This window comes from Acomys russatus, chromosome 24 (assembly GCF_903995435.1).
Source record: "Acomys russatus chromosome 24, mAcoRus1.1, whole genome shotgun sequence".
Classification (NCBI taxonomy): domain Eukaryota; kingdom Metazoa; phylum Chordata; class Mammalia; order Rodentia; family Muridae; genus Acomys; species Acomys russatus.
The window spans coordinates 48420383-48542278 of NC_067160.1; the positions used below are offsets into that span (position 1 = coordinate 48420383).

The 121896-nt window shown below is 45.5% G+C and overlaps 6 protein-coding genes and 1 non-coding gene across 9 annotated transcripts; 4 read left to right on the forward strand and 3 right to left on the reverse strand.

Annotated features, from left to right (window-relative positions):
• Positions 1–707: 707 nt before the first annotated feature.
• On the reverse strand, positions 708–22397 carry LOC127207406 (protein CutA homolog). The gene is made up of 6 exons (XM_051166797.1): positions 22303–22397; positions 15875–16020; positions 5919–5978; positions 3846–3891; positions 3496–3545; positions 708–814 (listed from the first exon to the last, which is right to left on the reverse strand). Exons 1-6 carry the CDS (start codon positions 22369–22371, stop codon positions 715–717), a joined length of 471 nt encoding a protein of 156 aa, XP_051022754.1. The 5' UTR covers positions 22372–22397; the 3' UTR covers positions 708–714.
• Positions 22398–27449: 5052 nt separating this feature from the next.
• On the forward strand, positions 27450–45680 carry Psmd5 (proteasome 26S subunit, non-ATPase 5). The gene is made up of 10 exons (XM_051166411.1): positions 27450–27666; positions 30388–30532; positions 31334–31447; positions 31803–31931; positions 34066–34175; positions 36209–36351; positions 37884–38075; positions 39460–39569; positions 42246–42386; positions 45232–45680. The coding sequence occupies exons 1-10, from the start codon at positions 27494–27496 to the stop codon at positions 45487–45489; spliced, it is 1515 nt and encodes a 504-aa protein (XP_051022368.1). The 5' UTR covers positions 27450–27493; the 3' UTR covers positions 45490–45680.
• A 3103-nt stretch (positions 45681–48783) lies between these two features.
• Positions 48784–50139, reverse strand: B3galt9 (beta-1,3-galactosyltransferase 9). The gene has a single exon (XM_051166475.1). It carries the CDS (start codon positions 49984–49986, stop codon positions 49012–49014), a length of 975 nt encoding a protein of 324 aa, XP_051022432.1. The 5' UTR covers positions 49987–50139; the 3' UTR covers positions 48784–49011.
• A 9602-nt stretch (positions 50140–59741) lies between these two features.
• Positions 59742–85071, forward strand: Fbxw2 (F-box and WD repeat domain containing 2). Of its 3 annotated transcripts, XM_051167134.1 has the most exons (8): positions 59742–59769; positions 59872–59980; positions 64703–65212; positions 72829–73023; positions 75439–75572; positions 78886–78972; positions 80371–80540; positions 84313–85071. In XM_051167134.1, exons 3-8 carry the CDS (start codon positions 64723–64725, stop codon positions 84599–84601), a joined length of 1365 nt encoding a protein of 454 aa, XP_051023091.1. In that variant the 5' UTR covers positions 59742–59769; positions 59872–59980; positions 64703–64722; the 3' UTR covers positions 84602–85071. The 3 variants fall into 3 exon arrangements, with proteins under 3 accessions (XP_051023091.1, XP_051023092.1, XP_051023093.1); XM_051167135.1 differs by lacking the exon at positions 80371–80540 and having other exon boundaries at positions 59743–59769; positions 84313–84418; XM_051167136.1 differs by lacking the exons at positions 59742–59769; positions 59872–59980 and adding an exon at positions 60030–60260.
• Positions 85072–91229: 6158 nt separating this feature from the next.
• Rabepk (Rab9 effector protein with kelch motifs) lies at positions 91230–113289 on the forward strand. Its single transcript, XM_051166665.1, has 8 exons — positions 91230–91645; positions 94219–94277; positions 97137–97294; positions 101279–101431; positions 106188–106349; positions 107184–107333; positions 111851–112000; positions 112980–113289. Exons 2-8 carry the CDS (start codon positions 94225–94227, stop codon positions 113270–113272), a joined length of 1119 nt encoding a protein of 372 aa, XP_051022622.1. The 5' UTR covers positions 91230–91645; positions 94219–94224; the 3' UTR covers positions 113273–113289.
• Positions 113290–113922: 633 nt separating this feature from the next.
• LOC127207777 (small nucleolar RNA U13) lies at positions 113923–114026 on the forward strand. Its single transcript, XR_007832983.1, has one exon. It is a non-coding gene; the product is annotated as a small nucleolar RNA U13 (small nucleolar RNA).
• Positions 114027–116402: 2376 nt separating this feature from the next.
• On the reverse strand, positions 116403–120609 carry Hspa5 (heat shock protein family A (Hsp70) member 5). Its single transcript, XM_051166207.1, has 9 exons — positions 120508–120609; positions 120194–120418; positions 119853–120084; positions 119340–119477; positions 118910–119022; positions 118427–118817; positions 118059–118296; positions 117634–117801; positions 116403–117312 (listed from the first exon to the last, which is right to left on the reverse strand). The coding sequence occupies exons 2-9, from the start codon at positions 120319–120321 to the stop codon at positions 116750–116752; spliced, it is 1971 nt and encodes a 656-aa protein (XP_051022164.1). The 5' UTR covers positions 120322–120418; positions 120508–120609; the 3' UTR covers positions 116403–116749.
• Between the last annotated feature and the right edge of the window lie 1287 nt (positions 120610–121896).

Sequence of the window (121896 nt, forward strand, 5' to 3'; positions counted from 1 at the left end):
AGCTTTGGACAACAAATACAAAACAAAACAAAAACAAAAACCACTGGCCCAGCAGGTTCCCAGGGCTCAGAACCTATGTCTCCAAGTTTGCATCTATCATATTAAATCTGGTACAGTCAACACCTACTTATGCTTAATCCATGAGTTTGTGTTGAAGCCCTAATATCCCTCTGTAGTCTGTATAGGCTCAAGAAACCTCTTCCCAGCTTCACCCCTGCAAGATTCAGGGGCAACAAAGGCCTCTTGAACAACGACACCTCATTCTGCTGACCCCTAAAACACTACCACTACGGTTCATCGTTTTGAATAGAGCGCATGTCAGCTTTTTGTTTTTTTGGGTTTTTTTAGAAGATATTTATCCTGCACACAGATAAGTGAGCAAGGTCATCCGTCCTCATGAGACGCAGAGAAGCAACTACACCCTAGGCACTTAGGGTAAGCCCGGTGCCTAAAGATGAGAAACCTCACCCTCACTGCCGCCTCCCCTCAGTCTCTCCGGCCACCTGCAAACACACAGTGCTCGGAGGCAGGTTCCATTTAGTTCTTGGCCTTTCACTCCCAGCCTTGAAATTCTCAGCCCTTTGTTCAGCATGCAGAGGTCAGCTCTGTCCTGTGAGGAACACTCTACAGGAGGCAGAGGGAAGCCTGCTTTTCCCCAGAGCACAGTCAAGAAAGGCTAGAGCCAGCCAACAGCCTGCGCGGTAGCTTCTCTGCTTAGTCCTTCATGGCCTCCTCAAGCCATTTTAAATAGCGGGCGTCTCCTTGGTCCATGGGAATACTGAAGACCTCCGGCATCTCAAAGGGATGCGCCAACCTTTGGAAAGAAAGCAGAGCTCTGGTGAGTGACTGTGGCTGGATCAACCTACATGATAAAACCCAACCTGCTGGCTCTCTGGAGGTCTCTACAGTCTGCTGTAGCTCACTGCTCAGTGCCACGGCCCGGCCTGCCTGAGCCTGTTTCCCATCCAACAGGTGTTGAGTTGGGTCAGGTGCCTTCAGAGTCTTAGAGCTATGGGTTCAAATTCTGTGTCTGCCCTTATTAACTTGACAGCTATGGACTAGTCATTTGATTTCTCACAATGTCCCTCCAAAAGGAGATGAAAACATATCTTTTCGACTGGATTGCTAAGGTCTAGCTAAAACAAGATGTCCAAAGGACTTAGCAATGCACACCCTCATGGTCCCTACTCTTCGTCACCATCACCGTTCATACACATTGCTGTATCTTCCTGCCCCTTCGCCAACGTCTCTATGTTACTTCCTACCTAGAAAGTCCCCACTGTCCATGGTGATCAACAAAAATCCCCTCTCTTGAGCCTCAAGGCCAAACAATCGCTGACTTTCCCTAGGAGTCCTTACTGACAAGCCAGCTGTCTGTTTCCTTCACCTGGCACTGAGCGCACGATGCCAGGTCTCTTTACATCAGTCTCTCATGTGTTGGATGGGGCAGTAATTATTTGCCACTTTCTGATCAACTTAGAGGCATTGGAAAGTTCTCGCGAGATAAGCTGGGTGTGGTAGCACACACGCACGCCTTTAATCCCGGCATTCAGGGAGGCAGAGGCAGGTAGATCTCTGTGAGTTCGAGGCCAGCCTGGTCTACAAAGCGTGTCCAGGACAGCCAAGGCTACACAGAGAAACCCTGTGTAGAAAAAACAAAAACAAAAAACAAAAGGTGTCTAACTAATCCTACTATGTATCCAAGCACCACAGCATTTACAACAAGCTGGATTGTTTTATTCAGAACCTAAAGATTATCAACTTCCTGAGCTTATTTCATGGGCACTCAGGCCAGAACCTTTTAAAAAAGAATAAATAAACAGACATTCAGAGTTCAAAGAATCAGACCTCTTATCAGTAAGATGAGCTGGAAAAACCCTTCATAGATACACATCATACATTCTAACACATATAACAACCTGGTGGCTTGATACGTGTCTTACAGATGGAAATGAGGCAAAGAGTGGACTAACACCTTACAAGCACAATGGCACAACTGTGGAGCAGGAAGCCACCCTTCAACATCAGAAGTAGAACAGTGGGGTCCTAACCCGGAAGCTGTTCCTCAAGCAAGGTCCCTCATCCCCTCACCTCTGCTGAGGTGGTAAAAAAGGGGCCTTTTCCGTAGTTAGACTTGAGACTCAGCTACCACCACATGGCCACGAAATCCTAAGATATGAAGGCGATGGATTTGATCATGGGGAGCAAGGGTTTGGAGCCCAGCCTGCACATTACAGCCAACCTGGGGGGCTACTTGGAAAGAATGTTCTTGGCCCATGAAGTCCACGAGAACCCATGAGGTAGAGCTTGTATTGGACATTTGAAAGATATCTCCAAGTGATCTACACACGGCCAGCACTGAGGCTGCTGCCTAGACGCGTGCTTCAAGTGTTAACACGGATAGGAACCGAGGCTCCATCCTGTGGATATGAAGTGATGTAAGATCCCATCGCCGATATGGGGGATGGGAGGGAACAACTTTCTTATTGCCAACGAGAAAATCATTTGCAAGCAAAAAAAATTCTACTTTTTAAAAAAAGATTTATTTATTTATTATTATGTGCACAGTGCTCTGCCTGCACATACACCTGAAGGCCAAAAGAGGGCATCAGATCCCATTATAGATGGTTGTGAGCCACCATGTGGTTGCTGGGAATTGAACTCAGGACCTCTGGAAGAGCAGTAGGTGCTCTTAACCTCTGAGCCATCTCTCCAGCCCCCCAAAATTCTACATTTTGAAGCCACGAGTTTGTCACTGCAAACTTAAAACTGTCCCCAGCAGCCATCTTATTAAGTCACAATTTGCAAAATGTAAATGATGCCACTATCTCATTAATTTATTGGTTTTGAAAAAATTAGAATTATTGCTGTATTTTTATGTTTGTGTTATTAATATATTTATTGATATCTGAAGTAAGCTTAAATCAATTTTCAAAATGCTTAGCACTTATGACGGAAAAAGTTAATTCTCTATGGACTTCACCAAAGTCTTGGAGACCTCAGAAGTCAGGAGACCTCACTGTGTGAACCACTCATATCAACCACTGTGGCTCAAAGTGTGAGCTTCAGGGCTGCGTTACTAGGAACTAGCAAAAAAATTAACCCATGATGTTTTTGAGAGTCTGGATATTTTTTTTTTCTGAGACAGGGTTTCTCTGTGTAGCCCTGGCTGTCCTGGACTCACTTTGTAGACCAGGCTGGCCTCAAAGTCAGAAAGGTCCACCTGCCTCTGCCCCCCGGGTACTGGGATTACAGGCATAAGCCACCACACCCGGCTCTGGATAATCTTTTTAAAGTAGGAAGAGCCCTGAGACCAGTATTTTGAAACCACCAGTGTACTCTCCGCATCCAGACGGAAACCTGAGACAAAGAGGAGGACACGGAGTCTTATGGGGAGGGGGGGCTAGTAGCTGAACCCCAGATCTCCCACTTCCTAGGTTTCTTCGCTCAGTGCCTAGAACCTCCTGGTCTGGTCCTGTGGTAAATGAGCCTTACCTCATGTAAGTGGACAGCCTGGAGACCTTGGAAGTCTTTGTCTTTATTAACTGTGACAAGAAGAAAATTAATCAGCAATGTGGGACTTGAACCCCAACCCTACCGTGCATTTACTGAGCTAGTTAGCATTCCCCCAAAGGTCACCAGGCCAGGTCACTAGCTTGCAAATGAATTTCTGGCATCTTAGATGGGACTAGAACCTCAACCAGTTGACTAGTAGTAATGTTTTTCTTCTTCTGTGGGGATTAGACGCAAGGCCTCCTGCATGTAAGAAGTCATCAGTGATTTATACCCCCAGGCTTGTTGCTAATTTCCAGAAATCTGGAAGAAGCCTGATGTTGCTCACTTACCAATAAGATCTCAGTAGCTTCTTCTATTTCTCCCTTCCAAAAGTACCTAGAGAAGAGAGCAAAACCAAAGTGTAACAGTCACAAGAGGAGCCTGGTGCCAGGCACAGTGGTGCACGCCCATAATCCCAGCACTCTAGAGACAAGCAGATCAATATGAGTTCGAGGCCAGCCTGGTCTATAAAGGGAGTCCAGGACAGCCAAGGCTACACAGAGAAATCCTGTCTGGAAAAAAACAAACAAAAACAAAACAAGAGAAGCCTGGTGAATTGTCAAACAAACAAACAAAAAAAAAAAAAAAACAAAAACAAAAAAAACAAAAAAAGAAAGAAAGAAAGAAAGAAGAAAGCAGGCTAAGCAAGCCATATGGAACAAACCAGTAAGCAGCACCCCTCCATGGCCTCTGCATCAGCTCCTGCCTCCAGGTTCCTGCCCTGCTTGAGTTCCTGTCCTGACTTCCTTTGACAGTAATATGGAAGTATAAGCCAAATAAATAAACCCTTTCCTCCCCAATTTGCGTTTTGGTCATGGTGTTTCATCACAGCCATAGAAACCCTAAGTACAAGACACCCATACTAAGAAGTCTAGAGTCGGCCAAGGCCCAATGGGTCCAATTTTCAAACCATTTTAACAATGCATTTATCTGCTGTCAGCACATTCCTGATGGTTCACTGTCTCTTGAAGTCAGCTACTGAACTTACGATTTCACATAAGATGGGCAAATCTGGGCCCAGGGGTCCTGCTCAAACTATGGCACCAGCCAAGGACAATACATGCAGTAAACTTTGAACCCCTACCCAGATCTAGCCAATGGACAGGATATTCTCCACAGTTGAGTGAAGACTGGGGTCTGACTTTCACACGAACTCTGGTGCCCCATTTTTGGCCATGTGCCCTGGAAGGGGAGGCCGAATGGCTACCAAGCTACCAAGCTTGCTACCAAGCAGGCTACCAAGAAGAGACTTGATATCCTATGAGCATATACAGGGAGAGGAGGTCCCCCCTCAGTCACAGTTATAGGGGAGGGGAGTAAGGGGAAAATGGGAGGGAGGGAGGGAGGAATGGGAGGATACAAGGGATGGGATAACAATTGAGATGTAATATGAATAAATTAATAAAATATATTTTTAAAAAAAGATTTCACATAAGGTCTCCTTCCTTCTTTCTGTTTTCCTTCCCTTCCTTCTTCCCTCCACTAGCTCCTCCTTTCACTCCTTCTCTCCTCTTCCTTTTTTTTTTTTTTTTTTTTTTTTTTTGTTTGTTATTCTGGAGAGCAAACCCAAAGCCTTGTGCGTGTTAGGCAAGCAAGCACTGTACCACTGAGTTACATAATAAGCTTTCGGAGCAGTGCTTCTCAGCCTTCCCAATGCTGCAGCCTCTAATACGGCTCCCCGTGCTGTGCTGACCCCCATTGCTACTTCATAGCTGTAATTTTACTGCTGTGATTAATCGTAATGTAAATATCTGATATATGTGACCCCTCCCCAAAGGGGCCATGACCCACAGGTTGAGAACCACTGCTCTAGAGATCATTTTAAAGATTCAGAAACTTAGTCCTCACCCTCAAAGAGACTAATTCAATAGACTAGGCTGAAGCTCAGGGATCAAAATTAAAACCAAATTAAGGAGCCATGCTCAAGATGGTATGAGCAATTGAGCAACTAACATGGCTTTCTCCTCCTTTCTCTATACACAGCCATCCCCCCCACCACCACCACCTTGGGTGACATAAACTGATTAATCTCTGAATGCAAGTCAACTATGAAGTGTTGATTAAATGCCTTAGATGCATTCTTGGACAGTTCGCCATTTTGTTTTGTTTTGTTTTGTTGTTTTTTGTTTTATTTTTCGAGACAGGGTTTCTCTGTGTAGCCTTGGCTGTCCTGGACTCACTTTGTAGACCAGGCTGGCCTCGAACTCACAGCGATCCGCCTGCCTCTGCCTCCCGAGTGCTGGGATTACAGGCATGTGCCACCACGTCCGGCTCAGTTCGCCATTTGTTCCCTGCTCTCTCAGTCATCCATGACCTAACCTTAACACTCCCAACTCCCCACCACTGGCTTTGGAAAAACTCACAGTGAAGACGTCTTAGGCAAGATGTTCACAGAGGCGGCCATCTTCTTATCCAGAATGGCCCTAGAGCGAAGAGAGGGAAGTGAGCACTGGAGCAAGTCCAAAGTTTTCAGAGAAGAGCCTAAGCACAAAATCATTGGGGAGGGGGTGTCTCCCCTGCTGTGATTTATATACGTCTGAGGATTCTTCGGTTGGAAACTTAATCCTGAAACTGTAGGTGAGGACCTTGGTAAGTCCTGACTTAGGCAATGCTAAGATAGCCACAGAGACTAAACAGCATGTAATAAGCGCACGCTTGAGTTAAGCCTAGCAAAGCCATGGGGGCTGGGCTGCAGACAGCCTGTGCACCCCACCCCCATCCCCAATACTCCAGCATATCCAGGAAGCAGGGCATGGAAGCAAGGAATTCATCCCGAGCTTTCAGAATTAGAAAGCTAATGGATATTGAACCCACATGGTGTCCTGGCTGGCTTTATGTCACCCGAGAGGAGAAACACTCTACTGAGAAAATGCCTCCATTAGACTGATTGTAGACAAGCCTGTAGAGCATGTTCTTTCCGCCCCGCCCCACTCCCCGAGACAAGGCTTCTCTGTGTAGCCTTGACTGTCTTGGACTCACTTTTATAGACCAGGCTGGCCTCGAACTCACAGCGACCCACCTGCCTCTGCCTCCCAAGTGCTGGGATTAAAGGTGTGAGCCACCACCACCTGGTGGGCCATGTTCTTAATTAATGACTGATGGGGAGAGTGAAGCCCATGGTGGGTGGTGCCATCTCTGGGCTGGTGGTCCTGGGTTCTATAAGAAAGCAGGCTGACATGGAAGAATGGGGAAATAGTAGGACCCACAGGGTCCTGGAAACCTACAAGAAGAACTTTAGGACAGGCAGATCTGGGTCCTGGGGTCCTCCTCAAACTAAGGCACCAGCCAAGGAGAATATAGGCAGGAAACTTCGAACCCCTAACAAGACCTGGCTGACGAACATGATATTCTTCACTGTTGAGTGGAGAATGAGATCTGACTCTCACACGTACTCTGGTGCCCCTTTTCTGACCACGTCCCCTGGATGGGGAGGCCTGGCGGCACTCAGAGGAAGGATAGCAAGTTACCAAGAAGAGACTCGATATTCTAAGAGCATATACAGGGGGAGGAGGTCTCCCTCAATCACAGACATAGGGGAGGGGAGAAGGGGGAAAGTGGGAGGGAGGGAAGAATGGGAGGAAACAGGGGAAGGGCTAACAATCGAGATATAATATGAATAAATTAATTTTTAAAATGTAAAAAAAAAAAAAAGAAAGAAAAGAAAAGAAAGCAGGCTGAAGCTGGGTGTGCTGGTGGCGGTGCCAATCCCAGCTTGGGAAGCAGAGACAGGCGGGTCACTGTGAATTCCAGGCCAGCCCGGTCTACAAAGTGAGTACAGGACAGCTAAGATTACACAGAGAAACCCTGTCTTGAGAAAGAAAGAAAGAAAGAAAGAAAGAAAGAAAGAAAAGAGAAAGGAAAGAAGAGAAGAAAGAAAGAAAGAAAGAAAGAAAGAAAGAAAGAAAGAAAGAAAGAAAGAAAGAAAGAGAAAGCAGAAACCAGAGAGTGGTGGCACACACCTTTAATCCCAGCACTTGGGAGGTGGAGGCAGGCAGATCTCCATGACTTCAAGGGCAGCCTGGTCTACAAAGTGAATCCAGGACAAGCAGGACTACACAGAGAGACCCTGTCTCAAAAAAAAAAACAAGAAAAAAGAAAAAAAAAAAAACAAGAAAAAAGAAAGAAAGAAGGGAGGAAGAAAGGAAGGGGGCTGAGAAAGCCATGGGGCACAAGCCAGTAGGCAACACTCCTCCATGCCCTCTGCAGCAGCTCCTGCCTCCAGGTTCCTGTCCTATTCGGGCTCCTGTCCTGACTTCCTTCAATGAGGAGCAGTGCTGTGGAAGTGTAAGCCATAGAAAACCTTGCCTCCCCGACTTGCTTTTTGGTCGTGGTGTTTCATCACAGCAATAGAAACGCCAAGACACAGGAGACCAGCTGCTGTTCTGTGCTTCTGGCTTATTTCTCCCTTTGGAAAACTGTTTGAACAGGTAACCTGTTTGATTTCGCAGTGAATCTCATCCAAATCTGGGTCAAATGAGCCCCTTGACTTTGGACTTTGAAATGGTGCTGAAGCCAGTTAAACTTTAGTGCCACGGAAACAGAAGGTTTTATATAGAAGGTCATGAATGCTGGGGGGCCATCAGCAGGATCCTATGATTTGAGTGTGTCCCCAGAATTCCTGTGCAGGAAATCTAATTCCATAAATCGTGTTAATGAGTTTAGAAAGAGAGCCTTCAGAAGGCAGTTAGTGAGGTTGTGAGGGTAGGGCCCTCAGGACGGAATTAGTGCCTTCGTCAGGAAGAGAGGAGGAGAACAAATCACCATGCCGGCTCTCTACTACTGTGGGATGCCCCATGCCACTTTATAATGTCAGGGGGAAGGTCCTTGTCAGATACCGAGCAGCCTGCTCTTGAACTCCCCAGCTCTACAGCCATAGGTGAAATAAATCTTTATTTATAAATCAATGGCCTACTCTGTGACACGCAGCTACAGCAACAGAAAAGCAGGGATTACCTTACATGTCCACACTCAAACCAGCATATCCTGTGACCACACACACAGAGCCTCTGAGGACACCGAGAAGCAGCTGTGGGGAGGCTGCTCAGAGGGTGGGCTGGGGGGTGGGTAAGGTGGTGGTGGGGGTGTTCTCATGGACTGTGTACAATTTCTCCTTGTTTATTCAAATGCTGACCTCTCTACCTCACTATCTGGTTTCAATCTATTTGTTCTCTGTGTTGCCAAGAAAACCCAAACTAGCCAATGCTGAGCAATCCCAGAGAAGAGGGTGGAACATCCTGGCCCAGTGAGGGGAAGAAAGAGCAGGAAGGACAGGATGGAGCCAGGAGAAGAAGACGAGGAAAACATCAGGAGAAATGAACTGGGCCTAGAAGATGATTTAAAAGCAAGGATAACGCGGGAACTACGAATGGAAATACTAGCATGGAGCTTTAGGGTGGAGTGATCATTGCACAGCATTGTGCTACAGGCTAATTAAATAGATCCTGGTCTCTCTGTGGTTGTTTGGGTATAAAGCTGGTTAAGGAGTAACTGCTGGTTTTATTAAAATTATTATTAATATTAAATATTAATAACCATTCAACATACAGCACCCAACTAAATTCAAGTATCCACACCCTTAAAAATCATGTTTTATCATAGTCTAGTGGGGGAATACGTTCCCAACAAGACAACCCAAGCTTAAAACTTAAAAACTCCCAGGTCAAAAACTGTCTCCGCTGGGCTGGGGAGAAGGCTTGGCAGTTAAGAGCACTGACTGCTCTTCCAGAGGTCCTGAGTTCGATTCCCAGTGACCACATGGTGCTACATAACTGTTGATCTCCAGTTCCAGTTCCAGGGGATCCAATTCTCTCTCTCAGAAATACATGCAGGCAAAATAAATCAGAGAGAGAGAGAGAGAGAGAGAGAGAGAGAGAGAGAGAGAGAGAGAGAGATTTAGTCTGGGCAGTGGTAGCACACACCTTTAATCCCAGACTCGGGAGGCAGAGGCAGGTGGATCGCTGTGAGTTCAAGGCCAGCCTGGTCTACAAAGCGAGCCCAGGACAGCCAGGGCTACATAGAGAAACCTTGTCTCGGGGAAAAAAAAAATCCTGTCTCTGCAAGAGGGACTTTTAGACACACCCACAAGCAAAAGGCAGCCTACTTCAGGCAGATGAGAGAGTGGACTCAACAGAGCCAGCTGACCCTTTCGGTTCAGCTCTCACAGGGATGGCAACAAAGGCTGTGGACACATGGCGGGCTAGAGAGACGAAACAGGGAGACAGGCAACCTTCTAAACAAAGCGAGGCCTAAAACTACACCTAGAACGGAGCGCAGCACCATCGCAAAGGACTCTTTTCTAGCTTTGCTTGGTTGTGGTTGGTTGTGGTTGTTATAAACCTGGTTACAATATGTTAAATAGTAATCATGGTTTTCCATATCTTCTCTATAAAAGCTCAGGGAAAAGGTATGGTAAAGGCCAAAAGATACAAAGCTAATTTACAGAGCAATAAGAAGGAAGGAAGAGGGGGCTGGAGAGATGGCTCAGAGGTTAAGAGCACTGGCTTCTTCCAAAGCTCCTGAGTTCAATTCCCAGCAACCACAGGGCGGCTCATAACCATCTATAATGAGATCTGGTGCCCTCTTCTGGCCTGCAGGTGTACATGCAGGCAGGATATTGTATAAGTAATAAATAAATCTTTAAAAAAAAAAAAAGAAGGAAGAAACAGGACCCTTCTCCATAGAGCTGAGCTCCAAACTCTCTAGCTGTGGGATGTGTGTCAAGTCTTTCTGGGAAAGGCCTATCAAATACATTTTAACAACTAAATTACAAGTAATGATAGACAGGGCTTGGCCATTGCAGCCTGAAATGGCACAACTGGCCCAAAACTTAAAAAGTTTTCTTCTCTTTTCGCTTAAATTTTGCTTGAAAGGTTTTGTGGTTTTGCCTATAGAAGAAATATTTTTTGTTGTTTGACATTGCTAAAATATGAGATTTTTAAAAAAGATTTTGACTGGATTTGAGATTTTTTTTAAAAATGTAAACAAGGCAATTATAGCACAGGCCTTTAACCCAACAGGCAGATCTTGGAATTCTGGATCAGACTGTTTACATGATAAAGTTGAGGCAGGAACCCCCTGCTGACAAGCCACTTTTCCTATCACCATCAACACAGGTTGATGCCACTGGCTCTGGTTCTTTCTTGGTTACTGCTAAAGGTTAGGCTGGGAAATAAACATATTAGCTACATGTCTCCCACAGTCAAGAACTGTTGTAAGCTTTTAAATGCTGTTTAAAAGACATAACCACCCATTTTATATGACAGCCACAACACATGAAAAAACCCAGGTACAAAATGCCTAGGGTAGCCAGGCATGGTGGCACACGCCTTTAATCCCAGCACTGGGGAGGCAGAGGCAGGAGGATCTCTGTGAGTTCAAAGCCAGCCTGATCTACAAACCAAGTCCAGGACAGCCAGGGCTACACAGAGAAACTCTGTCTCAGAAAACCAAAAAAAAAAAAAAAAAAAAATGTTCATAAAGACATAACCACTCACTCCATATGGAAAAGGGCAGGACAAAAATAGCAAATATAGAAAACCAGCCTAAAGCTCTAAACAGGTACAAGATGCTTATGGTATGCTTGAGCAGAAAAATTAAATGGGAGTTTATTTAAAACATAATCCCTTTTCTACTGCTCAGGACAACTGGCCTGTCACTTTAAATGGGAGGCGTTCTCTATAATTGATCTGTGCCTCCTGCACATCTCGTACACTTATAATTTAAGGACTGTATAATGCTTTTGAGAAATTATATATTTTCAGAACAAAAAAACTGGACAGTGTTGATGCTGCATCAGACCTGATAGGATTTGTCCTCCAGGAGGCTAGGATGCTGACCTATCTGTTCCAGCATCCTGCATGCTCCAGCCTCACAGTCTGCTCCCAGGACAGCTTTGAAAAAGTCGATGATCTCAACTGGTCCACCATTTCAGACTGTTCCAAACAGGACTTCTAGTAAGCCTAAAATGTCTCAATATTTTGAGCCTGGACCACAAATGTTACTGATAACTTGTTTAACCATTTTTTCCCAATTTAATTTGGGCCCTATGAAATCCAAGCACTTGGGAGGCAGAGGCAGGCAGATTGCTGTGAGTTCGAGGCCAGCTGGTCTACAAAGCAAGTCCAGCACAACCAGAGCTATTACACAGAGAAACCCTGTCTCAAAAAACAAAAAACAAACAAACAAAAAAAGGAAGAAAAGAAAGAAGGGAGAATAAAGAAAAAATATAGAGAAATGATTGAACAAAAAGTAGATTATTGAATCTATTTCTCAACTTAAGGCCTTAATTGCTACTCACAAAGAAGGTTATTTTTAATTCATTGATATAGAATTTTGTGTATTAATGCAAAAGTAAGCTTATTTTTGATACATTGGTATAAAAATCAAATTTGAGGTTATCTTTGAAACACATATTATATACAAATTAATAGGTAATCAATCAAATTCATGGTCATGCCAAATGCTAGTCTAATTTATCACAGGAATATATAACCTAGGTTTAAGAGAAAGATTTGATTTTATAGATAGATTATATAAAAAATAAATAGATAAAAAACCTCAGAGGCCTACAGAATATAGTATTTTAAAATATTTTTATTATTTTAAGGATTCTTTAACAATGATACATGTCAATTCCTGGCAGCACCCATCCTACCTCAAAGAAGATGATAAGCATCGAAGAACCTCCTTCTAGAGATGGCTTCAAATATGGCAAACAAGCTACTGGGCAAAAATGCCCTCATTTCTGCCACAGACAGAATTCTGCCTGAAATGGGCAAGCCTATATGCAGGCTGAGTCAACTGCCAAATTCTGCCAAGACAGGGTAAGCAAGTCTTTAACAGTTCCTGCGTCACAAAAATGTCTGTCAGATATACTTGGCCAGAAGGCTGAAGATGATAGTCCAACATTATAGAAAGTTTTGGGTGGCTATGCAGACAGCAAACTCTCTCCGTCATTTCTTCATTTTGGAAGCTGCTAACCTGCACTTCCTGTTTACCCAGGTAATTAATATTCCTTCTCAAGTCCCTGATGGAGTTGAAGACTAGATTATTATAGATTTACAGTTAAGCTTAATTGTTTAGGAATTTTAAGAGATGTTTTACAGTCTAGATAGGTGTTTTAGGTTAATAGACTGACGGAAAATAATTTAGGGACAAAATTTTAGACTCTCATAGATAGGATAGATAATGTTTTCTCTTAAGTTGCCAAATACATATGGACTGGACATTATGAATGTAAATCTTACCTAATAGTTTTTATAATTGTTCCATAATAATTATTATAATTAGTTTATTATTGAAGGAAAAGAAGCCTTTTATTGGACTTAAAGGGGATAATATTGGTATAATGTTCTTGTGGACTGTGTACAGTTTACCTTTGTTCATTCAAATGCTGATTTCTCTACCCCACTATCTGGTTTCAATCCAGACACTGCATTGTGATGTTTATTCTAAGTATCTCCTGTCTCAAGTTTGTATAAACACAGCACCATTTGTTCTCTGTATTGCCAGTAAAAGCCAACTAGCCAATGCTGAACGATAACTGAGAATAGGGTAGAACACCCTGGTCCAGTGAGGGGAGGAGAAAGAGCAGGAAGGACAGGATGGAGCTATGAAGGGAAGACTGGGAACCCCAGGAGAAATGAACCAGGCCTAGGAGATGATTTAAAAGCAAGTATAACATAGGAAATCAGAATTGGAGAAACTATACTAGCATGGGGGTTAGGATGGAGTGATTATTGCACAGCATTGTGCTATAGGCTAATTAGATAGATCCTAGTCTCTCTGTGTGGTTATTTGGGTATAAAGCTGGTTAAGGAGTAACCGCTGATTTTATTAAGATTATTATTAATATTAGATATTAGTAATCATTCAACAGGGGTGGGGATGGCTGACACTGGGCCTACGGTAGACAGACCTAAGCTCTGCCCAGTGTTTCCTGCTGCAAACGCACCTGCTCAGGGATCGGCAGCTCTCCTCTGCACCTGACTAGATGAAAAACCAGTTTAGTCAGGTGGCTTCAGGCCTCCTTTCATGATGCCGCCCCCAGCTCAGCACACACCTGGCCGACCTGCAGATGCCCATGTGACCACACAAAGCACATACAACGAACCCCAAGCAGAAACACACTATCCAGGGCTTGCTTTGGCAAGTAGAAAGTTTTTTGGGTTTTTTTGTTTGTTTGTTCGTTTTTGTTGGATTTTTTGTTTTGTTTTGTTTTTTACTGTTTTAAAGGTTTCTTACCACAGCCTCAAGTGCCTGGACCCAGGACAAAAACCTTATCCAAGCCCCACTCATCGGTCCTTTCCTTCCTCTGATATTCCAAGGAGAGAGCTGTTCTTTTCCCTTTTTCCTTGAGCCTCGAGCTAAGAGCTGACTTCTACTTAAAGTCCCACATTACTATCATATCACCACCGCCTACCATTGTGGCTGCTTTGGAAAATTACTGATGTAAGACACACAAAACAGAGCCGTGCAAACAACCTCAATTCTTACCCACCCAACCACCTACTGGAAATGTTCATTTTGGGTTCCCGGCCGTGGCGTAGAAATGCAAAAGAGAGAGCTACCCATCTGTTGCTTGTCCTCCACAATCTCTTAGGAAAGGTGTGCTTCGCCGCCACCGATCACAGAACTCTGTCCTCAGGAACAGACCACACAGCTGTGGAGATTTCTTATGCAAAAAGAAAATCACAACTGAAAAAAGAAAAGAAAAAGAAAAGAAGGAGGAGAAGGACAAAGAACGGTGGGATGGAGGTGGCTGAACTCCATCTCAGACCCTCCAAGGGTCAAGAAGAACAGCAGTGCCAGGCACACAGAGGTCACAGATAAGGTACATGGTTTGGGTCTCCAGGTATTTAAGAAAAAAAATCTTGACTTTGTTACCAATATTTAATATCAGGGTACTTTATACTCACAAAAACACAGCGTATGTGGGACCTCAATTCAATACGGACGTTGCCACGTTGGGCGTCTATCCAACTGAGCTGAGCGCCAGCTCCTGCCCATCTCTGAGCAGGAGCGCTTCAGGCAGGAAAGCCAGGCAGAGCCCAGGTCTGTCTACCGTAGGGCCAGTGCGAGCCACCCCACCCCACCTCTCACCACCCCCCACGCCGCCCCCAGCACACTAAGCCTACCCTCTGAGCGGCCACCCCACAGCCACTTCTCCCCTCACCTCGGAGGCTGTGTGTGTGGTGTGTGTGTGGTCACAGGATGCGGGATGCGCTGGTGAGAGGACAGGCGTGATAAGGCGATACCCGCCCCTCGGTTGCTGTAACTAAAAGTCACAGAGTACGCATGATATGTGTGTGACTCCTGGGTCAGCGCTTTCCCATTCTCCCTTCCCCCAACCTCCAGGAAGAACAAAGTTTGCCATCCACCATCATCTGGCATTATTATACCCTAGGCCAATTGACCCATCTGTGTGCCTCTGAGCATTATGACTGTGAGCCTAATCTCTACGATTCTTCCGTTATAAAACAGGAAGAAGCCAGGCGTGGTGGCGCACGCACTCGGGAGGCAGAGGCAGGCGGATCAATGTGAGTTCGAGGCCAGCCTGGTCTACAAAGTGAGTCCAGGACAGTCAAGGCTACACAGAGAAACCCTGTTTCAAAAAACCAAAAACAGACAGGAAGAAAAGGGCAAAGTCCTACCAGCCCTTTTCAGAGATCTATTTATAGGCAGATAAGATGGGGGTTTCTGATGCATGTATTAAGTAAGCATCTACTTTATTCCATTTTCTGGGGTGTGCGTTCTGTAGGTTTCATATCATTTACTCTCTACGACAGCACTGTGAGGTAGGTAGCATACTGCTACTTGGCAACTCAACATGTAAATCCTTACCTGGCATGTTCAAGGTCCTGAATTTGATCCCCATCTTCATGCAACTCCTGCCCCCATCAAAGCCACATAAACAAAAGTGGCACAGCCAACATTAAAACTGTGGTGTAATTACAAACCCGGTGCTCTTTCCGGGTCACCACAGTCGGTTCTAGAAAAATAGCCCCAATCCAAGGGGCAGACTCTTCCTTAACTTTAAGAGCTAAGGGGGTGAGAAAAGGAGCTAGACTAACAACTGGAGATTTAAGGTGTCCCCGGGGAGGCTTTTGCGCAGTTCCCTCGAGTGAGGGGGCGAGCGAGCGAGCCCTGGGGTCACTCTGACTAGGTAGGTTCCTCATCCTACCCCAAGCAGAAAGTACAGAGCTCACCATTGGACAGAAAGGGTTTGTCAACGCGAGGCAAGGGCTGCAACGTGGCCCCTAGAGAGCACGCTGGTAGCTTCCCACGCTTTTCGGGGCGCCACCCAGCCCCTGCACTATACCTGGCAATGTCTCTGGCGATTTGCTCATTGGGACAGTTGACCAAAACGATGGAATAGGTACCAGGGACGTAGCTCCCAGTGAGGGAGGAGTGGAACCGGAGGCTGAGGGTCCTGAGCATAGGATACGTCAGAACAGCTGCCAGGAGCTACGTGATGGGGAAGAGGAACACAGGTCAGGAACTCCCTGCTCCACAAGACCGGAAAGCATTGTCAGCCCCATCCACAGAAGAATTCCTGCTTTACAACTTAGAATCTCCATGCCCAGGGGCTGGGAAACTACCTTAGTTGATAAAGTGCCTGTCAAGTGCCTTAAGACCTAAATTAGATTCCCCCCAAGCCACAGGGGGCAAGGCAGGTTTGGTGGTCCATGCTTGTAATCTGAGCGCTGACGATGCAGTTACAGGCAGCTCCCTGCGGATCACTGGACAGCCAGCACACTCGTGGCACCTAGTGGCACCTAAGCGTCATGCTCTAGGCCAATGGCCAGACCCTATCTCAAAAAAAAAAAAAAAAAAAAAAAAAAAAAAGGTTAAGCGTACTGGATGTTCTTTCAGGGGACTTGGGTTCAATTCTTAGCCCCTCACAACCATCAGTAGCCTAAGTTTCAGGGTATTTGACATCCCCTTCTGGCTTCTAATGCAGAGGTCATGGAGGGGTGCTGCCTACTGGCTTGCTTCCTCTGGCTTGCTCAGCCTGCTCTTTTACAGAGCCTAGGACCACCAGGCCAAGGGTGGCCCCACCCACAATGGGCTGGGCCCTCCCCCGCCTACCTACACTGACCACTAATTGAGCAAATGTCTTACAGCTGGACCTCACAGAGGCCTTTCCTCAACTGGGGCTCCTTCCTCTCCGGTGACTCCGGCTTGTGTCAAGTGGACCACAAAAGCAGCAGTAGAGTCCTTGTTCTGCTCAGGAACCTCAGAAGCACAATCTTTGTCACTCACACTTGTCACTCTGCTGGCCTTCCGCACTCCCGCCATAGCTGACCCCCCACAGGCTCTATTCACAGCGGTAGGATTCCTCTAGCCCACAACTCCAAACCGTTCCAGCTTCCTCCCACAAACCGATACACAATAGTGTGAGGCTTATCACACCAAGATAACTACTGCTCAGCACCAGTTTTCTACATCCACTCTTCTTGACATCGTTTTTGACCAGATGCCTGACATGCAGCAAGTTAAAAGAGGAAGGGTTCCTCTGGGCTTAGTTTAAGGGAACACGGTCAGGCTAGGGAGATGGCTAGTGGATGTGTACAAGCGTGAGGGATTGAATGTGGGTCCCCAGCACTCAGACAAAACTCCAGGCCTGCTCGCACATGCTTATAATCTCGGTGCTAGAAGGCAGACAAGAGACAGCAGTCTAGCCAGTCAGTTAGCTCCAGGTTTAGTGAGAGAGAGAGAGAGAAAGACCCTACCTTAAATAAAGTAGGGAGCGACAGTGGACAGCGCTCAGCACTGACTGCACAGGTATGTGCATGCGTTCGAACAAACACATGGATGCGAATATATACATACATGTGTGTATACACGCAGAGACCCCCTTGGATCACCTTAAAGATCAGAAACATTTAAAGCAAACAAAATAATAGTCTATCATGGTGAAGGCAATGTGTGGGGGCTGGTGGTTCCCACTTTGCCATACCAGGGAGCAGACTTTAGAGAGGTTCCAAATTAGAAACCTGGAGGCCCACCTCCAGGGACCCACTTCCTCCAGAGGGTCTCTGCCCCTCCTGACCCTAACCCGAAAAATGCTAAGGCTAACTGGACACCAAGTGTGCAAACCCACGAGTCGTTTGAATTGGATCTGTAATAAGTCAGATATTGGCTCAGGAGGAAATGAGGCTGGCTAGAATTACAAAGGAAAGGCTGAGCCTGGGTAGCTTGGGTTTGGATTCGGGTTACAGGGACTTGGGAAGGCCTGGAGATGAGGACGCTTGTCCTGTCTGACTGCGTGCATGGCCAGGGTTCCGATAAGAAGAGAAGTGCGGCCAGGCGGTGGGTGGTGGCGCACGCCTTTAATCCCAGCACCCAGGAGGCAGAGACAGGCAGATCGCTGTGAGTTCAAGGCCAGCCTGGTCTACAAAGTTAGTCCAGGACATCCAAGGCTCACACAGAGAAACCCTGTCTCGGAAAAAGAAGAAGAAGAGAAGGAGGAGGTGGTGGTGGAGGAGGAAGAAGAAGAGCAATCTAAAATCAGTAACGCAATAAGGGAAGGACTGTGCTTTGGGGCCATGGCTCTAGCTTAGCTCTTGGCACATGGCAGGCTCTTGATAAATACTTACAGGCTGGTAAAATGGCCTGGCAGTGTGCAAGTGAGATGGTGGTGCCAAGATTAGCTAGCTCGGTGACGTAAGTAGGACTCCGGGGCCACCCACTGTAAGTGTTACTGGCCTGGCTACAGTAAATGTGTCCCTCAATTTGACCATTTGACTATTGAAACGAAGGACCAAAAAAAAAACAAAAACAAAAACAAAAAAACAACAAAAAAAAACCTAGCCTTCCCCTTCTCCCCAGGGCGTTTGTGCTAGGAGAAGAAAAAGGCTGTGTACTTGACACCAGCCAGAGAGAGAGAACCTCCCAGAAATCGATTTCACATTCTGCTGACAGTTTGCTGAAACACCTGGTTGGACCCCAGATCCCTGGCTCCTTAAATCCCACTTCACAGCGAGCATAGACTTGATGGGGCTCACTGGGTCTCTTTACCTTCGTCCCTCTCCCCGATGGGGCAGCACTGAATCAAACTTCTCTTTCTGCTTCTCACAGTTTGGCTGTTTTAGTTGACATCTCAGTGACAGCTGGGGCACAGATTGTGACCACCACTGCCCCACTCCCACCCCCCACCCCCAGTTCAAGATCCCTAACATGAGGCTTGAACACAAGTGTAAGCAAAGGGAACACATCACGGGGAGGTTGACCCACAAACAAGGAACAAGGTGCTAATGTTACTGAAAGGAAAGAGGCGCCCTCAGTCTGTTCCTCAGCGGAAACATCCGAGAAGATATGGAGCATTTCAGGTGAAGGCCCTGGAAGCATAAGATGAGCTCACAGCCGAAATACTAAGAGGGAAGAGACTAGCCAGTGCTACTTAAGACAACTTAGCCCAGGTAACCCGGGGCAGGGGGTACAGAAACTCAAGACAGGGTGCTTTTCATCCTGGAGGGGGGGGGACTGAGAAATGTCTGGAGGCAATTTTGGCTTACGGCTGGGAAAGAGATGCTGTTGTCATCCAGCAAGTAGGGAATCAGACCTGCTGTCACAGTGGAATACACTGTGGTTGCTACTGCCTCCCACACAGGACCGGAAACACTCATTTCTGGACTGACAGCACCTTAGCACCCAAGACAGTAAGCACTGTTTGTGGACATTAACAAAGTATCATTAGCACGAAAGGTCAGTATGGACCCAATAGTGGATGGCAGTTTAGGAAGTTACTTATATGAATGCAAAGTTGATGGTTGGAAAGCTCTACATTCCCTGACAGAAACACTATGATGGAAGGCAGCTATGCTCTGTAACTGGCGTTTGCTACTTTGTGGGTTCTTCTTTCCTCCACCCTTTCAACCCCCTAACACTAGATAAAAGAGGGGGGAAAGGATAGAGAGGAAAGGGGGTGACTTTATCATTAGATTACTTCCTGCTGATTAGGTGCCTGAGTTCCTTGAGGCAACTTTGATCTTCGCCATCAGGATATCTAGTTTTTTCTTTGCCCACAACTACTACTTCTTCTTCTTCTTCTTCTTCTTCTTCTTCTTCTTCTTCTTCTTCTTCTTCTTCTTCTTCTTCTTCTTCTTCTCCTCCCTCCCTCCCCTTTTTTTGTTTTGTGTTTTTTGTTTTGTTTTGTTTTTCGAGACAGGGTTTCTCTGTATAGCTTTGGCTGTCCTGGACTCACTTTATAGACTGGGCTGGCCTTGAACTCACAGAGATCCGCCTGCCTCTGCCTCCCAAGTGCTGAGATTAAAGGCATGTGCCGCCACCTCCCAGCTTACACACAACTTCTTAACAAACCAAAACCAACAGCAACCAACAGCCCACCTACCTATTGGGATCCTAGCATTGATATTACCCTCTGAAAAGTCCCCAGAATTCCAAACAACACACAGTTGCAGAAACTATCTACATCTGGCAAAACCACGCCTCTGCTAGAGCACGAGGCAGATCATAGTCAGCTGCTGCAAAAACAATTCCATAACCTCACACCTGGGATTAAAACAAAATCATATTTTTATAATATTGCTGTGGTTTTTAGTTAACCAAAATTCCAGAATTCTCACTACAAGTAACTCACCACTGTCAATGCCATACCAAATATTCACCTTAACGGGAGAAGATCTGACTATAATGTGTGCGTTGTGTGTGTGCATACACGTGCACATGTGCTTGGGAAGGAAGGCCAGAGGTCAATGCTGAGTATCGTTCTCAATTGCTTTACACCTTTATAAAAAATATCCCTTTGGCCAGGCATGGTGGCGCACACCTTTAGTCCCAGCATTCGAGAGGCAGAGGCAGGCCAATTGATCGATCAATAGCTGTGATTTAGAGGCCAGCCTGTTTTGCTAAGTGAATCCAGGAAAGCCAAGGATACACAGAGAAACCTTGTCTCAGAAAAAAAATTTTTTTATTTTATTTTAAGCCTTCTTCCTTGTTGGCCGTCTGAAGGCAAGATGAGTCACCAGCAGCTCTGCTGGAGTCACCCACGGAAGTTCAGCCAGGGTTCTCGCTCAGGCTGCGTTTGTTCTAATCACTATGGTCTGATCTAGAAATAAGAGCTGAACATGTGCTGTCAGTATGTGGAGGACATGGCTTCATTAAGTTGGACTGAGCACCCTTGAATGGGTTATTCAAGACTGTCTACCCAGTGAAACTGACCATGCTAGGCTTTTTACATAAAGAATAAAGTGAGGATCTTCAAAAAAAAAATCCTTTCAAAATTAAAATATAACCATGTCATTCCCTCTTCCCTTTCTTCCCTCCACCCCCACTTTCTCTCCTTTTCTTTGCTATTATTGCACGTATATAAATACATTAATATATATAAATACAATCTGCTCAACCTATCTAGTGACACACACACACATATACTTATATATAATTTTAGAGCTGGCCACTTGGTATTGGATAACCAGATAGAGAACTCATCCACGTGGAAGACTACCTCTCTGGCCCTCAGAATGTCTTAGTTACCTGTAGTTCTTTGTCTAGGGTCACGCTGATTTTTGAGACAAGGTCTCTCACTGACCCATGGAGTTCATGGATTCAGCTAGGCTGCCCTAGGTGGTCCCCATCACCCCCCATGCCCATGCCGAGGGTACAGATGTGTGCCCTGTGCCTGGCTCTTCCTCACTTAGATTCAGAGGATCTGAATGGGATCATTACAAGCCCTTAGTGGCTAAGCCACCTCCCCAAGCTTAAGTTTTAAAGAAATGTCTTGATGTTATAAAGTATTTATACTTTATATCTTTTGTATATTTGCTATATACCTTTTAATTTTTTATTTAAATTATATTATTTAAATGTATTTAAATATTATTTAAATGTAATATATATTGTTGTTTCCTGCTTGATTCAGCCATTCTCCCTTTTTTTCTTTCTTTCTTTCTTTTTTTCTTTCTTTCTTTCTTTCTTAGCCAGGGTCTTGCTAGGTAGCCTTGGATGGCCTGAACTCGTTACCTAGACCAGATGAGTCTCAAACTTGCAGGGATTCCATTGCCTCAGCCTCCTAGGTGTTGGGACTACAGGACTGCCCCAGCATTCCAGCCTTCTTTCTCTCTGTCCTAGAGCATTTCCTGTGCCAGTCTGGAATGAGGCAGAGGAAACCTCACCTAACCCATCAGATGAAGCATAGCCAAGCTAGTTTACGGGATCTGTAAATACCTTGAGATCAACACAGCTTTCAGCTTATACATTTTCCTGGCTACAAATCCAGAACTTGAACAAAATAAACAAAAGTCCCCAAAGAGTTTTCACAAATGAAGAAATAACAGCCAGAGAAGGGGCGTCATCACTCCAAGTGTGTGTGCCCACGACAGGATCAGCCAGAACCTTGGGCTAGGGACTCTCCCCACAGACCTGTCCTCGCCACGTCTGCACCTATTCAGCTGCTAACTTTAACTTTCTAAGACATTTCAGAAATGACAAAGCAGCCTGCAGGAAACAGTAGGAAGGCTGTAACTGCACTAGGCAAAGATCTTATCTACGGGGCTTAGGAGATACTGCACCGGCAAGCACTCCTCCCCTCATAGAATGCAGCCCCATTTATCCCCATAAGGCAGACTTGAACGGGTGCTGGTAACCCAGAAACGCTGAACAGCCTCCAGGACACCTAAGACTTCCAAGAGCAGCGAAGAGAAATACTTTTCCTTCACTTCTTCTCCCTTAGTCCCCAGGTAGCGGCTTCGGGGCAAGAAGTGTATAATAAATGGGAACACTCACCAGGAGGCACGTAAGGACCAGTAGTCGGAGAGAGCCTGGTGGAGGACACCTTGATTCTGGCTTGTCCATGGTGTCGCTGGGGATTTAGCACTAGGCGGTAAACGGTGGACTATAGCCTTAGGTAGGTGCCGACTGGTAGGCGGGAACTGAGGACCTTCACTGCAACCTGCTCCGCCCCCACACACCTTTTTCCTGGACTCCATCCAGCTCTGCCCTTCCCAGCTAGGCTAGCCAGAAGATTGCCAGGCGCCTAGGAAGAAAAACATTTCTCCCTCCCTCCTCCCTGCCACTGCTTACACCTCTCCCTTGACTTACTTTTCAGAGCTACTACTCTTGGGGGCGCGGCGGGGGGGGCGGTAGGTGGGAAGGAATGCTTTTTTTTTTTTCCTATTCAAGTAAGCAATAAAATTATACAGGTACACAGATGAAAAGACATACACCTTTCTTAGGAAACAAAGCCGTCGGAACCCTGCAGCACACAAGTTGGAACACACAGATAAAACCCTCCTGTCAACCGGCCAAAGCCACCCACAGAAACAAACAAGTGGAGCGCGCAGTACAGAGACCTGCTTCTTGGGCTGGAGGTGGTGGCATGCGCCTTTAACTCTAGCCCTCCGGAGACAGAGACAGAAGCAGGCGGTCTCTGTGAGATTCTGACCAGCCAGGGCTACAAAGCAAGTGCGAGGTAACAACACAGAGAAACCCTGTCTCGAAACCTATCACCATCTCCGTCCCTGTACCTTAACTTTTGCTCCTTACTAATTTCTCTTTCCCCAAGCCAATTGCTCTAGGCAATTCCTAGAATTTAGCCCAGTTATTTGGGCGGGGGGGTGGGGGTTAGTTTTTTGTTTGTTTTTGGGTTTTTTCTTTCTTTCTTTCTTTCTTATTTAAGATTTATTTATTTATTATGTATACAGTGCTCTGCCTGCACACATACCTGCAGGACAGAAAAGGCACCAGATCACACTATAGATGGTTGTGAGCCACCATGTGGTTGCTGGGAACTGAACTCAGGACCTCTAGAGGAGCAGCTAGTGTCCTTAATCTAGGAGCCATTTCTCCAGCCCTTGTTTTTGTTTTTTTCAAGACAGGATTTCTCTGTGTATCCCTGGCTGGCCTGGAACTCACAAGATGTCTGCCTGCCTCTGGCTCTCTCTCTCTCTCTCTCTCTCTCTCTCTCTCTCTCTCTCTCTCTCTCTTACACACACACACACACACATATGAAAGTCAAAACTAACTTTAAAAATGCAGTGCAATAGACTCTCAAACAAAAATGAGGAATATGAAAAACAACCCAAATATTGTTTCAAACTGAGTACAGAAACACATTAACCAAATATGCTCCATAAAACCTGTTTACAACCTCCATTTTTTGTAATTACCTGTTTACCTATCTACTGTTAAAACTCTGATTTTCTAGGAAAAGTAATAATGACTGTAATCAATTAAATTGTTAACTACACATTCAGGCAAACTACTCCCCCTCAGATAAGGGGAGGAAGGAAAAGTTCACACTTCCTTTATCTTTTTTCATAAGGTGAAATTAAGTTAAATTTTTTTTGTTGTTGTTTTTTGTTTTGGTTTGGTTTTTCGAGGCAGGGTTTCTCTGTGTAACAGCCCTGGCTGTCCTGGACTCACTTTGTAGAGCAGGCTGGCCTCGAACTCACAGAGATCCACCTGCCTCTGCCTCCCGAGTGCTGAGATTAAAGGCGTGCACCACCACCGCCCAGCCTTCTGGTTGCACGCTGTTATCTCTGCACTTGGCTGTACTCTGGAAGACCCTAACCACCACCTCACTTACCTCTCTTGGGACCAATCAGCTTAAAGGTTAGGTGATAACACTTTGTCTAGTTGGCCAAATGTATCCCTGCCCCCCCCCTTTGTCCTTGGCACTTGGTTTTCCTATATGAACATGCCCTAAAGGCATAGCCTCTGTGTCACAGTTTGGCTCTGCTCTGTGTACCTAACCACGATTAGTCTTAGGGTGTGTGTTCAATAAACCGTCCATATCTGGCTGAGACAAAGTCTTAGTGGTTTGTGCAGCTGCAACAGAAGAAAATATTAATATTGAAAAATTTACAAAACATAGAACCACACTGCAATTCTGAAACCAATTGTTCTTTCAGCTACCAGTCTCTATTTGTAACCGAAAACTTTAGTTATCTGTAGAAAGTAGTTTTTAAAAAATGAGGCCAAAGGTCCCCTAAAAAACAGTAAGCCTTTATAAGTTTACTAAAATAAATGAGGGGCTCAGCTATAGTCCATCATGCCTATTACATTAATGAGAATTGTCATTGATAATGACCATCTACCTCAGTTCATTTCCTCCTAATATCTGTTTTGTGACTAAATGTTTGGGGCGTGTGGCTGGTGATTATAATAAATGACGGAAATGGTCCTCGTGATGCTAAGGATGGATGACAGGAGAGAAACTGCCATTTGGAAGAAGCAACCTCTGGGTCCTTCTACTCTCTTCATACTTCGTTCTCAGATCCCAAAGTCCAGTCGTGCATGTACAGCTCTGGCAGTACCCTGAGACATTCTCAGTCTTAAACGCCGTTGCCTGAAATTACAAGCACCTTCGTTCTCCTGCTTTTCTTCCCTAGGGAATCCCGACAGTAGCAAACCTCCCCGCAGACTCACATTCTGCGTTCTTCTCCATTACCTATTTCGCTGTCTTTTCTCTCTTTGTTTTGTAAGCTCTTTTCTACCGCTCTATAGGCTATTCAGAGGTCCTCTGCCATGTTTTTATTGCCTTTATTTGTTGGTGTATAGAGGGAGGTGGTGTCTATATGACAGCGCTTCCATGCCACAGTATGGTATTCAGAAGACAGTCTGGCCGGGCGTGGTGGCGCACACCTTTAATCCCAGCACTCGAGAGGCAGAGGCAGGCAGGTCGCTGTGAGTTCGAGCCCAGCCTGGTCTACAAAGTGAGTCCAGGACAGCCAAGGCTACACAGAGAAACCCTGTCTCAAAAAAGCAAAAAAAAAAAAAAAAAAAAAAAAAAAGCAAAAAACAGAAGACAGTCTGTGGGAGTTGGTACCCCCTTCCACCATAAAGAATGCAACCCACATCTTCAGTTTGACAGCAGGCACTGAGCCATGTCGGGCACAGAATCCATGTCCATTGTAACCAGCAAAAGCTGAGGCCTGGCATGCACAGCATTCAATTTCTTTAGAATCCCTCAGTTGTAAGGACTGGTTTTGTCTATGGATAACCTTGGATTACTACATTCACTTTTCTTACTGATTAATTTTAACCAATCAATTTTAGATTCTTTTTACACCGCATCAGCTCTACAGAAGTATGTGCAAGCACTCACAACATACTCCTAAAGTTTCCAACAAGCTCCCACCACGCTTTAAGGATGGCTGGCTAGCCGGGTGGTGGTGACACACGCCTTTAATCCCAGCACTTGGGAGGCAGAGGCAGGCGGATCTCCGTGAGTTGGAGGACAGCCGAGCTAGACTACAGAGCAAATTCCAGGACAGCCAGAGCTGTTACACAGAGAAACCCTGTTTTGAAAAACAAAAATAAACAAACAAACAAAAAAAAAACCCAAAAAACAAAAGAAGGAAAGAAGAAAGGAGAAAAAAAAAAACAAAATCAAAAACAAGCCTCTGGGGGGGAAGAGCCATAGTATTGACATTAGGGTAAGCAAAAAATCAGAGCGACTGGGATTTTGTCCACAACCACCAGCACCTTTAATTTAAGATTTGTCTCTGCCAATTAGCTTCTAGGCTTCAAGGGTACAATAATCATGAAGAAATCCAAAGAGAAGGCAACAGTTATTAATACTTCAGAGTGTGTATGACATAAGACGGAAAAATGAGGGGCTGGAGAGATGGCTCAGTGGTTAAGAGCACTGTCTGCTCTTCCAGAGATCTTGAGTTCAATCCCCAGCAACCACATGGTGGCTCACAACCATCTATAATGAGATGTGATGCCCTTTTCTGGCATGCAGGTGTATATACAGACAAAACACTGTATATACAATAAACAAGTCTTTAAATAAAAATGGGAAAATGGTAGTTTAACCTTTTCCAAAAGACAAGTAGGATTAGGGTTTTGGAAAAGTCAGAGTTTTACTTTCGTCACCTGCGTCCCTGGCATGCACACACACACAGAGAGACAGAGAGAGAGAGAGAGAGAGAGAAAGAGAGAGAGAGGGAGAGAGAGAGAGACGGATATCCCATCCTTAGTCTTTGTTTTTTGTTTTTAAGATTTATTTATTATTATGCATACAGTTCTCTGCCTGCAGGCCAGAAGAGGGCACCAGATCACATTATAGACGGTTGTGAGCCACCATGTGGTTGGTAGGAATTGAACTCAGGACCTCTAGAAGATCAGACAGGGTTCTTAACCTCTGAGCCATCTTTCCAGCCCCATCCTTAGTCTGTTCTACGATTTCTGGATTTTTATTCCTTTCCTTAAAAGTACAGGAAGCCATGCTTTCCAGAATCTCGGCACTGAGGACCAAATGAAGTCTGACCAGACTTTTCAACTGCTTGAAATAGTTGGCTGTCAACTAGCTTTTAATGGCTCTTCCTTCTCCAGCGATGTCGTATTTCACAGACGGCAGAGATTTTTAAACTTTTTTCTTTCTTTCATGAAACTCATTTGGACTACCCTTGACCACTGGTTTCCACCAGATAACTCTATGCGCATTTGCCTTGGCTGCAAATGGCCTGCTCCTCCACTCCAAACACTAACGCAGTGTTCATCCTTCGGACGATCACATCACGCACAGAATCTTGAAGATGTTGGAAACTTTCTGCACACTGGCCCCAAACGTTTCTTAATCAGGCTTCCTATTGGCTGACAGATGTCAACACGGTGTTCCACTATTCCTGAGGTAGGAATGTTCCTCGTCTTGATAACCGTCTGAACCTGGATCCGGGTTCACACACCCCGGTTCCGCCACGAAGGCCTTCGCGGAGACCCAGCACACAAAACCTCTTAATTTCCCGGTCGCTCACACCCTCGCAGCAGTCCGGCCGCCCCAAGTCTGGCCAGTGCAGGCTCCCGATCTCCGCCGCAAAGGGGCGGGTACCGCTCTGAGCAAGGATCTCGTTTCGCGAGACTTGACAGCTCGACTGGGAGGCTACGCCCCCCGCCCCGCCCCACAGATCTCGCGAGACTCGGCGCTCCGGGAACCTGGTCAGTGGGCGGGCAGACGGGAGCCATCAAGATGGCGGCGCAGGCTGTATCGCTCCTGAGGGAGGTGGCGCGGCTGGAGGCGCCGCTGGAGGAACTGCGTGCGCTGCAGTCGGTGGTGCAAGCTGTGCCGCTCCACGAGCTTCGCGAGCAGGCGGCGGAGTTACGCCTTGGCCCTCTGTTCTCCTTGCTTAACCAGAACAGTCGGTGAGAGGACCCCGGGGCTCGGGTGGGTAGGGATGACTGCGGTGGTTTTCCGGAGAAGACTCAAGGTTGCCCAACGTCAAACATTCCACAACTGTGTGTTGACCAGGTCTTGCCGGTTCACCTCTTCTGAAGGGATCTTCTGGCAGTGGGGCGGGATCCACCGCATGCCTTTTAAGTTTGAGCATCCAGTGGACGAATGCTTGTGTACTTGAACGAAAACATGCTGTGTACAGAGGGCTAGGCATAGCCGATTGTGAGTCAGCAGCAACCTAAACTAGAAACAACCGTATTAGGAACATAAACTCTAGCTGCATAGCGTTGTGCAGCTAGTTAAAAAATTTGAGGTCGATCTGTGTATGGGAGTATGGAAATGTTGAGGGACGAAAAGGAAAGTGTAAAGCTTATCGTCCCAATATGTGTAAATTAAATTAATCCTTTATATACTCCCTACAAGCAAGCGTAAACTGCATAGCCCAGGGTTATCTGTACAAATTATTAATGTTGCAACTGAAGTTAAAACGTTAGGGTAGCAACTTTGGATTTAATATGCATCGGTAGTATTAAATTAAAACTTCGTGTAGTTTTAAATTTGATCACTTAGTGGAATTTTTAAAAAATGTGAGCCAGAGCTGGGCGGTGGTGGTAGCACTTGGGAGGCAGAGGCAGGTGGATCTTCTGTGAGTTCGAGGCCAGCCTGGTCTACAAAGCAAGCCCAGGCCAGCCAGAGCTGTTACACAGAAAATGTGAGCCAGAATTTTAAAAAGTCACCGTTTAATTTGGAAAGATAATGAGCTCTGATCAATTCTGGATGTTTCCAGAGTGCTCTCTTACCGATCTTATCCTATCTCTCTTCCCATATACGCTCTCATTCTCTTCCTCTTGCGAGGTCTGTTGAGTTGGTTTTAACAATCATTATTTTAATAGTTATTTCCCCACCCTGCAGGCAGGGCAAATGTCTCAGGTCAGTTGGCTCGGCTCGTCCGTGGCTACCCTTTCCTGCAGTGTGAAATCATGACTACATAGTTTGGTATTTGGGCCCTTCCTGGTATATTTCCAGTCTGATCTTTTCCATTTAATCCGCTGACCTCATCCGTTCCACCTACCATGTAACACCGTTCCCCGTCCCTGGAGCATGACTTTGCACTTTCTTAAGTTCATTCACACTGGCCCTGCTAACTGAACGCCCTCCTCTTGGTCCATAGTCTGTGAGGGCCCAGCTGACGTGCCATCCCTCCTAAAAGCCCTTCTCCGTAACTCCAACTGCGAGTGGCTGTTCCTCGGACATTTTAATGGGCGTTATCACTTCTGTGTATGATCCGAACATGGATCCTTTGATATATAGTTCTGTGTTTGTCTTTGCACTTTGCAAGCTGTATTCGTTCGTCTGTGCATCTCTCCTGAAGTGCAGTACGAGATGAGGCTACCTGGTCCAGTTTTTGTTGTTAGTTTGTTTGGGAGGTCTTGCTGTCGCCGTTGTGAGAGAGGATCTTGCTGTGTAGAGCTAGTCTCAGACTCAGCATGTGGCTCGAGCTATCTAGCAGGACTCCTAGCCAGCCTTTCCTATTGAAAGTGAAAAGACTTTGAGAAGTCAAAATGAAGGTTGGCAACAGGACCTGAAGTTGGAAAGTTTGAGGGTCAAGGAAATGAAGAGGACAGTTTGCTGCACGGTGGGGTAATGTTCCGGGGAGCAATTTAATAGAGAGTTGGAGCTAGATGCGGACTACATGTCGGTTGCAGTATGCGGGGGCGATTCTTCTCTGGACAGTATTACGATGGTCTCCACGTCACACTCCTGTTATCTTGGCTAGGCCATGTAAGATTGCTGATTCAGGTTCTGATTTTGTTGATGTAAATCTTGACACTTGGTATGAAAGACATTAGCACCTAAGATTACTATGCAGTATAGAAGTGGAACAAGAGTGACTTTGACTCACCACCTTTAGCTTGTTTGGCAGCCAAGGGTCACATTGCACCAGCAGCTTATACACAATACAGTTTACCCATCACTGCTCTTTAAAATTCATGAGTGTATGTGTGTCCATTCTCACCTTCCGACTTGTTGAAGCAGGGCCTGTTTTGGTTTTTGTTTGTTTGTTTTGTTTTGCTGTTGCCTATCAGATTCCTGGCCAGTGGCTCTCACCCTTCCTAATGTTGCAACTCTTTAATACAGTTCCTCGTGTTGTGCTGACCACCAACAATAAAATTGTTTTGTTGCTACTTCATGACTAATATGCTACTGTTGTGAAGTGTAAAGTAAGGATCTGTTTTCTGATGATTAGAAGCCACCCTATGAAAGGATTGCTCCACCCTGCAAAGGGGTGGTGGCCCACATGTTGAGAACTACTGGTCCGAGCTAGCTGGCTCATACACAGCCAGCTGATTCTCCAGTCAGATACATAATACATTTTTTTTTTCTTGGTTTTTCGAGACATGGTTTCTCAGTGTGGCCCTGTCTGTCCTAGAACTCACTACATAGACCAGGCTGTCCTTGAACTCAGAGATCCACCTGCCTCTGCTCCCTAGTGCTGAGACTAAAGGTGTACGTCACCACCACCTGGCTTACACAGGCGTTGCAGACAATGAGTTACTAGAAACTGCTAAACTGCTACTTTAAAGAAGATCTTCCAGAGGAAATTGTCATTGAGGCAAGCTTTAGGTGTTACCAAATGTGTTGTCTCCAGTCTGACATGATATGAATAAGATCTGTGGTGTCTCCTTTAGGGAACAGACTGCTTTGTGTGTGTCCATTCTGGAGAGATTGCTCCAAGCTGTGGAGCCAATTCACTTGGCCAGGAACCTCAGGGTTGACCTACAGAGGGGACTGACTCACCCTGATGACTCTGTAAAAGCCCTCACTCTGTCCCAGGTATGGAATTTTAGTAGTAAATGCCAGAAGCACCTCAGTAATTCACTTGTCAGACACTCAGTGAAGTCCTCCAACATGCCAGATGTCGTGCCGTTGCTGTTTGAGTTATAAGACAAACCTTCAGGGACTCCTAGTGTGTAAAAAGTGGTTTTTAGGTGTTTAAATGTTACATTGAAGAAGCGTGAACTAAGTGTAAACTTCATTAGGCCAACATGTTAAGATGGTAACTCTGATCCAGGCAGCTAGACATGATAGCATTTGTGTGAAGTGCTGCTGGCGTCGCGCCGGTATGTTAGGCACCAGCAGTTGCTCACCAGTCGACAGTCCTCAGCTTTCCCTTTTCTGTAGTGTCTATTCAGTTTGAGGCAGGCAGGGCAGGGCAGGACGGTATTTACTCATTGGCTGTATGTATGGCGGAAACTGTAGCTCTGCTTTATCCTCATTTAATCTTCTTACCGCCCTGGAGTTAAAAATTATATTCCTATTTTGCTAAGAAAAAATGAGGTTCAAAAAAGGTAATTTATCCAAGGTTTGTGCCACTAAAAATTGACATAACGGGGATTCACATTGTCTCCACTCACTGTCTCCACTCTTTACCCGCTGCTTATTGTCCCTGCCCATGTAAAAGCGTGAGTACGCCCTGTCTGTGTTTGGCTTTAGTGAATTTGGGTCATTGTGAATTTGTGTGTAATAGCTGTAATAAGTGCTTGTAAAATAATTACACTGCTTCTACAATAATTCGAATATCCTGCGTCCACACGTTCTACTTGGGAAGAGTGTCTCTCTGCTTTGTTCCCCCAGATTGGAAGAATTGTTGAGAATTCTGAAGCCGTTACTGAGATTCTGAGTAACGCTGACCTATTGAAACAGATTGTTTATTGCATTGGTGGAGAGAATTTGTCTGTTGCTAAAGCGGTGAGTTCACTGGGACTCTCAGCCAACTGTGCAGAGAGGCACATTGCTCTCCTAAAGTCCATAGAGAAGTTTGGTGTGCGCTTTGTGGGTTAAGGGAGAACTGAGTATAAGGGAGAAATGAGCCTTGTGCACATGGTGTCAGATACACAGCAGCGAGCCCCTAACATACATGTCTGCATCATGTGTCACATTTACGCTTGGTTGCTCAATGTCTTCCAGTTATAAATAATGGTAGCTAAAATAGGAGTAATTGTTGGATTAGGGTATTTTATGTACTTATTTTCAAGTCAGGCCTAGGAAGTAAATATAAATGTTCTGTACTTTTCTGACAAGAAATATTTTCTTTCTGTATAAGGCTATTAAGTCATTGTCAAGAGTGTCACTAACCCAGGCTGGACTGGAAGCTTTATTTGAAAGTAATTTGCTGGATGATTTGAAAAATGTGATGAAAACAAATGATGTCGTTCGATACAGGGTATATGAGGTAAGCCTAAGAGCACACTCTCTCGTGCCTCCAAAACAATGTAGTAAATTTACAAAGGAAGGCAAGATGGTGGGCTATTCCCTTTATTGAGTATATAATCTGTGCTAGAGCCTATAAGAACGGTGCTCACAAGGTAGGGCTGTGTTTGCGGCCTGATACATGAGACAGTCACAAATATACTTCAATATGGTGTAAGTAATCACACCATTGAAACAAGACTGAAAAAATGTTAGTACAATTAGAGGTAAGAAGTGGCTTTTTATTTCCAGTTTTCTGTTGAGCACTGCTAGGAACCATACACACACTTAATTTCTTTTGTGTGTTTACACTTGGTATATAGATGTATGCATGTGGACACCAGAGGTGAGGCTCTGTCACTCCTTGGATCTACCATGTTCTTTGAGACAGAGTCTCATTGGCCTGGAATCCACTGATTAGACTAAGCTGCTAGCTGGTGAGCTCCAGCAACCTACCTATGTTTGCCTGCTCGGCATTGGATTATAGCTGCATGCCACTGCACTGGTGCTTTTAACATGAGTCCTCATGCTTGTATGTAAGCCCTTGAGTGATCAAACTATCTTAGCCTCTGTCATTAATTAATATAGTGAATGTTACATGTTGTTAATTTCACTATTAAAGAAGTATTTGACCCAAGTCCACACACATAAATAAGTGGCATATCTAAAAGGAAGCCGTGTATATATAGTTCCCTCCTCACATAGAACTGATTTCCTTGCTGAGGACACTGACTTTGCAAGTTCTGGTTTTCTCTTGTCTGTGTCTCTGCTTCCTGGTTCATTGTTCCTTACGGGGTGAAGTCCTGACGCCTGCTTTCACACTCACCACCCGCGTGCTAAGACTTTGACACGTGAGCGTCTAGCCCACACCTGTCTTCTGAGTGAAAGCGTCAGCCCTCATGTAACGGCTCCTTCACTGCTGCCCCACGTGCCTGCCCAGGCTGGCTTCCTGACCTGTGCTGACCCAGCCACTCTGTGCTGGGCCCTAGACCTGGAGCCCACTCTTTACATTCCTTCATCAGCTTTCCTGAAGTGTGTGTGTCTTGCTGGCACAGCTGCCACCACCCTAGGCCAACCTACCAGTGTCACCCTCTGCTGTATTTGCATTGATGAATTTCTTCATTTTTCTCATCCTTAGTTTCTCTTAAATGCAATCAGCTTTATTTCCCTAAATTTATATTTTAATTGATACATTAAATTGTGTTATTTGTCATGTACAGCGTGATTTTTTGGGGTTTTGGTTTTGGTTTATTTGTTTGTTTTGTTCTTTTTGCTTTTTGATTGGTTGGTTGGTTTCGTTTTTCCAGACAGGGTTTCTCTGGGTAGCCTTAACTGTCCTGGACTCACTTTATAGACCAGACTAGCCTTGAACTCACAGCGATCACCTGCCTCTGCCTCCCCGAGTGCTGGGATCACAGGCGTGTGCCCCTGTACCTCAGCGTGATGTGTGTAGCATTTATAACTATGGCCTTTGGGCCAGTGAAACAGCTTGGTGAGTAAAGCCATTACACCCAAGCCTGGTGGCCCGAGTTTGACTCTCAGATCACTTATGGTAGAAGGAGAGACCCAGTCCCCACCCCACCTCCCCTCATACACACGCTCCTCTCCACAAAATAAATAACAAAATAAAGATGGAAAAACCAAAGTTCCTGATTTTACCACCTCCCTGCTTAAAGCCTTTCAATATTCTTTGTCTTTCACTAAGCTTTCAGGGCATGCTTGTTGAATGAAGATATGACAGACAAATACATGGATGTGTTTTTGTTTATTTTGTGGTACTTAGATACAAGTAGGGAAGTGCTCTATGTGTGAGAGACAGAGAGAGAGATGGGGGCAGCAGGGGAACTGCTTTGAATAAATCATTTTTATGTTCATTGCTAGTGCGAGCTAGTGCCCTGATTAAAGCTTTCTTGGTGGAAGGTACACACATGCCTAGATGCAATGGATCCATCTCTACCAGAGTGATTTGTTCTATGTTTAGTGAAGTTTTCCTAGAAACAAATCATGAATTGTTAAGAACTCAGTTACATGTACAGCACATAGTTCTGCGGCTAACTTAAAATGGGGTGTAACGGGTGTGGGCCTGTTTTGACCTTGTTTTCTTTCTGTCCTCCCAGCTAGTTGTAGAGATTGCTTCTGTGTCGTCAGAATCTTTAAACTACTGTACCACAAGTGGATTGGTGACACAGCTTCTAAAAGAGCTGACGGGTGAGGACGTGCTGGTCAGGTGTGTACCCTGGGAGAGTTCTTGGGATGAAATGCCCTTTTTTGGAGGCCAGCAAACAGCTGTGGGACTTAGTGTGGTGTTCTATGCTGTTGGAGACTGCATACAGCTTACAATTAGTTCTGGTGCTATCTTCAGGAAGCATTTTAGGAAGTCATTTGTTTTATCATGAGAATATTTGAGCTTGACAAAACCCGGCAAGACATTTTAGCTTTTCTCAAATGACCTTATCCTCTGTCCCCAGGCAAGTGTGCTCTTTGATTAATATGTTACTGTGTATGTAACTTAAACCGCTACAAATCACATTGATATCTGCCATTTTTGATGACTTAGAATTTTACCAAGTAAGCCAGGCACGGTGGTGGACGCCTATAATCCTAGCATTCTGGGAGGCAGAGGCAGGCGAATCTCTGCAATTTTGAGGCCAGGCTGGTCTACAAAGAGTCCAGGATAGCCAAGGTTACACAGAAAAACCTTGTCTTGAAAAAAAAAACCTTTTTTTTTTTTTTAATCAAGTGCCATTATTAAATACTAGCACTATGACATGTTAGAAGAAATACGGTATTTTAAAAAGAATGAAGATTTGAGCCTCATAGCTTATACCACTTATCTGTTTGACCTTGGACAAATGACTGTAGCATTTCTGTACCTCAGTTTCTTTGTCTTTTGTTGCAGTATGAGGGATTGAACTCAGGATTTAAAAATGTCAGACAATCTACCACTGAGCTATGTCCCTATCCCCATGTACTTTTTTATTTTGAAATAGGATCTCCCCTAACTGCCCAGACTGGCCTTGAGCCCATGTAAGCCTTATGATCCTCCTGCCTCAGCCTCCTGAGGAGTTGGAATTACAACCTTGTGCTATCATGTTTGATGACCTTAGTTTCTTTGCTGCTGAGAACAATAACACTCGTATAAAGAAAATATGAGAAAGCTGGGCAGAGTGGCACACACCTGTAATTCCACTCGAGGAGTCAGAGGCAGGTGGATCTCTGTGAGTTCGAGGCCAGCCTGGTCTACAAAGTTGAGTCTAGGACAACCAGGGCTACACTTGAAAAAAACCTAAAAGAAAAAAGAAGATTAAGTAAATTAACCAAAGAAACCAGTATAATGACTGACCAGGGTTCTTAATGAGTGTTGGCTGTGTCTCTTAGCTCCTGTTGTCCTTACTCCTAAATCCCCTTAATATTGTCCAGGATTTACAATACTCAGCTATGTTCTGACTGCTGAGCACTTAGTGTCTTTGCTGTTATAATAGCATTATAATTGCCATTTCTGTGTATGGGTGTTGCTGGTATTAAATGATTGGTGTTAAATGTCACTGGTTGCATTTGTTTCAAAGCATTTTCACATCCCCCCACCCTGACAAGGTTTCTCTATGTAGCCCTGGCTGTCCAGGAGCTCACGATCTGTACAGCAGCACCGCCACCATCGCCCGGCTCCACATTTTCATGTTTTAGTCAAATGAACAAGGAGGTAGGTAAGTGTGCAGAGGCCGGGCGCTAAGCTTAGCATCAGCTAAACTGCCACTAGTTGTGTGGCATAACTGAGTGCCAGGTGGCACTGACGAAGTACTCGTGTAGGAATGGCAGCACTGTGTGAGGCGGTGCTGCAGCTTTTACAGACGCATGTGGGGTGCGTGGCAAGATGGCAGCTTTCTTTAAGACAGTTTAATGGGACATAAAGATAAAAACAAATATGATAATTCTAAAAACAGTTACGGCTTCAGAGTAGCTCGTGCTACTTGGGATTGTTTGTTTGTTTGTTTGTTTGAATCTGTTTAATATTTCAAAACAAATTTTAAAAAAATTTCTTTGGACCTAACTATGTTACAGGAATAGTATTGGGTCTCCAGTCAGGTCAGGTCTCAGTTCTGCACTCCACCTCAGTCGGTGAGTCCAAGTAAGCTAGGAAAGCATGTCGCTCTAGTATCTGAAGGGGAAGCCAGGACCGTGGCCCTTTCAGATTTAAATAAAATATAACCCATGTGAAAGCAGCTTTAAGATGTTCTTCATCTTTGTTTATTTTGGTTTTAGAGCCACCTGTATAGAAATGGTGACATCGCTAGCATGTACCCACCATGGACGACAATACCTTGCTCAAGAGGGAGTCGTTGACCAGATCTCTAATATAATTGTTGGGGCAGAGTCAGACCCTTTCTCTGGCTTCTACCTGCCAGGTGAGAGCAGCTGTCCCAATGTCTGAGTTACAGTGGCTCCTGAAGGGCGAGGATTACTCTCCTGACGTCAGCTACAGCCGTGGTCAGTGATACAGTGAGAGAATCATGGATCACGACTGACTCCAGGAATCCAAGTCGAAAAGTATGCTAACCAGATCACTAAAATGAAGGACTGAAGACATACCTGCAGATACCAAAGACACGTTGACACAGATTCACCATCCTTTTACCATGACCGCTCAGTTGGTTAGGTGTAGGAGAAATGCGTCCTAAGGCAGGACAGTGACGACTCCACAGTTGATGGTGTGCTCAAGTGTGAGAAGCTGGAAGCCTTTCCTCTGATCAGGAGCAGGGCTCTTTCTCACCACTTCTGTTCGGTGTAGTCTGGGGAATCCTAGAACACACTGGGAGAAGAAAAGACAAAGGCTCTAAATCCACAAGGAAGATACGAAATTGTTCCTGTTTATAGGTGTGTAGGCAGCAGCACCTTACATGCAGAGTACTTCAGAGACTCCACCAAATAATTCAGCTAAGAGATGAATCCAGTGAAGTTACAGGATCAGCAGCGGCATACAAAACTAGTAGACTTCTACACTTAACAGTGAAGAGCTCCCGGAAATGCTCCCATTGTGATGGCATCTGAACAAAGAGAATAGTTGGTCACTAAGTCACCATCTTACTCCCAGAAAGACACACAGACTAATAGGACAGAGTGGAGGTCTCAGAATAAGTCCCTAGATTACAATCATACCCAAAACATGCCATGGAAAGTACATTATTTTCAGTAAATGATGCTGAAGGATAGAACCTGGGTATTATCCAACTGAAAGGCGTCTGCTCAGACTAGGAAACAGTCGCCAGAGTCAAGAAGCAATCTGGAATTAGAGGAATATTTGCAGACGGTGTCTAGGAAAGAGCCCATATCCAGAATGTAAGGGGCGCAAACACATGGGTGGCAAGAAGACAACCCAGTTAGGCTCGGCGCCTTTAATCCCAGCACTTGGGAGTCAGAGGCAGGCAGAGCGCTGTGAGTTCAAGGCCAGTCTGGTCTACAAAGTGAGTCCAGGGCAGCCAGAACTGTTGCACAGAGAAACCCTGTCTCGAAAAACCTTACAGAAAAAAAAAAAAAGATAACCCAGTTAAAAATCAGCAAAGGACCTGAATCAACATTGCTCAAAAGTAATTCCCTAACTGCCCAATAGGTATATGGGGAAATGTCCTGCAGTGCTGGGCAAGCAAATTTAAACCACCAAGGAGACTATTTTTTTCCCCTAGATTTCTAGACAGAGTTTCTCTGTATCTCCTGGGCTGTTCTGGATTCTTATTAGATTAGGCTAGCATTGAACTCACAGAGATCTGCCAGCCTCTGCTGGGAATAAAGGTGTACACTTCATCTTACTAGCTCGCAATAGGTAGCACTGCTTGTCCATCCCTTCTGCTCTACAACTTATTAATATTCCTGTGGAAATATCGGGCCCCCAAATTATGTTGTCTTATTCCTCTGCTAAAGTATATTTTGTAAATATCTTTAGGATTTGTGAAATTTTTCGGAAACCTGGCTGTCATGGATAGTCCTCAGCAGATCTGTGAACGCTACCCTGTTTTCTTGGAGAAAGTGTTTGAAATGGCAGACAGTCAAGACCCCACCATGATTGGCGTAGCTGTAGACACAGTTGGAATCCTGGGATCCAATGTAGAAGGAAAACAGGTTTTACAGAAGACAGGTTAGTATGGCTCCCTTGGCCTTTGTAAGGTGCATTTTTATTTTTGGCCAGGATTCTGTGCTCAGGTCTTCTGCTAGTGGCTAGCTGTTCCAGAAACTACTCCTATGGGCGGCAGTCTTTACCGTAGTGTGAGCTGTCTCTCAGTGGCCCCTGATGACTACTAAGGGCCGTGGCTTTTACTTCTCATTATAGCCAACAGAACCACATCATTCGCTGCTAACATCTTCCTTGACGGCTTTTTATGACGTAGCTCCCATCATGTCCCACTTCCCAGCCTGATAGGAGCTGTGTGGATTTCATTCACATCACTTCTCTAGGCCTCCCTTGGCTCATTTTTCAAAATAGCAGCTGCTTCGGGGTTTTGAACATTTCACAAGCACAGCACTATTTTGAGGTGCTGTGAAGTGATGCACTGCAGTGCCCCTGTGTTTTCTCAGTGTTTCACTGTGGCATACACTGCTCAGGCCTCAGATAAAGTAATAGAAACTCAAGAGAATCAAGAGATCTTAGGAGCCTTTGATTCCAGTCCTGTACACAGGGTTTGACCTGCTGTATGGAATATAATGGTGTGTTGTAGGTTTGTCGTGTTGTCTCGGAGCATATTCCTTTTTTTGTGTTTTAGGTTAATGATCATAATGCATAAAAGCATAAAGTGCCTTTTCACTTCACACCAGTTAGGATGGTCGGGTTTTTGTTTTAATTTATTTTTATTTTATGTGCCTTGGTGTTTTGCCTACATGTATGTCTGTATGAGGGTGTCAGATCTTGGAGTTATAAACAGTTGTGATGGGTGCTAGGGACTGAACCTGGATCCGCTAGAAGAGCAATTAGTGCTTTTAACTGCTGAGCACCTCTCTAGCCCTTTGGGTTTTTTGAGACAGGGTTTCTCTGTGTAGCCTTGGCTGTCCTAGACTCTCTGTAGACCAGGCTGGCCTAGAACTCGAAGGATCTGCCTGCCTCTGCCATTCTGGGATTAAAGGCGTATGCCACCACACCTAGCTCCTTTTTTTTTTTTAAATCGAAAAGTGTAATAAATGTTCAGATGGAAAAAAAAGAAAGAAAAGAAAAAATAAGTGTTCAGATGTAGTAAGTATTCAGACATTGAAAAACTCCTGTGTTTTCTAACCAGAATATGAAATGGTATGACTGCTAAGGAAAACAGAATGGCAATTCCACAGAAAAATTAAACATAGAATTAACATATGAGCCAGCAATTCCACTTCTAGGTATAAACACTAAACACTATGAGAAGCACAGGCTCAAGCAGTTGTCTGTATACTCCTGTTCATCGCAGCATTAGTCTACACAAAATAATTGGAAACTACCCAGTGTGCGTTGATGGATAGATGAGCATGGTATTCTGTGTCACCACTGTGCTTCATAGGAACCCGCTTTGAACACCTCCTCATGAGAATAGGCTATCAAGCCAAGAACGCCTCCACAGAGCTGAAGATAAGGTGCTTGGATGCAGTCTCCTCTCTTCTGTACTTATCCGTAAGTAGATGGAAAAGTTAATGAAGGGCAGTGGGATATGTTTGGGAGAATGAGTCAACTCACTGTAACGTCCTGCTTCTCACTTGACTAACCTGGAGCCAGGCGTGGTGGTGCAACCTGTAATCCCAGCACTCAGAGGCAGAGGCGGGCAGATCTCTGTGAGCTGGAGGACAGCTTGCTCTACAGAACGAACTCCAGGACAGCCAGGACTATACAGAGAAACCCTGTCTTGAAAAGACAAAAAAAACTGGGCTGGAGAGACGGCTCAGTAGTTAAGAGCACTAGCTGTTTTTGCAGAGGACTCGGGGTTCAATTCCCAGCAACCACATGGTGGCATACGCCTTTAAACACCTCTAACACCAGCCCTCAGGAGGGGGGCAGAGGCAGGAAGATCTGAGTTTCAGGCCAGCCAAGAATACATAGCTGTCTCAAACAAACACACACACACACACACACACACACACACGCGCAGTGGTGGCACATGCCTTTAAATCAGGAGGCAGAGGTAGATGGATCTGAGTTCAAGGACAGCCTGGTCTACAAAGCGAGTCCAGGACAGCCAGGACTACACAGAGGAACTCTGTATTGAAAAACTAAAGAAAGAAAAAGATAATAAACCTTTACTATGTGACTAGTGGCATGAAAAAATTTTAAAGACTTTAAAATTTTATTCTTTAAGAGCTTCATGCATGTATACATCTATTTTGCTGGTGTCCACACCTCTCCAATGGCCCTTCCATTTCCTCCAGTGCCTCCTATTAGCCGCTTAGCCTCATGTCTGTCTTTTTTTTTTTTTTTTTTTTTAACTATTGAAGCCAGTTAGTACTGCCCATATGCACAAGGGTGTGAGGTCACGGCCACACATGCAAAGACTGCTCCTCCCTTGGCCGCTGTCAACTGCCTATAGCTCTTCCTCATTATATTGGAATTTGGGCTGGCTTAAATTCGTGCAGGTAACCACAGCTACTAGGTTATGAGTGCAGCTGCCACGCTGTTTCACAGCCTTCCTCCCATTCTTCCAGCTCCCGTCTTCTTCTCTGCCCTCTCCTCTACTGTGTCCCCTGAGCCCTGGGGAGCAGGGATTGATACAGATGTCTTACTTTAGGCTGAGCATTTAGCTCATGTATTCCCAGTAACCACTGCCCACTGCAAAAAGAAGCATCTCTGACAAAGGCTGAAAGCTGCGCATATCAAGGGTATAAACGTGACCAGCTAGCAAAAGTACAATAGTAGGTTCTCTCAAGACCTAGGACTTCCTCAGCCATGGGCCTTTTTATTTTAATTACTTTCTTTTCTGTGTATGGACGTTTACTTGAATACATGTCTTTGCACCACTTATGTGTGATGCTCTTAGAGGCCAGGAAAGGGCATTAGGGCCCCTGGAACTAAAGTTATAGGGAGTTAGTTGTGAGCCTCCATGTGGGTGCTGGAAATCAAACCGAGGTCCTTAGGAAGAGCACTCAGTGCTCTTAACCTCCAAGTCGTCTCAGCAGCCCCCAGCTTCTGCCTTTGGACAAGGTTTTCAGTACCAAGCATGAGTTCTCACCCAGGGAGCAGGCCTCAGATCCAGCCAGGGGCAGATGTTTATCCTCCCAACAGACACTGCACTCTGCATCAGCAGGCGCATCTTCCATTGCAAGTCAGAATTGCAGCATTCACGTCCAGCCCTGGGGAAGAACACGGATAGCTCCCCCACACACCTGAATCCTGCCTAACAGTCTGTGGTACTATGGAAGCTAGCCTGCTGAGACAGTTTCCCAGTCATTGATTTCTGTGTCTTGCAATCAAAGTATGGCTGTCTTCAGGAATAGAGTTGCCATTTACTTATAGGGGCCAACCAAGAGCAATGCACATAGCCTGTTTTAATGGGACCTCCCAATTAACTTGTAGGGGTCACTGAGATTTTCATTTAATAACCCATTTCCTCTGGGAGCAGTGTTGTCCACTCATGCAGGGTTCAGATTCCCTTGGGAACGGGAGCTTCTTCTTTAATTTTGGTTAGTTTATCCATAACCACTCCTCACCTCCTAAATTTTATTTATTATTGTGTATGAGAGCTGGGGGGGGGGGCGGGTGGAGTGGGGATACAGGCGAGGTATATATGTGTGGACACACATTCCATAGCACACGTGGGGAAATCAGAGGACAACTTTGTGGAATCCATTCTCTCCTACTCTTATATAAGACCCTTGGATTGAACTCAGGCATCAAGCCTACGCAGCAAGGGCTCTGACCTGCTGAGCCAATTACTCACATTTTAGATGTAAAGTAGATTCACAGAGTAATAGGACTGGAGAGCCTAAAGATTCTTTTTCTTTTTCTTCTTCTTCTTCTTTTTTTTTTTTTTTTTTTTTTCCTTTTTCTTTTTCCCCCTCAGAGAGGGTTTCTCTGTGTAGCCTTGGCTGTCCTAGAACTCACTGTAGACCAGGCTGGCCTTGAACTCATAGAGATCCGCCTGCTTCTGCCTCCTTAAGTGCTGGGATTAAAGGTGTGTGCCGACATTGCCCAGCCCCTAGAGATTATTTCATCCCCTTCAGCAAAATGGGAATTTTCTGGGCTGGATTTGGAGATGAGTCAGTGGCAGCTCACAAATGCCATTTGTACAGGGCTCTCTGACGAACAGCTGTTTGCAGGGGTGGTAGCCTTGTCATGAGCATTTCCCTTTCTGTCTTGTAGCCTGAGCAGCAAACTGATGATTTCCTGAGGATGACGGAGTCCTGGTTTTCCTCTGTGTCTCGAGACTCCCTAGAGCTCTTCCGTGGCATCAGTAACCAGCCCTTCCCTGAACTACACTGTGCTGCCTTGAAAGTATTCACAGTAGGTATTCTCTCTGCAGCTCCTGCTGTGACTGCCTGTTCAACACAGAGCACTCGGAGTGAGCTAGCTGCTGCGTGTACACACTGCAGTTTCTGCCCCTGCTACTGCAGGGGCCACGGAGGGAGACACATGTCAACAGATTGTCCTCTATACTGTCTGAGGGTTGAACAAACTACTGTTGAATTACAGATTAATCCCAGCTCATTGACTCTTCATGCTTAGCCTTGGCCTCGTCCCTTCCCCAAACCTTATTACTGGTATTCCCTTCCAGCTTAGTGATGCCATCTGCTGGTCCCTTATCCCTTATCTCTGACCTCAACAATCTTTGCCAGTTTTGCTTAGGAACCTGTTATTTATTCAACAAGTAGCTTCAGCTCGCTTTGCCTAAATCTATACAGCGGAGTTGAATGATCCTGGTTCTTGTACGTGATAATTTCATCCAACAAACACTGAGGTTTCCCCTATGCTGTTAGATGATGGGCCTTTTCTGGAACTTCCCGTCTATGGAAGGAGCAAGACCGTAGTAATGTTATATTGTTGGTTATAAAATGATTGCTAAGGTAAGGGCCGCACCGTGCATCTTTATGTATTATGTTGAAATGTGTGTGACTCCTTTCCCTGGTAAGCTGAGTCTGTTCGCCTTCTTCGACCTAGCTCTTTAGTGTGCCAGCGGCCCTGGCTAAGAGTGGCCACATTAGTGTTCCTATCACAGGGTCCAGGCAGCACCTGGGCCACGCTGAGGACTGAGAGGGGAAGCCTTCCTAGAGCAGTCTTAGAGAGCACAGGCACCCTTCCATCCTGAGACTGCCAGCTTCGGTCTACAACAAGGAGACTTTAAACGTGCCTCAGGGTGCTTCTCCTCACAAGCAGCCATCTGCATTGGCGCTGCAGGATGTTAGTTCTGCCTTCTGTGTGACCTCAGGTTTAGTGGATGGGGTGGCTGCTGCTGCTGGTTGAAGCTAGGCCACAGCCATGCTAAATGTGGTAATGAGCTTTTGATAAACATGTAGTTGCTGGCTCCTTATTTTAAAAGTTGCGAAGACTTAAAAATAGGAAATTTTAAATCACAAAGTTGGGTGCTTGCGCTGTGGTATTTATTCATTTAGAGTGCAGCATTTCCAGAGGAGAGTGCTTGCCGCGTGCTGTTACTCTGCTCAGTCCCATTCGAGGCCCTCTTCCCTAAGGCTGCTCGCTGTCCCGGGTGCAGGGCATGCAGGCTGCAGTGCAGATCGTATACATTCTTTGGCTTTAAAGTACATCTGGCTTAAAAGAGGCAATTAGAAAGTCAGCATTTAATCCCAGCACTGGGGAGGCAGAGGCAGGCAGAAGAGCACTGTGAGTTCGAGGCCAGCCTGCTTTACAAAAGTGAGTCCAGAATAGCCTTAACACAAAGAAACCCCTGTCTCAAAAAACCAAAAAATAAAAAGAAATGAAAGTCACGTGTCGTTCTCCTGCAAGTGAAGATTTAGATAATTCTGTTACAAATGATACCACAGTGCCTTGTGTACAAGTTTAAGAGTGTCCCTGTCTGTGGTGGTGGCACACTCCTTTATTAGCACTTAGGAGGCAGAAGGAGACAGGTCTTAGAGTTTGATACCAACCTGGTGTACAGAGTGAGTTCCAGTACACCAGGGCTACACAGAGAAACCCAGTCTCAAACAATGGGGGAAAATAGTATCCCTGAAGTAACGTTGTCTTCTCTTGCTTTGCTCCTTATTTTTGCTCCATTTTAGTCTTGTCTAGAAATTGGATTTATAGCAACATTTTTTGTTTGTTTGTTTTTATTTTTCAAGGCAGGGTTTCTCTGTGTAGCCTTGGCTGTCTTGGACTCTCTGTAGACCAGGCTGGCCTCAAACTCACATAGCAAAGATTTTTAACCTGTGGGTTGCAACTCTGTTGGCAAATCTCTATCTCTAAAAATATTTACATTGCCCGGGCCACGGTGGCACATGCTTTTAATCCCAGCACTCGGGAGGCAGAGGAGGCGGATCACTGTGAGTTCAAGGCCAGCCTGGTCTATAAGCCGAGTCTAGGACAGCCAAGGCTACACAGAGAAACCCTGTCTTGAAAAACCTTTTTTTAAAAATTTACATTGTGAGAGCCGGGTGTGGTGGCGCAGGCCTTTGATCCCAGCACTCGGGAGGCAGAGGCAGGCGGATCGCTGTGAGTTCAAGGCCAGCCTGGTCTACAAAGCGAGTCCAGGACAGCCAAGGCTACACAGAGAAACCCTGTCTCGAAACAAAACAACAACAACAAAAAATTTACATTGTGATTCATAACAGTATCAAAGTTACAGTTATGAAGTGGCAATGAAAATAATTTTGTGCTTGGGAGTCAGCACAGCACGAGGAGCTGTATTAAAGGGCTGCGGCATTGGGAAGGCTGAGAGCCTTCGTCTTTCATGTACAAGTCTCTTTTGGTTTTTCGAGACAGGGTTTCTCTGTGTAGCCTTGGCTGTCCTGGACTTGCTTTGTAGACCAGGCTGGCGTCAAACTCACAGCGATCCACCTGCCTCCGCCTTCCGAGTGCTGGGATTAAAGGTGTGCACCACCACGCCTGACTTTGTGTGCAAGTCTTAACTATTTATAACCATGAGCCATAATTTGGTTGACCAAGACCATTATTAGACATCTAAAGCTTTCACACTGTGATATACATCTTTGTATACAAAGCTTTCAATATGTAGAATTTAAAAACTGTTTCTCAGGAATGTTTCCTTGGACAAAGGGAGATGCTTTTCCGGGCTTGTGCTCCATGTGTACCTCTGAGCAGTGTGTCGATCACTCATGAACTTTCCTTCTTAAGTCCCAGGTGAATTGTGTTCTCTTTCTGCCTTCAATTTCAGGCTATTGCAAACCAGCCCTGGGCTCAGAACCTTATGTTTAACAGCCCAGGTTTTGTGGAATTTGTGGTGGACCGGTCTGTGGAGCATGACAAAGCCTCAAAGGACGCTAAGTATGAGCTGGTAAAAGCACTTGCCAATTCCAGAACAGTTGCAGCGATCTTCGGGAACTCCAATTATTTGAGGCTCAGAACTTACCTAAGTGAAGGCCCGTACTATGTGAAACCTGTTGCCACGACAGCCATAGAAGGAGCTGACTGATTTCTCTCCAGCCTGAGACAGGGGACCATGTTTAACCAGAATTGCTGAAGGCATGTGATTCCATCTGTGTTTTAGAAAGCAGGGACTTCCTCTTCGCAGAGCTATCATGCAGTGTCTAGTCCGTCAGCAGTGTCGTTCCAATGTAAGGGCAGTGTGGACCAGGCCCTCAGCCTGCAGTAGAGCAGCAGCCTGAGCTCCTGTGCTCTTCCCAGTCCTCTGGCTGCCGTAGTCTTTGCTGCAAAGTCAAAGGTTTGCTCTCAGAAGGTTTCCATGATCACACTCATGACCTCATTTAAAAATAAAATGAAGCCAAAATGATTCTGAATTCTCTTCACCACTGTTTCTTTTTCCTTATCTGATCCACCTCAAAATCTTGCATATCTTGGGTAGTCTCTGAAAAATAAGTCATTTGGAATCATTGGGCTATATTATCTGTATACAAGGAATAAATAGTTTTAATAAGATTTCTTGGTTACTTTTCCTTTGAAAATAAAATAAATCTCTAAAAAGTGTTTGGCATTGGTACTTTCTCTGCTCTCCATGTACTGTGTTGTGACTACAGGGAAGGGGTGTGATAATGCCTTAACCAGTTTTCCTAACTGTCATCTTAATATTGGTGGGTCACCGTCACTGAGGGGTTGGGGGTAATTTTTCAGATCCATGAAGTCTTGTCTTGAGGTGATCAGAGAGACACTGACTCCTAACGTCCAGAGTCAGACTAGAGCAGACCTCATGTACAGACTAAGATGCCATCTCACTGGTTTACACAGTTTATTTCTTCTTCCCCTGCTCTCCAGTGTTACTCTCTCTAATAAGCAAAGCTTCTGCGTGAGCTCTCTGTGATGATGTAGAACCAGGAAGTGTTTCTGTTGATAAGTTCTCAAATGACTGGGACCCTGGTCCAGTTGCTCTGGTGACTTTGCGTTTTCTTTTTCTATACTGATCATTCTCTTCTGCCAAAATGGCAAATGACACTACAGCCAGATATTTCCTGACATGAAATACTTAAAGTGACTTTTCTTTAATGACACTTACGTTGTTTTCCCCCTTAATATGCTTTATTTTTGTTTTTCGAGACAGGGTTTCTCTGTATAACCTTCGCTGTCCTGAACTCACTTTGTAGACCAGGCTAGCCTTGAACTCACAGCAATCCACCTGCCTCTGCCTCCCAAATGCTATGATTAAAGGCTTGTGCCACCACACCTGGCTTCTCTTTCATTTTTGATTACACGTGGTGAAATAAAATATAGTCATTGTAAGTGTTCTTTTCAGTTGCTATATATATATGTATGTATGTATGTATGTTGTACGGTGATTATTACTGTCCATTTCCAAAACTGCCTACTTTTCAAAACTAAAGTTTCATACCCATTAAATGGTAACTCCTCCTGCCTCCTCTAACCACCATTCTGAGACATGATGTTGACTTAATTATCTAATCTCAAGATTCAAAAAGATGAAGTCCTAGGATTTAACAGATTCTCACTTTATCAGATTGTCAAGGGAAGAAAGGTTGGAAGAAGCCCAGAAATACTACTTAATATAATTACGGGACATTTTCTACCTCCTGGGAGATGGACTTGTAGAGAAAGTGAGAATCTTAATTCACTTAGACTAGTGGAAAAATGTATGATCAGGGAGAGCAAAATATAGTAAATGGAAGATTGAAGACAGTTTATGGGATTTATAGAACAGTATTATGAGGCCCCATAGTGAAGGAGACCAATTACTTTAAAGAAACCATTTTAGGAAAATTTGCAAACTCCAGGAAAGATGTAACTGTCCAGTACTGGGGATAATGTTGATGCACACCTTTATCCTAGCTCTCGTGTGGGTTTTGTAAAGAAAGACAAACTTGAGCTACAAGGGGAGATAAGACCTAGATGGCATGTAAGACTGCACCCTCTGGGCCTGGAGAGATGGCTCAGAGGTTAAGAGCACTGGCTGCTCTTCCAAAGGTCTTGAGTTCAACTCCCAGCAAACACATGGTGGCTCACAACCATCTATAATGAGATCTGGTGCCCTCTTCTGGCCTGTAGGCACACATGCATACAGTATAGTGTGGTGGCTCAGTACTCAGGGGGCAAAGGCAGGCCAGGCGGATTACTATGAGTTGGAGGCTAGCCTAGTCTACAAAAGCGAGTCTAGGATAGCCAAGGCTACACAGAGAAACCCTGTCTTGAAAAAAAAAGTGTGCTGTGATTATTTAAAAAGGGAGGAAGGGTCGTATGTAATCCTAGAACGACACCCAACTTTGCAAGGACATAAACTGTCACTCTTGCTTGTCTGAGTCATCAGTAGTCTTATACTATGAAGTAAGAGTCAGTTTTTCACATTGAAGGAATCTATGAAAAGCCCGATGACACTTCTCACCAAAACAGAAAAAAGGTTGTAAATCGTGTGGATGCAAAAACTCATCACACTAGCCGGGCGGTGGTAGCACACGCCTTTAATCCCAGCACTTTGGAGGCAGGGAGGGACAGGAGGATCTCTGAGATGAAGGCCAGCCTGGTCTTCAGAGTGAGTTCCAGTACAGCCAGGGCTATACACAGAAACCCTGTCTCAAAATAAATAAATAAAAATAAAAAAGAAGAATGTGTGTGTATGTAAAATTCAATAACAACAGAAGCAATTCAAAACCATATTTAAAAAGCCCTAAATTGACATTTATCAAAAGAAAATACACAGATGGCCAACAGAACTGGGCACAGATATGTAATTGGTTGGTCCCAACTGCTCAGAGGCCGAGGTAGGTGGGTACAGAATTCACAACCATCCTGGGCATCCTAACATATCAAAAAAAAAAAAAAAAAAAAAAAATCCACCAAAACTAAAGCCACAAATAGCCAAGGTAAATGAAAAAATACCATTACTATCCATCAGGGAGATGTAAACTAGATCCACAGTGAGCTGTCACTCTCTACCTATTGGACAGGCTGAGGTAACAAGGACAAGAAGATAAATGATGTTAGAACTAAGTTGTAACTGGCTGGTGCGGTGGTGCAGCCTTTAATCCCAGCACTTGGGAGGCCAGAGGTAGGCAAATCTCGGTATGGGTCAGTGAGATGGCTCAGTAGGTAAGGGTGATCGCTGGCAAGTCTCATGGTTTGAGTTCCATTCCTAGAATGCACGTGTTGGGAAAAAAAACTAACTCCTGTTCTTTGTCCTTTGGTCTCCATACATGCCCTGTGATGCACACATGTATGTGTGTGTGTGATAGATATATCACACAATAAATGTAAACATTTTAAAATATATTGTTACAATATATGTAACAATAAAATCTAATGGTTTTTCTGAAAGATTTTTATTTTGAAAAGAATCACACCATCCTAACTTAAATGTCTTAAGCATCAACAAAGAAGATGTCAAGGTTGAGTACATCAGAACACTAAGAACATTTTGTGGTTTTGCTAAGTATGAATAAAAGTTCAGAGAAGCTACACAACATAGGGACAGAGGGTTTCTTCTATTACGGGAAAACAGCAATTTACAAACAAGACACTTAAAATCAAGTGAACACTAATCTCCAAAATACACAGCATTGTCACGTGCAGCCCCCATGGGAACGTGCTTAAAGCTGCGAAGGTATGTCAGAAGTTTGCAGGAAATGAGACTGTAGTAAGACTCCAACAGCGAGCACTCTTTCCCATCATTCATTTCTTTCCATGCCAGGGCAGTTTCAGCATCAGTAGCTCCTGAGGATGTAAAAATGAACTTGTAGCAACATCTGTTATATGTGACATGTCTTTCCCCAGAAAACCTTGAACTGTGGATGGGTACAAGGCCCACAGACTTAGCACAAAGACCTACAAATACATCAGCGGGCACCACAATCGGCACTTCGTTCACAACCACATACACCATCCGAGCCACATCCTGGGACATTATAAAGGCTTCGCCACTGCAGTAGTCTGGGTAGTATTTTTCAGGATAGTCACTAAGAGGGACAAACTCTTGGCTGTGGGGGTCTCTGTTAGGCATATCCTGGTGAACAACTCTTCCTAAATAGATACCTTCCAAGTGTCCTTTCAGATTGAGAAGATAGTCTACCAAGCCTGGTAGATTGATAAACATCTCTTCGTCAGCTTTGAGGATGAACAGGGCATTAGGGCAGAAGGCTACAGCCCACCGGGTCATTGAGATGACCTTCAGGGTTCGGTTTTCAGAACTGTCCAAGAAGAGTCCTTCAACGATATCATTATTCTTCTGAGACTCCACGTCTATGCCTTCCTGGGTAGTCACCAACGCCGGCATCCCTAGAGCAAACAGCGTGAGAATCGGATAGCCTTGGACGCTGGTCACACTACCCCAGGTTTTCCTGATGAGCTCCCTTCTTGTTCCATTCCCTGGGCTACTGAAGATAAGCGCGAGCAAAAAGATGGTCTTCCCGCTACACACCTCGGGCTGGCTCAGGACATAATATTTGGAGGGGTTGCTTCTTAAAGAGTCCATGTTCAATTTTCTTGCCTTGTTCTTAATTTCAAGGATTTTCATATCTACGTGAGGCAAAGAACGTAAAAAGTATTCCTCCACCAAGTCAGCTCCAAAGAGCAAGGCATGAAATAGCACGACGTTGAACAGAAGGAAGCACCACTGGTGAGTGCGGAGCCTGCAGAGTGTCACCTAAGTGAGGAAAGGAGTTACATCCTTTAAGCTTTGTTTCCATCCCTCCGCATTACCCCACCCCCGCCCCCCTGCTCCAGTGCTTAGCAGTGCATCCTACTCTGAGCGTGCGTTCTAGTCACCTCTCTCTTCTAGATCACAGTCTCCCGGGTCACAAACATTACATTTCTCCTCCGGTCCAGCGTTTGCCAGAAAGTGGACCCCGGGCATAATGTTAGGTCTTTGCTTTCATGTTTGGATGGGAGTTTATGGATATAATTATAAAATAGACACTATGTGGGACACTGGAGATACAGAAAAGGGTCAGGCACAGATACGCTGATGCCACGTATCGGGTGACATCACTGCGGTTAAAACTGACCGGGAACATGTATATAGCCTTTGAATGGAAGCGCTTGGATCAGTTTCCTCTCCAGTTACAGAGGTCAAGGGCGGCTTTCCATGATGCGGTTGCTTTGGGTGTCCACCATGCCCTGGCTATTTATCAAACATTCACATTTTAGTATAACTCTGCTTTTAATCTAATACTGAGCGAGAGTCTGGTTTGAGAGCGTCCCCTCACCCATCTGACTCATCTGTTGATATGGGCAGATTCCTAGTATCTGCAGAAGGCAGTGTCTTCAGAGACCTAGGTGTACCAGGCCCACTCCACCTTACCCAAAGAGATGGAGAGTGCCCATTTGGAAAGGGACATACGGATTTATAACAGAGCTAGGGACTTTTACAGGAATCAAAACTCTATTTATTATGACTTTTCTATTAGGAAGCACCTTACAGAGTTACCCCTGCTGAGCGCTTGCTGTGTGCCGGCCACTGCGCTAGGCACTTCATTCTTTGTTTCATGTAGTGCCAGGGGATGCCCCTCTCAGGAAGATTAACTTCAAAATAAAGCTGGGCACCTGAGGTTTACTACTTTGCCAAGAGCCCACAATGGGTAAGGGACTGAGTAGGCTCTTAATTTGAACTCGGATGCATCTAACTTTCACCCATAACCACCTGGGAATCCTCCCTGCTGCTTTCCCTTCGCCACATGGGCAGAATGGGAGAAAACCAAGCAAAGCACACCCGTACAGTTACAGACTGCAGTACTTACCACGTTTCTCAGGAGTCACATGCAGAACAACCTATCTTCATAGCTATCAAATGCTTCAGAGATGATGGAAACTTACCTGCATGTTGTCTGTGAGCAACTTCGGGGCTTTGGAAATGATTCAGCTCATATGCCAAGCTACAAGCAAGAGGGCGTTGGACAGCTCCAACTGGCAGCGACTGCAGCCGAGTATTACGAGCCTCAACCTTTAAGGGTAAGGTTTCTTGCTAATCGCCCTGAGCTTGTGTCCCAGAACATTGGCTGCCTGCATAGGATCTGACAGTGAGTGAGTCTCGTGTTACGGCTAGTGAGAATCCAGAACAAATGGGAAAAAAGCAAACCTTTTCGTGCCTCCACCCAGTGTGTCTCACAGAAAAGACTCCTTATCACCGTGCTGAGTTCCAGGGAAAATACATGTAGAAGTTCAGAGAACCCTCACCTACATCATGTTTGCAAGCCCCCGTGTGAGGAATAAAGCCTAACCCCAGTACCTGCACATGGTAAAACTGTCCTAAGCATTAAGGAATACAAGTAATTTTTTTTCTCCCCCAAAGAAACATCATATATTCAGGTCTTATGTGTGCCTCATTGGGAGGGGTTCTTCATTCCTGGATTATGTTATGTAAAGTATTTACCAAATCAATTGTATGAAATACTGCTGGAGGGCCGGGCGTAGTGGGGCACGCCTTTAATCCCAGCACTCGGGAGGCAGAGGCAGGGAGATCTCTGTGAGTTCGAGGCCAGCCTGGTCTACAAAGTGAGTCTAGGACAGCCAAGGTTACACAGAGAAACCCTGTCTCAAAAAACCAACCAACCAAACGAGAAATTCTGCTGGGTGGTGATGGTGATGCACACTTTTCATCCCAGCACCCAGGAGGCAGAGGCAGGCAGATCTCCAAATTCCAGGCCAGCCTGGTCTACAGAGTGAGTTCCAGGACATCCAGGACTACACAAAAATTTTGTCTAGGAGCGGGAGAAAGGGAGAGAGAGAGAGAGAGAGATAGACAGACAGACAGAGACAGAGAGAGAAACGAACCACCACACCTGAGTCACATGAAACCTTGTCTCAAAACCACCCCACAGAAAAGAAATACAAATTACTTCCTTCAGGTAAGCTTTGTTTGAAAATGCCACAATGAAACAATAATTTGTATGCTAATTTGAAACATAAGTAAAAAAACTACTGGACAATGAAAAGGAACTATGACTACACACAGAGACACACACACAGCCGAACTACATGAGATCATGCCTCAGACACACACATGCACATGTATACATGGCAAGCAGGTGTTAAAGTTGTATGTTCTCTCAACAGTTATCATCCTTCTTGGAATTTTTTTAAAATCTTTTTTTTTAAGATTTATTTATTATTTATACAGTATTCTGCCTGTATGTGCCTACACACTGGAAGAAGGCACCAGGTATCGTTATAGATGGTTATGTGCTACCATGTGGTTACTGGAAATTGAACTCAGGACCTTTGAAACAACAGACAGTGCTCTTTTTTGTTTGGTTGGTTTGGTTTTTGGTTTTTGGGGGGTTTTCAAGACAGGGTTTCTCTGTGTAGCCTTGGCTGTTCTGGACTCACTTTGTAGACCAGGCTGGCCTCGAACTCACAGCGATCCACCTGCCTCTGCCTCCCGAGTTCTGGGATTAAAGGCGTGTGCCACAGCGCCTGGCCCCAGGCAGTGCTCTTAGCCTCTGAGCCATCTCTCCAGCCCAAAAACTTTTTTAGATTAAAAATAAAACTTTCCCAACATATTTTTATCATTTGGGAATTTCATATAATGCACCCTGGTCACACTTACTTACCAGTCCTCCCAGGCTCACTCTCCCACCCCTCTACTCTCCCCTCAGCCCACCCACCCAAAAAAAAAGAAAAAGAAAAAGAAAAAAATACACCAAGACCAATTTGTGTTGCCCATATCCTCACTGGAGCATGGTCAAACTCCCAGTGGCCAGCTCTTAAAGAAAACTGAGTCCCCACCCCTCCCATACCAGAAACCATCAACTGTGAAGAACATCTTTATCATGATTCTTTTGTTTGTTTGTTTGTTTGTTTTTTCCAGACAAAGTTTCTCTGTGTGTCAGCTCTAGCTGTCCTGGAACTCGCTCTGTAGACCAGGCTGGCCTTGAATTCACAGAAATCCACCAGCCTCTGCCTCCTGAGTCTGTCACTACTGGCCAGCTCTTTTTCTCTCTCTCTCTCTTTTTTTTAAATTTAAGTAATTTATTCAGACTACATCTCAGCCGGGCGGTGGTGGCACACGCCTTTAATCCCAGCACTTGGGAGGCAGAGGCAGGTGGATCGCTGTGAGTTCGAGGCCAGCCTGGTCTATAAAGTGAGTCCAGGATAGTCAAGGCTACACAGAGAAACCCTGTCTCAAAAAACAAAACAAAACAAACAGACTACATCTCGATTGTTATCCCCTCACTTGTATCTTCCCGCTCCACCCTCCTTCCCTCTGTCACCCTATTCCCCTCTGCTAGGTCTGTGACAGAAGGGGACCTCCTCCTCCACCATTATGATCACAGCCTATCTGTAGTCTGCTTACTTGCCCTCTGAGTACCACCAGGTCTCCCCACCAAGGAGACATGGTCAAATAGGGGGCACCAGAGTTCATGTCTCTTCAACAGTCTGGACTGTTTCTTTTCGGGGAGGGTGCTGTCTGTCATTGAAGCCTTCAGTGTTTTTCGTTCTCAGTTATGAATCTGCAGTCATTAATACCACTGCACAAGAAGCTTCCTTGCCCATTGCAGCTGGCAGCAGCCTCGATCATGGACTTCCACATGGTCTCCTGTGGCAGCTCAGACCACAGACATCTCCAGAGTCTCTGGAAGCAGCACAGAACATGGACCTCAACATGGTCTCCTGTGGCAGCATGGATCATGGACGCCAACATGGCCTCAGGCAGCTAGCTGCACAGTCCACTGACATCGACATGGTCTCCAGCAGCATCACCTGCCGCGGACATCACAAAGCCTCCGGGGGCAGCCCAGACCATGGAGGCTCAATCTAGAAAATGAGGCAGTCTTCGTCTGGGATATCTGTTGTTGCTCAGAGTCAGGGTGGCTGTGAGGTTGGGCAGCACCCTCAGGGGCTGTATCTGCGAGAGCTGAACCACCATACACCACCCTGCTGGCCCCGTTTTCCCTTTGTTGGCCCTTGTGGCACTCCCGGTACCTGCTACTTCTTAGCTCTTCTCTCTGCCAGCTCTGTTCCACCATCTTTCCTGTCTCTCTAGCGCACACTTATTAAAGTGGCATTGCAATCTGCCGTGTGACACACAGTATCTTATTTTGCCCAAACAGCTTTACATGCAAATACAGCATTAAAAACGAGCCATTCACGTGGCTCAAGGTTCTAAAGCACCATAAATACTGGACTACCTCTAAGACTCATCTCGGATGTCCTGTTGTTGCTCAGAGAGAGTGATCGTGCGACTGGGGCAGCGGTCCGGGGGTCAGGATCCGATAGTGCTCCAGGCTCCTGCATCCCTGTCCTCAGCAATGGCCAACCAGCCTGCTCCCTGGGCACGACCAGCGCAGTCCAGGGTCTCCTCCCACCAGCAAAGTGAGCGGGGTGAGTGGTGCCAACAGCAGCAGCAATGGCTCTATGCCTTGGGCCGGCCTGTGGGCCAATTGGCGGGCGACAAGGCAAGACTGGACCGCTGGGAGAGCAGAGGACCTACCCTACTTGGCAATGGTGTGCTCCTTTTCCAATCTTGGAAATTTTTACCACATGGGAAAGTCTAACTTGAAACCCCAAATTAAAAAGACTTTTGTTTGTTTGTTTGTTTGTTTTTTGAGACAAGATCTCTGTGTAGCCTTGGCTGTCCTGGACTTTGTAGACCAGGCTGGCCTCGAACTCACAGTGATCAGCCTGCCTCTGCCTCCCAACTGCTGGGATTAAAGGGCATGTGCCGCCATGCCCAGCGCTAAAAGGGCTTTTTATATGTACTAAATCTAAAATGTTTCTTGTATTTAATAAAGTATAATTCTGTTTTTGCAATTTTATCTATCTATCTATTGATCGATCGATCTATCATCTATATATTTTCTGATTACAAACTCTGCTGCCAGATCTTTTCTGGGCCTCAAATCTACAGTTTAGTTTCTCTTTCTTTCTTTCTTTCTTTCTTTCTTTTCTTTTTTTTTTTTTTTTTTTGGTTTCTTTGTGTAGCCTTGCCTGTCCTGGATCTCACTCTGTAGACCAGGCTGGCCTCAACTCTGCCTGCCTCTGCCTCCTGAGTGCTGGGATTAAAGGTGTACACTACCACTACCCAGCTCGCTTTCTTTCTTTCTTTTCTCCTCCTCCTCCTCTGTCTCTCTCTCTCTCTCTCTCTCTCTCTCTCTCTCTCTCTCTCTCTCTCTCTTCCTCCCTCCCTCTTTCTCTCAGTTTATCAAGACAGGGCTTCTCTGTGTTCTGACCTGGAATTCGCTATGTAGATCAGGCTGGACTTGAGCTCAGAGATCTGCTGCCTCTGCCTCTCAAGTGCTGGGATTAAGGGCGATAGTGGCACACACCTGTAATCCCAGCACTTGAGAGGCAGAGGCAGGGGGATCGCTGTGAGTTCAAGGCCAGCCTAGTCTACAAAATGAGTCTAGGACAGCCAGGGCTACACAGAGAAATCCTGTCTTGGGGGGTGGGAAGTGGGCCACCACTGCATGGATTAGTTTCTTTTTCTATGAAAGGGTCACAAATATTACCTCTGGGAAGATCTATTTGAAATTTGCAGTTTGCTTTATCAAACACCTTCCTGCTGAGGTTGACACCAGTTCAGCAAATGGATATTGGTGCATGGTTTTCTCTCCAACCTCCCCTTTCATACAGGCTGTCAGGTCTGTGTGTTCATCTCTTCCTCAATTTTATATCATGTTGTCATCAATCAATCTCTGGTGTAGCTGTCTAAGTGGCTTCCTGTTGCCCATTAGATCAAATTTGCTCTCTTGGGACCTGAATTTGAGAACCAAACACTTGTCTTCCACCACGAATATTTCTAATGCCTGAAGTGTTCTAGATGGCGTCAGGACTCTTGAAACTTTGCTGTGGTCTACTACTAACTGGATATGTGAGTCTGTTGTCTAGATTGCATGCTATGTCTGTATTGAATTATTCTGTCCAGTACGGCAGTTATTAGCCAGCTAGGGCACCTCTCCCTGGCCCATGCCACCCCTTGGCAGATGAATGAAGGGTGGCGCCAGCTCTTATCACCCAGCCACCAGGGCCAGCTCAACTGTGCTACCCAGGTGTGGTGCAGGGGCCACTCTCTCTAGTGCTGCAACCAGTTAGAGGTGGGGCCAGCTCTGCACAACCCTTGGATGTCAACAAGGTCCCAGGTGAAAGCCCAGACCAGGGACACACAGACGGCCTTTGGTGGTGATATGACCCATAGACACTGAACAGACCCCTGCTGCCACATAACCATAGACCCAGACATGACCCTCAGCAGTACAATGGGCCAGGTGGAAGTGCAGGCTGTTCACACCCAGGCTATCCCTCTCCATTTTTTTTTCTTTTTTTGTTTTTTGTTGTTTTTGTTTTGTTTTGTTTTTGAGACAGGGTTTCTCTGTGTAGCCTTGACTGTCCTGAACTGGCATTGTAGACCAGGCTGGCCTCAAACTCACAGCAATCCGCCTGCCTCTGCCTCCTGAGTACTGGGATTAAAGGTATGTACCACCACTGCCTGGCTCTACAATAAATCTTACACCATGAAAAAAAGTGCTAAAAATGTTGCTGCTTTTTGTCCAGTCCTGAAGTCAATGAGATGAGAGTATGACTGGAACAGAGGAGGGTTTAAACATTGTTAAAGCATTGACATGGCTCAGGAGGTTAAAGGGAAAGAACCAAATCTTGTAAGTTGTCCTCTGACCTCAATACATGTGATACCGCAAGTACACACACATACACACACACAATCTTTATTATGTATATAGGTGTTTTGCTTGCATTCCTAATGCCCAGACCAGAAGAAGGTGTCAGATCCCCTGGGACTGGAGGTATAGACACTTGTGAACCACCATGTGGGTGCTAGAAACTGAACTTGGGTTCTCTGGAAGAGGAGCCAGAGCTTTTAACTGCTGAGCTATCTCTCCAGTCCCGAAAGTTTAATTTTTAAAAAGCCCTGTCAGACTAAGAAAAATCAATATTAGTGTTAATGGTAAATACTTTAAATCCTTCTTGTAAGTCCACCTATAAACAAGAAGCTGGTGCTGCGATCATTTGACTCCCTAATTAACAACTGTTGGGTTCTGCCTTGTGCCCTCGCTGCCTTCAGTAGAGGAACTATTAGTCAGATAACCAATCTACACTACCCTTATGGCAACACCAGCTATCTTGAACACTCCAAAGATGCCTTGAGAAAAGTGCACAGTTGCAGCTGATTGCCCCAGCTCTTGAAGGTACAACCCAATTCAGGGCTGTATGAAGCAGTTTGTACTGGTTTCTGGCTATCACGAGTGTTAGTGAAATGTAAGTGAGCCTGTCACTACCTCTACCTACACCAGAGGTGCAGCACTTCTGGTGGCCTAGCAGCTTCTCTGAAGGCTGTGACTGCTCCTAAAGAAAAGGGGGGGAAAAATCTGTGATTGGGCCAAACACACATTTCCATACCTGTGACTAATGCAGACCCTTCTCTGGCCAAGTAATCAGCTGTTCAATCATGCAGGGAGGCGGCTGGGAAGACAGTCTCCCGTGCCTCCCCCTTGTGTCGCAACATTAAGCCTAATAGAAGGCTCTTGTCCCAGTGATTTTTTTTTTTTTTTTTTTTTGCCAACTTTCAGTGGTGTGGACTGAGTTGGTAACACAAAGAGACAGCAGAGATGGGGAGATGGAGGCGGGGGGGCTCTTGCAGTGGGAGCATAGAAAGCCTGGAAAGCAGCAAGCTGTTTGGTGGCTGAAGGAACAGCAGCAGAGTGGCCAGGAAAGGAGAGACAGAAGAAATACATGGCAAGAGAGGGCTGACCGATCAAAGTTTCTAACAACTGAAAAGAAAGAAACTACAGGTCCTGCTCCCCGACCCGCCCACCCAGTAGATCTTGAGCTTTTAATCCCCCTGCCTCTGCCTCCCACGTACTGGGATTACGCACATGGGCCACTATGCCCAGCTTGGCTGTTAAGCCTTTAAAGCTAAGGTTCTCAGGGACTGTGGGGCAAAAGCTACAACAGTAGCAGGTGTTAAGGGCTAAGGAATTACCTCCTCCTCCTCCTCCTCCTCCTCCTCCTCCTCTTCCTCCTTCTTAGTATTTTGAGACAGGGTTTCTCTGTGTTGCCTTGGCTGTCCTGGACTCACTTTGTAGAACAGGCTGGCCTCGGACTCACAGCGATCGGCCTGCCTCTGCCTCCCGAGTGCTAGAATTAAGGGTGTGCACCACCGCAACCAGCTGGAATTACCACTTCTTAGGTTTACACAAGAGGTGTGACCCTTGCAGAGCTAAGCGTCCAGATACTCAAGGCCTGTATAGAAACTGTTAACAACCACCCAGTTCTTCCTAGTTCTTCCAGCTGTCTGCTTGATGCCCTGGTGGTAGGCCCGTGAGCCCCAGCTGTCAGGAAGGGCAGCGGCAAGGTGGATCTTTGAATTCAAGGCCAGAGCGAGTTTCAAGCCAGGCAGGACTACACAGAGAAACTTTGTCTCAAAAACAAAACAATGCTGGGGCTGTGGTGGCGCACGCCTTTAATCCCAGCACTTGGGAGGCAGAGGCAGGTGGATCGCTGTGAGTTCGAGACCAGCCTGGTCCACAAAGTGAGTCCAGGACAGCCAAGGCTACACAGAGACTCTGTCTCGAAAAAACAAAACAAAACAAAACAAAACAAATAAATAAACCAAAAGAAGGACAACAAAAAGCGTTCCCACAGCAGCATTTGAAGACCTCCTTGCTAACCATGATTTCTATCTGGAGAGCAAAAGGATCCAAGCCAGTCCATAAGTAGCTTAAGTGTTGCAGACAATAGTAGTCTACTTGATTGAGTAACTACGTTTTAGCCACAGTGTTGCGTATGCTGTGATTGCAGCCTACCTCACTTGGTTGCCCCTACCCAGCTCCCTTACAATGTTTTGTTCTCCACAGCATTTGCAAGAACCGCCTATTTTGCTTAGTTATTCATGTTGTCTTCCTCCCACCACTAGAAGCAGACCTCACGCAGGTAGGGATTTGTTCATCTGGGCCAGAACCCTGTTTGGGATGTATCAAGTGTCAACGGGTTGTTTGAATTTACACACATCTCAGGTCGGAGCCTTAGCCTCCTCTCCCCAAAGAAAAACTGCCCCTAACTTGGTGAAAAACAAGGGTGGATGAGGAAAAAAACACCCCGTGCAAATCTAGAAACAAGACCTTAGGCCAGGATCACCAAGTCTAAGCCAGACAGGTGGTACCGCACATATTCAGCCCCTTTCAACCACCCCTTCCATTCTTTCCCCCGTTCCGGGCGGCTGGGACCGGAAGTATAGCCGCTTCCGCCCGACGTTGGGCGCCGGAGGGACGCGCGGAGATGACGCAGGTAGCACCGGAAGCCGCTCCCCTGTGAGGCTGCGGACCCAGAGCAGCGGCCGTAGGTCCAGGTCTGTATTCACGTTTTGCCGGGCCGGGGCTGGGCAGGAATCTCCGGCGCCTGCGGCGTTGCTGACCCGCCGCCTCGGCCTGTCTTCTCCCTCTCCCCGCAGGCGCCATGGCTGCGGAGCGGACCCGGCCGCTGCGACGCTCTGGCGGCCCGAGCGCGCCTAGTCGGTGTGAGCCCGGCGCGAGGTCCCGGGCCCCGGGGCGCTCGCTCAGGTCAGTGCCGCGCGGAACACGGCTCCGGGTGCAGGGGACCAAGGGAGTCACGAATAGGCTGAGAGACTCGGAGTTAATTTTAGAGACAAGAAAATTAGACCTAAGAATTCCTGTCTTCTGGTGCCTCGGTTTCCCTAGCTGCGAAATGACAACATTGATGCCTTCAGGCTATCAGTTTGATGAAAGATGATGAAATGTGGACAGGTGGTTTATAAAACGCAGAACGTTGTAGAGTGTGTAGGAAGGCACAACTGTACTTGTGGGTATGCCTTGAAAACAGGTGTGTATTTGGGATGCTGCTTTTAAGAAAAGGGAGAAACGACCGTGTTAACGCTACATTATAACAGTAACTGGCATTTATTGTTGTAAGCCAGATAGTGTGCCAGATACTGTGCAGAACGCTTTATCCTGTTTAATCCTTACAAGCTGTTGTAGGTAAAACAGTACCAGGTTACAGTTGACAAGTGAAGAAATTTGGCTTGAAGTACATGAAACGATTTGCCCATGATTACCTAACAAGTGAAATTTCAGAGCCTGTGTTTTCTAAACATTATTTGTATTCTTTCAGAGCTTTGGAAAAGTAGTCTCCAAACTAATGGCTTTTAGGCCAGAGGTGGTTGTGGACTCCAGTAGTCCCAGCACTGAGGCAGCTGACGCAGGAGAATTGTGAATTGGAGATCAGTCTGGCCTGCACTGCAAAAGCCTGTCTCAAGAAAGAAAAAGAAAAACAATTTTCTAAATCTCACAAGCAAAAAAAGATTTTTAAAATAGTGTATTCACATGGTTTTAAATACAAAAAGATGTTTTGCTAAAAGGGACCTCATCCCTTTTCTCTCTAGCTCTCTCTGGAAGCAACCCATTTAATCAGTTTCCTGACTATTCATAAAATATTTTTATGTGCACATAAGCCTTTGTGTGTGCACACATGCACACATTTCCAAAGCCTCTGCTTCTTTTTTTTCTGGCTGTGCTGGAACTCACTATGTACACCAGGCTATCCTCGAACTCACAAGAGATGTGCCTGCCTCTGCCTCTGAGTGCTGGGATTAAAGATGTACATCACCACTCGGTGCTTTTTAACTGGGTGTACTTTGTAGGAAAGGGGAGGCAAGGAGATAACTTTTCCAAAAATTTAAAAAATTATTTTTAGTGTGTGTATATATGTAGGACGTTAGAGGGGGCATATACATGCTACCGTGTGTGTGTGTGTGTGTGTGTGTGTGTGTGTGTGTGTGTGTTTATGGAGTCAGTTCTCTTCTTCCAACTTTATGTGGGTTTTGGGCATCCAACTCAGGTCATCAGTTTTGCAGCAAACACTTTTCACCCACTGAGCCATCTCAAAGGCTGCGAGTTTTGATTCCTTACCTGTGCGGTTATACAGAGTAGAAAGAGGAGGAGCATATTCAAACTTTGCACCCACAATGCCTTGCCTGTAAAAAGATGCAGGAGTGGAAACGTTGGCTTTAGGAAGATGGAGGCTGGGCAAGATTGAGCCGCTGTGCCCTGTGTGACTCCGGGAGAGCCACCCCACCTCTGGAGCCATAGAGTCTCTGTTATTTAGGGCAGTAGTCCTTATATTTTCTATGACCCGTGCTAAGATCAGGTGTGATATTTGCAGGCACTGCTTTAGTCATTAGGACCAACATAAATATGATAATTGTTTAGAAGCAGAAACCAAACTCATGTTCCCGTCTCCCAGTTTAGGAATATTTCCCCTCAGAGCTTTGCGATTGTTTCTGCTAAGGGCTGGAAAGCAAGTTAAATGTTTGCACTGGGGAAGGTGAGGGGGCAAGACAGAAAGGGGTATGTCTAGAGAAAAGAGAACCCAGGACATTCAAGTCATATCCCTGTCTCTGCTTCGTTTCTGATTCTCACATTGCCAAGTCAGGATCGCTTCTGTTTGTAAATCCAAAGCTTAGACATTAGTTGAGCATTCCCACAATCACACAGGAAGTGGCTGAATCAGCTTTCTAAAAAATTGACTGGTCTAGCTCTTTTATGTATCCCAGCTTGCCTCTGTGTCCAGCTGTCCTGTCCTTCACACTAATGGGAAACAGCACTGTAGAGTTGGCTATTCCATTGTTAGAAGGAGTGCTCTTATGATTTAGCGCCTCCTCCTTTTGAACTGAATTCCTACTTCCTGAGCCTCCCTTGGTGTGCTGCCAGCACATGGTATTCCTAGACACTCGATGAACAAGTTCAGCTGAGCTCTGTGCCTTTAAGAAAGTCCCCTCCAAAATTAGTTGATTCTTTTAGAAAAGTAAAACTTGGTGGGCTTTAGTAGTATGCTTGGCATAGTGAAATGATCTTAGACAGGCTCTGTGTGGCACACACCTGTCATTCTGGCACTCAGGAGGCAGGGGCAGGAGGATACCGAGTCTGAGGACATCTCAAGCTAAATAATAACCTTAGCAAAAAAGCAAGTGAAGAGAGCATGTCCAGTAGCTCGGGTGCCCGCCTCACTGTCTTGTGAATAGTCATCTTAAAAGCAGGGTTTCTGGATGTGTTACAGACGGGCATGCTACGGTTCAGGCAGAAGAGGCTGGTTGTTATGATGGTTGGTGGAGTTATGTGAACTGCTTATTCTTTTAGCAGGTAGACCAGGTCTTTCATAATATTTCATATTAGTATGTCCTTTAGCCCCAAACCCTGGACTTTGAATATTATCTTCAGAAACCCAGGCTGTTAGGTAGAGATGATGTGATTGAAACATTTGGTTGCTTCTATTACTATACTGCTTTTTATCTGAAATGTTCTTGGCAAACTAGATACTAGGAACTTGGATTTTACTCCATTTACACAAACAAAGTTGAAAGATGAGATTTGACTAACATGTCAGGAAAGAAGTTTATTTCTTTCCAGATTGAACTTTTTTTTTTTTTAATTAGATGACAATCCTGTAAGTAATGAAAAGGAAAAAAAACCAATCACCACCAAAAAAGTCATGGAACTGTCTGAATATAATAAAAATCAAACTTTAGTTCTCATGAAACCATTACCCAGTATCAACATCTAGCAACACAGAGCAAATCTTTTAATTGGTATTTTTTCTCTTTCCATCAGTTTAATCTTTATTATTACCATTACTACTGTTATTATTTTTCAAGACAGAGTTTCTCAGTATAGCCCTGGCTGTCCTGGAACTCTCTGTAGTCCAAGCCTCAAGCCCATAGAGATCCACCTGCCCTTGCCTCTCCAATTCTGTGATTAAAGGTGTGTGTGCCACCATCCCCAGCTGTTAATCTTCATTATATAAAGAATAAGTTGATACCTTGATGCTAATATAAGGTACTTTAAAATTCCTTTGTCCCATTTAGCCCTGGAATATTTATTACTTTCCCAAAAGGTAAAAATGGTGTAATCAGGTAGACATAGTATCTGCAGATATTATTACCAAGTTAATTTTTTTTTTTTTCTTTTTCTTTTTTGAGATAGGGTCTCTCTGTCCTGGACTCGCTTTGTAAGACCAGGCTAGCTTCGAACTCACAGAAATCTGCCTGCTTCTGCCTCCTGAGTGCTGGGAAAACAGGCATGCACCACCACACCCAGCTCCAGGTTAAATTCTTAGGAGAGACAGGAGTGCTTTTTCTTCCTCCTTCTCCTCCCCCTCTTTCAATGGCTTTTACAGTCTAGGTTAGGCTGAACTAACTACATAGCCAAAGCTGGCCTTGAACCTTCAATCCTCCCAACTTCAGCTTATGGGTGCTGGGATTATAGGTGTGGCAGCTGCTATACCGATCTTGAGCGCACAGGCCTCTATGCTGTTCTGCTGCTTCACTGGCTTTGTGACACAGGCAATTTACTTAGTGAACTTCTTGGCACTGAAGTGAAAATGACATGAGTTTTTTGGAGCATCCAGATGATGATTTTTTGCTTTGTATATTTGAAATGTGTTGCTATATTGCCCAGGTTGGTCTCCAACTTGTGATCCTCTTAGGGGAGATTCTGAGAGGCCAGGATTGTGGGCACATTGCACAGTGCCAGCATTGTGGGGATTATTAATTTGCTTTATCTTGTAGGCTGCAAGGACCCTCATGGTGCTCTAGGGAACACAGTTGAGAGTTATCACTAGCTTATGTGAGGCTTATAAAGACAAACTGTGCACAGCCTGTAGTAGCCCGTGTTCTAACAGGCAGTCCTGAAAGGGAGATGGCCAGCAGAATGCCTGCTGCACACCGCTCATCCCACGCCTGCTTTTCTTTCTTCTTCACATCTGTTTGCTTCAGCATCTGTTCATCATCTCTGCGGTACGGGTTGGCAGGTCAGGTTGTGTCTAGCAGAGGTCACAGTTTCAGTTATTTGCCTTGAGTGTGTTACATCCTAGTGCTAGTCTTGTGATTATTTCCCAAGTAGAGTGTTTAGTAAGGAAGCAGTTTTGTAATGGTTTGGATGGAATGTAGATGAGAACACACTCTTTATGAATGAATGTTCTACCGATCTTTTTGGTGACAATGCATGTGGCATGTGTTAGAACTTACGTCACATACTGACATAAGTTCCTCTGACACATTTATATATCATGATTTGTTAAAGTATGTTTTCTTAGATACATTTTCTTTTGTGTGCATGAAAGCTTTCAGATATAGTTTATTAACTGTAAAGTAACTAAGCATAAAATTATAATGCCAATTTTTACACTAATTTTTAATACTTCATTTATTACCAGTCTTGCTTGAACAATCTTTTTGAACAGAACTAATACAATATTTTGATGTGCCACAGGTAAATATTTCCATAACCTTATGGAGAGAAAGGACTTTGAAACATGGCTTGATAACATTTCTGTTACATTTCTTTCTCTGACGGACTTGCAGAAAAATGAAACTCTGGATCACCTGATTAGTCTGAGTGGGGCGGTCCAGCTCAGGCACCTCTCCAATAACCTGGAGACTCTCCTCAAGCGGGACTTCCTCAAACTCCTTCCCCTGGAGCTCAGTTTTTATTTGTTAAAATGGCTTGATCCTCAGACTTTACTCACATGCTGCCTAGTCTCTAAGCAGTGGAATAAGGTGATAAGTGCCTGTACAGAGGTGTGGCAGACTGCATGTAAAAATTTGGGCTGGCAGATAGATGATTCTGTTCAGGACGCATTGCACTGGAAGAAGGTTTACTTGAAGGCTATTCTGAGGATGAAGCAATTGGAGGACCATGAAGCCTTTGAGACCTCGTCATTAATTGGACATAGTGCCAGAGTGTATGCACTTTACTACAAAGATGGACTTCTCTGTACAGGTAAGGGACCTGGGAAGGCTGCGGGGGAGGGAAGCAATGGTCCTTTTCTTTAATAACTTACAAGGATTAATCCTTTTAAGATCCCCTTGAGCTTTCTTGAATCCCCCCTAAAACAACAACAAAAAACCTTGAGAAGAGCAAGTGTTGGCTATACAGGATATTTGTAATGGCATTTCCTCTGAGTAGATGTCCTGGCTCCTCTTCTCTCTGGAAGAGTCATTTCTTTAAGAATGTATGAGAAGGAGGCAGAGGCAGGTGGATCTCTATGAGTTCGAGGCCAGCCTGGTCTACAAAGCGAGTCTAGGACAGCCAAGGCTACACAGAGAAACTCTGTCTCAAAAAACAAAAACAAAACAAAAAAGAATGTAGAGAGAAAAGCTTTAGATATTCTCTTAAGTATATTATGAATCAGAAAACTATAAGGTATACTTCTTGTTTCTTATTTTATCATTAAAAAAAAATTTTTATTCTGCTGGGCGTGGTGGCGCACGCCTTTAATCCCAGCACTCTGGAGGCAGAAGCAAGAGTATCACTGTGAGTTCAAGGCCAACCTGGTCTACAAAGCGAGTCCAGGACAGCCAAGGCTAACATAGAGAGACCCTGTCTCGAAAAAACAAAAAAAACAACAACAAAAATTTTTTATTTTACACTAGGTGGTAATGACACTCACCTTTAATCCCAGTGCTCAGGAGGCAGAGGCAGGCAGATCTCTGAGTGTGAGGCCAGCCTGGTCTATAGAATGAGTTCCAGAACAGCCAGGGCTACACAGAAAAACCAAAACCCAAATCACTTTAGGTCTAGCAAGAACATTTTGGATGAATTATTTAACCTGTTTGTTTCCTTGCCTTTAAAATAATGGGAAGGGACAAAGTCCTACCTTGCTCTAAAATCCTGTTATCCTAAGAATTGGATATTGAAAGTTTGGACATGGAAACAAAGACAGCTGGATGATTTTGTTTTGTTTTGAACTTTTTATTGATTCTTTGTGAGTTTCACATCATGCCCTCCCCATCCCCTCATCCTTGTAAAGTCCCCCTAGCCCCAGAAAGAAAATAAAATGCACATACACATACACCAAAGCATAGAAAACATTTTGCCATGGGAGCTTAGTATGCCACTCTGTCCACACACCTTCACTTGTGAATGTTCACTGCAGTGGGTATTGGTCTGGTTCGAGGTCTCTGGCTTCTGTGACACCACTGATACTGGATCTTCACCAGACTCCTCCTGGTTATCCTGTTGCCCTGTGTCGTGGCAATACTGCAGCTTTAGGTCAGCAGGACTAGTGCTTTCACATGCTCCAACGGTTCACAGATGATGTAGTTTTGGGCGTGGGCCAACTCAAAGCCCTGGATCTGGGCCTGAGTGCTAGCTTGGCTGGCCACCTGCTGGCTATCTCGCATCTGCACCACTAGGGTGAGCTCTCCAGCACTGCTCTGGCTAGGCTACCCAATACCTCCATCAGCAGGAGGCAGCATCAGCTCTCCCATTCTCATGCCCTCAAGGCCGGCTCCCCAGCACCCACACCTACGCACACCTCCAGAACTACCTTCACTGTGCTGCCCAGTCGAGGCTCAGGGCCGACTCTCCCAAGTGCTGCCAGTTCTCCCACTCTCACACCCTTGGGGCTAACTCACATGTGCTTTCCCATCAGGGCCAGCTCCACTGTGTTGCCCAGGTGAGGTACATGCCCACTCTCCCAAGTACTGCAGCCATCAAGGGACAGGGACAGCTCTCCTCACTGTCTCAGGTGACGCGGGGCAAGGAGGTAGAGGGCATCACCCCCGCACACAAGCTACCCCCTCCACCAGCTTTCCCATCAGCCTTTCCCATCAGGGCCAGCTCCACTGGACTGCCCAGGTAAGGTGCAGGGCTCACTCTCCCAACAGCTGCTAGCAAGCTGGATGTTTTTTGTTTTTGGAGACAGGGTCTCTGTGTGTTAGTCTTGGCTGTCCTGGACTCCCTTTATAGACCAGGCTGGCCTTGAACTCATAGCAATCCACCTGCCTCTACCTCCCGAGTGCTGGGATGAAAGGCGTGGCTAAGCTTTCAATGACTGTGTGACATGCTGTTCTGTACAGAGTAATCTACCATAGCAGTGCTTTCAGTTTTAAATGAGTTTATTAAGTCTATGGCAAGCAACAGGTTAGAGAATAAGCAGCAAGCAGTAGAACAAAGCAACAGATAGTTAACACCATCAGATTGAACACTTCAGACACCTAACAGAGAGGAACAGCCTGCCTGGGAAAGCAAGCACAAGATAACACTTAACAAAGAGCAGGCTTACAAACTTCCAGCAGAAATCACCAGGAAAAGCCCCGAGACAGCCAGCCGACTTTCCCAATTAAAAGAATCCTGTAGAGTGGGACTTCTGAGTGAATAGTGGCAGATGACATCATCAAATTGGGTGCTAACTTAGCATCCCTGAAAAACTGACTAGGGAAGTTCAGCCAGTCATTTGTATTCCCAGTTGAGTTTTCTTTCATTGGACACACTTCCCTGGCTGAACTTCTGCTTTTCCATTCCCCCTACAGGGTTTTCTTGTTTTGGTTTTGTTGTTGTTTGTTCTTAAGTTTTTCCAGAGTTTCTCTGTGTGGCCTTAGCTGTCCTGGACTTCCTTTGTAGACCAGGCTAGCCTTGAACTCCTGCCTCAGACTCCCTGAGTACTGGGATTACAGAGATGTGCCACTAGGCACTTTTATATTATGTGATAAACAATAGTAACTTTGGTTGGAAATAACTTACCTACTAGCTATTCTGAAAGACACAGTGTTTTAAACACCCTTAGCTGCTTGCTGGTGTTTTTGTTTTGTTTTGTTTTGTTTTAAATAATGCTTTTTTTTTTTTTTTTAATAATGCTTTTTTTTTAAAAGATGTATTTACTTATTATTATGTATACAGTGCTCTGCTTGCATGTACTCCTGCAAGCCAGAAGAGGGCACCCTATCACATTACAGATGGTTATGAGCCACCATGTGGTTGCTGGCAATTGAACTCATGACCTTTGGAAGAGCAGGCGGCGCTCTTAACCACTGAGCCATCTCTCCAGCCCTTGCTGGTGTTTTTTGTTTGGTTGTTTTTGTTTTGTTTCTCCTCCTCCTCCTCCTCTTCCTTCATCCTTCTTCTTCCCCTTCTTTCCCAGGGGGTTAACTTATTCTTGGACAAGATGCCTTGGAGGATACTTGAAATGTCTTCACAGTTGCCTCTAGCTTTCTTTTGGGGAGGTTTCTTTTGTTTATTGCTTGTTTGCTTTAAAAAGATTTATTTATTATGTATACAGTGCTCTGCCTGCATGTTTGCCTGCACTCCAGAAGAGGGCATTATACATCATAGATGGCTGTGAGCCACCACGTGGTTGCTGGGAATTGAACTCCGGACCTCTGAAAGACCAGTCAGTGCTCTTAACCTATGCGCTATCTCTCTAGCCCCTGCTTTTTTTGTTGTTGTTTTGCTTTGTTTTTAGAGACAGGGTCTCTCTGTGTAGCCTTGGCTGTCCTTGACTCACTTTGTAGACCAGGCTGGCCTTGAACTCACAGCTATCTGCCTGCCTCTGCCTCCCAAGTGCTGGGATTAAAGGTGTGCGCCACCACTGCCCAGCGACTGCTTTGGTTTTTTTAAAGATAGTATTTCTCTGTGTAACAACCCTGGCTGTCCTGGAACTCATTCTGTAGACCAGGCTGGCCTTCAACTCAGAGAGAATCACCAGGACAGCCAGAGCTGTTACACAAAGAAACCCTGTCTCAAAAGAGGGGTGGGGGTGGGGGGAGGGAAACAAATTTCAGTTTTCACTGTGGGGAAATTATGAAATCCTGATTTTGGCAGTAAATTTATGGAGACTCAGATTAGCACCTTGAGAAAGCAGTCAGAGGGTGAAGGCTAACAACTGGCCCGGTGTGCAGAGTGGTAACTCTGCCTATTAGGCAGTTTATTTCTGAGATGATCAGAGAGGAACCTAGTGTTCTTTGTGACAGTCAATAGCTACTTATTTATGAAGTGTCTGCTATTCAAAACAATGTGGGAGCACACATGAGAGAAGCAGGGCAGTTCTTTGCTCAGAGGGTAAACATGCTCTATCAGGAAGATGACTTAATATAGGTGAAAGTCTCCCTGAGGACCGTGCCAAGGCACAGTCCTTGCCTTTCCAGAGTGCAGCTGCTGCAGCACTGCAGTGCATCATCACCATGTGGGATTCAGGTGTGGGCGGCTAAATCTGACTTTACAAGAGAAGTCTCTAGATTTTTTTGTGAAATGTGCTGATTATTTTTTCAGTAGTCATCTTTATCTAAATGTTGAAATACTGTACGTAAGTAATGTACAGCCTATGAGCTCTGCTGTAACCTCTGGACTGAGTGAGGAAAAGGAGAGCTGTAACAGTGCTAGTAAGAGGGCGTGTGACTGAGGGTGCAGCTCAGTAGAACACTAGCCTTGTATGAGCACAGTTTTAGTTTGATGCCCCAGCTCTACCCCCACCAAAAAAGAAAAGGTAGTTAATTAAGTTTTGTGGGGAAACTTTATTTCTCAGAGGAACAAATAATTCCTATATTAGGGAAAAGTTTGATTTTATACAAAGTGTTTATTGGATGGTGCCATTCACTGTTGCTCATGTGCTTTCTCCAGAAGGAACATCATCTTGTTGACCTTGCTTTCCTGCTGCCTGCAGACTGACAGGACAATGCAGAAGCCAGCACCCAGGGGTGCTGTTTGCACATGGCTAGAGACCATGTGATTCTCTAGTATCTAACATGGGCATCTCACATCTGTGAAGTAGGCAGTGGGCTTGACTTCTCAAGGCCTCCTAGCAGGAAAATCAGACCCCTCCACAAAATGCTTGGTTTCAGAATTTTTTTCTGGAACCTTTTGGTGAATTTCTGTGACCCCATAATTCTTGCATTCTGCAGCCCTGCAAAGCCAACTCCATGTAGACAGTGCTTGCAAGTTCTACCTCTGGTCCCCATCTGCCATAGCTGTTGTGACCTCTCTATGTATTGCTGAATAAACCTAGGAGTTATTTTTCTGGTTTGGAACTCTTCAGTGGCCTGTTTAGTTTGAGTTCTCCTTTTTCCAAAAGTAAGGTTTTCACGTTAAAATATCTGGCAGAACCATTATGAGTGCCTTGCAAAGTGGAAGACAATTCTGCTGTGCATTGCCCTACATATTAAAGGGTATATAGCACTCTTTGCCCTCACCTTCTGAGTCATCTTGCCAGCTCCATCCTTATCATTAAAGTGAGTTAAAACTTGAAAAAAAAATTCTTTTTTAAGCTATAAAATCTTTTCCTCAAACACACCAAAGTTTGGCTTAAAAGAAGAACTGGAGCATAGTTGAGGAGCAGCTGTGCCCAAGCCTGAGGCATGTTATGGGACACCTGCCAGGCTATGAAGCACAGCTATAATCCCAGGAGACTTCATCTGAAACATTGTATGTCCTTGCATTTGCTGTGGGGTTGTGGTTTCCCACTAGTGACTGTGTGAGTGATATTGTGTATTTACATGTCAGAATAAGGGCCATGAGAGGAGGAGGGGGGCTCCTGCCTGTGGTAGCCATCTTACACTCCCATGTTAACTGAATGAAATTACCAGTTCAACACTGACAGCAGATCAGAAGGACCTCCATCTTTTTGTGCTCTGCTGTGTTGCACAGGAGCCATGGCCTCTGTTGGGTTCCTGAACTTGTCTAGATTGAGGTATGAAATGGGAAATACCAGAATTAAAAGACTTGGAAAATAAAAGAACAAACAGTGTCACGTTAATACTTTATTTGTTATATGTTGAAGTATTAATACTTTTTGACAAATTGAATTAAACAAAATACATTTTTCATTTTTCTAAGTAACTATTGGAAGACAAATTCTATATGGTCTCTATTGGGTACAATGTTGCTGACCTCTGGTTCTCAAGAGTGTTAGTGATGATGGAGATTTGCCTGACACCCTTTCTAAGATTATAGGGCTGTGGTCCACAACTCCAGGCTAGAATGCTTTAGCTTCCTGTTTGTATGAGATTTGTCTTTGTTTCTTTCTTTTGTGATTTGGGGTAGAACTGGTAACGCTGCACCAGCATTCCACCACTGAGCAGTGCCCTCAGTGCTCTCTGTGTTCCAATAAAGATCCTTTGGTGATCCTCAAAGTCTCCCATGTCCATCACAACCATCAGCAAACCCGAGAGAAAATGGAGATCTAAACAGCTCCACATGGAAATCTTGCCCATAGTCCCTGGCAAGTAATGGTTATTTAAGCCATCCTCTGAGACACTGGCTCTTGATTAAAGGTGAACTCCGACCCCCTTTTCCCCCACCAACAGGGTTTCTCTGTGTAGCCTTGGCTGTCCTGGAACTTGCTCTGTAGACTAGGCTGGCCTTGAAATTCCAGATGCACCTGCCTCTGCCTCCCAAGTGCTGGGATTAAAGGTGCATGCCACCACTGCCCTGTTGGAATTTTTTTATGTGTATGAGTTCTGCCTGTATCTATATCTATATGTTTTGTGCCCTCAGAAGCCAGATGGGTGTCAAATCCCCTCAAACTAGAGTTGTAAATGGTTGTGCCCCACCATGTGGGCACTGGGAATTGAACCCAGACCAAAATAGTATTTGCTCTGAACCTTGGAACCATCTCTCCAGCCGCTAAGGGAGAATTCTTATGTCTGGTATTTAATATTTGGGACTCCAAGATAAATAAAAGCTCCTGAATTACCACCATCATTAGTGTAACCTTTTCATCAGAGGCCATGCTGTGACCTACATCCTTGGGGCTGGGAACCCTGAAGAAAGAACAGATGCACATACAATGAGACTGGGATCAGGTGGAGTTCTGACGGGCAGGGTTACTCAGGTGACTGTTAACAGCTGGGAGGAAGAAGCTGTACTATTTAGGCTCTGCAGACATTGATCAGTCTGTCTGTAAAGAGTCATACTCATTCCCAAGGAAACCTTTGCTGTCCCTTTTAGCCTGGCCCGAATGCCTAATGGTTTTGCCAATTCACTCTCGGCCAATTGGTCTTGGAGTCATCAACAGGCCTTGATCATGTCAAAATACACATCCATTTAGGCCCTCACACACTCAGGGCCTCCTCCATTCCCTTATCCTTACTATCCATTGAGGTTCCTTTTGACATCTTTCAAGGAGGCTCAAGAAATTACTTAAGTTATCCAATGACCTGAGGCTAAACTTTATCCTTAACTCTTAGAATGCATTGTGCTTTCCTAGTTAGCATTCCTTGTAACTTGGGACTGTGGGGTAGTGAGTGGAGAAGCACGCAAGTGTAAGACAAACCTAATCAAATCTGAAAGTCCTTAATAGCCAGAGACTTATGAACTGTTTCAAGTGGAGGCATGAAGGGATATTTTAATATCCATCTATAACCCAGAAGATAAAGGGAAAACAACAAGCTTGGGTTCTGTCCTGGTAAATCTAATGCCACTTTGAGGCCCAGCAAGTCACATTATCCTGTCTGTGGTTTGGCTTTCTTAGCCTTAAAGTGGAGGTACTACAGAGGGAACTATGGAGAGCCTCTTGGGGTAATGAGTACTACAGAGAGAACTACGGAGAGCCTCTTGGGGTAATGCGTTTCCTTCTTCGAGGCATCTAGGTCATACTAACCTTCCTGGTTTTTCTCTTCAAGGGTCAGATGACTTGTCTGCAAAGCTGTGGGATGTAAGCACAGGACAGTGTGTTTACGGCATCCAGACCCACACTTGTGCAGCTGTCAAGTTCGATGAACAGAAGCTTGTGACAGGCTCCTTTGACAACACCGTGGCCTGCTGGGAATGGAGTTCTGGAGCCAGGACCCAACACTTCCGGGGGCACACGGGAGCTGGTGTGTTCTGCTTTTTCAAGGGTCTTTGCAATTACTTTAGCCATGCCTCTTAAGACTAAGAGTTAAACATTTTATTTTAGGTTTTTTTCTTTTTTCCTTTTTTTAAAAACTTGCTTTAACCTGCCATTTTCTCTTCTTAACCATTGCAGCTATTTCCCTGCATTTCAGTTACTTATACTTGGAACCTTTTCCATAGTTTTACTTTTCCTTGGCCTTTGAAGCACTCTTTTGTGTGCCTGTATTCTGGAAGAAGTAGCTGTCCTCTCTCAGTTCATTTCCCTTGCTGCACTGTCGTATTTGTTTTTAGTGGATTCCATACTGTCACACTTAGACATTCGGACATTTATAGATTTAGAGCTAGAAAACCGCTGGGCAGAAGGTAGTTCATGGATTGTATGACCTTCAGAGTACACACAGTTAGTGCCTGGCTACTAAGTGAATAAAACAAGCAGCACCCTGGGGTAACATGAAAGAAATCTCAATTGTAAAGTGTTAAAGTAACTTTTATTTTCCTTGTTCAATTGTCTGGGAGGCTTCATGTCTCCTCCCGCTAACCTAGACCTAGTCCTGGAAGCTTCTAACCTCCATACAATCTAATCTAGGCCTAGAATGTTTTCAGCCTCTGCTTAATAAGCTCATTCACTCTTTCTTGTTCTTTCTGAGCTCTAGGCTGGCTGGTTCAACTCAGCTTTTCTGACTTAAAACTCTTCTCCCAAAAAGCCGGGCGTGGTGGCGCATGCCTTTAATCCCAGCACTCGGGAGGCAGAGGCAGGCGGATCGCTGTGAGTTCGAGGCCAGCCTGGTCTACAAAGCGAGTCCAGGACAGCCAAGGCTACACAGAGAAACCCTGTCTCAAAAAACCAAAAAAAAAAAAAAAACTCTTCTCCCAGCTGACTTATTTAATCTCACTTCTCTCTTGGCCCAGAATTGCTCTGCTTGGCCTCAAACTAACTCAGCAATCTGCTCTAACCTTCTGGCTTCTTCTTATTTTCTGGTCTGTTCCATCTCTACAACCCATCTCTCTATTACTGTCCTGGTAAAACTACCTCTTAAGTAGCTTCCCTTTCCTCTCCTTTCTCAGGAGAGAACAGGCACATCCTATTCTATCAAATCTTATCTGGTTTATCACCTTTTCTGCTGCCCAATTAGGCTTCATTTTTTTTTTTTTCTTTTCCTTTTTCTTTTTCTTTTTCAGGGTTTCTCTGTGTAGCCTTGGCTGTCCTGGACTCACTTTGTAGACCAGGCTGGCCTCGAACTCACAGCGATCCACCTGCCTCTGCCTCCCAAGTGCTGGGATTAAAGGTGTGCGCCACCACCGCCCGGCTAGACATCATTTTCAAACACAGGTGTTTCCTTTTACAAACTAACTTTACCTTCATTGTTTGGGATTAAAGATACCATCACCCCTGGATCTAAGCTTTTCTTGACCTGATATGTGCTCTATACCAGGCTGGCCTTGAACTCAGATCTGTTTGCCTCTCTCCTGGATTGAAGGTGTATTTGTGTTCCAGCCGGATCACACAGATCACACAGACCCAGAAGATCTTTGGATGTGATCTTTTGCCAGAACAACCATGTTCTGAATTAACATTCCTCTACATTCGTATTTATGAGCCTATCTTACGTTCCTTAAGTTCCTTATGTTGTGCTTAGTATTCTTTTAAACTTAACTCTTTTATTAAAACCACTTCCTCACACAATCAAACTCATTTATTTATTTTTAGTCTGCTCTTACTTGTTTAGAAATCTGTGGTTTGCCAGGCGGTCTCCAGAGTGAGTCCAGGACAGCCAAGGCTACACAGAGAGACCATGTCTCAAAAAAAAAAAAAAAAAAAAAAAAAAAACCGAAACAATAAAACCCAAAACTTGTTCCTCAGAGTTTCTAGAAGCATCTCTAGGTCCCCAATGTCCTTTTGAGTTTGGTAATATTTAAAAACATCCTGAATATCACTGAATATTAACTTATCCTGAACCTTGTTTTTCTCTTCCCTGGACTTTCTGGATCCTGGGTGCTATTCTGCAGCTTGTTTTGTTCTCATTTTTACCTTGCTATCAGGTCTTAAAAGGGTTGCCTCTGCTGGTGTTTTCCCATAAACTACATAAAGTGGGTGTGGTGTCAAGCAAGCAGCCTTAAAAACAGGATGCCTTCATTTCCATCACACTGAAGCCGACACCAATAGAAGGGAGCTTTCTCTGAGTTACCCTCTAAGATTTCTCTACCTTAGGATAAATAATAGTAATAAGAGTTTTGAAATAGGTTTTCTTTATATCATAAAATCGGTTTAGTAGCTCAATTACTGTGCTCTGGTTAGGAAGTTATGTATTTGGATGTCTAGGAGAATATATGCTACTGTTTTTACAAAGATCCATTGATAGTGAAGCATGTTTTAACTCTGATTGTGTTGTGTGCACTAGTGTTCAGTGTGGACTACAGTGATGAACTGGATATTCTGGTGAGTGGCTCTGCGGACTTCGCTGTGAAAGTATGGGCTTTATCTGCTGGGACATGCCTGAACACCCTCACTGGGCATACTGAATGGGTCACCAAGGTAGGAAGACAAAGGAATATCTTTGGTGTCAGGCTCCACACTGGTGGGAAATGGAGCATGGTAGACTTTGTGTACATTGCAGATGAATTGTAGCCAAATAGATGCTGTCACAGAGCATGGTGGTAAACAGTAGTGATCAGCAAGTAAAGGTCACTTACATAATCCCGCAGATTATCTGGAAGTAGTGATACATGTCTGTAACCCTGGCACTTAAAAGGCTGGCACAGAAATACCATGAGTACAAGGCCAGCCCTGGGCTACATAAAGATACCCTCTTTGATTCAGCACTATAATTCTCATTTTGGAAACTAACTGAACTGAGTGATGGTGATGCACGACTTCAATCCCAGCACTTGGGAGGCAGATGCATACGGGTCTTTGTGAGTTCAAGGCCAGCCTGGTCTACAGAGGGAGTTCCAGGGCAGTCAAGGCTACACAGAGAAACCCTGTCTCAAAACAAACAAACATTAAACAAAAAATAAGTGTTGCAAGTTAGGGGTATAACTCAATGGTAGACTGCTTACCTAGCATGAGGCTCTGGGTTTGATCTTCACAACTAAATGCAGCCCCCTGCACCCCCATACACATACACAACCCAACAGAAACGACTAAACAAAACCACTATAACCACCAACAAAACAGTGAAGTTTGCAAATGTGAGCTAGGGAAGAGCAGTGTGGAGCTGAGTGGTTCTGTGATCTAACTCAGCACCTCCTTGACAAACTATAGGGGAGCAAAGAAGAAAAATGAGGCTTTAACAGAATATTGTGATGTTTTCTTGTTTTCAAAACAGAATCACTGTTTCAAATGCAGTATTAGTGGCAGATATCTTATGCAGACATACTTTTCTTATGCTCATTATGCTGTTTTCCAAGAAGCTGGGAATGTAAGAGTAAACACAATAGGCCTTGGCCTGATATGATGCATTTTAAACTCATAGAAATAGTTATTAAGTAGCAATGTCACAAATAAGTCTGTTTAACTAAATTCTGCGAAGGAGAAGTATAGTGTAGTATCAGAAAGTCTAGGAACTAATTAGGAGACGCTTTCTGAGAAGGGCAAACAAGGTGACTAAACGATCATTCCAGACAGTGTGATCCACGTACATGTGCTCAGGGCTCGGAAAGCATCTGTGCAGCTGTGCTACAGAGGGGAGAGCTGGCTTTGTACATGAGCTAGTGGTCAGAGTAATGTTAGATACTAGAAGTGTATTGGGAAAACTACTGGCAGTTACGGTTTAGGGTCTGCTATGATTTATGTATGAGAAACACTAGTTAAGTGTGGAAAACTGGCAACGAGAAACACTGACAGACACAAGATGCCCAGTTAGGCTTAGATTTGGGTGGCAATGCATGATGGATCTGTTTTTTTTTGTTGTTTTTTTTTTTTTTTTCCTCTCTTTGGTTTTTTGAGACAGGGTTTCTCTGTGTAATAGCCCTGGCTGTCCTGGAATCTTTTTGTAGGCCATGTTGGCCTTGAACTCACAGAGATCCACCTGCCTCTGCCTCTGCCTCCCAAGCACTGGGATTAAAGGCATGCGATACCACGCCTGGCTCTGATGGATCTATTTTTAAGATAAAGCCACCTAAAGTTACTCATTCATATAGCTGTGGTGGCTCACGCCTTTAATCCCAGCACTCAGGAGGCAGAGGCAAGCGGAATGCTGTGAGTTCAAGACCAACCTTGTCTACAAAGTGAGCCTAGGACAGCCAGAGCTACACAGAGAGACTCTGTCTGGAAAAAAAAAAAAAAAAAAAAAAGGCCCTGGTATGGTGCTGCACACCCTTAATCCCAGCACTTAGGAGGCAGAGGCGGTTCTGTCTCAGAACCACCTCCCAACACTCCCCCCGCCCCTGCCCCTGCCCAAAAAAAAGAAAAAAGCAGATGACTCCCAGGTTTTAGGTTGGATGGGCAATCTAAAATTTTCTCTGAATATGTAAAAGTAAAGACAGGGTAATTTGTGAGAAGATAGGTAACTACTGGGCATGTTCACTTATTTAATAGAGACGTTGTATAGGCAGCTCTAGTAGATATGGGCTCAGAATTCTGCCTGTGATGTTCCTTCCTCCTCCTTTTATGACCTGAATTCCATCATCTATTATTAAATTCTTAAGCACATTAACCAAGATATTGGGGCAGCACTGAACAGAGGTGCCCGATGCTTGCCAGCAGGTCTGCCAGGTGTGGGTGCATATAGCTCAGGCCTCTGAGTGTACTGACTTAAAGGTTACTATGACGTAACAATACCAGATGACTCAGAGTGCTATGGAATTTTACCTTTTCCTGTTACTATGTTTGCACAGTTCTATTTGATTTTCACTGCATTTATATGAAGTAAGGTAATAGGCATAGTGACTCATATCGTACAAATGAGTAAACTGGAATGCAGCTTGGTGGGAGGCTCTGGGTTCAGTTCCCAGCACTAAATGACCACCAGCTGCCTGGTCTCTTCCAGGCCTGCATAGTTACCAGAGCTCTGAGACCAGGTATCAGATTCTTATCTGAGTCTGGTGTTTTCTCCTATATTGTACACACACTTAGAAACATTTTTCTGTTTCTTATTTATTTGTTAATTTTGAGTACTAGGTCTTTTTCGGTAGCCCTGGTTGACCTGGACTCACTATGCATGTCATGTTGGGATTGTTCTCACACAGATCTGCATGTTTTTGCCTTCCACATGCTGAAATTAAAGGCATGCACTGCCACACGTAGCTCCTTAAATTTAAGTCACACTGTGCATGTATATGTGTGTCTGTGTCTAATAACAGCAGTCATACATAATGAAGGGAATGCATTACTGGAGGTTAAACTGCGGCCTTGTACATGGTGGGCAAGTATTTCACCATGCTACATTCCAAGTCCACACCTTATGATTTAAAAAATTAGTGCTGATGTTAGTACTTCCAAACTAAAGATAAGATCACATGCTTCCACCTGGTGGTGATGGCACACGCCTGTAATCCCAGCACTCAGGACGCAGAGGTCTCTGAGTTAGAGCTAGCCTGATCTACAGAGTGAGTTCCAAAACAGCCAAGGCTACACAGAGAACCCCTGTCAAGAAAGAAAAAGAAAAACAAACAAGATCAAATGTCCCAACATCATTAAGATACAGCTAGCTTCAGAATCTGGTGGTAGTAAAACTGTTAGGAGTTAACCTAATAGAATTCCACGTTATTTTTCTTTTTTAAATTCCACATTATATATTCTATTATCAATAAAGCTCAGTTTCATATTATAATTTAAAAACAATTTAAAGTAGCAAAGGAACAAAGTGAAAGGGTCTCTGAATAATGGAGAATGCTTCTGCTTATAGGTGGTTTTGCAGAAGTGCAAAGTCAAGTCTCTCTTGCACAGCCCTGGAGACTACATCCTCTTAAGTGCGGACAAATACGAGATCAAGGTAAGTCTTCTCCCTCTGTAATTTATCTCATCAAAGAAAAATTAGCATATAAGAACTAAAAAGGTAAACAAAAGGAACCGACTGTTGCCAGGGAGAGGTCTTAGTCCAAATCAACTCCCCCCCCCCCACAAGACAGCCTTGACTGTCCTGGAATTCACGCTATAGACCAGGCTGGCCTCCCAGAGATCCACCTGACTCTGCTTCCCCTTCAAGGCCTGTGTCACCACTTTCTGGCAGTTCAAGTTATCTTACACCCATTGGAGGTGGTTATGTCATACCTCTGTATGTTGGGCAGTTTCTGTAATTTGTAAATGAACTAAGTCCAGGAGGCTAGTGAGAGTCAGTACCTGGATTTTGATTTCCAGCATCCATTAAAAAGGCTAGGAATGGTGGCACACACCTGTAATCCCAGTGCTGGGGAAGCAGAGATAAGATTCCTGGGACTTGCCGTCCAGCAGTGCAGCCAAATTGATGAGCTGCAGATTCTGTGAGAGACCCCCATCTCAGAAAATAGACTGATTGAGGAAAACTCCCAACATCAACCGCAGGTTTCCACATGAACTCATACCGGTATACAAACACTGGCATATACACATACAAAAGAGAAAGCACAGAAAATTGTTTTTCACGTGTTCTTACTGAGTTTTGGGTTTTCTTTGTTTTTGTTTTTTAATGTTGAGAGGGCTCAACCATGTAGCTCATACTGACCTCAAATTTATAATCCTCCTGCCTCAGCATGCTAAGTACTAAGACTTTTCTTTTTTGGTTTTTCAGGGCAGGGTTTCTCTGTGTAGCCTTGGTTGTCCTGGACTCACTCTGTAGATCAGGTTGGCCTCAAACTCACAGCAATCCACCCACCTCTGCCTCCCAAGTGCTGTGATTAAAGGCGTGCGCTCTTAAAGTTCATGCTTCCTACCTTCCTCAGTTCTAAGATCTAAACTATAAAAAAGAAATGTTAACAGTTTGCCAAGAATTTACAAGACACTCGTGTTTCTGTGCTTTTGACAATTATATTTTAATTGAAATCTTAAGCCATATTTGTGGTGGGCATTATCTTCATTCAAAAAGGTTATTTTATCTAAAATCACATAGAATCCAGACTTAAGCCTGTGAGTCTTGGTATGTATTTCCTTTGTGTCTGTTAGCAGGTGCCACTTTTTTTTTTCTTCAAGCCGCACTGTATATAAGCCCTAGCTTTTCTTTTCTTTTTTTTTTCTGACAGGGTTTCTCTGTAGCCTTGGCTGTTCTGGAACTCACTCTGTAGAGCAGGCTGGCCTTGAACTCATAGAGATCCACCTGCCTCTACCTCCCAAGTGCTGGGATTAAAGGCGTGTGCCACTACTGCCCAGCTAAGTTTTTCTTTAGTATAATCATCTTCCTTTTTTTTTTTTTTTTAAGATTTGGCCAATTGGAAGAGAAATCAACTGTAAGTGCTTAAAGACATTGTCTGTCTCTGAGGATAGAAGTATCTGTTTGCAGCCAAGACTTCATTTTGATGGAAAGTACATTGTCTGTAGTTCAGCCCTTGGTCTGTACCAGTGGGACTTCGCCAGTTATGATATTCTCAGGTAATGTTTCCTTGGGCCGGCTATGTGCTCTGTCTTTGAAAGTCTGTACAGTTCAGTAGTGTAAAGAAAAGACTGACTATCTGAGTGTGCAGTCAGTGTCTTCTTTTGGAAAGTACTGCATCAATTAACAACAGCTCTCAGGCAAATGTTTTAGAGCCGCGTGAGGGTCATATGCTGAACCCTGAAGATCAAGTTCTCATCCCTCCTTTACTCGGAATCATGATCTGATCATGATCCTCCCTTTCTGGATTCAAAATCTATTTTCTGGTAAATGAGAGGCATAGAAGAGAAGACCTTTCCAACCTCCTTTAGGTCTATTTTTGGGGCAGGGGGATCAGGGGTTCAAGACAGAGTGTCTCTGTGTAGCCCTGGCTGTCCTGGAACTAGCTCTTTAGACCAGGCTGGCCTTGGATTTAGGAATACACCTGTCTTTACCTCCCAAATGCTGGGATTAAAGGCATGAACCGCCATGCCCAGTCTAGTCTAATATTTTAAGTTCTACTTCATTGTCAGTTGCACTTCTGCATTGCTGTCTGCTCCTGACTCCCAGAGGAGTCTAGTCAATAAGTGGCCTTCAGTTGACTACTGACCAAACTATGGTTCATTTCCCTCTGAAGAAATTTTATGTAAGAGTTTCAATGCTAATTTTGTGTCCCACTGAATACTGCTGACCCCTTCCTAGGAACTGGAGTTTATGTTGGCATGCTTGAATGTAGTCTCTCGTACTGCACACGTATTAACAATTCAGTTAGTGCTCCACAGCACTGAGCATTGCTGTTGTTGTTTATATATACAAATGCATTCAGAGTCAGCCTTCTATGGGAGCTGATTACACTCATAGGACTTTGATGAGCTTCATCATCACTCTGGTCTCAGCTACAGCTTCATTTGTGTCTGAGTCATAGGATAATTAATTAGGTTTCAGATATGTTAGAATCATTCATAGATTGTGCTTTGAGAAAAAGGTCAAAAGCAGCCTAAAAATGAGTCATGGCACAAGCCCTATATTCCACATCTCCTCCTTGTCCAGCATTCATCCAGCCACAGCTATATTATTCAGTAGGCACAGTGTACTAGGAAACCAGGGGCATTAAAAGTGAGGAAAGAAACTTTGAAAAGAACCCAAGCCAGTGTTGTGGACACTGTAGTCTCAGCACTTGGCAGGTGTGGGCTGGAGAATCTGGAGTTCAGAGCCATTCTTAAGCTACATAGTTTAAAAAGTTGAAGGTAAACTATGTGAATTCGTATGTCAAGAAACACAGAAGCAATGAGGTAGCAGAGGGGGTAAAAGTCTTACTATCAAACCTGACCACACGAGTTTAATTTCTAGAACCCAAAAGGTGGAGGGAGAAAACTGACTTGTACAAGTTGTTATGACGGGTGGGGGTGGGGTGTGTACCGTTAACTGTAAGAGAAGCCACATCCTTTTCAGCTGAATTTTGCTTTTATTTGAGCTGTACTTCTGGGGAAGGCTGTAAAGGTAAGGTGGACAGCGGGGTCATTGTTTCAGTGCTTCCTGCCCAGAACAGCGTCTCTAAGGAGTCCTAGAATGATGTTTTAGAGCTTGGACATACGAACTAATAGTGAACCTGCATGATTGTTTGCTGATAAAGTTTAAAGTTAAAAGGAACAATTTTATCTCTGTTTTTTCCACCTCCTAACACAAATAAAGGAAACCATTTTGAAATTCTAGCACAAATCTTGAAGCTAACTAAAACAACAAAATACCCACAAAATACAGAGCACAGATGGCAACAAGGTGTGCACTTTAACTGAAGAGTCCCTGTGTCTGGAACAGGAAGGGTTACTCAGTCCAGGACCCAGACAGCCAGTAGGCCTTTTGTCTCTTGGTTTTTAGGACAGGGCTTCTCTATGTAGCCTTGGCATTTTTGGAACTCACACTGTATACCAGGATGGCCTCAACTCAGATTTTCCTGACTCCCCCTCCTGAGTGCTAGGTTTAAAGGTGTGCGCCACCAGGGCCCAGGACTAGGAAGGATTTCTGTTTTTACTTCTGAAGTGCCTGTCAAGTTCAGTATTCTATTCTGCCACATTGTATTTTAATCTTGGAATTCAACTCTTCAGCTTTTGAAACAACCTAGTTTCCATTGAACCTAGTTCTTTTGTTTTCTAAAACTTGTAATGTCAGGCTTTCTCTACATACTCTGCTGACAGTAATAATGTGTTGTTTCCCTGCCCCTGACATCCTGTTTTGTTTCCTTCTAGCTCAGTAGTTCTCAATCTTCCTGGTTTTTGTGACCCTTTAATACAGTTCTTCTCATGCTATGGTGACCCCAACCATAAAATTATTTTCATTGCTACTTCATAACAGAAATTGTAATGTGAATATCTGCATTTTCTGATGTAAATCAATGCCCACCAGGGGTTACAACCCACAGGTTGAGAACCACTGCTCTAGCTAATATTGTTTTGCTGTTCTTACTTGTCCTGGTTACCAGCCATCCCCATTCTAGTTGGCCTCTTTCTTGGACATAAGCCTGTTGCTGCTGTCCTGGTTAACACCTAAACTAACCTCCCAACCAAAGGAGCCTAAGGCGGCTGTTGTAGGGAAGTGTTGTAGACCCCACCTCAGCTCTTTTCCTGGTAACAAATCACCGGACTTTTCTTGTCAGTCCTGTGCTTGACACATGGATGCTGCTTTGATTGTTCATTGTTTTCTTTTTTCATTGGTGCTGCTAATGCATTGGGTCTCCCTTTCTGTGCCTTTGTCATCGATATCTGGAAACTGCCACTCTGTGAAATCTGACTGCTTTTCTGAATTAGCCAGTTGTTTCTAAAAATTTATGAATCCATTGTTAATATATATTTACAAATTATTGGAAATTTCTAGTATCTCCAGCCAGTAGTATTTCTAGAGAAAAAGCCTTTTGCTTGCAGCATGAGAGACTTGGTAATACTTGGTTCTTGATTTTAGATTTGTTCTAGACTTCAGGATGTCCCTGATGATGAATCAGGCTTTTGTATCTACTAGTAGGAACTACCTCTTGCATTCTAGTTTTCACTGGTAATTGACAGATTGTGAATCCTTGCCTAATGTCTTAAAAATAAGAATGCAAATGATTGAATAAAATGACTTTTAAAATAAGAATGTTAAGCTGGAGAGATGGCTCAGTGGTTAAGAGCACTGTCTGCTCTTCCAGAGGTCCTGAGTTCAATTCCCAGCAACCACATGGTGGCTCACAACCATCTATACTGTGATCTGATGCCCTCTTCTGGTGTGTACGTGTACATGTAGATAAAGCACTCGTTTACATTAAATAAATAAATAAATCCTTACGGGGTGGCAAATGTGCGCCACTCCATGGGACCTTTGATGTGGCTTTCAAGGATTGAACTTGAGTCATGTGACTTACATGGCCTCTTTAACAATCCACAGCTGGGCCGGGCATGGTGGCACCCGCCTTTATTCCCAGCACTTAGGAGGCAGAGGCAGATTGCTATGAGTTTGAGGCCAGCCTAGTCTACAATGCAAGTCCAGGACAGCCAAGGCTACACAGAGAAACCCTGTCTTGAAAAACCAAAAGGAGGGAGGAAAAAAAAAATTGCTAAGTTATCTGTAGGCTCCTTTCAGACCTGGATGGATACTTTGTGTCTTTACAAAGTGATCAAACCCCTGCTTTTTGTAAGTGGGGTGATCTTTGTCCTCACAGTTTCCTTTTTAATCAGACATTCTTACTGACTCTAAATTTGTTTGGGAGTTTTAAGTGTCTAAAGCCTTCTGCCTCATGACTCCAACCTCCCCTTCTTGTAGGGTCATCAGGACGCCTGAGGCGGCGAGTCTGGCCTTGCTGGGCTTTGGCGATGTCTTCGCCCTGCTGTTTGACAGCCACTACCTATATATCATGGACTTGAGGACAGAGCGCCTAATCAGCCGCTGGCCTCTGCCAGAGTACAGGAAGTCAAAGAGAGGCTCCAGCTTCCTGGCAGGCGAAGCCTCCTGGCTGAATGGACTAGACGGGCACAATGACTCGGGCTTAGTTTTCGCCACCAGCATGCCTGACCACAGTATTCACCTGGTCTTGTGGAAGGAGCACGGCTGAAACCAGGAGCTACCACCGCTGACTGACTTTGGGTGCCAGGGCTGCGGGTTTTGGGTGCAACGTCTGTGGCAGCCAACTGCATGAACCAAAGTTCTCACCTAAAGGTATCATCACGCAGTGCACAATCATTTATCTGTTTGCCAGGGCTGGGCGGGGAGGGCTTGTCTTACTGACACACACGGCAGCATGCTAATGGGGCACACCATTGACTTCATTTGTACTTAGTTATGTTGGTCAGTATAAGAGGTTGCATTTTTGGATTTATCTTTCTGAGTGGAATTGAGTAAAGAAAGTTAAATGATTCACTAATCTGCTAATTGGTTGCCCATAAAATCACATGGACTGTGTTATTAAAGCTTTTTCCCGTAGCCTTTGTTTGAAATTGGACCAAAGGTATTATGATGTTGTTCCAGCATGCTTTCTCATGTGGGGCTTGGATTTACAAGAGCCATTGTTAAAACACCACTGAACCCTGTGACATGTATTAACTTTCTACTAGGTACCATTCTACAAGGTGCAAATCTGAGTTGGCTAATTGACTGTTTGACTTGTTGTAACCATTATTCTTGTCAGAGGCAGGGTTGGCCATATAAGATGTAAGTTTTCTGAGGCTTTAGTTTACATGTGAAAAACTGGTCCCCAACTGGCTGGTGACACAGAGGTGACCTGGGATGAGAAGAGGCCTGAGCTAGAAGATTGGTGACTGGCCTTACTTCACTCGTGTGCTTTCTCTGGCCCTAGTTTCCTCAATGTGTGACCAGGTAAGATTCCTCCCAGTCTTAAATACACACATAAGTACATACATGTACACATCTATTTTGAGATAGAAAATATACTAGATACTGACAACAAATTAATCTGTTGAAACTATTTCCAAGACAGAAAATTAATTCCTTATTAGACCCCACCCACCCACCTACCCACCCAATTTTTTGGTTAACTACTAAGAAAGACTTCTAGCCAGGCAGTGGTGGCACACACTTTAATCCCAGCACTCAGGAGGCAGAGGCAGGTAGGTCTCTGTGAATTGGAGGCCAGCCTGGTCTACAGAGTGAGTCCAGGACAGCCAAGGCTATACAGAGAAACCCTGTCTTTAAAAAATTTTTAAAGAAAAACCTCTAAGTGACTCAGTGGTTAGGAGCACACACTGCTCTTGCAGAGGACCTGAATTCTATTCCCAGCCGCCATGTGAGGCTGTTTATAATTGCTTGTAACTGAAGCTCCACAGGGATGTAACACCAATAGCCTCTGAGGGTGTCTCCACATATCCCACACTGAGAACAGTGGATGTGAGTTCAAAGCCAGCCTAGTCTATAGAGTGAGTTCCCAGGACAGCTTGGGTTACACAGAGAAACCCTGTTTCAATAAACCTAAAATAAAATGCAAAGCACACAAAAGGAGCTAGAGTGGCTCCTGTTAAAAGAGCGTATTACTCCTGCATAAGACTCAGGTTCACTTCCCAGCACCCCATCAGGCAGCTCATACCACCTATAAACCTGATTCTAGGGGGTAGCATGCCCTCTGCCTCTGCCAGCACCAGCACACACTTGGTGCAAATAAATTCACACAGGTACACATACATATACATAAATAACAAATCTTTTTAAAAATTCAATCCTCACACCACAATAAAATAAACAAATGACAGGAGAGTCAGAGGTTCAAGGCCAGCATGGCCAAAAATGAAAAACATGCCTGTGAGATTGCTCAACAATTAAGTCTGTGCAGAGGACCCCATCTGGTGGCTCACAACTGCCTGTAACCCAGCTCCAGGGTGACCTGTGCCTCTGACACCCACAAACACTAATTAAATCTTATTTATTTGATTTTTAAAAAGAAAGAAAAGAAAACACGGAGCATAGCTATTGGGAAGTAGAAGAAAAAAGATCAGAAATTCAGGTCATTTTCAGGTACATAGTGGTTAAGATTTATTTCTATTTTAACGTGTGTGACTGCTTTGCCTGCGCACCCGTCTGTGAAGCACACGTGTGCCTGGTGCCTACAGGGCCAGAGGAGGCATCAGAGCCCTTAGAACCGGTGTTACAGCAGGTTACAAACCGCGATGTCCTTGATGGGACAGAACTTCCAAGTCCTCTGGAAGAGCAGCCAGTGCTCTTAACCACTGAGACATCTCTCCAGCCCAGCGAGAACTAGCTTATGATCCCATCTCAGAAAGAAAATAAAAACAAAATTACCAGGCAGAAAGAAGAGACAGTGGCTGAGCATGAATACCAACCATGTAATATATACAAGGCAGATGCTGTCACTCTTATCACACATGGTCTTACACATTTTGCATACTTTGTTGACTGATTTAAATATCAACTTCATGTTCCAAATGTGAGAGAAAAACACACACAGAGCAAAACCTTCCCAAGAGAAATATAATTAACCAACAAAAATGTAAACTTTTCTTGAAAAAAATTAGTTTTTAGCCCATAGCTTAAAACTATTATTTAAAAAAAAAAAAAAAAAAAAAAGCCAAGCGTGGTGGCGCACACCTTTAATCCCAGCACTCGGGAGGCAGAAGCACGTGGATCTCTGAGCTTGAGGCCAGCCTGGTTTACAAACCGAGTCCAGGACAGCCAAGGCTACACAGAGAAACCCCGTCTCAAAAAACCAAAACCCAACACCCCCAAAAAAACAAGAACAAAAGAAATGCAAATGATGGAGAGTTTATGAACTTACTACATAATAAATCAAAGTTAATGGAATAAAATATTCACTAGCTCCCCCTCAGGAACAGTCATAGGGGAGGGGAATAATGGGAAAATGGGGGGGGGGAGGAATGGGAGGATACAAGGGATGGGATAAACATTGAGATGTAACAAGAATAAATTAATAAAAAATAAAGAAAGAAAGAAAGAAAAAAAAATATTCACTAGCTACTATCAGATAAACACCAATAGGACCTAAACACTAGCTTTAACAGAAGCAAATGCATTAGGGCAGTGTTGTATCAACGGCTTACTCCCTTTATATTCAATTCCTTACACACTCATTTTGTCTCTTTTTTTGGCAGGGGGAGGCATTTTGGTTTGGTTAGGGGTCTCCCCCTCTCTCCTCCCGAGTCTGGGTTTCTCTGTGTAACAGCTCTGGCTGTCCTGGACTCTTCGTAGACCAGGCTGGCCTCGAACTCACATTGATCCGCCTGCCTCAGCTTTCCTAATGCTGGGATTTAAGGCGTGTGCTACCTCTGCCTGGCTCCTTTAACAATAATACTAACTTGAATTTAGTGAGACCTCCTTAGGAAAACCAAGAAAATGACACCTTGAGTTATGGGGGTATACCTCAGATGTCATTAAAAAATTTTTTTTAAATTTCTTGATAAGCGACTGCTTATTCACTTAAATACCTCCACAACGTGCTAAGAAATGGGATCCACATCCGAGTTATCTGAAGAAAAGCATCACTCCTAAGAAGCAGTTTGGGGGAGTGAGTGAAGTAGAGGAGACTTGACATTCTCTCCCCACAACTGTCACACCGATCCCGCCCACCGGCTTCCCACCTCTGGGGGCTTAAACACACCGCGGCCGCAGGCAGCGGCTCCCGTCACCGCTGCGGAGAGGACCCCATCCCGCGAGCACCGAGGGAGTTAGTCTTAGGGCAAAGATGCTACGGCTCGGAGTCCTGTGGGGGCCAGGAGGTCGCGACATCTCCCGGAATCTCCCCGAAGCGAGCCGGGAGAGCACTTGGGGATTCGGGCTCCCCTGCTCGGCGTCACACCGCGGGGCGCCCTCCGCCGTGCTGGGACGGGGCGCCCGGTAGGGGTCCGGCAGCGGGAGAAGGGCGGGCCGACGGACGCCCCACAGCCGGAAGGGGCTTGCCTCGCAAGCTGGACGGCCTCCGGCCCGGCTCACCTTCAGGTCGTTCTCGGGAAGGTACTTGCACTGCCGCGCTATCTCCACGTACTTATCCAGGTCCAGCGGCGCCATTTTAGAAAAAGCAAGCCGCGGCGGCGTCAGCTATAGTAGCGAAGGCAGCGGCGGAGGCCGAAGCCGGAACCCTCCTTACGTCACGTCCGGCCCGTGAGAGGCGTCTGCGTAGCGACGCCAAAACCAGACCCGCTTCTTTTCCGCTCCCCGACATGCCCCGCGGCGGAACTCTAGGGCAACGGGTCTTCCAAAGAACCCGGCGATCCGGCTGATGAAACCTGCTGGGACCCGTATCTTCTCTGCCGCGGGGAGTGATGGGATTTGTAGTTTTAATGAAATGATTCTCCTCTCCGACACTTGCAACAAACTTTACCTCTTAAAAACCAGAGGAGGCTTTTTCTAGGAATGACCACGAAGTGGGTAACTAGGTATTCCCTGGCTCTCACACCTACCTCTGTCAGCGTATTAAGTTAAAGTTAGGGTTACTGTTACTGTCTTTCCAGGGCTAGTGAAGACCTGGCCTTAGACGTTTAAAACAGTTTTAATACTGTCAATTCTCTGGCTTGGAAGACAAGAAACAAATGTTAAAGCATTTCATATGCCAATCTGTACAAATACTGGCACTTTTTTTTCTCCTGTTCAATTCTTATAAAACTGATAGGAATGCAAAGCTTGCGTGCGTTACTTGCCCCAAATCTCAAAGGAAACAAAAAAGGTAGAGCCAGCTACCGACTTAAGTGAACGAGGGGATAGGAAGGGTTTTGTTTGTTTGAAGTGCGGATTTGTTTTGTTTTGTTTTTTTACTTTGTTTTTGTCGTATCCCAGTATCGAGAACAGTTCTTGACACCTAAAATAGCTTTTTAAAAAAAAACATTTTAAAAAATGGCTTATTTATTATGTATACAACATTCTGCCTGCGTGTGTGCCAGAAGAGGGCACCAGATCCTACTATAGAGGGTTGTGAGGCACCATGTGGTTGCTGGGAATTGAACTCAGGACCTCTGGAAGAGCAAACAGTGCTGCTTTTAACCTCTGAGCAATCTCTCCAGCCCAACACCTAATATAGCTTTAGCATTGGTTCATTATTTAACAAGTGTATGTTGAATAGCAACTAAGTAGAGATACACTTGTAGGCAGTTAGAATAACCAGTGACGCCAGTGGCTGAAGATGAGAAGAAAAAAAAGGAAAATGTCGATTTATTTTTCTTTTGATATCCTGGGCAACTATTGTAAGATTTTAAACAGGTGCAAAATGATCAAATGTATTTGGATTTTTCGTTTATTGTTTTGGTTGGTTTTGTTTGAGCCATTTTAAAAACAGAATTCAAACATTCCTTTGAGAATTCAGCAATGTGAATTGTTCCTACAATGTAAACTATCCGATATTCCAATTTTCTTCTTAATATGCCCCCCCAGCCTGGCATCTCGAGGAAATCTTAGCCAAAACACCGAGGGCACAATAAAGCATTCTGGATAGCAATCGATGTCTGCTGGCACATAGCAGAGCCAGCCTGGCCCTTGTTCTCTTTCCAGAAGGAAAGCAGAGTGGCGCCCCAAACTCGTCTTTGGCAGTCAGTGGGAGCTTTCTAGTAATTGCAGGAAGTCACAAGGACTCCCCTTGTCTCAAAATTGAAATCCAAGTTTTCCTTTTACTTGCACTAGTAAATTCTCTCAACAGCTGTCTTCTTGGATTGCTATACCCCCATTCCATATGTGAATAGACTGGGGCTCAGAGAGGGGAACAGACTTGTCAGGTGTCAGAGCTCCCCGTTGAGTGCTGGAGCTTGTGTTTGAAGCCAAGTTTGTCTGCCCTCTCCTAGTAAGGTACCGCAGCTCTGCTGTTTCTAGTCTGCTTTGCGTTCTGAGGGTAGTCAGTGAGCAGAAGAGTATGGTACTCTGATCACACACAGGCACATAGGTGAGCCATCTTTGTTTTAGGAAAGTCACGGAGCACCTATAGCTGGGACACAGATCAGGGCTGATGCAGATGAAGCTGTCAACAGAAAAATAATCATGGCCTTTACAGAGGACCAGCTCGGGGCCTCCACAGATACCCGACCACAGCCCCTACGGAAATCTTAGGATTTCTGGGTTGCAGAGAGAAGACACCAAAGTATTAATAACTTCCCCCAAAACTGTTTATTCAGCCAGGCGGTGGTGGCGCACGCCTTTAATCCCAGCACTCGGGAGGCAGAGGCGGGCGGATCGCTGTGAGTTCGAGGCCAGCCTGGTCTACAAAGCGAGTCCAGGACAGTCAAGGCCACACAGAGAAACCCTGTCTTGAAAAACCAAAACAAACAAACAAACAAGAAACCTGTTTATTTCTCACCCTTTACAATAGGACCTCCTAGCTGTCCTTGTTTAATCTCTCTGCTCAGCCTGTAAGAGTAACCACAAACAGCAATTACGGAAATAAAGTGCTTTAGGCGTCACAGCTGGAACCAGCCTAAAGCCTGCCCAGGCAAAGCTTGGCATCCTGGAGCGCAGCCGGAGCTGAATTCAAGGTCAGCCTGGCTGACTTGGGTTCCAGGCCACCCTTCCCCTTCAGAAGTCACTACTAACGACTGCTGTGTGACAAACTCCGTCAGCCCTTTAAGGGCTGAACAAGGAATTGGGGTCAACGAACGGATATCAACCCATAGGCAGAGTTCCAGGCCCCCCTGACCAGTTTAGATCGGCCGCTGCAAGAGAGACGCTGAGCGGTTGGCCTGGACACGCTTCCGGCTTGGGGAAGGGGGCGGGCTCCTAAGACCCGCCCCATGGGTGGAGCCACATCCAGGACAAACCCCGGGCTGCGGTAGGTAATTGGTGCTGGCCTATGATCTCCGGGCTCCCCCATCTGGAAGAGAGCGGACCCCTTCCCTTAAAGCCGTGGGGTCTGAGCACGGTATCCCGGGCAGTGTTCCTGGTCTCCGGCCGGCCACATTAGCAGAAAATAGGCAGCCATTTCTCCCTGACCCTGACTTCTTTCACGCGGAGATGTGGCCCGGAGAGGGGACCTAAAGGAGGTGGCTAGGAGAGTCCCCGCCATGCGGACCGGGCCCCTCTGAGCCCTTTCTGACCCTTGGTCAGTAGCCTAAACCGCAGGTGGGCCTCATCGGTGCATCTCTCCTTTAATCCCTTTTCTTCATTGGTTTGTCTTTCACTTCTGCTCACTGCGGGTCTACTGGTAAGTTATCAGAATGAATCAGAAGGCTAAGATTTTGGAATCTAGTCTAGATGGTTTTCTGTTATTATTTTGTGACAAGAGTCTCGCTATGTAGCGCGGGCCTCCACTAAACCTCAAGCCTCCCAAGTGCCAGGGTAGTGCACCGCCTTGCCTGACTACAGACTTTTAAATGGATAGTTACATTCAGGGGTCTGAGGGTGTAGTTCAGCCAGCAGAGTGCTTGCCTAGCGACAACTAAGCCTTGGGGGTTCGAGCCCCAATACTGCATAAAACCAGGTATGGTGGTATTTGCTTGTAATGTCAGCTTTTGGGAGGTGGAGGCAAGAGCAGCAGAAGTTCAAGGTCATCCTTGGCTACAAAATGAGTCAAGGCTAGCCTAGACTACCTGAGATCTTGGCTCTAAATAAGTAATAACTTAAACAAAAATAATTACATTTAGAATGATTTCTGTAACATGGTGGCTATAAATCCCTACTATCATATAGGGGTCCAAGCCCAACTTCTGCTGATTAAGCCTCCCTGCCAAGTGTGTGTGTGTGTGTGTGTGTGTGTGTGTGTGTGTGTGTGTGTGTGTTATGTGTATTGCTGATCCCTGAGGCGGGAGCAGTGACTTGAGAGACTGAAAAGGGAACATGTCTTTTGTTTGTTTGTTTGTTTGTTGTTTGTTTGTTTGTTTTTTGAGACAAGGTTTTTCTGTGTAGCCTTGGCTGCCCTGGATCTAGATCTGTAGACCAGGCTGGCCTGGAACTCACATTGATTCACCTGCCTCTGCCTCCCTGCCTCCCACTAAGGGAATTGGAATTAAGCCAGGGCCTTGCCCACGCTAAACACGCACTCTACCACAGAGCCACACCCAACTCCTTGACACTGGCTTTAAATATCAACTAGCAGTGTGCAGGTTGGCAGGAAGGAACGATGGGGAGGCAGTAATTACCACAGAGCGATTGCTAATGCTAATAAATCCCCAGTGGACAAGGCAGTGCAAGTTATGTAAGGGGTCCTCCGCTCAGTATTGCAGAGGAGGCCCCCCAAAAAGACACAGGCCATCCAGGATAGATGGACTTACACAGTGAGACAACAAAAAGATGTAGACCAGAAAGCTTGGTTTTCTGTGGCATGTTGAGACCACGATGTATCTCAGAATTCAGTATTAATCAGGTTCTTAGTTGTTCTATTATATGTACGTATGTATCTATATATATGTGTGTATATCTTTCTATTTGTTTGTTTGTTGTTTGTTGAGGCAGGATTAGCCCTGGATGTCCTGGAACTCACTATGTACACTAGGCTGGCATTGAAATCACATACTCACTTGCCTCTGTCTCACCAGTGCTGGGATTAAACCAGAGCCTGGCTCTTAAAATATATTTGTAATTCTTTTTTTTTTTTTTTTCAAGACGGGGTTTCTCTGTGTAGCTTTGACTGTCCTAGACTCAATTTGTAGACCAGGCTGGCCTCAAACTCACAGAGATGCGCCTGCCTCTGCCTCCCCGAGTGCTGGGATTACAGGCATGTGCCACTGAATCTGATTTTTTTTAAGGTTTATTTATTTATTATTATGTATACAGTGCTCTGCCTGAGGGCATCAGATCATTTTATAGATAGTTGTGAGCCACCATGTGGTTGCTAGGAAATTGAACTCAGGCCCTCTGGAAAAGCAAACAGTGCTCTTAATCTCTGAGCCATCTCTCCAGCCCCCCAATTTTAATCCAGTTTTTAAGTTAGCCTGCAGAACTGTGTGTTTCATTATGGCATTTGCATATATATGTAGCGTACACTGTTCTGATTTGTACCTCCTGCATTATTGCACTCTGTTTTGCCTGTGGGCTTTTTGTTTGGGTGGGGAAGGTACAGTTTTTGTTTGTTTTTGTTTTTTGAGACAGAGTTTCTCTGTGTAGCCCCAGCTGTCTTGGAACTCACTCTTTGGACCAGTCAGGCTTTGAACTTAGATTCCCCTGCCTCTGCCTCCCAAGTGCTGGGATTAAAGGCGTGAGCCACCACTGCCTGGCTAACCTGTTTTATCTGTAATAAGGATTTTTAAGACTTCTGACATTTGATACATTCTCATCCCTTATGAGACTCACATTAGCTGAAACACTTCAGTAGCTATGTTGTGTCAAGGACTGGAGTATAACTTGAGATCAACACTTCCCCGCCATGTGTAAGGCCCTGGGTATGGACCATATCATGGTCGGTGGGGGGGGGGCATGCTGATGGGGGGGGTTGAGGATAAGACACACACATACAGTACTGAAGCAGGATTGCCTGGGGTTGGAGGTCAGCCTGGGCTACTAGAGCTCTTGTTTCAGAAGAAGAAAGGATTCTACCGATTGGGATTTGTCAGTCCTTTCAACTTAGTGCGTTCAACCTCAAAAGGTTTGGTTTTTTTGTCTTTTTTGTTTGTTTGTTTGTTTCCTTCCCAGTTTTGGGGATCCAACGGGGCCCCTTGCTCATCCTCCCACTCTACCGCTGAGCGCCTACACATTCCAGTAAGAAAGGTTTGCGAGGGGTACAGCTGGATTTGTGGTGGGGTGGACGGATGCCTGAACACGGCCTTCCTCTCTCCTGCACAGGACATCATGAAGCAGCTGCCAGTCTTGGAGCCCGGAGACAAGCCCAGGAAAGCTACATGGTCTGTAAGCAACGATTCAAACACCCACAAGAACCTGAGTTTTTCTTTCATTTATATGTAGTTTACTGACACACTTGAGCGTCATTGCAAAGGGGCAGCAATGAAACTGTGCTAATTAGACTCAAACTGTCTGGGAAGGTCTTCAGAGGAAAGATGGGCGGGGGTGGGGGGGCAATAATTATCACAGAGCAGCTGTTAATTTTATTAAAATCTGTTTACCAGCAACCATAAAGCACTGGGCATCTGGCATCCTCGGCTCCCAACTCTTAGGTCCCTCCCCAGCTGTGACTTTAGGGAATTGAATTTGGATTATACCGGTCTCCGTGTTCGTTGGCTGTTTGTTAAACCCTTCATTTGACATCTCACACTGGCTAACAGTGACACCTGCTGTATAGGCTCCGAAAGTCCCTATGTAGTGATGCTAGAGGCAGAGCAAGCGATGGCGTATGACAAGCACTGAGGGACCAATAGAAGGCTGAGAGAGGTGCAGTGTTCCTTCCCACAGGTCTCCAGCTGAGCCTCCATGCCCACTTCCCAGGCTCTGCCTTGCTCCAGAGCCATCATCACACGTGAGCTCTAGGGTAAAGCCCTCTAGAGAAGTGGGAATGCAGCTTGGTTGCAGAGCTCTGCCTAGCATGTGCGATATCCCGAGTTCGATCCCCAGCGCTGAACATGTGATAAAGCAAGCACCTTAAATGAGAGCCTGCACAATCTGCTTGTACCTGTCTGTCCAACCTCAAATGTCTTTTCTTTTTCCTAAAGATTTATGTGTTTATTGCAGTTACTTCTTCTTTTGCTGTTTTGTTGTTTGAGACAGATTCTCATGTAGCCCAGGTTGGGTCCTAACTTTTAGAAATCCTCCTTTCTCAGCCTCCTAACTGCTGGCATTATAGGCATGGCCGCCAAGATGGCCTTGTTTTGTTTTGAGACAGGCAGTCTAGTATTCAGACAGTAATAGGGTCCCTTGAAGTTCAAGGCTAGCCTGGACAGTGGCGAAAGATTTTTTTTAAAGATTTATTTATTATTGATACAGTGTCCTACATGTACATCTACAGGCCACAAGAGGGCATCAGACTACATTATAGATGGTTGTGAGCCACCACGTGGTTGCTGGGAATTCAACTCAGGACCTCTGGAAGATCAGTCAGTGCTCTTAACCTCTGAGCCATCTCTCCAGCCCTTGGTTTTGGTTTTTCAAGACAAGATTTCTCTGTGTAGCCTTGGCTGTCTTGGACTCACTTTGTAGGCCAGGCTGGCCTCGAACTCACATCAAACTCCACCTGCCTCTGCCTCCTGAGTGCTGGGATTAAAGGTGTGAGCCACCACGCCCAGCAACAAAAAGAACTTTTATGGTCAAACTTTTCTTTGGCTGTGAAGGCAATGAAAGATATCCACGTGACCTTTAAATGCTACACAAATCCACATGTCAGAACAGATCTGAAGGGGGGGGGGCGGATCCTGAAATCACTGATAGTGACAGAGATGGGTGTCCCGTAGAAACCACCAGGACAGAGGGAGTGAGGGAGTGAATCCGAAAAGCAAACACAGACTGAGGGAATGGGATTCCTAGGGTACTGGGAGGCTGGAATCAGAGAGAGAAGGAAGCAGCTGCCAGAAGGTGAGAACACCACCCAGAGCAGATTCCAGATTCTGGAAAAGATGCAGGAAACAGGGAGGCGTCAGGAGTGCCAACCAGAGAGGTCAGATGAGACAGGACCCAGAGAACCGTCTGGAAATAGTCCTATTCACTGTGTGCCCTAGCACACCTGGAATCCCACGCTTTTTGGGGGCGGGGGAGGCGCAGCAGGAGTATCGGGAGCTTAAGGTCTTCCTGGGCTGCCTGGAGCTGCAAGGCCAGCCCAGACTTTATGAGACCCTGTCTCAAACTACATTTTTGTTTTGAAAGCTTGAAATGCTTTGTTGTTGTTGTTGTTAAGAACCAAAATAAATGTAGCGCGGTGGGGACTGGGGGGGGGGCATGGGGGGGGCGATCCCTGGTCCTGCATTTCAGCTTGGGTTCCATTTGGTTGAGGTTTCCAAGCCCAGAAAGGCTCTTAATGGATTTTATACAATCCTTATGGGGCTTAATCCATGCATTCTGGAGAATTTTCTCCACAGGGAGGCATCATTGGCTGTTGACCAGGGCCTTGGCACCATGGGTGTCCCTGTGAATAAGATGATCCCCTAGCTACTAGCTATTAGCTAAGCCACTGCTTGCACCCTTGCAAGCTCTGCTTAAGTCTTCACCGCTCCCTTTGGAAGTGAGAAGCCTTGCTTCCTAATAGAGCAAACTGAGCTTCAGGAAGGTCAAGTGACTCCCAAATGCCTCACATCTAGAAAGTGCTGGAGCTCACACGTGGGCCAGGTCCATCTGACTCCACCCGCCACACTCATAACGCCCCGATGGTGCCAAGGCACAGCAGTGTACATCGCTGATCTCTGTTCCCCTGTGTGCCACAGAGCCCCGTGTGAGTTAAAAGTCCAGACAAAACTGAAAAGCCGGCAGACACTGGGCAAAGGGAAACAGTTAGTCAGGATTGTGGCACTCTCTCTCTGCTGGATATACCTTAGAAAGCAGGAGAGAGCCAGTGAGACAGCTTAGCAGCTGAAGCCACTTGCCCAGTAAGCCTGGTTCAGCCTCTGGAACCCACAGAAAGGTGGAAGGAGAGAACCAATTGTACATATTTCCTCTAACCTCCGCATTTGCACTGTGGCAAATACACGTACTCACATACATGAGTCATAATTAAAATGTAAATCATTGGTATGTGTGCCACGCCTTTCATCCTGGTGACTGTTTTGTGAGGGACGGAAGAGTCTTCCCATACAGGCCTCCTGAACACATCTTCCCTTTGGCAGGTACACTTTGAGTCGCCCTGGAGACAGACCCTGCCCTCGAGTTGGCCACAGCTGCTCATATTTCCACCCAGTTGGTGATGCGAAGAGAGGAAAAGTCTTTATCGTAGGGGGAGCGAATCCAAACCAAAGCTTCTCAGATGTACACAGCATGGATTTGGGTAAGATCAATGCTGCAGGGTGTTCCTAAAGAGGCCAGCTCTTCTGGCTGTGGTGGTGAACATCTTTGGTACCAGCCCTGGGGAGGCAGAGGCAAGATAGTCCTGGAAGCCTGGTCTATATAGATGTTCCAGGCCAGGAAAACACAGACCCTGTCCAAAACTACTACTACTACTACTAATAATAATAGTAATAATAATAATACCAACTCAGACCAGACAACAGAGTTTTCCTCTTAAAGAGAGGAATATCAGCCCAGCATGGTGGCCCATGCCTTTAATCCCAAGACTCAGGAGGCAGAGACAGGCTGATCTCTTGAGTTCGAGGCCAGCCTGGTCTATAGAGTTCCAGAACAGCCAGGGCTGTTTCAAAGAGAACCCCTGTCTCACAAAAAGAAGAAAAAAATAGAGAAACATCTTTATTGGTCCCTAAGGTCTCAGCTGACCCTTAGCACACGCCCACCTGTTCAGCACATCCTTAATTTGGGGAAGAGTCTGTATTGAGCCCTGGAAATTCAGAAATTGGTTATTTGTTAACAGTTCTAGGGGGCATCAATGGCCCTCATTTCTCCTTCTGTCCACCTTCAAATTCATCATCAGGTCTTGCTTTTATCTGCCTCCCACTGTGTTTGTCCCTTCCCATGACCACAGGTCACGCCACTGCCGTCTTCCGGCTAGACTTGGAATCAGGTTCACTCTGGTCTACCTTGCATCCATGTTGGCTCAGTGCACAATGCATGCACATTCCATCCCTTCCCAGGAAGTGTTGCGTTTTGGTCCAGGCGGGGGTGTTACTTTGTTTTGAAGCAGCCTCATGTAGCTCAGGCTGGACTTGAACTCATGGAGAGGCTGAGCATGACCTTGAACTTGTGATCCTCCCAAGGACATCTCTGTGCTCCTTCACCTGGTCTAGGCAATGCTGTTGATCAAGCCCTGGGCTCCTCGTATGTGAGGCCAGTGCTCTCTCAGCTGAGCTCCTTCCTCATCCTCTCTTTCCCTGCTCTCCCACACGCCACATTCACTGCACTGAATATCCATCAGTCCCTTGAGCGCGCCTTGAGCTCTCTGGCCTCCAAGCCATTGCTCATGCTGTCCCCTCCGCATGAGAAGCTCCTCTCCATCCTTGTCATCTGGCCGGTCCTGGATTCAGTGTCCCTCCTGCCTGGAAGCTTGCTCTCCAGCTCTAGACTGACGAACACACTATGGTCCTCTGTATCCACGCTGTCATATATGTTCCCAGTTCCCCCTTTGAAGAACTTTTTGTTTGTTTGTTTGTTTTTTGTTTTTCAAGACAGGGTTTCTCTGTGTAGCCTTGGCTGTCCTCGACTTGCTTTGTAGACCAGGCTGGCCTCGAACTCACAGCGATCCACCTGCCTCCGCTTCCTAAGTGCTGGGATTAAAGGCGTGCGCCACCACGCCCGGCCCCTTTGAAGATCTTACTGCACCAGAGTATAAGGTCCTTGGGAACAGACTGAAGCTGTTCTACTTATGATTGTATCACCACCCACTGCTAGAGCATATAACCAGAGCAGGCACTTTGTATTTAGATGAATGAATAAATGAATGAACAAAACTGTGAACAAATTATTGCTATGTGCTATACAAAACGCAGAGTTGAAAGTTGGTGACCACGTATATGTTTGGGCATGGTCACGTAACATTTCTGTTATAATTGTGTGTGGTGTGTATTTATAAATATATATTCATAAGTATATTTTTCTATAAGATTCATAAATACACATTGATTTTTTTTTTTTTTTTTTTTTTGGAGACAGGATCTCTCTCTATAGCCCTGGCTATCCTGGAACTTGATATCTAGACCAGAGTGGTCTTGAACTCACAAAGATGCACCTGCCTCTGCCTTCCAAGTGTTAGGAGATTGGATTAAAGGTGTGTGCCATCACACCCAGTCCAGGTATTAATATTTCCATTACGATTTTTATTTTGTACACACACATGGAGGTTAGCGGACAACTTGGTCAATTTTTTTAAAGATTTGTTTTGGGGGGTTTTTTGTTTGTTTGTTTTTGTTTTGAGACAAGGTTTCTCTCTGTAGCCCTGACTAACCTGGAATTCACCCCAAAAACCAGGCTGACCTTGAACTCAGAGATCTGCCTGCCTCTGTTGGGTTTAGAAGTGTGCACCACCACGACCCAGCAAGATTTGTTTTATTTATTTTTAAAAATAGAGATGATTGACTTAAAGAATTACTTTAAGAAATATATTTCATGTGTATTAGTGTTTACCTACATGTCTGTGTGTGTGCCATAGAGGGAGTTGAACCCATTGGAACTGGACTTAAGAGAACTGTAAGGCCCCATGGGAACAGAACCTGGGCATTCTAACTGCCGAGCCGCCACCGCTCCAGCCCATTATCCTATTTTTAAATATGTGTGAGGCATGTGCGTATGAGTGCCAGTGCCCTTGCAAGTCGGAGACGCTGGGTCCCCTAGAGTTGGAATTCCATCCATACTGAGAGTTGAGCTTGGGTCCTCTGCAAGATTAGCAAGTGCCTCTAGCAGGCCCCTCTCTCCAGTCCCAGCTGGGTCCATTTCTGTATGCATAGGTGGTCTGTGAGCGAGCGATTCAAAACTGAAACAACAGAAAGGAGGCTGGACAGATGGCTTAGCGGGTAAAGAGAACCATTGCCAACCCTCATCTGAGTTTATCCCTGGGAATCTCTCTTTTTTTTTTTTTTTTTTTTTTTTTTCTTTTGGTTTTTCAAGACAGGGTTTCTCTGTGTAGCCTTGGCTGTTCTAGACTCACTCTGTAGACCAGGCTGACCTCGAACTCACAGAAATCCTCCTGCCTCTGCATCCCGAGTGCTGGGACTAAAGGTGTGCGCCACCACGCCCGGCCTCTGGGACCCTCTTGATGGAAAGAAGCTGTTCTCTGACCTCCACACATAGGCTGTGGCACACACACAAGGGAAATAGAATGTAATTAGAAACTTTCAGTTGCCATAGCTGGGCTTCTCATAACAATTTTAAGAGGTCTAACATCAGTGTTCCCGCATGGTTACAAGGCAGCCATCATTTAGACCTATAGATGCGGTCGTCATTCACAGAGTCACCACAATCTCTCTCTCTCTCTGCTGTGCAGGCCCTGGAATCTCTACTCAGCACTAGACAAACCAAGGTAGCCCTCGAGGAGCATACCTTCTAGCTCAGCTATATCATGTCTGTCTGTCTGTCTGTCTGTTCTGTCTGTCTGTGACAGGATCCACCTAGGCAGTCCATTCTAGCCTTGAGTTCTCTGTATAGCCCAGGCTGGCCTCAAACTCAGTCCTTCTGCCTCCACTTTCCACCTACTGGGATCCCAGACGTGTGCCACCATGCCAGCTTCAATCGTGTTCCTGCAAGTTCTGGGGGCCACGGCGACCTTAGCAAGGCCACCTGGACCACAGTGTCCTGTTGCAGCTGTCGTTAGCTAACAGCACGGTGCCTATAAGGTCCTGAGTTAGTGATTTGCTAACTAAAAGAATTAGTTGTTTTAGGCCTTGTTATTTCTGTTTGCCCACTCTTGGGGGGGGTGAGGGGTGGGGGTGGAGATCTTATAGATTCCAGGAGTGTTTTGCAGAATCTAAGGACAGAAAGAAAGAAAGAAAGAAAGAAAGAAAGAAAGAAAGAAAGAAAGAAAGAAAAGAATAATAGCCCAGGCTCATGAGAGAGTGGAAACTGGATCCAAGTGGACCAGCTGAGCCAAGCAGCCACCTCCAGCCCTGTTAGTTAGTTACAACTAGAAAGTTAGTGTTATACGGATGTCCCCTGGACTCTGGGGGGAAGAATGGAGACCGTTTCAATGAAAGGGTTCACGGGCCAGGCAGACAGGCTGACCGTGTATACTAGCGAACACTTCAGAGTTTCTGTTCCCGTCCGAGGTTGGTCACTTATGCTTGTGCCTTTGTTTCCACTACCATCCCCAAATTTGTCAGCCAGAATTACCCGCTGACAGCCGCAATCTAAGGACTGGGTGAATGTTTTCTAGAAACACTGCAGTGGAACACGGCCACCAGGGAAGGTCTTCTGCCTCGGTATGAACATGCCAGCTTCATCCCCTCCTGCACCCCTCACAGCATCTGGGTGTTTGGAGGTGCAGACCAGTCAGGAAACCGAAATTGTCTGCAAGTCCTGGATCCTGGTGAGTAGACAGACAGATGGTGTCTATTTCCTCTTTTCCATACACATATGGAGGCAGCTGTGTTGCTGTGCATGGACTTGCCATCGCCCCAACTGACCTATTGTACTTTGCTGACCCTCATAGAAATAGAAATTTATGGATTTTATTTTTTTTCGAGACAGGGTCTCTCTGTGTTAGCCTTGGCTGTCCTGGACTCTCTTTGTAGACCAGGCTGGCCTCGAACTCACAGAGATCCGCCTGCCTCTGCCTCCCAAGTGCTGGGATTAAAGGCGTGCGCCACCATGCCCAACTTTTTTTTTTTTTTTTTTTTTTGAATTTTTGAATTTGTGTGTGTGTGTGTCTGTGTATGTGTGTGTGTGAGGGGGGCATATACATTCAATGTTGTACATGTGGAAGCCAGAGGACAGCTTGTGGAAGTCAGTTCCCTCCTTTGACCATGTGGGTCCCTGGGATCAAATGCACCTGGCTAGCTGAGGACTCATCACCTGCCCCCAAGCGATGGAAGGTGCCATGCAAGGACCTGATAGGATTGAATTTTCTTTTGTCTCAAATATTGAAATTTCTTTGTAGTGTTTGAAAGTATCTTTTTAGACACTCATTTGATTGGTTTGTAATTCTCCCTGCCCTCCCTGCCTGGAATGTAAATGCCTTTTTTTTTTTTTTTTAATGCTTAAATTTTTTAAAAAACCTGTTTGAGTGTTTTACCTGCATGTTGGTCTGTGCACCATGTACCTGCAGTCCCTAAGAAGGCCAGAAGAGGGCATCAGATCCCCCCTAGAGCTGGTGTTACTCACGGTTGTGATCCACGAAGTAGGTGCTGGAAACCACACCTTTGGAAGAACAGCAAGTGTTCTTAACGTTTGTGCCATCTCTCTAGCCTCCCCCTTCCTTCCTTGCTTCCTTGCTTCCTTCCTGCCTTCCTTTTCTTTGTGTTTGGTGTGTGTGTGTGTGTGTTTTAGAGACAGAGTCCCCATCATGGGACTTTCTCTGTAAACCAGGCTAGCCTTGAACTCACAGAGATCCATCTGCCTCTGCTTCCTGAGTGCTGGGATTAAAGGCTTGAGCCACCACCACTTTCTTTTCCTTCTTTTTTCCTTTTTCTTTTTGTCTTGAGACAGGGTCTCAGTGTGTAGGCCTGGCTGGCCTGGAACTGTTTATGTAGACCAGGCTGACATCAATCTCCCAGACATGCACCAGCCTCTACTCCCAAGTCCGGGGATCAAAGGCGTGCATCACTGTGGCTAGAACGTAAATGCTTTGAGGCGAAGGCTTTTCTCATTGTTTCTGGAGTCCAGAACACAATCAGTTATGAAGTACACTCTCCACTGGTCTCCTGGCCTGCACTGAAGCTGTTTTATCTGGAACACCATTATAGAGTATCGTGGTTAAGCTGGGTCTGGTAGTACAGGCCTGGAACCCCAGCTACTGGGGAAGCTGAGGCAGAAAGGTCACAAGTTCAAGGCTGTTCTGGGCTAGTGTGACAGTCGACAGTTGAGATCAGGCCCAGGGATAGGCAGAAGTAGAGTCTGGTGTGTCTGAATCTCTTGGTTTGATTCCTAGAACTTGGGGGAGAAATAGTTCAGGTTGAGTGTGTGTTTTGCTGTGCACTTACCCACGACCTTAAGCAAAGCTTGTCTCTGCCTCAGTTTTCTTTCCTGTCCCAGTGGGACAGTAATGGTTCCTCCCTTAGGAACTTGTTGAGGATTTAAATCAGCAGCTAACAGTCACTGTTACTAATCCACACAGATTTGAAAATTGGAAATCAGGTCTGGAGAGATGGCTCAGTGGTTAAAGAGCCCTGTCTGCTCTTCCAGAGGTCCTGAGTTCAAGTCCCAGCAAACACATGGTGGCTCATAACCATATATAACAAGATCTGATGCCCTCTTCTGGTATACAGGCATATATGCAGGCAGAACATTGTATATATAATAAATAAATAAATCTTTAAAAAAAGAAAAAGAAAATTGGAAATCAATTCTGGAAATCCTCCTTTTAAAAGGTGGCTGGGAGAGGGGTGGGGCTGTCCTCACTCTGTAACCCCGGGCTAGCCTGGAACCAAGATCCTCCTGTCACAGTGTCATAAGTGTTAAGTTCACAAGTATGTCCTGGGGCCAGTCCTTTTGGCTCTGGATGACAGCATTTATTTAAAAACAAAAACAAAACAAAAAAACCTACAGGCCTATAAGCCCAGCATTCTGAAGACCAAGGCAGGCAGCTCTCTCGGAGTCTGAGGCCAGCAAGGCCTACATAGCAATTGCAAGCCAGCTGGGCTTAAGTAGTGAAACCCTAACTCAAGACAAAACAACAAAAACAAACCAGTGAGACTCTGGAAGGCTTTTCTCAGAGATGGTCACTTTGTTTACTCTGTTTGCTTGCGAGTGTAGGCTCAGTCTTCCTGACTTGTTCTGCAATTACAAGCTTGAGCCAGCCACCATACCCAGGTTGAGTTTCAGTTCCTGGGAGCCAAGCCCTGCCTTGATCTGCAGTTCTTGAGCGGTCTCTATGCTTTGATAAAGGCCACAGCCCCTTCCACATGTACTCCCACATGCATTGCAAATGCCTTGTGTGGCGTTTTGTATGTTGAACGCAGATTTTATTATTATTATTATTATTATTATTATTATTATTATTATTATTATTATTATTATTATTATTATTATTATTATTATTTTGGTTTTTTGAGTCAGGGTTTCTCTGTGTAGCCTTGGCTGTCCTGGACTCACTTTGTTGACCAGGCTGGCCTCGAACTCACAGCGATCCACCCATGTGCTGGGATTAAAGGCGTGCGCCATCACTGCCCGGCATGAGCGCAGATCTTTTTCAAAAGGCTCAGAGTTTTTCTAGACAAGAAATAATACTCGAGGCTGGAGAGATGGCTCAGAGGTTAAGAGGTTAAGAGGCTGCTCTTCCACAGGTCCTGAGTTCTAGTCCCAGCTACCACAAGGTGGCTCCCAACCATCAATAATGTGATCTAGTGCCCTCTTCTGGCCTGCAGGTGTACATGCAGGCAGAGCACTGTATCCATGATAAATAAATAAATCTTTAAAAAAAAGAAATAAGAAAGAAAGAAAGAAGAGAAGAGAAAAGAAAGAAAGAAAGAAAGAAAGAAAGAAAAGAAATACTCAGTTTGATGACACTAGTATGGGACTCTGACAGATCTGGCTTCGAACCTCTGCTCTCCTCTTCAGAGGGCCTACAACGTGTCTGGCCTTCCACCCCTCTCTCAGGGGTGAGTGAGAACCAGGGAGGGACAGAGAGCTTGGGTGACCGTCCTGCCTGAGGAAGGCACTGAGTACTGAGTGCGTTGCTTTTGTAACAGTCACCTTTCTTTTGAAAGGAAAGAAACATCCCTGTGTCCCTCACGTGGTGAGCTTTTGTTTTAAAGACAGAACGGTAGAAAACACACAGAACATGGTATTATAAAAACCATTCAACAACACTCGGCAGGCAGAGGCGGGATGATCTCTGAGTTGGAGGCCAGCCTGGTCTACAAAAGGAGTTCCAGGACAGCCAGAGAAACAGAGAAACCCTGTCTCCAAAAACAAACAAGCAAACAACAACAAAACCTGTTCAGACCGGGGCTGGAGAGATGGCTGAGTGGTTTAGAGAAGTTGTTGCTCTGACAGAGGACCCAGGTTCGATTCCCAGTGCCCGCATAGGGGCTCACGGCTGTCTGTAACTCCAGTCCAGATGATCTGACGCCCTCTTCTGGCCTCTATGAGCACTAGGCACGCATATGGCGCACATACATAGTTCCAGGCAGGATACTGATACACATCAAATAAAATAAATGTTAAACATGTGTTAAAATGCCTGGCGTGGGTGGCGCATGCCTTTAATCCCAGCACTCGGGAGGCAGAGGCAGGCGGATCTCTGTGAGTTGGAGGCCAGCCTGGTCTACAAAGTGAGTCCAGGACGGCCAAGGCTACACAGAGAAACCCTGTCTCGAAAAAGCAAAACAAAAACAAAGTGTTTAAAGCCCAGCAACCACCTGCTAGCCATACCACCTGTAAGCACATAACAGTGTAGCTTGGCTTCAGTCCCGATTTGAGAAGGGATAAGGCGATGTTTGTTTGTTTGTCATTTATTATTCAGTCAGGTTATATATTGTGCCTCTGAAATTGCAGTGAGATTGTCTCTTTCTTGCTTTTTCTCTTTTTTAATGTATTTTATGTATGTGAGTGTTCTGTCTTCATATACACCTGCATGCCTGAAGAAGGTATCGGATCCCATTACAGATGGTTGTGAGCCACCATGTGGTTGCTGGGAATTGAACTCAGGACTTCTAGAAGAGGAGTCAGGGCTCTTAACCTCTGAGTGCTCTCTGGAGCCATCTACTTTCTTTTAATGGCCATATTTTCTAGGGACTTCGGCACAGTTGGACTCTGGCATCTAGTGGGAATGGATTTACCAGACTTTGGGCTCCTGAGTGTACACGCTTGTCAGGAGAGCGAATGAGGGCTCAGACATGATATTGACCTCACTCCAAACTGAACTTCCTCCTTCTGAGCTTTGGGGCATTGGACGTGTCGGGACAGCCTCTAGTATCAATCATCCTGTCCCTCCTTGGCTTGCGGGAGTATGAGCTCCCTGCCTAAAGCTGTGTTGTGCTGTGCCTGGCAAGCACGACCAAGAGTCATGGTGAAGGTCTGCAGGTGTGGATCAGTGGTAGAATGTGAGCCACGCAGGCCCGAGGTACAGATCGCCAGTACCTCCAGCCTAGGCCTTTCAAGTGTTTATGTTCTCTCCTGACTAGAAACCAGGACTTGGAGCACACCAGAAGTGACTGGCGACCCCCCATCCCCGAGAACATTCCACACATCGTCGGCAGCTATTGGAGACCAGCTATTTGTCTTTGGGGGAGGAGAGAGAGGTGCCCAGCCCGTACAGGACATGAAGTTGCACGTATTTGACGCAAGTATGGACCGGGCATGCCTCAGTTATCTCTCCAACAGCAAACAGGGTCTTGAGAAAAGATTTTTGAGCTAAGCAGAGTGCTTGCCTCGTGTGCCTAGCGTGCAGCAGGCCTGCCCACGTTGAGTCCCTAGCACCACACAAACCAAGCATCGTGGCAGATGTGTGTCTGTAATCCCAGCAGGTGTGAGATCATGCCCTGCCTCAAAAAATAAGTCACGCTGGCTGTATTCGTACATGTCTCTAATCCCAGCACTATGGGGCAGAAGCAGGCAGATCTCTGTGAATTTGAGGGCAGCCTGGTTGACATAGTTCTAGGCTAGCCATGGCTACATAGCGAGCCCCTCTCTCAAAAACAAAAAATGATGACAGAAAGATGGTGACTCTGAGTAGGATGTAGCGCAGTGGTTAGGCACGTGCTTAGTGTGTGCAGTCCCCTGGATTTGATTTCCTCTTCCTCTCAAAAACAAAGCGAGAAAGAAAACAACAACAACAACTCCGAAGGCTTTTCACAGAAGAAGCAAACACGTTTATTTTAACTTCGGGGAAGTTCTTGGTTGAAGCTTAAGGGACATATTTTTCAATCTAAAGCAAGACATGGCTTCCTACTACCCAGATGTAGGGCCCAGCATGCTACGTTAGTGGCTTTGCAGTCTCCAGCCCTAGAAGTGGCCACGTAGAGGTTGTCCAGTAGGATTGAGTTCTACATGGCTGGTAAACTGGGGGGGTGGGGGGGTAGAGGAGAAAGGGCTGAAGGTCGCTTCCTTCTTGGGGTGCCCCTGCTCTGGGAGGTGCTGGAGAGGCATACCAACTGGTGTTCCTGAATTTACTTTTGTAGATGCTCTGACGTGGTCTCAGCCAGAGACACACGGAAGTCCTCCATCTCCCCGGCATGGCCACGTGATGGTGGCAGCAGAAACAAAGCTCTTCATCCATGGAGGACTGGCAGGGGACAAGTTCTTTGATGATCTCTATTGCATTGATATAAGTAAGTGTGTAACAAGGCCGGGGCCTCGTATATTCAAAATTCTTTAAGATGTGCTTTGAAGGAATCCAGCTTTGCTCTAATGTGTGGCCATCTTGACTAGCTGTTAGAATCTTTCCTAGATTCCGAGAAGCGTGGTCTGAATAATAAGGAACGAAAGGCTGGAGAGACAGCTCAGCCGGGAAGCACACTGGCTGCCCTTTCCACAGGACCTAGGTTGGATTCCCAACATCCATGAGGAGGCAACTGCGTGCCCAGAGTCTGTTGCCCTTTTCCGTCCTCCACAGGCACTGCATGCAGGTGCTGCACAGACATCCAGGCAGGCAAACACTGCACACACTAAATAAGTAAATCAGATATGTAGGTGGGTAGACAGACAGACAGACAGGCAAATAGGTAGACCTAAAGAAGAAGAGCAGGAGTAACAAGAGGAAGAAAAAAAAAATATATCATTAATAGGAGCTGGAGGGATGGCTCAGAGGTTAAGAGCACTGGCTGCTCTTCCGGAGGTCCTGAGTTCAATTCCCAGTTATCTCTATAATGAGATCTGGTGCCCTCTTCTGGCAGGCAGGCACACATGCAGGTAGAACATTGTATACATATTTAATAAATCTTAAAAATAAATATGTTATTAGTAACTGGGGCTGGAGAAATGGTTCAGCAGTTAAAAGCACTTACTGCTCTCTCAGAATACCCAGGTTCAGTTCCCAGCACCCACACTAGACATCTCAAAACATCTCCAGGGAATCCAAAACCTCTGGGTCTCAGCTGACAACTGTGTATGTGTGCACACCCACACGCACATAGTTAAAAAATAAGAAATTCCTGGGATGGAGAAATGGCTCAGCCGTTAAAGGCTAGGCTCACAACCAAAATAAGAAATTTCTAAAGTTTTAAAATATTTTATGTGTGGGTGTTTTTCCTGCATGGATGTCCGTACCATATGTATGTAGTTCCTGAAGAGGCCAGAAGAAGGCATTGTATTCCCTAGAACAGAGTTTCTGGTGGTTGTGAGATGTCATGTGGGTGCTGGGAATTGAACCTAGAACTTCAAGAAGGGTTGAGCCATCTCTGTAGCCCCTAAAACACATCTTTTAAGTTTTTTTTTTGTTTGCTTTTTTTGTTTGTTTTTTGTTTTTTCAAGACAGGATGTCTTTGTGTAGCCTTGGCTGTCCTGGAATTCATTCTGTAAACCAGGCTGGTCCCAGCCTCACAGAGATCCACCTGCATCTGCCTCCTGAGTGCTGGGATTAAAGGCCTGTGCCACCACTGCCTGGCTTGTTCCCTTTTTTTGCCTTTTGTTTTTTCTTTTTCTTTTTCTTTCTTTTTCTGAAACAGAGTCACACTACCTATAGCATTGGCTGCCCTAGAGCTTGCTATGTAGATCAGGCTGGCCTTGAACTCATAGAAATCCATGCCTCAGCCTCCCAACTGTTGGGATAATAGGTGTGCATGACCACACCCACTGTATCTATTTTTTATTTAATTATTTACTTATTTATTTACTGCTTTGGTTTTTCAAGACAAGATTTCTCTGTGTCCTGGACTCACTTTGTAGACCAGGCTAGCCTCGAACTCACAAAGATCCGCCTACCTCTGCCTCCCAAGTGCTGGGATTAAAGGCATGCGCCACCTGCCGACTATATCCATTTTTAAATGCAGTCATTCCCAAAGACTGTGTGTGTGTGTGTGTGTGTGTGTGTGTGTGTGTGTGTGTGCAGGCACTGTTATCTCCTCCAGCACCCTGCCCTTTTTCATTGTGCTTTTCTTTTTATATATATATATATATATATATATATATATATATATATATATATATATATACATACACATATATATATATATTTTATTTAAATTTTAATTTATGGGCATTGGTGTCAGATCTTGGAGTTACAGACAGTTGTGAGCTGCCATGTGGGTGCTGGGAGTTGAACCCGGGTCCTTTGGAAGAGCAGGCAGTGCTCTTAACCACTGAGCCACCTCTCCAGACCTCATTGCGCTTTTCTACATTGTTCCCAGCTAGAGCTCTTTCGCGCCTTAGCTCTTACTCCATGTCTGGTCTGGATAACAGAGGTAGGCGACCAGAACTGCGTCTTGGCTGGGCTGCATGGTCAGAAGCCGGGGGGGGGGGGGGGGGGGTGAGAAAGCTAGAGAGCACCTGAGTGATGTCTCGGCCCCTGAAGGGCTGGGCTCTCCTCTGAGCCTTTCCAGCTGTGAGCTGCATCCAGGGAGGGACTTCCTCTTTCCTTTATCTGTGTATTTCCAGCCCTGCTGCGTCTGGCCAGATAGTGGGTGAGTACCTGTCTGCTCATGAGTGGATGGATGAAAGGATGAACAAGGGCGGCCTCACTCCAGACTCCAGAGCGAAGGGATGATGGGCAGATGGCACAAGACCACCCCTGCAGAGTATTTGAGTCCATACAGAACCCTGGGCCCTAGGAAGCAGGCTCACCAGCTGGAATTCCTTCATTGGCTACAAGCTTTTCTATTTATTTATTTGTTTTCAAGACAAGTTTCTCTGTCTTGGAACTGGCTTTGTAGACCAGGCTGGCTTTGGACTCACAGAGATCTAGCTGTGTAGCCCAACCTCAAACTCACTTCTCCTGCTTTGACTGCGGAGTTCAGGGACTTGGGACATATGCTCTCATGCTGTTTCAAATAAGATAGGATTTGGTCTTGTTGTTTTGAGGCAAATTCCCTCTATGTAGCCCTGGCTGCCCTGGAATTCACTGTGTAGACCAAATCGGCCTCAAACTCACAGATCCACCTGGCTCTCTCTCCAAGTGCTGGGATTAAAAGTGTGCAGCATCATTCTTGTCTGACAATTCTTTTTAATGATTTTTTTCTGATATGGAGAAGTTTATTATATGAGCACAGGTGGGAGAGAAAAGGAAGGGGCACACCCTAGAGTGAGACAGACGAAGAGAGGAAGAGAGAAACAAACGTTTTTAAAAATTTAATGTACACTCGTGAGAGAGTTGGATCCCCTGGAATTGGAGTTACAGACAGCTGTGAGCTGCCGTGTAGGTGCTGGGAACTGAACTCAGGTCCTCTGGGAGAGCAACCAGTGCGCTTACCCACTGAGCCATCACTCCAGGCCCCTTGGCTGATAATTTTCTAAGACTGTCCATTATCCTATGCCGAGTTCTAATGTAAAACCCAGGGATAGGAATGTACTTCATTTAAATGCTCCTTTTTGAGAATATGTAAAAATAGTGTTGGGAGCCAGGCTGTGGTGGCGCACACCTGTATTCCCAGCACTTGGGAGGCAGAGGCAGGCAGATCTTTGTGAGTTCGAGGCCAGCCTGGTCTACATATGAGTTCCAGGACAGCCAGGGCTACACAGAGAAATCCTGTTTTGAAAAACCAAAACAATAAAACAAAAACAGTGTTGGGAGTGAGGGCTGAATTGCAAAGTTGCGGCAGAGAGGATGCAGGCTCTGCAGCCTTGGTATGTCCAGCTGTGCCACTTACAAGCGTCTCTGGCAAGTCTCCTTCCTTTGGTCACCCTGTGTCGAAGCTGCTGTTGGAGGGCTGGAGAGATGGGTTGCCATCTTCTAGAGGGCTGGGGTTTGATTCCTGGCACCACATGGCAGCTCACAGCCATTGTAGTTTTTGTCCAAGGGAATGAAATACCTTTTTCTGGCCTCCATGGGCACCATGCACAAATGTGGCGCACAGACAAACATGCAGGCAGAACACACATGCACATAAAATAAAGAGTTTCTCTGTGTAGCCCTGGCTGTCCAGGAACTCACTCTGTAGAGCAGGCTGACCTTGAACTCAGATCCATCTGTCTCTGCCTCCTGAGAACTGGGATTGAAGGTGTGTGCCACCACCCCCTGACTAAAAAAAAAAAAAAAAATCAAATCTTTCTCTGTGTGTGTGTGTGTGTGTGTGTGTGTGTGTGTGTGTGTGTGTTGTTTTGTTTTTCATGACAGGGTTTCTCTGTGTAACCCTGACTGTCCTGGACTCACTTTGTAGACCAGGCTGGCCTCCAACTCACAGAGATCCACCTGTCTCTGCCTCCCAGAGTGCTGAGATTACATGCATGCACCACCGTGCCCTGATAGAAAAATCATATCTTTTAAAAATATATTTAAAACATGCAAGCATGTATGGACACACACACACACAGGACCTTACAGTCACTCTTAAAGGTTTCACATTTCTCAGCATACTCCAAAGAGCATCAGAATCCCAGGAGATGCTGTTTAAAACTGTAGATCCCTTGCTCCAGATTAGAGAGCAATTCAAGCTGGCCTCCCTCAAAAACAGTTCCGCACACTGAGCCTTTCTCCGTTACCTCTCAGAGATCCCCACGACCCAGGCATGGCATTGAACACCTTTAATCCCAGCATCAGTAGGTTCAAGGCCAGAGAGACTCCATCTCAACAATGCAAAAAAAAAAACAAAAACCCACCTCCCTGTGAATGCTCCTCAATTATCCCTTTGCAGACTTCAACAGATAACAGGAAGTCACGTTTTAAGCTCATGTGCAAAACTCTCTCTTGTGACAGCGAACATGAACTGGCAGAAACTTGGTCCCACCGGGGCTGCTCCGGCAGGCTGCGCTGCCCACAGCGCCGTGGCTGTGGGAAGACATGTGTATGTGTTTGGGGGAATGACTGCCACTGGGGTGCTGAACACAATGTACAGGTATGACACAGGTGAGCAAGAGTCCCTCCTGGTCTTTAAACAACCATGCTTTGGTCCCCTCATGTCTACATTCAAAGGAAGGGTGGGAAATGGCTTTAGTGGGTAACAGTGCCAACACGAGGACCCGAGTTTGAATCCCCAGCATCCATTAAAGCCAGGCATGGCCGTGTGTGCCTGTAACCCCAGCACTGGGGACCACAGACAGGCTGCAGCCGGCTCACCTGAAACAGCAGCTTCAGGTCCAGGGAAAGACCCTGTCTCAGAGGAAACTAGGACCGAAAGTGACAGTGGAAGACATCTGAAGTCCTTCTCAGGCCACTTTCCTGACATACACACAAACATGCACACGAGTGAGCATCCATGCACTAACTAATTAAATCCAAAGGAATGAAAACTAAAGAATGACATCATTAATACACAGAAGAAAGGTGTGGTGATTCATGTCTGAAATGCTAGTAACTGGGAGTCTGAGGCAGGAGGATTTCTGAGAGCGAAAGGCCAGGGTGGGCTATCTAAGTTCCAGGACAGCTTGGGCTCAGAAGGGGCTCCTGTCTTAGAACTGGAGAGGTGGCGCAGGGGCAGTTGCTTGCTGTCCTTGTGAAGGACGAGGGATTCAGTTGCAGCTAACAACTGCCTGTGACTCCAGTACTTGGGGATGCAAAGATGACTCCCAGCATCCCTGGGCACCAGGCATGCAAATGGTACAGACATGCAGGCCAGACCCCCATGCACGTCTCTTAAAAACAATGTTTTTTTTTAAAAACAAATACCAAACAAAACCCCACAGAAAAACAGGGTTTCTCTGCGTAGCCCAGCTGGTCTGAAAACGGCAGCAGTGCTCCTGCCTGGGCCTCCAGAGCACTGGAGATTACAGGTGGTCAGCATCAGGCCCAGCTTCTTTTTCCCTTCCCTTCCTCTTCCTGGCTTAACTGATGCAGAAAATCGCTTAGTTTGTGGAAACAGGACCCTTTGTTCTGTCCCCCGACTTAGAAATGCAGCACTGGACCTTACTTCAGTTTGAGACTTTGCTCCCTGCTGGACGATTGGACCACTCCATGTGTGTCATTCCATGGCCAGTGACGTCTACCTCTGACAACGAAGACTCGGATTCTGTCCTTCAAAACTGTGAAGCTGAGAAAGGGGATGCTGTGGACAACCAAGGGACTCTGGGAGATGGGTCACCTGAGGAGAGTCAGACTAACACGTTGCTCTGTTTTGTTTTCGGTGGGATGAATACAGAAGGGGAAATCTACGATGACTGTGTTGTGACTGTAGTTGACTAATAAAACCCACATTTTTATTGCTTGTTACTTTTTTTTACAAAAGTGAAAGCTCCGCTGAGTTATACTGCCAAATACTCTCTAGACAATAGATTCTCTTAACCAAGAGCTGTGGTGGTGGTGGCAGCGGTGGCACACGCCTGTAGTCCTAGCGCTTGGGAGGCAGAGGCAGGCAGACCTCTGTGAGTTCCAGGCCAGCCTGGTCTACAAAACGAGTTCCAGGATAGCCAGAGCTGCATAATGAAACCCTGTCTTGAAAAAGCCATTGTGTGTGTGTGTGTGTGTGTGTGTGCGTGTATATATCTTGCACTTAACAACTTTGGTAACCGGATAGCCAGTATAAGCAATTCCATTATAAAGTCTTACCAGTGATAAAATCTGTAGATACCCAAGCTAGGTATTGAAGTAGACATTTATCAATTGGAATCTCTTTTTAATATATATTAGCTGATCACTAGAAAAAAGTACAGAACAAGGGGTTGGAGAGATAGCTCAGCAGTTTCTTGTTCTTACAGAAAACCCAGGTTCAGTTCCCAGAACCCACATGGTAGCTGACGACTCTGTCTTTAATACCAGTTCCAGGGGATGCTCTGCAGGCAAAACTCAATCTAAAATTAAAAACAACAAAATACAGACAAAAGTGGGGTGCGCAGCCCTTTTTTTGGTTCATAAGCATGATGATTGTGTGTCCATGCATGACATGCGCCTCCCTCAGACGTTGTCCCCCTAGACGTGGACACATTAGCCCTCTCTAAAAAAAAGGAAAATCTGAGTGTGGTGGTGCACGCCTTTAACCCCAGCCTAGTTTACATAGTGGGGCCTGTTTTGTGGTTTGTTTTAAAGGAGTGCTAGCAATGCAGGGCTAACCACCCCTACACCCAGCATGAAGCCGTACAAGTCAGTTGTAAGCTTGGACTGGGCTTTGGCCTCCAGACTTGGCCCAAACTCTTCTGTTAGTGTTTTTGAGACTAACAGCCTAGGCTGGCCTCAGAATTGTCATCCTCCTGCCTCAGCATCTCAAGAGTGCTAGGATTACAGGCATGTGCTATCATGTCCCTACCCACGCACCCACCCACCCCCATCCCTGCTTTGAAAATAGGGTGGACAGAAGTGGACCAGATGAGGTAGGACCTCAGAGTGGAACCCTGAGCTTGGTGTCGTCCTGCCTCAGCCCACCTCCTGCATGTAGAAATTACTAGCATGAGTTGTAATTTTTGTGCATTTTTGCACAAAAATGAAGCACGACATTACTGTTGACAGGGTTGCTGTCAGGTCCTCAGATCAACCACTTAGTAAATTAATCTTACGGCTGGTTGGTTGGCCAGTTAGAAAATACCCATCTTAGCCGGTGTGGTGGCACATGCCTGTAATCCTAGGCAGAGGCTGAGGGATCTCTTGGAGTTCAAGGTCACTCTGGTCTACAGAGTGAGTTCCAGGACAGCCAGCTCTAAAACTGAGAAACCCTGTCAAGGAAAACAAAACAGGCATCTTTGGGCAGGATTGAGTTTCATGTCAGCACTGGACAAAACTTGGTTACCTAGAACTTCCCTTTCCTGAGGGGGCCAATCTGAGCAACTCTCAACCAGTCCTTAGACTATCAAGTGACAACCACAAGACATCTCAAAATGGGGGTTCTGACCAAATTAGGGTTCAGAGCATCTTTTGGTTCATGAACTACACTAACTGAAGCTGGTATTTCCTGCCTCCAGCCTGAGCCACTACACCTAACATGTGGTGCTGGTTATCAAACCCAGGATTTCATGCATGCTGCACAAATACTCCACTAAGTCTGCATCTTTTTATGTTTTTTTTTTTTTTTTTTTCTCTCTACATAGCCCTAGCTGGCCTGGAACTCACTCTGTAAACCAGACTGGCCTCAGAGATCCTATTGAAGGTCTGTGCCACCATATACTTTCAACTGTTTATCTCCAAATATAAATTACATACTAACACCACCCAATGACATGGAGTGTTTGGCACATTCAAGGGCCTGGGTTTGATCTTACACAATAAAATGTAAGTGTGCAAGTCATCAGGTCACTCCACTGTTTTTCCAGTACAGAGGATTAAACCCAGGGCTTCACACTAGTGCTAGGCAATGCCCCAACTGTTTTTTTATCTTTTGAGATAGCCTCGGTTCCTTAGGCTGAGCTTGGGCTCACCATCCTGCTACATCCTGGAACATCAATTCATGAGAATCCAGGCAGTTCCATAGCTGTACTTGTAATAAATGTCAGAAAGGGTCATGGTGGTGCAGTTTTAATTCCAGTACCCAGGAGACAGTTGTATCTGAGTTCAAGTCCAACCTGGTCTACAATGTTGAGTTCAAGGACAGCCAGGGCTACACAGAAACCTTATCTTGAAAACCTGTAACTAAAACCAAACCAAAAATCCCAGAAAACAACTTTACAAATGGTAAGATCTCAGCCATGTTTGGGGCTGGAGAGATGGCTCGGCTCAGCAGTTAGGTATACTGCTCTTCCAGAGGACCCAGGTTCAAAGCAGGCACTCACATGGTAGCACACAACTGTCTGTAACTCTAAGACCTGAGACATTCATGCAGGTAAAATACCAACGCTCACAAAATAAAGGTAGTTATTTTAAAAAATTTCAACTCTGGGTGTGGTGGCAAACACCTCTAATGCCAGCACTCAGGAGGCACAGGTAGGTAGGTGGATCTGTGAGTTTGAGGCCAGCCTGGTCTACAAACAAGAGTCCAGGACAGCCAAGGCTACAGAGAAACCCTGTCTGGAGGGAAAAAAAAAAAAACAACGAAAAAACAGAAAAAAACACAACTGTTTGCCCAGTCAGGGAGGCAGAGGCAGGTGGATCTCTGAGTTTGAGGCCAGCTTGGTCTACAAAGCCACTCACCAGGCCAGTCAGGGATACACAGAGAAACCCTGTCTTGAAAAATAAAAACAAAACAAAATTTCAACTATGTTCAAGAGAACTGTGAAACAACCCTTGCCAAGGGGAATAAGGCAAACATCTTTGCCTTGCTATAAAGCTAGAGAAATCCCCAGTAAGTTGTACCACCTAGCTGCATCACAAGCCCCACCCCCCTTCCCTGCCCACATCTAAAATAGAAGATGGATATAATTACAAGCTTTTCACAAAAAAAAAATTAGACCAGTGTAAATAACAAACATTTATTGGTGTCACTTATGGTAGAAAAAAGTTCCTACACCAGATGTACATGACCCAATTATTGTTAAATAAACATATCCAAGGTGAACACACACCCTGACCCAGCTTTCCCCCAACTTTTAAAATAGCCAATTCTTCCTCTCCCCGACCCCAAGACATGTGAGCAACTGCTAATGAAAAGCAGTAAACAGCCACTTGGGCTATAGCATTTTCAACTCCACTCTGAGGTGAAGATTCCAATTACATTCGAGACTTAAGTTCTCTCAATTTTCTCCTAACGAAAGTTCCTGAGTCCAGTATTTACAATATTACAGCTCCAGCAGATCAATGTGCCTACAACTCATCTTTTTCTGATGTATCCTCTTCACCAGTTGGGGGAGGGCCTGCACTTCCATAGAGTTTGCTGATAATCGGCTGAACAATTTCTTCTAATTCCTTCTTTTTAGCTTTAAAGTCTTCAATGTCTGCATCCTGGTGGCTTTCCAGCCACTCGATCTTTTCTTCTACAGCTTTTTCCATGGTTTCTTTATCTTCAGAAGAAAGTTTACCTCCCAGCTTCTCCTTATCCCCAATCTGGTTCTTGAGAGAGTAAGCATAGCTTTCCAGTTCATTCCTGGTGTCAATGCGCTCTTTGAGCTTTTTGTCTTCCTCAGCAAACTTTTCAGCATCATTAACCATCCTCTCAATTTCTTCAGGTGTCAGGCGATTTTGGTCATTGGTAATTGTGATTTTGTTTTTGTTTCCTGTACCTTTGTCTTCAGCTGTTACTCGAAGAATACCATTAACATCTATCTCAAAGGTGACTTCAATCTGGGGTACCCCACGAGGAGCAGGAGGAATGCCGGTCAGATCAAATGTACCCAGAAGATGATTGTCTTTTGTCAGGGGTCGCTCACCTAACGTAGTAAACACAGGAAAAACTTGTTATTGAGAAGCCTTAGGGCACCCGTATCCCCACAGTATTGAACCAAGAGGAGCAACTCACTGGGCACCACTGCTCTTAACCAAATTTCGTCTCTTAAAAGCACTGTAAGCCCCTCTTCTCTTCATGTATTCCAAAAGCCAGTGGACAAGAATGCAAGTACTAAATCTAAAATTCAACAACCTCTTCATTTGAATTACAAAAGATACTTCTTTCCCTGGGCAGCTTAATGATGTGTTATTAAACCCAAAGTCACATTCTTTTAAAATACAATATAGTAAATGTCAGTAATTACCTTCATAGACCTTGATTGTTACGGTTGGCTGGTTATCAGAAGCTGTGGAAAAGATCTGAGACTTCTTGGTAGGTACCACAGTGTTCCTTGGAATCAGTTTGGTCATGACACCTCCCACAGTTTCAATACCAAGTGTAAGGGGACATACATCAAGCAGCACCAGATCACCTGCAAAGGAGAATTAAAGGTTCCAATTAGAGTCCTAAGAGCACTACCAAGCAATCTCCCAATGAACTCTCAGCTTCCCACTGCCGTCTGCCTAGGTTCTAACTACAAACACTTTAGGGCTGCTAATGATCCTAACTAAGCTTGACCTAAGTCTTGTCCTGTGTGGCCTTGTTGCTCCTAACCCTACAGCTTCCTAAAGCAATAGTCTTCCCCTCAAGCTATTCAAACATGTGAGAGATGCAATGACAGCAACCTACCTGTATCTTGATCACCAGAGAGGACACCAGCCTGGACAGCAGCGCCATACGCTACAGCCTCATCTGGGTTTATGCCACGGGATGGCTCCTTGCCATTAAAGAACTCTTTGACCAGTTGCTGAATCTTTGGAATTCGAGTAGATCCACCAACAAGAACAATTTCATCAATATCAGATTTCTTCAGATCAGAGTCTTCCAACACTTTCTGGACAGGCTTCATGGTGGATCGGAACAGGTCCTGGAAAATACCAAACAAAGGGCATGGTTACTGTGGTGCTGACCACACGTGGACATGGTTTAGTTATGCATTCAGGCACGCTAAATTCTACAGTCTACAAGGATCTCATTAGCACAGTCACGGAGCATACCATGTTCAGCTCTTCAAACTTGGCCCGAGTCAGGGTCTCAGAGAAGTCTTCCCCTTCGAAGAAGGACTCGATTTCAATCCTTGCTTGATGCTGAGAAGAGAGGGCTCTCTTTGCCTTCTCCACCTCACGCCGGAGTTTCTGCACAGCTCTGTTGTCTTTTCGAACATCTTTACCAGTTTTCTTTTTGTACAGCTTGATGAAGTGCTCCATAACTCGCTGATCAAAGTCTTCCCCACCCAGATGAGTGTCTCCATTAGTGGCCACCACTTCGAAGACACCATTGTCAATGGTGAGAAGAGACACATCGAAGGTCCCACCACCCAGGTCAAACACCAGGATGTTCTTTTCTCCCTCTCTCTTGTCCAGGCCATATGCGATAGCAGCCGCTGTGCTGTGACAATGAAGAAGAAGGAAGAAAAAGCTTGGTCAGGCTCAGGGTTCTCCTATTGGCAAACCTGCTGGACCTCTGGGCTCCACACTTACGGCTCATTGATGATCCTCATGACATTCAGTCCAGCAATCGTGCCAGCATCTTTGGTTGCTTGTCGCTGGGCATCATTGAAGTAAGCTGGCACAGTAACAACTGCATGGGTCACCTAGGAGGATAGCAGAGATAACATAAGTATACTTTGCTGCTTCCCTTACCAACTACAGTAAAGCCACCACAGCAGTTGCTAAGCCAGCTTACTGACAGAGGTAGAAATACATTTGTATTATCACAGAATAAAGTGATAACTCCTGAAAACGGACTAGCATTTACCTCCCATAAGGCACTAAATCGTTAAGCCTCACAAAAGTTGATGCCAGTCAGATTAAAAGATTTTAAGCCACAAAGGTTTCCTACATAAGCCAACCAGGAGGAACAACTGTAATTAATCTTAAACACTTAACATTGTCCCACAGATCTGTTTACCTTCTTTCCCAAATATGCCTCAGCAGTTTCTTTCATTTTAGTGAGAACCATGGCAGAAATTTCTTCTGGAGCAAAGGTCTTGGTTTGTCCACCTCCAATATCAACTTGAATGTATGGCTTAGTTTTCTTTTCAACCACCTACGGCATGAAAAGAATTTAAAGGTAATTTTTCCGAAGCAGAAACAATAGCACCACAAACTTTTTTTAAAAAAACAACAATTTCCTCTCTCCTGTAGCTTGATTCGTTTTGGTCCCTCGGGAAATCTTGGACTAAAACTCAGCACAGCTGTACTGTAGACAAGACTGCCAGTTTAAAATTAATTTATCAACTTTTAGACATTGTAACAATGTGTCCATGTCTTATAAATTAAAAAAACGTCTGCAAGTAAAACCGTTACATAAATTCCGACCGCATCCGTTTGGTCGTTTGAATTCTGTCTTCAACCCCTAAACACTCCGTCACCCTAGCCGCCCGATCAGCATGAGAAAAAACAAAACAAAACCGGGTCGGACCTTGAACGGCAAGAACTTGATGTCCTGCTGCACCGAAGGGTCATTCCAAGTGCGTCCGATGAGGCGCTTGGCGTCGAAGACAGTGTTCTCGGGGTTGGACGTGAGCTGGTTCTTGGCCGCGTCGCCAATCAGACGCTCCCCTTCGGGAGTGAAGGCCACATACGACGGCGTGATGCGGTTGCCCTGGTCGTTGGCTATGATCTCCACGCGGCCGTTCTTGAACACACCGACGCTGACCGGGAGAAGAAAAAAAAAAAAAAAAAACCCACGGAAGCCCAATCAGCAACTCACTTTCTCACGCTAGCCCAGGAGGCCACGCCCCACCTCCCGACGCCACTCACCAGGAATAGGTGGTCCCCAAGTCGATGCCGACCACCGTGCCCACGTCCTCCTTCTTGTCCTCCTCCTCGGCCCGCACCGCGCACAGCAGCAGCAGCGCCGCCGCCGCCACCACCGCACCTAACTTCATCTTGCCGGCGCTGTGAGCCAGTCGCTCAGCGATCGGGCAGGAAGTCTCGGGAGTCCAGCAACAGGCTGCAGCGCAGAAGCGCGACGACGGTTCCGATCTGAGGGCGACAGCGGGGCCCACGGTCAGGAGGAGCCACGAACCAACCCCACGCACGGTAGGCCTGGAAAGCAGGCCGCGGGAGCTTACCTCTCCCACCCGCGGAAGCCCGAACCGATCCACGGCAGTGTTGTCCCAGCCAAGTGTGTAGCGCGCCGTCGCCGACTCGCCTTATATACCCTCCCCCCCAGCCCCGTCGTGGAGGCCTCTGATTGGTGAAAGCGCTTCTCGTTGGAGGCCGCTGATTGGTCGAAGCCACCAAGCTGGCCGCTGCCGATTCGAAGCGGCCTCCTCCGCAACTCACGTCACTGCTACGCCCCCCCACGGTGACTCATTGGCTACTTGGTTCTTCCCTAACGGCCGCCAATGAGGGGCAGCATCCGCCCTGGGCGATGGTCCTATTGGTTCAGCAGCTGCCTGTCCCTCGGGTGACCTCTCACCTCGAGACCGTTTCCGCCGGTAACTGTCCAGGTCCTCCCTTCACGCCGGGCCCCCGGGGGACTGGAGCTGGGGATGCGTGTCAGTTCCCTCGGGCCGGTGGGAGTCGTGTCTTCCCCCCCTCCAGCCCCCGCCATCCTCACCCCCCGAAGAAGTAGGCGACCTTTTCTCCTCCTCGGTTCCCTCGCGTCCTGAGCTGCCCGGCCTCAGCTGGGATGCCGTGTGCGCCTGGGAAGGCGTCTCTCTGCCCTTGGCCAGCCTGACTCGTTCTCGGGTGTCACAGCGTCCAGGCCCTATGTAACTCACCCGACCTGTGTGCGTCGTGAGCTGGGGCCCGGTCTGGGTTCTGCCTTCACCCCCAGACCTTTCCAATTAATTCTCCATTTCCAAGGATTGGCCTGGCTAATTGTAACCTAGTCCTGAGCCCCCTTCTCCAGTGCGGCTATGAGTATCAAGGGAGTATATTTTTTCTTTCTCTTGCTTGTCGCCCCTTAATGCTGCCCTATCCTTGTCTAGCATGTCCATTTGTGACCCAGGTTATCGTACAAGCTCTTCCTCATCCCTTCCTGACACCATCCTACCCTGACTCTTGGAACAGGTCTGATAATGCTAAAGGCATTTAGCAGACAGAAAAAGAATTGCCTTGCTGTTGCTTTACCATTGTATAATAATAGTATGTTGGGGAAAAAAAAAGAAAAAGAAAAAAACAAACTACAACTTAAACTTATGCTGTGCTTCACTGTTTTGTTTCATTGTCTGTTTTGAGGCGGGGCATTGTACACAGGCCCCAACTGTCAGAGCCACTGATCCTCCATCCAGCACTCCATGTGTTACTTAGTCCTACTCGCTCAGTTCTTAGCAGGATTTTTCCATTTTCCAAAAGAGAATACAGAGACCGAAAGTGATTAAGTAGATAGAATGATCTCATTGACTGGTGAGTGGTGGGGATAGAATCGATAACCTGGTTGACTTTACTCCATAGCTTATGCTATTGGTTTTTTTGGTTGTTGTTTGTTTGTTTGTTTGTTTGTTTTAAGACAG

Bases quoted from the DNA above. Each gene is read 5' to 3' on its own strand.
- LOC127207406 (XM_051166797.1), bottom strand. From the start codon at position 22,371: ATGGACAAGCCAGAATCAAGGTGTCCTCCACCAGGCTCTCTCCGACTA. The intron at 3,546-3,845 runs GTAAGTGAGCAA...TTCTTGTCACAG, and splicing joins AAGCTACTGAGATCTTATTG to TTAATAAAGACAAAGACTTC. The intron at 815-3,495 runs GTAAGGCTCATT...TTCTTTCCAAAG, and splicing joins AGGCTGTCCACTTACATGAG to GTTGGCGCATCCCTTTGAGA.
- Psmd5 (XM_051166411.1), top strand. From the start codon at position 27,494: ATGGCGGCGCAGGCTGTATCGCTCCTGAGGGAGGTGGCGCGGCTGGAG. The intron at 34,176-36,208 runs GTGTGTACCCTG...TTTTGGTTTTAG, and splicing joins GGTGAGGACGTGCTGGTCAG to AGCCACCTGTATAGAAATGG. The intron at 42,387-45,231 runs GTAGGTATTCTC...CTTCAATTTCAG, and splicing joins CTGCCTTGAAAGTATTCACA to GCTATTGCAAACCAGCCCTG.
- B3galt9 (XM_051166475.1), bottom strand. From the start codon at position 49,986: ATGAAAATCCTTGAAATTAAGAACAAGGCAAGAAAATTGAACATGGAC.
- Fbxw2 (XM_051167136.1), top strand. From the start codon at position 60,167: ATGATGAAATGTGGACAGGTGGTTTATAAAACGCAGAACGTTGTAGAG. The intron at 75,573-78,885 runs GTAGGAAGACAA...TTCTGCTTATAG, and splicing joins ATACTGAATGGGTCACCAAG to GTGGTTTTGCAGAAGTGCAA. The intron at 80,541-84,312 runs GTAATGTTTCCT...CCCTTCTTGTAG, and splicing joins GCCAGTTATGATATTCTCAG to GGTCATCAGGACGCCTGAGG.
- Rabepk (XM_051166665.1), top strand. From the start codon at position 94,225: ATGAAGCAGCTGCCAGTCTTGGAGCCCGGAGACAAGCCCAGGAAAGCT. The intron at 94,278-97,136 runs GTCTGTAAGCAA...TCCCTTTGGCAG, and splicing joins AAGCCCAGGAAAGCTACATG to GTACACTTTGAGTCGCCCTG. The intron at 112,001-112,979 runs GTGAGCAAGAGT...CCCCCGACTTAG, and splicing joins AATGTACAGGTATGACACAG to AAATGCAGCACTGGACCTTA.
- Hspa5 (XM_051166207.1), bottom strand. From the start codon at position 120,321: ATGAAGTTAGGTGCGGTGGTGGCGGCGGCGGCGCTGCTGCTGCTGTGC. The intron at 120,085-120,193 runs GTGAGTGGCGTC...TCTCCCGGTCAG, and splicing joins TTGGGGACCACCTATTCCTG to CGTCGGTGTGTTCAAGAACG. The intron at 119,023-119,339 runs GTAAACAGATCT...CTATCCTCCTAG, and splicing joins AGGCATATTTGGGAAAGAAG to GTGACCCATGCAGTTGTTAC.